The sequence below is a fragment of the Oncorhynchus kisutch genome, linkage group LG19 (genome assembly GCF_002021735.2).
Source record: "Oncorhynchus kisutch isolate 150728-3 linkage group LG19, Okis_V2, whole genome shotgun sequence".
NCBI classification, from domain to species: domain Eukaryota; kingdom Metazoa; phylum Chordata; class Actinopteri; order Salmoniformes; family Salmonidae; genus Oncorhynchus; species Oncorhynchus kisutch.
The window spans coordinates 44,288,000-44,432,178 of NC_034192.2; the positions used below are offsets into that span (position 1 = coordinate 44,288,000).

Consider the following 144,179-nt stretch of genomic DNA (forward strand, 5'->3'; position numbering starts at 1 on the left):
CCTACACCCGCCTAGCAGATGTTTTGGAGGTGTAACTACTTTGGAGTTGTCAAATCGGTGAACAGCTGCTCTTTATCATTGTCATGAAGCCACACCTATCCCACTCATATTAGAAGTTCAGAACGAGAAAGTGTAGGCCAGCTAAACTCAATTGGTGGATCGAGGTCTGGGTCCGGACAACATCACATTTTGTTATATAAAAGTTAAATTATTTTTAGACAGCTTTAAAAAAAATCTACCGTGCACAACGGCCTCTAACTCAGCAACCTCAATTTCTCACTCTCTTAGGAAGCAACGCCCACCTCTACTAGTGCCCTGTCTAATCCAATTGCGTGGTTATATGCAAATACAAGAGGCCGCGATTTACCCAATCACATCAATCCAAATATCCTCTGCGGGACTTTGGGACAAGCAGGCAGAAAGAAACAGAAATATTTGACCGCGGTTCAACTGTTAATATCATAGATAGAAGGAGCTTAGAGACCAGTATCTTTGTTAATATGGCTTGTTAAAAATATAAAAAAATTACACTGAAACCGTATATTCAAAGACGAGTGGACGGAACAGTATTTATTAATTCTCCCCGCAACTAACACAAAACCAATGTGCCTGATATGCAGCAAGTCTGTAGCTCTCTTGAAAAGTGCCAATGTTAAGTGCCATTATGACACCATCAGTGGTGAACCGTCATTCAGGGCAGCCCCACATTTTTTGCAAAAATAATATACATTTTGGGGGAGCTTGCCTGTTTTGCATGTTATTTTGCCGTTAATACGAGTCACATATCAGTTTGCAAACAATGTAAAAACATTTTTTTTATATAATTGAGATAATAAAGCCGCATACAAACATGGTCTCTTTTTTGTTTTCTTGAGTAAGGGTGCTCCAAATGTGTTTCAGCCTAGCTCTGCACTTTTTGTGGTGGTGGGGCAAGCCATCAGAAAATATGGAGCATTGCGTTGTGACCACAGCACAACAAGGTGAGTCCAAAAATGTCTTCTATGCTGCTGCATAAATTATGTAATATGCCAGTGAGATATGCATACTGTAGCTAACAAAGTAATACCAAGTGTATGTTGTGTAGTAAGCTGTTAGCAGCCAATGCGCCTCACCCTAATAATTTTGACTATTTTCACATACTGTTCTGACTTGGTGGTGCACATGCAGCCTAAAACCTGTTTGTGAGAAATGTAATCGTCAAATATTTTAAGAGCTTTCATTGTCTGCTTATATCCCTCCTTCATTTTTTAAAATTGTATTTATTTTACCTTTATTTAACCAGGCAAGTCAGTTAAGAAAACATTCTTATTTTCAATGACAGCCTAGGAAGAGTGGGTTAACTGGCTGTTCAGGGGCAGAATGACAGATTTGTACCTTGTCAGCTCGGGGGTTTGAACTTGCAACCTTCCGGTTACTAGTCCAATGCTCTAACCACTAGGCTACCCTGCCACCCTGACTTGGTGTACAGGGAGAACACTGTAAGAATGGCCCATGTTCTAAATTCTGTCACTGTACATTTCAAAAGTGTTGAACAAATAGTTATATTGACTACGTCTGTCCTAGCTCGCTCATTAATGTTTGAATCAAAATTACGCATTGCCTCTTATCTGCTTGCCATCCCCTTATGCCATAGTTTGTACGTCTCAATTGACAGTAGAAACCACATTTGTTTAAGCAAATCAGCCATATCAGATATGTTTTTTAAAAGCCAGAAAATGAAGCTGAATGAACTCTTTCGCTGCCAGACAAGGCTCCGCTGATAGCCAGGTGTACAGTGGGTTGCGAAACTATTCACCCCCTTATCATTTTTCCTATTTTGTTGCCTTACGACTTGGAATTAAAATAGATTTTTGGGGGGTTTGTATTATTTCATTTACACAACATGCCTACCACTTTGAAGATGCAAAATATTTTTTCTTGTGAAAGAAGCAAGAAATAAGACAAAAAAACAGAAAACTTGAGCGTGCATAACTATTCACTCCCCCAAAGTCAATACTTTGTAGAGCCACCTTCTGCAGCAATTACAGCTGCAAGTCTCTTGGGGTATGTCTCTATAAGCTTGGCACATCTAGCCACTGGGATTTTTGCCCATTCTTCAAGACAAAACTGCTCCAGCTCTTTCAAGTTGGATGGGTTCCGCTGGTGTACAGCAATCTTTAAGTCATACCACAGGTTATCAATTGGATTGAGGTCTGGGATTTGACTAGGTCATTCCAAGACATTTAAATGTTTACCCATGAAACCCCTTAGTGTTGCTTTAGCACTATGCTTATAGTCATTGTCCTGCTGGAAGGTGAACCTCCGTCCCAGTCTCAAATCTCTGGCAGACAAAAAGGTTTCCCTCAAGAATTTCCCTGTATTTCGCACCATCCATCATTCCTTAAATTCTGACCAGTTTCACAGTCCCTGCTGATGGAAAAACATCCCCACTGCACGATGGTGTTCTCGGGGTGATAAGAGGTGTTGAGTTTGCGCCAGACATAGAATATTCCTTGATGGCCAAAAAGCTACATTTTAGTCTCATCTGACCAGAGTACCTTCTTCCATATATTTGGGGTCTCCCACATGCCTTTTGGCAAACACTTTAAGCATTGGCTTTTTTCTGGCCACTCTTCTGTAAAGCCCAGCTCTGTGGAGTGTACGGCTTAAAGTGGTCCTATGGACAGATACTCCAATCTCCACTGTGGAGCTTTGCTGCTCCTACAGGGTTAACTTTAGTCTCTTTTTTGCCTCTCTGATTAATGCCCTCCTTGCCTGGTCCGTGAGTTGTGGTGGGCGGCCCTCTCTTGGCAGGTTTGTTGTGGTGCCATATTCTAACCACGTTTTAATAATGAATGTAATGGTGCACCGTGGGATGTTCAAAGTTTCTGGTATTTTTTACAACCCAACCCTGATCTGAACTTCTCCACAACTTTGTCCCTGACCTGTTTGGAGAGCTCCTTGGTTTTCGTGGTGCCGCTTGCTTGGTGGTGCCCCTTGCTTAGTGGTGTTGCAGACTCTGGGGCCTTTCAGAACAGGTGTATTTATACTGAGATCATGTGACAGATCATGTAACACTTAGATTTCTCACAAGTGGACTATATTTAACTAATTGTGACTTCTGAAGGTAATTGGTTGCACCAGATGTTATTTAGTGGCTTCATAGCAAAGCAGGTGAATACATATGCACGCACCACTTTTACGTTGTTTTTTTTGTTGTTGAATTCTTTGAAACAAGTTATTTTTTCATTTTCACTTCGCCAATTTGGACTATTTTGTGTATGTCCATTACATGAAATACAAATGAAAATCAATTTAAATTACAGGTTGTAATGCAACAAAATAGGAAAAATGCCACGGGGGAGGAATACTTGTTCAAGGCATTGTAAAGGTGTTGGGACTGCTGATAGCCAGGTGGTAAGGTGTTGGGACTGCTGTTGGGACAGCTTTATGTAGGCCCTAACAGTTTGTGGGCACCGTTTGTCACCGTTATAGTGCAATTCATGTATTTAGTGTTGTGATGTGGCTTTGCCTGCATGCATCTGACATTTGCCCCACCAAGATTGACATGCTAAAATTTCCACTGGACACCAGGCATAGTAAATTCGATCAGATGTATCTTCTGAACACAGAGGTGAGAACAAACAAGATTAACCAACTCAAATCCCAATATGAGAGGTCCACCAAAGTCCTTGTCAATTCCCTCACAGCCCAACAACGTGCAATGGAGTGTTCACACACACACATAGGTTGGGTTTTGGGAAAACACAAAAAATGGTGAGATGGTAAAAGGATGCATGTGTGTTGCTGACACCTTCCTGAAAGGTAAACAAAAGATGAGCTCAGAGAAAAGATCAAACAGATCCCACTGTCAGATTCACAGCAATGAGGAGAACTGAAATATTAGCTGAAGATTTAACTTCACAACTTGATGAGGTCATTCAGAATGCACCATGCATTTCATTAGCGGTGGATGAATCAACAGATAACACTGATAATGCCCAGCTTCTGGTGTTTGTCAGATTTTATAACGAAACAAATAAGGAATTCTGTGAGGAGCTGTTGGGCTTAACACATCTAGAAGCACACACACACACACACACACACAGGGAGAGGATATCCATGAGGCCATCAAAGGGATGCTGACAAGAAGGGGGATAGATCTGAAGTCAGTGGTCTCCATCAGCACAGATGGAGCTCCAGCCATGATAGGACGTGGGAGGGAACTGGTTGCACGTTTTGAAAAAGGACCACCCTGACCTGACATCATATCACTGCATCATCCATCGATCTGTCCTGTGTACCAGTCTGGGAAAAGAGTATTCTGAGGCCATGACAACAATGAGGAAACTGATCAAATTTTTGAGAGCAACATCGTCCCTACAACATAGCCTGCTACGAGGGATTCTGACAGAGGCCAATGCCAGTTTTGATGACTTACTACTGCACAACAATGCCAGATGGCTCAGCAAAATCAGGGTTTTGGAAAGCTTTTGGGCCATTCAGGAGGAAATCAAATATTTCTTATCAAAGCAAAAAAGAGTGACAAGGCAACTCAGTTTTCAGAGTTTTTGGAAAATGAGAAGATGGGAACAGTTGCATTTTTGGCAGACATTACATCACACCTTAATCAACTGAATGTTAAGCTGCAGGGACGGGACAACAACATGTGTGATATGATAACAGCAGACCGGACTTTCCAGAAGAAATTGGAGCTTTTCAAGAATGATCTCCTGGGAGAAATTGTCCACTTCCCCAATCTTCTGGTGCAAAGGCAGAGAGACAAAGATGTTCCCAACCATATAGATTTCATCCAGAAGTTGATGGATAACTTCAAGGCACGCTTTGATGACTTCGTGTTGGAAGAGAACTGCTGTTGCCCATTCAGAACCCATTCTTGGTCACAAATGTGACAAAGTTGTCAGAAGATGCTAAACAGATCTTCAGATGGGTAGATGTTGCACCACAGCAAATGGATTTGATTGAGCTGCAAGAAAATGTGTCTTTGAAGGAGCAGGCTGGTGATTGTGACCCTGTCACTTTCTGGGAAAAGATCATGTTTATCATGTTTGGCTCCACATACAGCTGTGAATCAGCCTTCTCCACAATTAACTTAATTAAAAACAAATACCATACCAGGCTCACCAATGAACATCTGCACCAGTGTCTCAGAGTTTCTCTCACACTGTTTGTGCCAAAGTTCAAAGCATTGGCAGGAGACAGAAAGTGTAACTTCTCTCATTAATGCAGAGCAAGGCCCAGAGTGACTTATACATTAATATTGCATGGCCCTTCTGTGCATTCAGATGATTATTTTTGTTCAACTCTCCTTTGTTCTCCAGAAAACAAGCACTTTATTTAAAAAAAAAATCAAATGGTTCATAGTGCACTTTTTGCATAGACAATTATGCAACCACCTTTGTTCTTCAGCAATGTTGCACATGTTTACATTCGAAAGACATTAATTAATTACAAAGTTCTTAGTCTCATTTAATGTATTTAATGTACATTTTATATAACAACATATTTCCTAAATCGTGGACGACTATGTTTGTTACTACACTGTGCCACAGCACCTATCAAGGACGATATCCATCTGGACCTTTGCCACCTAGGACATTTATGTCACTGGACTTTCTCAAATAGTAGTTGAGTACCCCTGGTATAGGCTATATAGAAATAATGATGCTCAAATGTAAAATATATAAATGAAATAATTTGGATTTCTATCAGCCTTATCAAGGTGTAGATTACATCTCACATTCTAGTGTTCAAACTTGTAAACAAGGCTGCATGGGATTTATGTCAATGTCACTCCGTGCAGCCAATGGCAATGTTCGCTTTAGGTATTTGGATGACGTGTCTCAGTTCGAATGTCCTCTCCGACATTAACACAACCCTAACTATCTCCATTCACAAAGAGAGACCAGTTCTAAAATAGCTTTCCCCGCATGCGACCGACCAAATGCAAAAACAAATTGGATTTTTAAGTATCTTAAGACTCAAATCCTCCGGTTCAGCCATTAGGCATGTGGCACAGGCCCCACCGATAGATAGAAGCATTGATTGATGACATGTTTACTCCCCGCTGGTGAGTCCCCCCCACCCCTTTCCTTCACATGTCTTTCCTACGCACTTCTCAGTATTTAGTCTTACCTTATTCCGTCGTGTAATACGCTCTGCAGGTGTGGCTTCTTTACACGCTCTGAATACATTTCATTCAACTGCTGGAAATCGTCCCACTTATTGGACAACAGATAGTTTGGTGGAGTTTTCATTCAATAGGGATTTCAGTACATTTATTTTAGGCCATCCCTTTAAATATGCTGTACCTTCTAGTTAGAATTCTGTCCACAGACTCAATAGAATATATTGAAAGAATGGGTTCAGAATATTAGGGATCAAAGAAAGCTATCTAAATACTGAGTGAACTAAACATTAGGAACACCTTCCTAATATTGAGTTGCACCCACTTTTGCCCTCAGAACACACTCAATTTGTCAGACATGGACTCTACAAGGTGTCAAAAGCGTTCCACAGTGATGCTGGTCCATGTGATACACACGGAAAACTGTTGAACATGAGTTTGCTCAGCAGCCCCCTGGGACGGCTGAGCTAACGTAGGCTAATGTGATTAGTAGGAGGTTGTAAGTAACAAGACATAGACGTATCTGATATCGGCAGAAAGCTTAAATTCTTGTTAATCTAACTGCAATGCCCAATTTAAGGTAGCTATTACAGTGAAATAATACCATGCTATTGTTTGAGGCGAGTGCACAGTTATGAACTTGAAAATGTATCAATAAACCAATTAGGCACATTTGGCCAGACTTGATACAACATTTTGAACATAAATACAACGGTTCATTGGATCAGTCTAAAACTTTGCACATACACTGCTGCCATCTAGGGGTCAAAATCGAAATTGAGCCGAGTCTGAAATAATACATTCTGACCTTTCTCTTGCATTTCAAAGATGCATGTTTTTTTCTTTATATTATCTTTTACCAGATTGAATGTGTTATATTCTCCTACATTAATTTCATATTTCCACAAACGTTAGTGTTTCCTTTCAAATGGAATCAAGAATATGCATATCCTTGCTTCACGGCCTGAGCTACAGACGGTTAGTTAAAAGACTACACAATAAAAATTCTGCATAATGGCACAGCATACATTTTACTGGTGGAAAGTTGATATGCTTCATATTACTGCCATATGACTGGTTTCGCATTTGTCTCCAGCGATTATAAGGTAAAATAGATCCAAAACGGGTGTCACTTATATTTACAATTCCCTTATCCAAATGAATTACTAATTTACCTAGCTATTATTTATAGCTCGTATCAAGTTGTAAATTACAGTGCATGGAGAAGGGTGTTCTTTTTATATGAAAAAAATGCAGTATTTGCTTTTTCCATTTGGAATCGGTATGTTCGCTAGACCTTATTCCAGGTTTCCTCACACATAATTCCCTTATAATTACACCACCTTTAAGTCAAGGTCAGAACACCACTTATCTCCTGCAAGCTGACTTCTGGTCGCCAGTTAAATGGTGTTTTCTCCGACACATTGGTGCAGCTGGTTTATGGGTTAAGCGAGCAGTGTGTCAAGAAGCAGTGCAGCTTGGCAGGGTCGTGTTTCAGAGGACGCATGGCTCTCAACCTTCGCCTCTCCCGAGGCCGTAAGGGAGTTGCAGCGATTGGACAAGACTGTAACTACCAATTGGATATCACAAAATTGGGGAGAAAAAGGGGTAAAAAAAAAAGTTAGAAAAAGGACACGTCTTATCTGTAGACATCTCTGCCGCACCTTCATTTCTTAGGAGTCCACCCGAACAAATAGCATGCTATTCTCATGTTTAAATGTCAAAATACACAGAGAGAAAAGGGAATTATATTCAATATACACTCGCTTAACTTTGGTCAGAATCGGGCCCTTAAACACACACACAGATTTAATTTCCACCTCCCCCCAACTGCTGCACCCCCCCACCTGCGTGCCCAGCCTACCAATGCCCCCTGGCAGGCAGCCATTACATTGTGATTATGATGCAATCAGGGCACTCGTGGGAGCGATCGGTGCAGTAATCACACATAGCCTATAATCCTGCTAATGAGCTGACTGACGCTAGGCCTATAATCCTGCTAATGAGCGTGGCGTGTGCTGACTGACGCTAGGCCTATAATCCTGCTAATGAGCGTGGCGTGTGCTGACTGACACTAGGCCTATAATCCTGCTAATGAGCGTGGCGTGTGCTGACTGACGCTAGGCCTATAATCCTGCTAATGAGCATGGTTTGTGCTAACATACACTAGGCCTATAATCCTGCTCATGAGCGTGGCGTGTGCTGACTGACGCTAGGCCGTCTGGCTGGCCTCTCTCTGGACAGTCCAGCATCTATGAGGTCTGATTACATTCTGCCAAATTTATTAATGCCCTGAAATACTGATGTGACTGGGAGGAATTACAGAGAATTGACAACTGATGTGGGTAGTATTTTGAAGCCAACTGGTGTAATGCATTATTATATGATTATAATGTATTGTTCTGGAAGACTTGTCATACACGATCCTGACTAAAAAACAGCTCGTTTCAGTCTTGAGAAATGTCTGCATTAAAATACATACTAATTTGCAATGCAGGTATACTGGAAAGTTAATGTTGCACTTACAACACACATCGTTATGGTTTCATTCCTAGTATGGGACTTTCATGCTGCTCCTTTTCATTGTAATTACTCTTTTAGTCCCGTGATTTAAGATATGCCTTTTCCCCTCCTAACCTCAGATATAAATTACAGACAAGATTTTCTAGTTTCAACATAAGGGGAAAGCCATTGCGATTGGGTCGTGCTTTCGATGTATAATTTCTACATGACCCCCCCAAAATCCCTGGTAAATGTAGTTTAGCTCAGCAGCTAACTGCTAATGGGGTGAAATGCTTGTTCAATGAGCAGATGTGTTATATTCATTTTGCTCGCTCGTTAGTGGGACCGAATCCAGATGAGACAATTACTGTATGAACTCAAACACACAGGCCCATTATGCCCAGTAGTGCCGACAAAAATGGCTCAGTAGGGGGAAAAAAGAAGGTGAAAGGTGGGTACATGTTATAATGAGAGGACCGTAATCGAGAGAGAAAACAGACAAGGGCAGAACTTCCAGTTTAGAATAACCATATAATTAGTTATAGCGTACAAAAGACTCTGTAGCCTACAGCAATGCCGAGTTTGGTTATACAGTGTTTTGGCAACGACAGCAATATATATCTATCTACACAGAGATGTTTTAAGGGCTTTTAGGCAAGAAGCAACATCTTAGCTACAGTGTCACATACAAATATCCCTGTGTACTGCGCAGCAGAAGAAATCCAAAACAAGCATAATTACTCTAGATACAGTATGATCTGAAAGCCAACATTCACAGCAATAAGACTCTTCGTTAGCACACACTCAAGTCATCAACATCCAAACTAGCTCACCTATGGCTATAAACCTTAATACATGACAATGACAGCAGGCATTCATATCTTCTATCCTAAGTCATAATACTTATCTGCAGTGAGTTCTCTTTTACAGTAAGCTTAGTGTTTCTGTTGTTATTTCTCTTTGTATTTTATTTAACCAATGTGGTAATGCTGCGCTATTGCCAAACAAACGCAGACTGAATAAAAGTAGTTGCTCCCTAGACTCCCATTGGGTTCTGTCTTCTTTTAGCTATTGCAGGTGGTCTCCTGGTGAACGGAGACTGAGGCTGATCCTCGGTCAGTTTCTGGGGCGCTGCTGGTGGTAGAGGGGTCACCAGAGCAGTATTTCGTCTGCAGGGAGCGGCCTACATAGCTCCAGTACTCCCTCCGGATGGTGTCCCTCTCCTGGGCCAGGAGCTCACAGAGCTTGCGGGAGGGGGATGGAGAGAGACGGAGAGGGTTAGAGTTATAGCAGGATTAAAGGGTTGAAGGGGCAAAACACGAGAGACAGACCGAGTGGACAAGAGATCCATTTACACAACACAGCAGAAAGAACTGATGTGGTAAGATAATGCTGTGTTAAGATAATGCTGTGTTAAGATAATGCTGTGGTAAGATAATGCTGTGTTAGGTGTAACCAGAGTGTTCACTTTGCTGCTCATTAATGCCAATTCTCTGGGGGGGGGGGTTTGCAATCTCTTGCAACCCATGTGTTTTGAACTTTGCGTTGATTTGCTAATACTTGCTTGTTAAATCTTTTGATAAAGTACAACTGAAATGTATTTATAAATGCCTGGAATATTTCAATTTCTTATACAATGGGTTAAAGTTATGTATAGTAACCCCAGGTGTAAAATATTAAATAATGGCTGCTTCTCAGAAAGTATTCAACTGTCAACTAATCGGCATATCTATTTATTATGGCCATCGAAATGTTAGCTATTAAAATCAGATCCAACAATAATATCAAGAGGTTAGAAATCCAGGGCTTAAAACAGGGATGCAAACTGGTGTGGGCCCAAAAAGGTGACGTTCTATTTCTCTCACTGAAACATGCTAAACAAATCCCTGCTAGGGGGGGAATGCTGGTTAACTAATTAAAACAAAGAATATGATCTACATGATCAGTCTGTGTGTAAAATGAAGTTATTAATGTGAACCTAACTCAAAGCTAAAAAAAAATGTAAGGAAAGCAATCCAATGTTATTCATTGCCTAGACTTTACTACAAATGACAAGTCTTGAGGAAGAAAAAAAAAAACAATACTAATATTGCAGTTAGCCATGACAGCCTTTATAATAGAACGCTTGTGACCACACACAATCTAAATATTGCACTTGGGGGGGGGAAAACATTTTAAAGTAGAAATAGAACAAAACAAACAGGCATTCTATTTTTGCTCTATTATAGTGGTCACTATAGTAGACATTGATCTAGTGTACAAGGCTACATGTGTGCAAAAATAACGAACTGAGTAAAACAGTTAATAATCCCCCCCTCACTCACACAAAAGTGTTACAATCAAGTTCAACACAACAAAAGCAATATCTTTGGGCTACATTGTTCACTTTCTGCCTGTGGACATCTGTTCTACAATGTGCCAGCAGAGCATGATACCCTTTGTTGGCATAATTCTTCTCTTTCAGGCAGAGTACACCGGTCATACCCCTTTTTAATTCACTGTATTGAAAGAGGGAAAGTGTGTGGCGTTTGTTTCTTTCACCTCTATTGGCCTACAGCATAAGTCAGGCCCAGCTCCAGCTACACCTGATCCCTGATTCCACTTGTTTAACAAGCAACGCCTCATTTTCACCTAATTCTTTCATTCTGAAAATTAACCACATACTGTACAGGGAAAACATTAGTACACATATATAGCTGGTTCCTTAGCTAGTTCACATTTCACACAGATTGCCAGGGTCCATTAAACAACTAACGCGTTAAAACTTGAGAAACGGCAAGAACCGTATACCAGTTAATACTATAGCGAATTGGTTAGGTTACAAACGTTAGTTCATCCGATGTTGTAACGTTCGCAAGCTAGCTGTCGGACTTCATTAGCCTACTAATTTTCACACAATAAACTCAATAATTTGATCAGCTAAATTGGCTAATGTTGCTCAACATTTATCTGGCTAGCTAATGGAGAATTAGATACAGCTACTATAGCAAGATACTTAACGCAAACAACACTTTCTCCCTCACCTCAAACTTTACAAATACCAGTTGTTTTTCGGTTACAGTTACAAAATGTCAACAATTGCCGCAATACCGCAAAAATGGAAGGGGCAAATGGAAGGGGGGGGGGGGGGGGGGGGGGGGGGGTAAGGAACTTGTCTGTCTGCCCTGCATTAGAGACCAACATTGGTTAAAGAAAAATTGTCATAAATAAAAAAAGTATATCAGTTTCATTTAAAGGACCAAAAAATTGACAGCTGTGCCATGTAGATTGCAAAATAGCTGTGAAGCGATTTACGATATACCGATTCCATGGTTTATAAACTGATACACAAAACAATGCTGGATAAAAAAAAACACAAAAAAAAAACGTAGCATTTTTTAATAAAAAAATTATAATTGCAAGCAATAGAATGTTATACAGTGCATTTGGGAATTATTCAGACCCTTTGACTTTTTCCATATTTTGTTACATTACAGACTTATTCTAAAATTGATTGAATAGATTTTTCCCCCTCATCCATCTAAACACAAAACCCCATGATGACAAAGCAAAAACAGGTTTAGAAATCTTTGCAAATGTATTAAACATTTTACGGTCTGCAAGTCCTTCTGTGGAGATGGGGGAACCTTCCAGAAGGACAACCACCTCTGCAGCACTCCACCAATCAGGCCTTTATTGTAGAGTGGGCAGACTGAAACCACTCCTCAGTAAAAGGCACGATAGCACGCTTTGAGATTGCCAAAAGGCACCTAAAGGAGTCTCAGACCATGACAAACAAGATTTTCTGGTCTGATGAAACAACAAAGATTGAACTCTTTGGCCTGAATGCCAAGTGTCAAGTCTGGAGGAAACCTAGCACCATCTCTACGGTGAAGCATGGTGGTGGCAGCATCATGCTGTGGGGATGTTTTTCAGCAGCAGGGACTGGGAGACGAGGCAGGATCGAGGCAAAGATGAATGGAGCAAAGTACAGAGATCCTTGATGAAAACCTGCTCCAGAGCGCTCAGGACGTCAGACTGGGGAGAAATTTCACCTTCCAACAGGACAACGACCCTAAGCACACAGCCAAGACAATGCAGGCATGGCTTCGGGAAAAGTCTCTGAATGTCCTTGAGTGGCCCAGCCTGAGCCCGTACTTGAACATCTCTGCAGAGACCTGAAAATAGCTGTGCAGCGACGCTCCCATCCAACCTATCAGAGCTTGAGAGGCTCTGCAGAGAAGAATGGGAGAAACTCCCCAAATACAGGTGTGCCAAGCTTGTAACGTCATACCCAAGAAGACTCAAGGCTGTAATTGCTGCCAAAGGTGCTTCAACAAAGTACTGAGTAAAGGGTCTGAATACTTATGTAACTGATTTCATTTATATTTTTATACATTTGCACAAAAAAACAAAAACCTGTTTTTGCTTTGTCATTATGTGGTATTGTGTGCAGATTGATGAGGGAAAAAAATGATTTAATCCATTTTAGATTAAGGCTGTAACGTATCAAAATGTGGAAAAGGTCAAGGGGTCTGAATACTTTCCGAATGCACTATGTACCTACAAAAAAAATATATATGGGGGATTTTAAATGATGCAGCCAATTACATTGATAGAAACTACAATCTACAGTATCTGCAACATCTGATCTACCCCCTATAAAAACAATAAAAAAAACTTGCTTGTTTGATTATGTGCAATCAAATTACCTGGTCATTATTTACATTATATCCATTACCCCAGCTAACACAGCCACGGCAGGAGTACTGGTAGTGAATTAGTTGGCTAATGGCTACTCAACATACAGGTAACTACAGGTGTTTTGTTGGTGGTGGTGACAAATGGTCTCAGGTACCGCTCCAGAATTTCCCATAAGTGTTCAATTGGGTTGAGATCTGGTGACAGATGGCCATGGCATTTCATTTTCATGCTCATCAAACCATTCAGGTGACCACTCGTGCCCTGTGGATGGGAGCACTGTCATCCTCTATTTCAAAAATAATGGCCTGCCCAGCATTTTTATGCATGCTTAAGGTCATGATGGGATGCTAAAGAAACCACACATGTGTGGAGGCACCTGCTTTCAATATACTTTGTATCCCTCATTTACTCAAGCGGTTCCATTATTTTAGCAGTTACCTGTACATTGACATCCAGGTGGCACTAGCATCGAGAAACATTAATAAAAAATTAAAAAGTAAAGTGGAAAAATACAAATCATATTCTCAAACAACTGAAAGCAATCCCATCCTGATGCATGCATTTCCGAGTAGACGGAACTAAAATAAGTATAAGAGCTCCTCCAGTGACTTTCTGAATGAGCCAATGCCTATTGAGAACAGCAGAAGAAAAAAAAAAAAAAAAAAAACTCCCAAGAAACCTAATTAACTCCGACACACACACCCGAGCATTGAGTTCCCCAATACAGAGGCAGCATACCAGCTGTCATTCAAACTGCCAGGTAGACATTGGAAGCTTGGAAAAGCACGCAAGACATCCGCCGCGATAGGTGAAAGAGTTTTCAAATCCGACACGTGGACTCGTTGAATAATTCCTACTGATTTACCCTTTTTCCTCAGCCTTGAACTGTTGGTGCGAGGGCTGTTATACACTGATTGACTCGGAGTCAATGTTTTATACTGGAAATGTACTAAGAAAGGAGACGTTCCAGCTATGGTAGAACACTATTTTCATTCTCTGCACATTGTTGCCAAGTTCTTCAGCATCTACACCAGTTTCACAATTTCTTTTCGGGCAGAGCACTAGCGCATTTCAACTCATCAAAGCTTGGTGTTTAGTTGAATCAAGTGTGCTACTGCTGGGCTAGAATAAAAATGTGCACTCCCTTCAGGTCCTCCAGGAAATGGATGACTCCTTTCATCTGAGTGCACTAAATCCTACTTCTGCCACCATCTGTCTCTAAATTAGTTTATAGTTGTTTATACAGTTGAAGTCAGAAGTTTACATAAACTGAGTTTAAATGTATTTGGCTAAGGTGTTTCACAATTCCTGACATTTATTACTAGTAAAAATTCCCTGTCTTAGGTCAGTTAGGATCACCACTTTATTTTAAGAACGTGTGCTCGCACATGCTTTTTCTGTTCTGCCCACAATTTTTCTATAGGGTTGAGGTCAGGGCTTTGTGATGGCCACTCCAATACCATGACTTTGTTGTCCTCAAGCCATTTTGCCACAACTTTGGAAGTATGCTTGGGGTCATTGTCCATTTGGAAGACCCATTTGCGACCAAGCTTTATCTTCCTGATGTCTTGACATGTTGCTTCAATATATCCACATAATTTCCCTGCCTCATGATGCCATCTATTTTGTGAAGTGCACCAGTCCCTCCTGCAGCAAAGCACTCCCACAACATGATGCTGCCACCCCCGTACTTCACGGTAGGGATGGTGTTCTTCGGCTTGCAAGCCTCCCCCTTTTCCCTCCAAATATAACAATGGTCATTATGGCCAAACAGTTCTACTTTTGTTTCATCAGACCAGAGGACATTTCTCCAAAAAGTATGATCTTTGTCCCCATGTGCAATTGCAAACCGTAGTCTGGCTTTTTTCTGGTGGTTTTGCTGATTTCTTTTGATTTTCCCATGATGTCAAGCAAAGAAGCACTGAGTGAAGGTAGGCCTTGAAATACATCCACAGGTACACCTCCAATTGACTCAAATGATGTCAATTAGCCTATCAGAATCTTCTAAAGCCATGACATAATTTTCTGGAATTTTCCAAGCTGTTTAAAGGCACAGCCAACTTAGTGTATGTAAACTTCTGACCCACTGGAATTGTGATACAGTGAATTATAAGTGTAATAATCTGTCCGTAAACAATTGTTGGAAAAATTACTTGTATCATGCACAAAGTAGATGTCCTAACCGACTTGCCAAAACTATAGTTTGTTAACAATACATTTGTGGAGTGGTTGAAAACCTAGTTTTAATGACTTCAACCTATGTGTATGTAAACTTCTGACTTCAACTGTACTTGTACCCCCGCACATTGACGACTCGGTACCCCCTGTATATATAGCCTCATAATTATTTTGTGTAATTCAACTTTTGTTTATTTAGTCAATCTTTTCTTAACTCTTATTTGTCTTAAAACTGCATTGGTGGTTAAGGGCTTGTACATAAGCATTTCACGGTTGTATTCGGCGAATACAATTGTATTTGATTTTATATGCATATCACTACTATAAAGTAATCCCAAATGTGAAATTAGATTATGCCCATTTTCCCATACATACATTTGCCATACATTTGGGCTGAACTATCCCTTTAAGTCCGATAGGTCCCAGTGCTGCTCACCTCCAGGGCCTTGCTAAGGACCTCCACCTGGTCTCCTGAGGTGTTCTCCAGGGAGTCCTCGTAGATGTCCACCAGAAAGCCCAGCAGGTAGGGCGAGCAGTGGGTCTCCTTGAGCTCCAGGATCTGCTCCAGGAGACCCGGGTGGGACGACAGGCCCCGGTCCTGCAGAATCCTGGGGGAAAAGGAGGAGGAGAGGGGTGTGAAAAGCTTCAGCCAACTCTACAGAAGCAGTATCCCAATTCAGAGCTCCTACACTAAACATTGTGACTTCTGACATCTGCTGGTGGAGGATAGAAACTGCAAGATAAGTGAATTATTATTATTAGCCATTATGTTATAGACTCACAAAATAAAGACCCAGTGCAGTAAAAAAAACTTCATTTAACAGTGTTTTATACATATTTCCATACTATGAGGTTGAAATAATACTGTGAAATTGTGAAAATTATGATAATGTTCTTTTTAGTGTGGTTTAAAAAAAGACTGCCTGAAATGTCAGCCTGTTTTGGTGGGATGAAATGTTGTCCTGCCTAGTTACATCACCAGGCAGTAAATTAATTAATAGACCAATAAGAAAGAGTTCCAAACCTCTCTGCCAATAACAGCTCGTTTTCAGTTTCCCCCTCTCCACCCAGACCAGTCCTACCAAAATTCTTGCTTGAAAAATTACTCTTTGATAAGAATATTTGTTTCTTTTTGACCATTTTAATGGAAAAACAATCACAGTAAGGTACTTAATCGATACCCAGAAATGATTTGATATTGAGATAAAAACAGCTGCATTGGACCTTAAATATGAATACTTCAGAATTATGGCAATGAGGCACTATCTACAGTACTTCAGAGTGTAGATGAACTCCTGGGTACCATTTATGTCCATGTGTGCAGTTTGAAGGAAGTTGCTAACTAGCGTTAGTGCAGTGACTGGAAGTCCATGGTAACTGCTAGCATGCTAGTAGATGCCATAGACTTCGTCATTGTGTTAACACTAGTTAGCATTGGCTTACGAAACTACCTCCATACTTGATGCAGAGACATACAAATGTCCTAAATCCCTATATGTATCCCTTTAAGTATTATTTAATTCCCTACTGAATTAATCCTGTATGACACCTACCCTTTCAAATAGTTCCACACGCTTTCATTGTGGGGAGCCTTCTTGATCTGTTTGAGACTGTACCTTAAAAAAGACAAAGGAAAACACATTTATCAGATGGTGTCTGATGTAGCACACTGGAAATCTCTGTCCAGTCCAGAAAAGAGCCCTACCCCCATAAAAAAAAAAATCCCGTACCCAAGGAGACCCAAAACAATTTGATAGGTGTAATGCTGGAAGACCCATCTAGCCTATCAGAGGACAAGGTAGAGCTACTATTATGATGCTCATATGGATCACATTCTTTCAGATATGAACTCAGCAAAAAAAGAAATGTCCCTTTTTCAGGACCCTGTCTTTCAAAGATAATTCGTAAAAATCCCCCAAAAACTTTACAGATCTTCATTGTAAAGGGTTTAAACACTGTTTCCCATGCTTGTTCAATGAACCATAAACAATGAATGAACATGCACCTGTGGAACGGTTGTTAAGACACTAACAGCTTACAGACGGTAGACAATTAAGGTCACAGAGGCCTTTCTACTGACTCTGAAAAACACCAGAAGAAAGATGCCCAGTGTCCCGGCTCATCTGCGTGAATGTGCCTTAGGCATGCTGCAAGGAAACATGAGGACTGCAGATGTGGCCAGGGCAATAAATTGCAATGTCCGTACTGTGAGACGCCTAAGACGACGCTACAGGGAGACAGGACAGACAGCGGATCGTCCTCGCAGTGGCAGACCACGTGTAACAACACCTGCACAGGATCGGTACATCCAAACATCACACCTGCGGGACAGGTACAGGATGGCGACAACTGCCCAAGTTGCACAATCCCTCCATCAGTGCTCAAACTGTCTGCAATAGGCTGAGAGAGGCTGGACTGAGGGCTTGTAGGCCTGTTGTCTGGTGAGGACCTGCCTTACATCACCGGCAACAACGTCACCTATGGGCACAAACCCACCGTCGCTGGACCAGACAGGACTGGCAAGAAGTGCTCTTCACTGACGAGTCACGGATTTGTCTCACCAGGGGTGATGGTCGGATTCGTGTTTATCGTTGAAGGAATAAGTATTACACCGAGGCCTGTACTCTGGAGCAGGATCGATTTGGAGGTGGAGGGTCCATCATGGTCTGGGGCGGTGTGTCACAGCATCACTGGACTGAGCTTGTTGTCATTGCAGGCAATCTCAACGCTGTGCGTTACAGGGAAGACATCTGGTACCTTTCCTGCAGGCTCATCCTGACATGACCCTCCAGCATGACAATGCCACCAGCCATATTCCTCGTTCTGTGCATGATTTTCTGCACGACAGGAATGCCAGTGGTCTGCCATGGCCAGCGAAGAGCCCGGATCTCAATCCCATTGAGCACGTCTGGGAACTGTTGGATCGGAGGGTGAGGGCTAGGGCCATTCCCCCCCAGAAATGTCTGGGAACTTGCAGGTGCCTTGGTGGAAGAGTGGGGTAACATCTCACAGCAAGAACTGGCAAATCTGGTTCAGTTCATGAGGAGGAGATGCATTGCAGTACTTAAAGTGGCTGGTAGCCACACCAGATACTGACTGTTACTTTTGACACCCCCTTTGTTCAGGGACACATTATTCCATTTCTGTTAGTCACATGTCTGTGGAACATGTTCAGTTTATGTCTCAGTTATTGAATCATGTTATGCTCATCCAAATATTTACGTGTTAAGTTGCTGAAAATAAATGCAGTTGACAGTGAGAGGACATTCCTTTTTTTGCTGAGTTTATGAAGTGTCTATGATGAAGTGTCTGGTGAGTAGGGGCTAGGAGGATGAAGTGTCTGGTGGGTAGGGGCTAGGAGGATTAAGTGTCTGGTGGGTAGGAGGTTTTTTCTTTTCCATTTTCAGTTTCTACTCAAGAGCAGTAAGGTGTGGGGCCGACATGAGATATGGTATGTAGGGAGAGCAGGTACATACTGTACTTCTCTGTTGAGTATGGATGGGTCTGAGTAGCCTGTTGTGTGGGAGATGACGTAGTGCCTCTGGTTCCATGCAGAGTTGTTCCTCACATCCTCCTCCAACAACTGCTCCACATACTCCAGCTCACTGTCCCACAGCTTGTACTCCTGGAGAACAATACACACCTATTTAGTACTGACACGCCATACACTTTAGTCGACACACTTACAGTATTTAGTCCAGATACACACACAGTATTTTAGACCAGACACACTCCATACACATATTTAGTAATGACAGAGACAAACACACCACTGTCATTGCTATACAGTATTCCAATGGCATGTGACCACTGATTAGTGATTAATACACACTGCAGATAAAGGATTTTCTGGTTCAGAAATCTCCCTTCATGCTGATATCCTAGAGACACTTCTGATCCATCCGCTACTAGATACTTTCGAAGACTATACAGTGATTCAATCACACATAAGGACAACAAAACTGCACAGTCATAATCAATGCAGCCCATTTCAGAGAGCCACAGGAGGTCTGTTCAGAGGCAGAATGCAAATGTCACTTCATTTGCATAGACATGCGAAAATAAATTATGCAAATAAAGGCCATTTGGTTTCATTAACACAAATCTGGAGCTGATAACATTTTCAAAATTGGGCCATTGAGTCTTAGGTAGGCTACATTCACAATGCTTTTGCAGTTTGATCGCAAATCATGCAACACTACTGTAATAAGTGGAGTGAGAGAATGAAAGGAAAGGGACAACCGAAACTGGGTTCATTGCTTTGCTCGTCTAGCAGAAGCGTCAGCTTATCATTTAAATCAGAGACACAGAGAGGAAATCTTTGGCACCACCCGTTCTACTAGCAATAGATTGTTATTTGACAATTTCTGATAGCTATACATTGTTATTTGACCCGTTCTGATAGCAATAGATTATTTTACCCTTTCTACTAGCAACAGATTGTCATTTGACCCTTTCTGATAGCAATAGAATATTTGCATTCTCCATAGGCAGCCATATACTCTCCATTTCATAAGATGATATGTGATTGTGAATGTGTAACAGAGTAGTTCTAGTCCCTGTCCCAAACTGGGCTTATCCAGAGACACACTGCACAGGAACACTTCCTACTCAATAAGCACAGTCAATACCACTGACCCATAAAAGCCAAGGTGAGGGTGAGGAGATGTCACTTGGTCCAGGACAATAGTAATTCTATGTCTCAGGGCAAGAGATGCCACTTGGTCCGGGACAACAGTAATTCTATGTCTCAGGGCAAGAGATGTCACTTGGTCCGGGACAACAGTAATTCTATGTGTCAGGGCAGGAGATGTCACTTGCACCATGGCCGCTACTAGCACACAGCTAACAATTCACCATGAGTTACAAACACATCCTGGTTGTTGAGGCTCCTACCTTGAGGACCCACTGTCTGTGCTGCCAGGCGTGGTAGTTCTTAGCATCCTGACTTAGGATCTCTGCAATGAACTCCAGTTCTTCCGAGGGGTCGTTCAGCCACTCCACTACCATACGTCTATGGTGCCTAGGATAAGGAGAAGACGGTTGTTGACACACATTCTATGGTTCTACACAAGTCTTTGTGTAACAGAAGAACAAGTTTATTGTTCAACTTGTTGAGAAGGAAAATGTATATATGCTCAAAAGCAAATGTTGGAGACAAACAGCCTGATGATGTCATCCAGTCACGTGTTCATTTTCCAAAGTACAGCACACAATATTTTACATAAAGTAGGTTCTTAAAGGATTATATAGTGTTAGTCTGCTCGTGTTTGCTTTTTGCCATGTAAAATTGAGTATTTTTAGATCGTGATACTGGGATAGTGACACAAATTTAGATTAGAAGAGCTCACCAGACTTGGTAGTTTTTGGGCTGGTCCTCAATGATGGCCGTAATGTACCTCATCTCCTCTCTCAGGTCCTTCTCCAGGGCCTGCAGTAACACTCGCCGGTAGTGCCTTCACACACACAGACACACAGAAAGATAAAAAGTACACCCTTTCTTTAGGGTCTTGCACTTGTCATTTTCAAAGAGAGGGTTATACCAAGTAAAACTATTGATATTCTACTGTTGTTGTGTTCATGAATCATAATAACATTGGCTTACCATACAGTGTAATTTGCAGCATTCAGTTCAATAGCTTCAGCCGTCAGCGTGAATGCCCTGTCGCTTTTTTCATCATTCTTCAATAACGCTCGGAAATAGTCATACACGTCTGTGACTATTGGAGACAAAAGTGACATGTTTGGTTGCATGAAATTAAAAGTTTCTGATGCAAAGTGAAATAATTTTGACATGAATCGTAACTACTCAAAGGGACTTCGGAGTCATTTGGTAGGCTAAATGCATGAGATTATATGCATTAAACAATATGGATGTATGGTTCTAAATTATATGCCAAGTTTAATATCTTACACTTGTCAGAGTAGGCAATCTTCACAACAGGATTGGGACCATCATCTTGAGGAACAGGTTCTAAATCAGCCCATTCTTTTCTGTCTCTTTTATATGAGCAGAGGCGGGAGGGAGAGAGAGAGGGTAAAGCTAGAGGGACATTAGTGAATGGGGCAACTGTTCTCTCCGCCAATGCGGCTACGACAAATTTTCAGGTATCCCTTTTAAATCAATGCAAAATATAAAACACTAATACCTAGCTATAATTGTAAGAGTACTGTCAATTACAGATCAATCGGATCTCCCTTTCACGGCGAGCAAGCTAACGTAGCTAGCCAGCAAATTCAAACCGACTCAGGGAGTTGGGAAAAATAGCCAAATTGCTCCACAGAGAACAATCTTTGATTAGCTAATTAACGTTATACTCTGATAGCAATGTGAACCAGTCTTTATGCAGCTTCGACTTATGATGAATGCATGGCTAAATTTGGCATCACTAACCACATGCAATCACTTTCTAGCTACCGTTAGCTAGCTACTTAGCCTAACTAGCTAATTCGCTTACCTGTAAAACATATAACGGAACGGGTTTTCATAGTCAATTTCGGGCTCCTCTTCGACCCCTTCCTCGCTCCTCCTCTCATCCTGCAATTCTGAGGATACATGTGAAGTTTCTTCAATGCCTGACATTCTGTCATAAGCTGGTCTTTCGGTTGCAGGCTGAACAAGTGCTGCCTTATTTGCAACGTCGGACCTCTGTGTTGTTGCACTCATTTATGTAATTTCCTCTGTTTTGTGCAACTCGGATAACCGTTTTACAAGGTACAGTGTACTGGAGCATGTATGATCCGCGTAGGAGTCGATAGCAATAGTTGATGAATATTAATAAGAAAAATAATGAGAGGAAGAAATATCAATGAGGAAAGTTTTAAAACGTTGAGTGTTTGTCCGCTCATTATCAAATAAATGGTTTTCAAAATGGTTTGTTTTGTAAGTATTGGTACTTTCAATACAACTGCTACCACGTTCAAAACTGGGAAAAATATGAGGTCTATTCATGACGTCAGTGATCTTCAGGTCCGAAAGTCGGAGATTTAGAAAAAGGCCCGAGCTGGAATTCCGAGTTGATTTGAACGCACTGAGGTCGGAGATTTACGAGTTCCCAGTCGCTTTAAACGCGGCATGGGTAATCGGAAGAAAACTCGGTCAAATCATGACGTCAGCAAAGGAGGCGGCTGAGCGGAGAAGGGCTGATAATAATGGCTGTAACGGAGCAAATTAAATAACATCAAACACCTGGAAACTATGTGTTTGATACCATTCCACATTAGGGTGCCACAAACCTCCTGTGGACGTCAGTGATCTTCAGATCGGAAAGTCAGAGCTCTAGGAAGAGGCCGGAGTTCCCGACATGGAATTCCGAGTTGGATGACCGTTCGAACCGATTTTTCTCAGTCTGGAGCTTGCTTTTTTCAGATCCCTATTGTCTCGAACGCACTGAAGTCGGAGTTCCCAGTTGTTTTGAATGTGGCATACTCACAGGTTTACCAAAGACAGGTCTTGATCCGACATTGCAGGCGACTGCGGACTGACTGATCAACAAAGAACATTGCATCATAAACGACTCATTATTTTTAGACCAGTCAGTCAGTCACAATTTACCCATGATACATTACGATTTTGATCATTTCGAACATGGCCCTTGTTATACTGAACACATATAAATGCAACGTGTAAAGTTTTCGTCCAACGTTTCATGAGCTGAAATACAAGATCCCCGAAATTTTGTGCTCTCCAAATGTGTGCTCAATTTGTTTACATCCCTGTTAGTGGGCATTTCTCCTTTGCCAAGAGAATTCATTCATCTGACTGGCGTGGCATATCAAGAAGCTGATTAAACAGCATCATCATTAAACATACGGGACAATAAAATAAAATGCCACAAATGTCTCAAGTTGAGGGAGCGTGCAATTGGCATGCTGACTGCAGGACTGTCCACCAGAGCTGTTGCCAGATAATTGAATGTTAATTTATCCACCATAAACTGCCTCCAACATTTTTTTAGAGAATATAGCATTATGTAACCACGCCAGCCCAGAACATCCTGCTTCTTCACCTGCGGGATCGTCTGAGACCAGCCACCTGATGAAACTGAGGAGTATTTATATCTGTAATAAAACCCTTTTGTGCGGAAAAACTCAATTCAGATTGGCTTGGCCTGGCTCCCAAATTGGCCGCCCTATGCCCACCCATGGCTGCGCCCCTGCACAGTCATGTGAAATCCATAGAATAGGGCCTAATGAATTTAAATTGAGTGATTTCCTTATGAACTGTAACTAAGCAACATATTTAATTGTTGCATGTTATGTTTATATTTTTGTTCAGTATACATTGGGCACTAAATGTATTTGATTCCCTGCACTAGATTAATGTGGACTGGACAACGTGGACGCATTCCTCTGCCCAGGCGAAGCTGACACATGCCATTTCTTACAATGCCTGGATAACCACAATTTGTTATAGAAATCTGTCAGTCGATGACATGGCACGCAACCGTTGGTTGATGCATGCAACATCTGAGCACGGGAATGCAACCATTGTTTTGGATCTTAAAAGACAAGTGAGATTGGACATTGTTTAGACTTTTCATCAAAATGACACCTTTTAGCAAGAATTTATCCCATCACTGAAACCCATCCATTTATCCATAACTGCCCAAAGCCCAACAAGAGGAGTGCCTCTTACTGACCATTGTCGTGGAAATATTGAATCAAATATTTCTCAGATACCAGAGCATGTGAATTCAAATAGACCTTATTACAAAAAGTAACAAAGCCGAGCAATTCCATGGAAGAACTGCCTTCTTGTCACAGACCTCAGGCTTTATAGGTTTCCACTTTCAGATAACACACATGGTCACTCCCCTCTATGTAGATGATTAACACCCCTTGGCCTCTCGCCACAATTATCTTTCAGTTTCAATTCTTGCTTGTTTACAGATTCTGTTGGTGGCATAACCATGGCAATGATACAAAAAAAAGACACACACATAATGCAGGTGTCTGTCCAATGATACTCATAGGACTACACGATGGGTCTCCCCAAGCCTATAATGGCACAGACATACAATACAACTACATGCCCTAAAGGCAGTCACAGGACCAGGCAATGACTTCCCTCAGGCCTACAACAGCACAGGCATACATACATAATGCAATTGCATGTCTCAATGCTAGTCACAGGACCAGGTAATGACTTCCCTCAGGCCTATAACAGCACAGGCATACATTTTCTGCTTACATTTTCTGCTTGCATTCTGCTTTTACATGTTGACCCAGCTCTGTTCATTCACCTGAGCTCAGCCTTTATTCTGCTTGCCCATGTCTATTAATTAACCTTATTTTGATTCTTCTTACTACTTCTGGGAGAACAGTCTAGATACTGGAAAATCACCCATAGTCATGAATTTCCTCCAACACCTTCTACTGAATGTACCCAAGGAGAGGAGTACTCCTTACTGATCATCTACTAAATGTAACCGAAGACAGGATTTTCCCAGAGGAGAGAATTCCCACGGCACAGGAACGGGGCGACATGTACAGTAGCTTAGTGGTTCAGAGTTGGGCCAGTAACTGAAAGGTTGCCATTTCAAATACCAGAGCCGGTGTTGTTCTGAAATGTTTGTTTACAAGAGGAGGGGGTTCTGTCAGGGGGGAAATTTTCGGCACAACTATGGCTGAATTATCCTTACACTTTCAAAAATACTAGTCGAATAAGACATTGGAGAGATGCCGAATTTTGGCAAAGAGATTTATTTATAGACTAATACAAATCAGAAGCGGATTTAGGTATAATCAGCTGTTCTACCCCAACAACTACTCGGCCATGACGTTGCTTAAGGCACCTCGCTGATTCTGTGGGGTTGGGTTAAATGCGGAAGACACATTTCGGTTGAATGCAGTCAGTTGTGCAACTGACCAGGAATCCTCATACTGTATGTACCATTCTGCTACATGGCTGGTTATCATAATATTCACAGAATTTCAGAGAATAAAAGTGATGTGTATACAAATAATTTCAGTAACATTCAAAAGTGCTTTTTTCAAAAAGACCTGGATACTGCTCTCAAAAATATCTTTATTATTATTTTTACATATGAAAACTACAATTAATCAACTCCGTAGCTAACAATTGTACATATAGTTAACACGTTTATTGTGGGCTAATGTGTAAGATGGACTTGTAAAAAATTGCTATTATCCAAAACCGTTCAGGTTACAGCGAAGGTAAATGGATGGAATCTAGCCTTCTTTGTTCAGGAATATCACTGTTTGCCATTGCCATTAATGGGCAGTTTCTTGTAGGCGTCAGAGCCCAGGAAGGCCTTGATTTTGGGACGGGCTGACATCTTCTCGACAAAGCTCTTCAGGGAGGGGGAGGTATCCAGGCAACTGGAGCAGAGCACCAGGTGGTTGAGCAGCACTTCAAACAGACTGTAGTCAGCAAACGAAGGCTATGTAGGATAGGGAACAGAGAAAGACTCTCTCATGATGGCATATAACTTGAATGGCGATGCATGTTCTCCTCATTCTAGTTCTGTGATAGGTAACAGACAGTACTGAGATTACAAGAGAACCAAACCATTTAGCAAAATGTATTCATTAACTTACTCCATAATTAAATAGCCCTCTTTTTGTTTGTGCATTGCAGGATTGGTTACCTTGTCACCAACGAGAAAACCAGTCTTGTTTTTGGCCATCACAGCTTCAAACTTGTCGAGGTGGTTAGGAAGGTCTTTGATGTATTGGTCTTTACCAGTATCCTATGAAAAAGAGAAAGTATTTAATAATGACACTTCATAAATGTTTACACATTAAGCTACCAGGGTTTCCGTTAGCTTGCAAATGAAAAGCCAATAAATACAACTGTTGCCAAAATGACCGGGAGAAAAATAAGAAAACGTTGCAAAATAATGCTTTTTATCAATTGATGGAAATACCAGTCGATGGAAATACATTTCAACATAATGCTTATCGGTCTATAGATACATTTGCATACCTTTGGGGGAATATAAAAAAAATGTCCTGTGTGTATTTGTTAGTCATCATTTATCTTATTCAGTGGTAACCCATCACTCAGACCAGGTAGGGCAGAGACTGTTTTCAGCCCCATCTGTTTAGCTATTTATTTGCATGTTATTTTGGCATTAATACATGTCACATATCAGTTTGCAAACAAGGTAAAAAAAAAAGAACAATAATTGAGTAATAAAACCGCATACAAAACACGGTCTCTTTTTTTGCTTCCTCGAGTAAGGTGGTTTCAAAATGCATGTGTTTCAGACTAGCTCAGTGCTTTCTGCAGTGGGGTGGCCAGCAGAAAATACGGAGCGTATGGGTTGGTAATGTTCTCTAGTTGTGCTGGGATTGGCTCAGTGTTCTGTCACTCATGGGGACAATACGTCACCGCAAAATCTACAGGGAGAGCTTGAAATTTCTTGTCAACAAACTATAGTTTTGGCAAGTCAGTTAGGACATCTACTTTGTGCATGACAAGTAATTTTTCCAACAATTGGTTCCAGACAGATTATTTCACTGTATCACAATTCCAGTAGGTCAGACATTCACATACACAAAATTGACTGTGCCTTTAAACAGCTTGGAAAATTCCATAAAAATGATGTCATGGCTTTAGAAGCTTCTGACATCATTTGAGTCAATTCTAGGTGTGCCTGTGGATGTATTTCAAGGCCAACCTTCAAACTCAGTGCCTCTTTGCTTGACATCATGGGAAAATCAAAAGAAATCAGCCTAGACCTCAGAATATAAATTGTAGACCTCCACAAGTCTGGTTCATCCTTGGGAGCAATTTCCAAACGCCTGAAGGTACCACGTTCATATGTACAAACAATAGTACGAAAGTATAAACACCATGAGACCACACAGCCTTCATACCACTCAGGAAGGAGACGCCTTCTGTCTCCTAAAGATCAATGTACTTTGGTGTGAAAAGTGCAAATCAATCCCAGAACAACAGTGAAGGACCTTGTGAAGATGCTGGAGGAAACAGATACAAAAGTATCTATATCCACATAACCTGAAAGGCCGCTCAGCAAGGAAGAAGCCACTGCTCCAAAACCACCATAAAAAAGCCAGACTACGGTTTGCAACTGCACATGGGGACAAAGATCGTACTTTTTGGAGAAATATCCTCTGGTCTGATGAAACAAAAATGGAACTGTTTGGCCATAATGACCATTGTTATATTTGGAGGGAAAAGGGGGAGGCTTGCAAGCCGAAGAACATCATCCCAACCGTGACGCACAGGGGTGGCAGCACCATGTTGTGGGGATGCTTTGTTACAGGAGGGACTGGTGCACAAAATATGGCATCATGAGGCAGGAAAATTACGTGGATATATTGAAGCAACATCTCAAGACATCAGTCAGGAAGTTAAACCTTGGTCGCAAATGGCTATTCCAAATGGACAATGATCCCAAGCATACTTCCAAAGTTGTGGCAAAATGGCTTAAGGACAACAAAGTTAAGGTATTGGAGAGGCCATCACAAAGCCCTGACCTCAATCCTATAGAAAATTTGTGGGCATTACAGAAAAAGCATGTGCGAGCAAGGAGGCCGGCAAACCTGACAGTTACACCAGCTCTGTCAGGAGGAATGAGCCAAAATTCCCCTAACTTATTGTGGCTACCCGAAACGTTTGACCCAAGTTAAACAATTTAAAGACAATGCTACCAAATACTAATTGTGTGTATGTAAACCTCTGACCCACTGGGAATGTGATGAAAGAAATAAAAGCTGAAATAAATCACTCTACTATTATTCTGACATTTCACATTCTTAAAATAAAGTAGTGACCTTAACTGACCTAAGACAGGGAATATTTCCTAGGATTAAATGTCAGGAATAGTGAAAAACAGAGTTTAAATGTATTTGGCTATGGTGTATGTAAACTTCCGACTTCAATTGTACTTAATTGTTTGAAATTTGAATGTTTCATTTCATATTATGAGGCATGTCTATCCTTGCTTCAAAATAGCCTAAAGGCTAAATCTGACCATGACACTGTGAAGGCAATTATTTTATAAAGACTTTATAGGCAGCAGATGATTTTCAAGTTTGTGGTTAGCATACAATTTATTCTACCATTTCCACTGTTCTGTGTGCCAGTTATGATATTTATGGAACAGCTTCATTTCCATAACAATGTTTTAGTTTCTCAAAATCATTGTCATGTGGTAATCATAAAAATGATAATTTGAAAAAACTCATTCTTTGTTTAAAAATTGCCTTTTTGCAGATTGCCATGTCTCATTTACGATTAATTGAAAATTATTTTTAAAAAAATAGTCTCTCCTTTTCAAACAAGCATTGCAGAGCTGGCTACAATTTCAATTTCATCCCCCTGAAAAGATGGAACAAATGTTACAACAAATATTATGGCTGAACTCAAATGTGCTGGTTGATAAAATATCTGTATTTATGGGAAAGATGTATTTTGTTCATAATTATATTGTAAATTGGAATGGTAGAGTTATGTAATTCATGGAGTTATCAGAATTGTACGGGAAGGTCTACTCAATCCAAGAGTACAACCAATTGATTACAGCGTCACCCCAAAAATGGAGGAGGCAGGTGGCAGCGGGAGGAGGTAGGGAACTGGTCTCTGTCTAATATAAAGGATCAACACAAAATAGCAAAAATAGGAAAGTATACAAGTTTAATTTGAGGACCAGGATGTTGACAACTGTGCCATACGTATTGTAAAATAGTTGGGAAGAGATTTTTGATGTACCAATTCCATGGTACAGGGTGTATGAGTAAATATATAAAAACGCAAGATTCAAGACTTTGTGCTTTTCAGCTAAAATTAATATATAGAATTCTTGCCACCAACAAAATGTTGAATATTTGGGGCATAAAATCATCGAAGCTCTGCAGATTTTGTTGTGAGGATACAGAATCAATAGACCATTTATTTTGGTATTGCCCTCAGGTAGCCCGTTTCTGATTTTAGGTTCAGGAATGGCTGAAAATGCATAGCATTGAGCTAAAAATGACCCTAGAAATAGTACTGTTAGGAGATCTGGAGAGACCGGGTCAGTCAATTACTAATATATTAATACTCTTAGTGAAAATATTTATCTTGAACTTGCAATCTCTGGATTCTATTTGATTAGATAGATTGAAATTGTACGTTAAACATCACAGCACAGTTGAAAGATGTGTCGCATAGAAACCCGAAGTGGGTGGACAGCAGAGATAGAAGGGATGGGTTGAGGAAAGCTGAGGGTTGGGATGTGGAATTGGAGACAAGTGGAATTGCTTTGAGGTAGACAGCATGATGTCAAAGATACTTTTTATTATGTTATTATTTTGACGATTAAAAAAAAACGTATGTTTGAATGACACTGAGGGGCAGGCTGATGCCGTGCAGGTATTTGTACACATGCATATACAGACTCTCATTCAAAAAAACACATACTAGAAGACACACATACATGTAATAGTGCCAGACATGCACACAAACATATACAGTTGGCATTGCTGTTATGATTTTAGTTTAGTTGTTTTAGTTGTTATTTTACTTTGCATTGTTTGCTGTTTTCTTTTGTCATTTCCTTTTTTCTCTTTAGTTCATTCTCTTAGTTGTTGGTGAATTGGGTGGGTTCTTGGGGGTGGGGAATATAATTAATTGTATTTTTTATTTTTCTTCTTGGGGAGGTGGGACTGTGGGCAGGGTCTCGAATGGTTGAGGGACAGCTATTGGGGAACTGTGGGTCTTGGAGGGTTCGGGTCCACGTTTCTTGGCCTGGTGGGAGAGCTGTCAACGTGCCCTTGAGCAGGGCATTGACCCTGTGTGTCGCTCTGAATGGGAGTCTGTTGGATGACTGGTATGATGTAGTTGTTGAGCGGCTTCACTGCAGGTGTATTGTATATTTTTTTTATTTTCCCGATCACGTTGTGAGGCGCCACACACTGAACCAAATGTTTTTTATTTTCCCGATCACGTTGTCAGGCGCCACACATTGAACCAAATGTTTTTTATTTTCCCGATCACATTGTGAGGCGCCACACATTGTTTTTTTTACTGCACTGCATTAGTAAAGGAACATTTTGTATGAATTGTATGAACTTAGTCAGAATTTCAGCCTTGGTGAATACTTACGTATTCCTGGTAAATCATTTTTCCATATTTAAGACGAAGGTCCTCAACGCCATCACACATCATGTCAATGCGGGCAGCCTCCTTTCCATCTTTCCCATAGGCATCTGTGTGTGTTCGAGTTAGGTGAAAGTAGAAATAACATTTCAGTCTAACATTTGAGAGATTATAAAGGATAAATGGAGTGAGGAAAACAATGTAAATATCAAACATAGGCTGACCAGGTGAAAGCTATACCATGGAAAGCTCAGGTGTTCTTCATGTTTTCTTATCTCTGTGTATATGACATTACAATTGAGATCAATTACCATGATTGCGGCCCAAGTGCCTCAGAATGGCGTTGGATTGGTACAGGACCAATCCTCCATCTTCAAACTTGGGCAACTGACCAAATACCTAAAACCAGAAAAATAAGTTGTGTTGTTTATTATAGATTGTAACAACTAATTGGGACATGGGGTTTACATATATATATTGTAGCTGAATAAACTCTACATTGACAGCAACTGAGTTAATGAGGTAAAATCGTTTTACTTCAATATGAATAATGGAATGTACAGGCAGAGATTGTTGAAACAAACATTATAAACAAACCAATTGTCCTTTAAAAGCCCATCCCAGCTGTTATTAACAGACCATCATCCCTGGCTCAACTGAACAGGTTGACAAATGAAAGATGGTAACAAAATAATGATGCATTCCCCACTCACACAAGAGGCTTTCAGATCTCCTTTCGTCCAGTCAGCAAAGTCCATCAGGATCTCCTTCCACTCCTGGCCCTGGTCAGCCATCATGATCCTCATAGCGCCACAGCGCCCTGTGGTACACGAGACAGAACAGGTCAACAAAAACAAAGCAGCTCTCAATCATAAGACACTCTGGCATCATTCAACGCTTTGGCACAGATCGAACGCGTTATAAATAGCACTAGTGTTGTGTAAATATATGCATTCCAGACTAGATAAAAAATAAACAGGTAAGACTATAAGCCGAAGTAAAATATAAAGGGGTGCAAAGTTTGCTTTCTTGTTGATGTACAGTAGTAACTCTATAAAAAGGCAGTTTATATCCAGAAATAAAAGTATATTTTATCTCTGGGATTATTTATACGACCTTCTTGATTAATTTTATCTTTGTATCTTACAAAGGAGTTGTTTAATCTAACTGCATTAACTATTTATCTGTATATGGAATTGTATTTGGGGTTTTTAAACTCATTTTTTCATTTCTTTACAGGAAAATGCCACGGGCGCTATCTGATGTGTGGAGACATCAGTCACTGCAGCTAATGTAGAAGGAAAAGCTGTGTACATTAGCAAATATTGTGCCAAATCATATGTGAACAATTCCAACAAAGATGCAGAATCATCTGGCCAAGTGCATAAAATTCCCTCAGCGCTCATAACAAGCAACCTCGGACAAAAGTTCCTCTACTTCTATTCAAGGTGAAAATGATGAATCAGACACCTTATCGATATCAACAGCTCATGGTCCTCCTGGAATCAGAAGTTTTTTTTGGACTCAATGGAGGAACGTAGTCAGAAATGTTGATGAATGTCTTGCTCAAGAAGTGTATGCAACTGGTTCACCTCTGATGCTCACAGGCAATGTGTATTGGAAGAGATAGCTAAATGTTCTTCACCCAGCATACACCCCTCCAACTAGACATGCTTTATCTACTAATTTGCTGGATGCAGAGTTCAACAGAGTTCAAGTGAAGGTCAAGCAAATTATAGAGAAAGCAGACTGTATTGAAATCATCTCTGATGGGTGGTCAAACGTTCGTGGGCAAGGAATAATTAACTACATAGTCTCCACCCCTCAACCAGTATTCTACAAGAGCACAGACACAAGGGACAACAGACACACCGGTCTCTACATTGCAGATGAGCTGGAGGCAGTCGAATGACCTTGGATCACAGAAGTTATTTGCACTGGTGACAGAATGCTGTGCACATGAAGGCTGATTGGTCTAAAGTGGAGGGGTCCTACCCTCACATCACACCCATTGGCTGTGCTGCTCATGCTCTGAATCTGCTCCTCAAGGACATCATGACACTGAAAACAATGGATACACTCTACAAGAGAACCAAGGAAATGGTTAGGTATGTGAAGGGTCATCAAGTTATAGCAGCAATCTACCTCACCAAGCAAAATGAGAAGAATAAGAGCACCACACTGAAGCTGCCCAGCAACACCCGTTGGGGTGGTGTTGTCATCATGTCTGATGTCTCCTAGAAATGGCCATATCACAGTCTGTCAATATGGACAGGCCCATCAAGAGGATCTTCCTGGATTATGTATTTTAGGAGAGAGTGGTAACCAGCCTGAAACCTATTCACTGTTACTCCAAGCAGAGGAAACTACATTTCTGAAATACATCAAAAAGCATGAAGACTTCTGCCTGAAGCCCATACTATACGCCGCAGAGTACAGGTAGGACCCCAAGTATGTTGGCAAGAGCATCCTGTCTGGTGCAGAGATCAACAAGGCCTATAGTGTCATCACTACTGTGTCTCGCCACCTTGGCCTGGATGAGGGCATGGGTCTTGGCAGTCTAGCGAAGTACACTACCAAGCAAGGGCTTCGGGATGGAGATGCAATATGGCAGTCGTGCCAACATATCTCATCAGCCACCTGGTGGAAGGGACTTTGTGGATCTGAGGCGCTTTCCCCTGTTGCCTCCATCATCCTCCAACTCCAACCAACATCAGCCACCTCAGAGCGCCACTGGTCCTTGTTTGGGAACACACACACCAAAGCACGCAACTGGTCCTTGTTTGGGAACACGCACACCAAAGCACGCAACAGGCTGACCAATACAACGGTTGAAAAATTGGTGGCCTTCTGGGCAAATGAGGCTTTTTGAGCCTGACAATGAGCCATCCTCAACAAGGTTGGAAAGTGACAGTGAAGATGAGGCCTCAGCCAGATGTTCAAGAGGTGGACATTGAGGAGGTCCAGGGAGAAGACAGAGGAAGACAACCAAAGCTTTATTTTCTAGACTATCATTTTATAGATGCATATTGAAAATGTTTTTTGGGTGATGCGATGTATCATTGGGGATCATTCAATATTCCCTTTTGTTGCTCAGTGAAGTCAACTCATTTAATTGAAGTTCAATTTGAAACTAAATCGTTTTTATTTTATTTATATTGGAAGAATTTAATAATTAGCAATTATGTCTACTTATGATAAGGTAAAATGTTTATGTTTCTGTCTCCATATGATATGGTAAATATATCCAATTCAAAAAACATCTACATTTAAATGGTATTAATATTAATTAGCATATATTTCTGTTAATTCCCATAAAATCCTGTTAATTCCCACCTCTGAATATTCCCCAAAATGTGCAACCTTAGTCCCATGACATGATTGTTCACCCCACATTAACCTGGGTCACATGCTCCTCCTGACTGAAAGCCAGCCCTTCTCAGTGCTAAAGCACCATGAATAATGTAAGCAGCAGACACAGAAGGAACACAGACTGTTAAGTGTATGAACGGTGACCATGGGGGCCAGCTGAGCCAACCTAGTAGTCCAAGTATTTTCTGTGATAACAATCAAAAGGGATGGGTGAGGCTGCAAAGTGAACAGCCATTGTGGGTGAAATCCAGGTCATAAAATCTGTGTGAAAGATCACACATGGTGTTAAGATGACCTGGAATGACTTCACCTCCAGTCTATGTTATTAAATCAATAGAAACACAATATTGAGTATTGAGTCAAGCTGCTGCAGCAGGCTACTGGGTAATTAATGACACTAAATAAGTTCACATTTCATGAATGTGAGCAGTAATAGGTGCAAGGCTTTGGCTCCACATACCCCGGACTCCAAAGTAGGTGATTGTGTAGGGACCCACTGGAGAGAGGAGATACAAAACATGTGTCAATTCATTACAAGAAAATACACTTTGATGAAAATATTTCAGACAAAAATTATTCTGACTTTTATACCATGGATTCAGACAAACTGATCTGTTTTGTGCCCCATTGCTATTGCAACTAAATGAAATAGCTGCCTTTGGAAGAAAATACTAATGAGAGTACTGTTAAACTTTTTAAAAGCAAAAAAAGAGACTTTAGTATTAAATACTACAAATATAGTATATTTAAACAATAAGGCCCGAGGGGGTGTGGAATTTAGGTTTATATATATTTTATTTTACCTTTATTTAACTAGGCAAGTCAGTTAAGAACAAATTCTTATTTACAATGACTGCCTACCCCGGCCAAATCTGGCCAACGCTGGGCCAATTGACCACTGCCCTATGGGACACCCAATCATGACCGGATGCGATACAGGCTGGATTCGAACCAGGAACTGTAGTGATGCCTCTTTCACTGAGATGCAGTGCCTTAGACCGCTGCGCCACTCGGGGGCCCAATATGGCCAATATACCACAGCTAAGGGCTGTTCTTAGGCAAGATGGAACTAAAGCAGAAAAAATTAAAATGTTGTCATACCTGTGATTTATAATATAAACTTGGGAGGCTCGAGCCCAGAATGCTGACTGGCTAACAGCCATGGTATATTAGATGGTATACAGGCGAAAGAACTGGACACCTATTTAGGCGAGGCGCTGGCTAGCGGAGTAGAACACTTAAAAATTTAAAGGAGAGCCGCACACTCTAGGAGCTCAGATGCAAAAATGTAATAACCTAACGTGCAACGTTTTGAAAGACAAGCTGGCTTCATCAGGGAATAATGACAAACACTGCGGGGTGACTAGTTTAAATAGTGTCAAAAGACACACACGTGTCTGTAACCATGGCCGGGTGCAGCCTGATAACATTGGTTAATTATCATATATAAAATAACAATTAAAATTGTTACAAAAAAAACTAATGGATAGCATATGATCAAAGATACAATTTGGCTACATAAGCCTACAAACATTTACAATAGCAAAATCACAATCACCACAAGAATGGCTTCAGATCAAAGTCTCAATTGACACCGAAGGGAGCAAGGGTCTTTAAAATTAAAGATCCAGGCAGCCTCTCATTTTAACAATAAATTATCCTCCTAGGGAGGGTGACATGTTTGATGCCAATATAACGTAGGGACGACAGAGTGGTTTGCTTCCAAAAATTGGGCCGCAACTGGGTAAGTCAAGTTTTTGCACCTAATGGTGCTACGATGCTCTGAGGTTCGTACTTTGAATTTGCGCTTTGTTTTACCCACATACTTTTTACCACAAGGACAAGTTATAAGATAAATAACAGAAGATCAAGGAAACTGATTTGACGTGTGTCAGATTGCATAGTAAATCTCAGATGCTCAGAACAGGAATTTTAAAAAGCATTTATTTTTCATGTTTAATATCAGATGGTATACCACGGGTATAACCAAACATGCATGTTTACTGCTCTAATTCCGTTGGTAACCAGTTTATAATAGCAATAAGGCACCTCAGGGGTTTGTGGTATATTGCCAATTTATCACGGCTAAAGGGCTGTATCCAGGCACTCTGCGTTGAGCCGCGCGTAAGAACAGCCATTAGCCCTGGTATATTGGCCATATACCACAAACCCCCGAGATGCCTTATTGCTTGAGTATAGGCCAAGTTGTAAATGCTATTTGCATGTGAAAATCCCATGCGCCCATTTGAATAAACGATTGTTTTTGTTAGCAAACAAATCTTGCAGTGTGGTCAATCTAGCGTATGTTGCATTTTTGCATATCAAGCATCCGGGTTATGTCAGGGGTGTATTCGTTCGTCAGATTCCGTTGCAAAACGTTTACTCTAGGAAGCAAACGGAAGCAACCAGAGTAAATGTCACTAAACGGGGAGGGATATACCCGAGTTTGGCCAATATCAACTAATTTTCGTTGCAAAACGTTGTTTGCAACGGAATCATACTAATGAATACACCCCTAGTTTAGCTAGCCAGGAAGCTCAAATTCACCCAGTCAGTCTGACAGCACTTCAACCAACTTAAGCATAGATATCCTCGAATATGAAACTTGAATGAATTCAGAAAATTTAAAAAATCACCATGCATAACTGGGTGGGAGGACAATCTGTTGTTCAGTTAGCTAACTAGCTACATAACCCAGGTTTAGCCAAGAAATTAGCATAACTTCCAACTAGCTAGCTATTGGTCTTATTTTTCGTATACCGTCGAGGATCAGTTTTAGTTGCAAAATTAATTTAATGGCAAGGTAGGCTAGTTAAAGTTAACCTAATTCAAAGGCAAAAGCTCGCCGACTATAGGACAAACATCTGACTGTGCGCAGTATAAATCCTAAAGTCCTAGCCATCTATTGCACATCGCTTTATTTATTATAACGGAACTATATTTTGCAATTGTGGTCTAAAGCTAGGTACTTACTTTTGTGGTGCAGTGGCTCTGACGGTGACCAGTGAAATGAACACGTTTGAAAATGGAATGGAGGGTTGTCCCTTTCTAAACTCCCAACTACACGCCCACATCTGTCACTTTCTGCAAAGTCATACTGACTTACAAGTTAGTTACGTTGTTGCCTTGAATTGAAGGATCAAATCAAATCAAATCAAATTTATTTATATAGCCCTTCGTACATCATCTGATATCTCAAAGTGCTGTAAACCCAGCCTAAACCCCCAAACAGCAAGCAATGCAGGTGTAGAAGCACGGTATATCCCAACGGATCCCAATGTGCTATAGCCTAAATCAATAATGATAACCTGATACAAAAGCAAAACTAATTTCGTGCAGTCTCAAGGGTTGCTTTCAAGTCCAAAGAAGTCCCAATGTCCTAATACTATACAAGGCTATGCTTATTTTCAAAATAGTTGAAATTGCAATGGTCAGACTAGTTTCTAGGTTTTGGTCAAATCGAATTAAAGTCTGGATTAAAGGCTTTTGTAGCCAGCCAGAGTCATCCTGCACTGCTCTTCCCTACTGTATCTTGAAGTCATATCAAGATTCTTATGTGAGCATCCAAGAAATATCTTTCCCCGAGGCCTAGTCCATGAGAACCATGTTTCAGTTCAACTGTCCTTACATTCCATGCATGCTGACATTAGGCCAACACATTGAGCTTCATAAAGTTGGCATTTCCTAGGCCCAATGTGTCTCCTTTAATGAGTTGTCTGCAGTAGACCTCTACTGTTCACATGTACCCCATACAGTATTTGCACAAATAACCTTCCAGAGACATAAACAAAAAAACACACCTTCCGTCAAGGCATTGAGTCTATATCCAAAAGATTGGACCTACAGTTGAAGTCGGAGGTTTACATACACCTTAGCCAAATACATTTAAACTCAGTTTTTTACAATTCCTGACATTTAATCTGAGAAAAAATTCCCTGTCATATGTCAGTTAGGATCACCACTTTATTTTAAGAATGTGAAATGTCAGAATAATAGTATAGAGAATTACTTACTTCAGCTTTTATTTATTTCATCACATTCCCAGTGGGTCAAAAGTTTACAGACACTCAATTAGTATTTGGTAGCATTGCCTTTAAATTGTTTAACTTGGGTCAAATGTTTTGGGTCGCCTCCCACAAGCTTCCCACAATAAGTTGGGTGAATTTTGGCCTATTCCTCCTGACAGAGCTGGTGTAACTGAGTCAGGTTGTAGGCCTCCTTGCTTGCGCACACTTTTTCAGTTCTGCTCGCAAATGTTCTATAGGATTGAGGTCAGGGCTTTGTAATGGCCACTCCAATACCTTGAGTTTGTCGTCCTTAAGCCATTTTGCCACAACTTTGTAAGTATGCTTGGGGTCATTGTCCATTTACGACCAAGCTTTAACTTCCTCACTGATGTCTTGAGATGTTGCTTCAATATATCCACATAATTTTCCTGTCTCATGATGCCATCTATTTTGTGCACCAGTGCACCAGTCCCTCCTGCAGCACGGGCGCTGCCACCCCCGTGCTTCACGGTTGGGATGGTGTTCTTCGGCTTGCAAGTGTAACCGATGTGAAATGGCTAGCTAGTTAGTGGTGGTGTGTGCTAATAGTGTTTCAATCGGTGACGTCACTCGCTTTGAGACCTTGAAGTAGTGGTTCCCCTTGCTATGCAAGAGCCGCAGCTTTTGTGGAGCGATGGGTAATGATGCTTCGAGGGTGACTGTTAATGTGTGCAGAGCGTCCTTGGTTCACGCCCAGGTCGGGGCGAGCTGATGGACGTAAAGTCTATACTGTTACATTGGTGCCGTGACCCGGATCACTGGTTGCTGCGGAAAAGGAGGAGGTCAAAAGGGGGGTGAGTGTAACTGATGTGAAATGGCTAGCATGTTAGCGGTGGTGCGCGCCAATAGCGTTTCAATCGGTGACATCACTCGCTTTGAGACCTTGAAGTAGTGGTTCCCCTTGCTCTGCAAGAGTCGTGGCTTTTGTGGAGCGATGGGTAACGATGCTTCGAGGGTGACTGTTGACGTGTGCAGAACGTCCCTGGTTCGCGCCCAGGTCGGGGCGAGGGGACGGACGTAAAGTCTATACAGTTACACAAGCATCCCCCTTTTTCCTCCAAATATAACAATGGTCATTATGGCCAAAGAGTTCTATTTTTGTTTCATCAGACCAGAAGACAATTCTCCAAAAAGTACAATGTTTGTCCCCATGTGCAGATGCAAACCGTAGTCTAGCTTTTTCATGGCGGTTTTGGAGCTGTGGCTTCTTCCTTGCTGAGCGGCCTTTCAGGTTATGTCGATATAGGACTCGTTTTTACTGTGGATATAGATACTTTTATACCTGTTTCCTCCAGCATCTTCATAAGGTCCTTTGCTGTTGTTCTGCGATTGATTTGCACTTTTCGCACCAAAGTACATTCATCTCTAGGAGACAGAACGCGTCTCCTTCCTGAGCGGTATGACGGATGTGTGGTCCCATGGTTTTTATACTTGCATACTGTTGCTTGTACATATGAACATGGTACCTTCAGGCATTTGGAAATTGCTCCCAAGGATGAACCAGACTTGTGGTCTTGGCTGATTTCTTTGGATTTTCCCATGATGTCAAGCAAAGAAGCAGTGAGTTTGAAGGTTGGCCTTGAAATACATCCACAGGTACACCTCCAATTGACTCAAATGATGTCAATTAGCCTATCAGAAGCTTCTAAAACCATGACATTTTTATGGAATTTTCCAAGCTGTTTGAAGGCACAGTAAATTTAGTGTATGTAAATATCTGACCCATTTGAATTGTGATACCGTGAATTATAAGTGAAATAATCTGTGTGTAAACAATTGTTGGAAAAATTACTTGTGTCATACACAAAGTAGATGTCCTAACCGACTTGCCAAACTATAGTTTGTTAACAAGAAATTTGTGGAATGGTTGAAAAACGAATTTTAATGACTCCAACCTAAGTGTATGTAAACTTCCGACTTCAACTGTATATTCATATTGTAGTAAAGTAAATGCTCACTATATAGGACTGCAAATACCACACCTGATCCTCCTCCCTGTACAGTCTCTCACGCTCTTTTTTCATTTGACACTTGACAACAACCATAACTGGCTCTTACAGTATGTAAGTTGAGCTGGTGTTTGTAATGCAATACTTGAGACAGCGTTTCAGTCCATTTTCTCTACAAGTGCCAATAGGTTTCAGCATCACTTTGTCATGACTGTCCTGATCAGGTCAGGTTACAGGAGACCACAACCCTACAGATTATCTCTCAACCCCAACAGAGGAGGAGAGATCTAGGGGTCTGAAGATGTGGGTTTTTTATGACCCCTCACACCCCTGGTAAATCTTAGGCCACAGACAAATTCCTTTTGTCCTGTTACTATGGAGAACCAGCCTCAGAACATTAAACATGAAATAAAGGGACTTTGGAACAATGGTTTCTGTCAGCCACAATGGTGGTCATGACGATAGATGGAATATGAAAATGTATGTCATTTTTGTTTTGTTATTAAAGGTTATTAGATGACGTTATTACGAAAACATTGTAACGTCAACAGTTTACCTAGTTTGATTTTTATACATTGTACGTTGTGTGGAAAATGTTCAAATCAAAGAGAATGCTTTGGTAAAGATGAAAGGTGAAGTTAGTTGTCTAAAATTGGATTTGATCTAAATCTAGACCTAACTTGGTACGCCCAGAGAATTGCCCTAAAGGCGGTTGCGCCCACTTCTGACCCGAGGGTATAAAACCTGTGAGTGAAGAATTTACAGATAAGACTAAGTGACCCAAGCTGCAGCCGAGGTCTAAAAAAGTAAACGAACCCAAAACGCAACACAAGTTTGAAGACAAAGAAATATTTCTCTACCCAAGCTACGGATGAGTAGCTGTGTCTAAGCGGGTAAATTCAAGTCGAACCACCTAGCCTCCACTCCTCATCGAATCGGGGTATCTACACGGTCTCATTCCTACGCTGTGAGTTCTGAGCTACAGAGCTGTCTGTCCTCATAAGAGCCCTTCCTGAGCAAGGGCGAGCGAACAGACTCCTAAGCCAAAAGGACACTGACATCGTGAGGACAACCAAAGAGTTGCACTGGAGAAGTGCGTCATTGAGCAGCCTGAACGGTCCACGCGGAGAACCCACGGAGACCTTCCCCACGTAATTACATCATTATATTCTGACCCATAAGAGCGGCAGTTTGGGGCAAGGCTAGGGTTAGAATAAGCATAGCTGACACATTCATCCAAATGTATATTTCTCTCATGTACTTTCTCTGTTTCTCTCTCTTTTAAATCCCCATTTTGGGTAACACGCGCCATAGTGTGTTGGCCCGTTATACTAAGTTCTAATCAATAGCCTAGAAGGTGTTTTTGTGTATGTATATCTTTTATCATCATTTTAGCTTTCTAGTAAATAAATACTCAACTAAGATTGGTGTGGTACGAACTCATTGGTGAGACCCGGGACCGTGCAGATTCCCGGATTATGCGACGATCAGAATGAGACTGTAGAGGTAACTGGTTAATTAGCAGCTGTTGTAAAATCGATATTCTGATATTCTTTGAGTTAATTTGGGAAATAGAAACTCAATAAAACTAATTTTCCCATGGTGCCCCAGGTTAATGAGTTAATAATTGCTTGATTCAGTTAATCACGCAATTAGTGACGACTAATGTGACGACTGTTGCTCATTCGATGAGCAACAGTCGTCACATTAACTAATACAACGTCACGACAACTTATTCTAATTGGAAAAGGAGATTATTTACAAAATATTTAAGCAAGAGACATACTCCAAGACACACAGTACTAAATAAACTGTCACATTACAATGCAGGGTGATCCATTCTGGTTGAATGTATACATGCTTTAATAATATTGAGGCATATTGGATATGATATAATATTGAGGTACAGTAAGAGGACTAGGGCAACATCCACTTTAGGCTCTCTTCCCAGGAATGATGGGTCTGTTCTTGAAGTCCTCACTTTCGAGGTAAAGCATGCAGATTGGGTCGGGCACACAACCTCCTCGTGTACTTCTGGAAGGAGGGGAAGGCATCAAAGCAGGGGAGGCTGAGGACTTGGTGGTGGATCAGCAGGAGTATGAGGGCTTAGTCGGCTAAGGACATCTTCAAGATAGAGGAAGAGACCATGAGAACATGAGAAGTCCCAGTCCAAAACAACCCTTAGTCCCTCCCTACCCACTACCACCATGTTCAGTGCCTTAAGGTACTCCTCTTTACCGGAGTCCTAGGGAACCAAATATCATTTTTCATCAATTTAGGGCTCAATTCAATCAAATCTGCTTTCTGGTTACAGTAGGTAAGTAGCTATGTTTCCTATAGTCAATACTTTAGTCCTACTCTACTACTTCTGTACTTTAATTCACTATACTATGATACAGATATTGAGCGAGACATATTACACATAATGGGTGAGTCAATAGGAATGTCATTATGTTGCAAGCAGGCTTTTATGTTATTTCTCCACCTACCAAGTTTCTGTGCGAGATGTCTCTTTACCACATTGATCTGGTACAGAGTGAGGCCACAGTCTTCAAATTTAGGGAGCTGACCAAAGAACTGAAGTCCCAGTGCAGTCAAAATTCTGTTTTCCTGTGTTCTGTATCATATTATACAACAGCTGATGAAACTAACACTTAAAGTGTGATAATTTTTTATTGGGTTATTTCCTGATTGATGCTGGTTGAAAATGCAATCTACAAAGGACTTTCTAATCAGCCTGTTTGCATGGACGGGAGTTTCAGTTTGCCTGGTGACAACACCAGGTGGTAAATTGGTTAATAGACTAATAACAAAGAGAGTTCCAAACCTCTCTGCCAATAACAGATAGTTTTAAGTTTTCCCCTCCCCACACAGACAAGTCCTAGACAGTCTCAGCAAAATGAAAAAAAAAAACGGCTGCATTGGGCACTTCACTTCTAATCCCAATTCAAAAATCTAAATTGTGATAAGTCACTTCCTCAATCACCTAGCATCTAAAAGTTCAAATTCATGATTCTGAGAACACCTTCTATGAATACATAAGTGCATTCACAACGCCTTATGTGCATGAGCTATGAGACAGTATTTGTTGTAGCTGTATTTTGTATTGATATGTTTGTCAGGATCCGTTTGGCTGATCTTGCATCCATCTTCTTCCCCCTATGGAGCTTGTTAAGGGATCTCTTTGTCTCAGTAAGGCCCACATGGGTGTTGTTGCTTAGAAGCCCGGGATGCCAGTGTCATGTTTGCTAAGTTGCTATCTAAACTGCCTTGTTAGGAAGACATTGTCAAGGATGTTTCAGTAAACATTTAGCCAATGCCCGGATCAGGGCAAGTTGAACGAGCCCTCGGGGGTGTTGCAGCATTTTTGCAAGTAGCTTTGCAGAATTTTTACAGTGAGTAGTGAACCCATAGTGCTAATAAAACTCACTGTCAAAATTACTGTTTTCCAATAAAAAAATGTTTTGTATAATAAGCTGGTCCTAGAGACCTTGTGTAAAACAGCAACATTCATTTCAATTGATTGATATTAAGAGCACACATCATCAGGATACACATTTATAAAATCCTTGAAGGTTAATCTTTTTCGAAGGTTACTCCCTTCCCAGATAAAACTGCATTAATGAAGACATTTTTGTTTGCATGTACTGTAAAAGGTGAAATGCAATAACATGACTTGACTAGGGTACATTGGTTACCTTGGTAGTAGTCAGAGACTCACACAGCTGGCTTTGAGAGTGCCCTCCATTCACATCTCCATGGTGACAACGTTCTTGTCAAACTCTGCCCCTTGGTCTTTGAACCTCACTCGGATAACCTCAGCATAACCTGTTATTGCTCAGACAAAAAATCTCTACCAAATGAAAACATAATAGGGCCTACTTCCAGCACACCAGGATGTCTAGTTCTTACAACAAGGTTACAAACAGAGTTTAGGGCAAAATAAAATGTTCTGTTTATGTTCTGTTTAGGCACATCAATAATTGTTTCTGTGTTGTTTCAAAGAAAAGGTTACTTCAATAGCCAAGTTTGACATGACACTTCCATAAGGAGTTGGCAAGAGAGCAGAAACAGACTGGCAACCAGGTTAAAGGTTGACTACAGTATTTTTGACTTCAATAACTGTTCATTTTCATAACTTAAAAGTTCATTAAATTATAGTGGAACATTGATCAGGTCAACATACCTCGAACCGGAAGATACAGTGCCTTGCGAAAGTATTCGGCCCCCTTGAACTTTGCGACCTTTTGCCACATTTCAGGCTTCAAACATAAAGATATAAAACTGTATTTTTTTGTGAAGAATCAACAACAAGTGGGACACAATCATGAAGTGGAACGACATTTATTGGATATTTCAAACTTTTTTAACAAATCAAAAACTGAAAAATTGGGCACACCAGGCAGGTCCGAGATACTGCTGTGAAGAAGTTTAAAGCCGGATTTGGATACAAAAAGATTTCCCAAGCTTTAAACATCCCAAGGAGCACTGTGCAAGCGATAATATTGAAATGGAAGGAGTATCAGACCACTGCAAATCTACCAAGACCTGGCCGTCCCTCTAAACTTTCAGCTCATACAAGGAGAAGACTGATCAGAGATGCAGCCAAGAGGCCCATGATCACTCTGGATGAACTGCAGAGATCTACAGCTGAGGTGGGAGACTCTGTCCATAGGACAACAATCAGTCGTATATTGCACAAATCTGGCCTTTATGGAAGAGTGACAAGAAGAAAGCCATTTCTTAAAGATATCCATAAAAAGTGTCGTTTAAAGTTTGCCACAAGCCACCTGGGAGACACACCAAACATGTGGAAGAAGGTGCTTTGGTCAGATGAAACCAAAATTGAACTTTTTGGCAACAATGCAAAACGTTATGTTTGGCGTAAAAGCAACACAGCCATCACCCTGAACACACCATCCCCACTGTCAAACATGGTGGTGGCAGCATCATGGTTTGGGCCTGCTTTTCTTCAGCAGGGACAGGGAAGATGGTTAAAATTGATGGGAAGATGGATGGAGCCAAATACAGGACCATTCTGGAAGAAAACCTGATGGAGTCTGCAAAAGACCTGAGACTGGGACGGAGATTTGTCTTCCAACAAGACAATGATCCAAAACATAAAGCAAAATCTACAATGGAATGGTTCAAAAATAAACATATCCAGGTGTTAGAATGGCCAAGTCAAAGTCCAGACCTGAATCCAATCGAGAATCTGTGGAAACAACTGAAAACTGCTGTTCACAAATGCTCTCCATCCAACCTCACTGAGCTAGAGCTGTTTTGCAAGGAGGAATGGGAAAAAATGTCAGTCTCTCGATGTGCAAAACTGATAGAGACATACCCCAAGCGACTTACAGCTGTAATCGCAGCAAAAGGTGGCGCTACAAAGTATTAACTTAAGGGGGCTGAATAATTTTGCACGCCCAATTTTTCAGTTTTTGATTTGTTAAAAAAGTTTGAAATATCCAATAAATGTCGTTCCACTTCATGATTGTGTCCCACTTGTTGTTGATTCTTCACAAAAAAATACAGTTTTATATCTTTATGTTTGAAGCCTGAAATGTGGCAAAAGGTTCAAGGGGGCCAAATACTTTCGCAAGGCACTGTATGTGAGCGTGAAAGACACTAAAAAGAAAACAAACCCCCCCCCAGTAATTATTAGGAAGAAATATATATTTTTTGAAGTCTCTTCACACTACATATAGTGGTCCACAGTACAAAGTCTATTTCCTTTATTGTCAGTTGCCTACAGCATATCCAGCAGCAACTGCAGAAATCTATGCAATGTGTATGTGTTTTACCCTTTATATACAAATCAACAATAATCTATAACTAAACAGGCAAGACCAGTAGATTAAGTGTTTCTGTGCATTCACTTACTCTCTGTATAGTTAGGGCGAGATTTTTTAACTTGTTGGTTTGTTATTTTGACATGCACGTTCAGATTGTGAAAATGCTGGAGAGTTGGTTATGTATTACAATAGACGGTGTCATTTTGTACAGTGCTATGTTCGCTTCACTTCATAGAGTGCTTTGCTTAGTGCCAGATATGTTTGTGCTGTCTTGCCAAACTGGTTTGACAAGGACCATAGGCATTGTCTTTACAGCACAAACAGATCTGGGACCAGGTTAGGGAGTCATAATGACTCATGCTTTGCTGTCTGGGGAGTTGCACAAGCAAAAATATGACTGGTCCTTGCGTTGGATGCACGTGATGTTGAACTGGATCCTCTGGCCTACGTTTTTGTTAGGTGTGTCCAAACTTTTGACTGGTACTGTATGTACAGGTATCTGATGATACTCTGGAATGCAAGTGCCATTTACTGACATACAGCTTTTTCAATTACTTTGGTGAAAGGTCAGTAATACTTTGGTGAAAGGTCACAGTATGTAAAGGTCGTCATATGAAGAAGGTGTGGACCAAAGCGCAGCGTAGTACGTGTTCATCTTTCTTATTTGAACTGAACACTGAATAAGAAAAACAACAAAGAGAACAAACAAAACAGTTCTGTCTGGCGCAAACACAAAAACAGAAAACAACTACCCACAAAACACAGGTGGGAAAAGGCTACCTAAGTATGGTTCTCAATCAGATACAACGATAGACAGCTGCCTCTGATTGAGAACCACACCCGGCCAAACACACAGAAATAGAAATCATAGAAAACATAGAACACAAAAACATAGAATGCCCACCCCAACTCACGCCCTGACCAAACCAAAATAGAGACATAAAAAGGATCTCTAAGGTCAGGGCGTGACACGGTAATACATTGGTTGAGCAATTATGTCAATTACGTACAATAAGCGAGTGTTAGGCCACAATTCAATCAATTGCAAAAACTGCACTGATGTTTCATTCAAAATGTCTACACTTTAATTTCAGGACAGGTGTGTTTTAGAGTTATTATCTTGCAGATTATGTATGCTGTATTGGACGTGTTAACCAAATTAAACTCCTGAAACTGTTTCACTTCTTCTTCCTCTTCTGCCCTTGCAAACATTGTCTTTGGATATTGACTTGAAACTACAACTACAGAGTTTTTAAATCTACACCACGTGTCTGCACCATATACTCCCACTATTGGTGTCCCCCAGGGCTCGGTTCTAGGCCCTCTCCTCTTCTCTCTATACACCAAATCACTTGGCTCTGTCATATCCTCACATTGTCTCCCAGGTGGCGACATGCATCTCTGCGTGCCTGGCAGATATCTCAGCTTGAATGTGGGCCCACCACCTCAAGCTCATTCTCGACAAGACGGAGCTGCTCTTCCTCCCGGGGGAAGGCCATCCTGTTCAGAGACCTCTCCATCACAGTTGACAACTCCACGGTGTCCCTCTCCCAGAGTGCAAAGAACCTTGGCGTGAACCTTGACAATGCCCTGTCATTCTCTGCAAACATCAAAGCAGTGACTCGCTCCTGCAAATTCATGCTCTACAACATCTGTAGAATACGATACTACCTCACACAGGAAGCGGCGCAGTTCCTAATCCAGTCTGGACTACTGAAACTCGCTGTTGGCTGGGCTCCCCACCAAACCCCTGCAACTTAACCAGAACGCTTCAGCCCGCCTGGTTTTCAACCTTCCCAAGTTCTCCCATGTCGCTCTGCTCCTCTGCACACTCCATTGGCCTCCAGTCGAACCTCGCATCCACTACAAGACCATGGTGCTTACCTACAGAGCATCAAGAGAAACTGTCCTGCTCAAACAATACACACCACCCCGAGCACTCCGTTCTGCCACCTCTGGTCTCTTGGTCTTTCCACCCCTATGGGAGGGCAACTCCCGGTCAGCCCAGTCCAAGTACTTCTCTGTCTTGGCACCCCAATGGTCGAACTAGATTCCCCCTGAAGCTAGGACAGCAGAGTCCCTGCAAGTCCCTGCAAACCTTCCGAAAACATCTGAAACCCTACCTCTTCACAGAGGATCTTAAATAATCCCAAAACTTCCCCCTCGCACTCCCTCCTCACCCCGACCAATTTATTTTGTTTAAAGATTTTGGTGAACAAACACTTGCACTTCACCCGTTCCTAGCTCTGACTTTACTGATAGCTACTTTATTGAGTAAAAATGTACTTACTACAGTATGATTGTGATATGTTGCTGTCCTACCTAGCCATTTTAAGATTAATGCACTAACTGTAAGTAACTCTGGATAAGAGTGTCTGCTAATGACTCAAATTTAAAAACGTAAATATACAAATATCCTGAAAATACAGCCTAAACAGTCAGAGGGAAGCATCAGTGTTGTTTGCTTTATCTGCAATTGTGACCTAATGCTGCGTTCATAACCAAGTGGGAGGTGGGAATTTACCAGTTAAATCATTACTATTATGCATTGACATGCTTTGAACTTGTTAAGAAACACAGATTGGCTGCTTTAACTAAAACTACAGCTATCATGCTTGTAAAGAAATGATAGTGTTCAAAAACAATATTAATACATAGCTTTTTATAAATAATGTTTTATAGTTTCATTTAACTGCTGAAAATGCTGTAATCGGGATCATTTCAGCATGTGGGAGAAGTGGGCGCTCAGGACGAGGACGAGTTTCCCATTAGTAATTATCAATTGGATGGCCGTTCAACTGGATTTTTCACAGTCTTATGTGGTAATTTCCTACTTCTCACTTGCTGACAAATGCAGCGTAAGTGTCAGAAATCTTCTATAGCGCACCACTGCCCTCTAGCTGAGAAAAACCAGCTGCTACTGGATCCGACTGGTTGCCAGGAACCGTATACCGTATGTTCAGTAAGTGTCTTTACTTTTCTCCTCATGGTGATGCTCTACTACCAGGTATATACACTATATAATGGCTTTGCTGCCTAATATCTTAGTATTACATTTACTCATGACAAAACATGATCTTAATACAACATGTATTATGTTGGATTTATATTACACAATGTTTATTTTCTCATAATAATTTGCATTATGTGCCCAAAGAGGAGGAGAGAGTATTTTCACTCCCTAAGGTTGTCATTTTATATAGTGCTAATGTTCACCAGACTCTCTATGGAGTACTTGTCTGGTCCCAAATCTGGGGTTTGCTACTTAATACCTTGGTCTTACATTTACTCAAAACATGATTGTTATACAACAAAATCAATCCAACTCTGCATTTTTCCAAAGGCATTTTATATAGAAAACAGGTTAAAAATATGCATCACCGTATAGTTTCTAGATCATCTCAATGTACAATTATGTAATTATAGCCATCAAAATAAAATCATATATATGGGTATATGAAAATACATAGCTTAAATGTGAAGAATATCCTATTGTAACAAAAAAATGATGATGTAAGCTTGTCCCCATGAAATAGTTGGTGCGTCTATCCAAAATTAGTGGAGAGGTCCTTGATAATATTACATATTGTGTTATGAGATATATTGTATGAGGTTTTCCATTGCTTATCTCAAACCTTTTTTATTACACAGCAGCTATCGATTTTCATATGCATACAAACATTCGCTTTCAACTATTTCTGTTCTACTCAAAAATAGATCATTAAAAAGAGAAAATTCCACCATGACTGAAATGTTAGTTATTGAGCTAGAATAAACTTTATTTACAGTGTCTAAGAACATCCTATGAAATACAATATATAAATCAAATGTATGTTTCTGTTCCCTAGTATAATTACAATATAGATATCAGACGAAAGGAATGGTATATCCTGCATAGATCATTAAGGAAATCTAAAGCTGTTTATTATACCAATAAATGCTTAAGTGTAAACCAAATCTGGTCCCGAAGAGGCAATTTTCCACTTTCTATCCACAATTTCACATCAGGGCTACACAGAGAAAATAGGTTGACCCACACAAGCACCTCTATCAATGAGTTGGCAATGTATTGGACATAGCCTTGTATGGTGCATTTGGCATAAATGCAGTATGTGTCATTTAAAAGGAATGATGAGACCCACATAAAAGTATGTGTTATATCATAGAATATAAGAATGTGTTATATAGAATTCATCACATTTGACCTGAGAGGAATGCTTAACCAAGTTCCATCTAGGATGGAATGACAACTACTGTATATCATAACTCTTTGATAACATTACATGGCTGTTACATGATCTTTGATAATGTCAGATCGCTGTTACATGATCTTTGATCATGTTAGAATTACTTTGTTCTTAACGATCTATTACAAATGCTTACATTGAGTTCAGGTACATTGTTGTACTTTTTTGAAAGGGTATGCTCTAATTACGCGCCTAAAACAGTACCTAGTAGGGATAGTATGCAATGACAATACTGTGGTTGTTGCCATAAGCATTTCTGAATCTTAATATACAGTTTATGAAAGTGTTGCAGGCTTTATGTTATGTCCAATGACTCCATCTTGGCACTCCCCCACTATTGTAACAAATATTTTGGAAGGTATAGAAATGCATTTATTAATGTCTACATTTGTTTTTGCCACGTTTATTCTTAATGCATGCTTTCAAATTATAATATGTGAGCTAAAAATAAATATACAAATAAAAAGAATTTAAAAAAAGTTTTAAATGTTACTGTCCCCACTACAACAAAAGAAGACTTAAATGCATGTAATTTTGCCCTTGAATCACTTATTTGAAATACTGTAGCATTCCATTCATTCCTCTGGAGGACCGCTTCTACTGGGGAGTACCAATATGGCTGAATGGTGGCTTCAAAAGTCTCTTATCATCAGCAATCCAGAGTTTATATACTGTGTATTTGGAAAGTTTTGAGACCTCTTGACTTTTTCCTCATTTTGTTACGTTATAGCCTTATTCTAAAATGGATGAAAGTTTTTCCCCCTCATCAATCTACACAATAATGACAAAGCAAAAACATGTTTTTAGAAACTTTAGCAAAAAAACTGAAATATAACATTTACATAAGTATTCAGACCCTTTACTCAGTACTATGTTGAAGCAACTTTGGCAGCGATTACAGCCTCATGCCTTGTTTAGTATGACACTACAAGCTTGGCACACCTATATTTGGGGAGTTTCTCCCATTATCCTCTGGAGATCCTCTCAAGCTCTGTCAGGTTGGATGGGGAGCGTCGCTGAACAGCCGTTTTCAGGTCTCTCTAGAAATGTTCGATCGGGTTCAAGTCCGGGCTCTGGCTGGAAGCCACTCCTGTCCTGAAGCCACTCCTGTGTTGTTTTGGCTGTGTGCTTAGGGTCATTGTCCTGTTGGAAGGTGAACCTTCGCCCCAGTCTGAGATCCTGAGCACTCTGGAGCAGGTTTTCATCAAGGATCTCTCTGTTCTTTGCTCCATCTTTCCTTCGATCCTGACTAGTCTCCCAGTCCCTGCCACTGAAAAACATCCCCACAGCATGATGCTGCCACCACCATGCTTCACCGTAGGGATGGTGCCAGGTTTCCTCCAGACGTGACACTTGGCAGTCAGGCCAAAGTGCTCAATCTTGGTTTCATCAGGCCAGAGAATCTTGTTTCTCATGGTCTGAGAGTCTTTAGGTGCCTTTTGCAGGCTGTCATGTGCCTTTTACTGAGGAGTGGCTTCCGTCTGGCCACTTTACCTTTAAGGCCTGATTGGTGGAGTGCTGCAGAAATGGTTGTCCTTCTGGAAGGTTATCCCATCTCCACAGAGGAACCCATCGGGTTCTTGGTCACGTCCCTCACCACGGCCCTTCTCCCCCGATTGCTCAGCTTGGCCCGGGAGCCAGCTCTAGGAAGAGCCTTAGTGGTTCCAAACTTCTTTACAGACTATTCCTTCGACCTTCAACCTTTTTGCTCTGACATGCACTGTCAACTGTGGGACCTTATATAGACAGGTGTGTGCCTTTCCAGATCATGACCAATCAATTGAATTTACCACAGGTGGACTCCAATCAAGTTGTAGAAACATACCATGAATGTTCAATGGAAACAGGATGCACCTGAGCTCAATGTCGAGTCTCATAGCAAAGGGTGTGAATACTTACAGTACCAGTCAAAAGTTTGGACACACCTACTTATTCCAGCATTTTTCTTTATGGTTACTTTTTCTACATTGTAGAATAATGGTGAAGACATCAAAACTATAAAATAACACATATGCAATCATGTAGGTACCAAAACATTGTTAATTAAACAAATATTTTATTATTCAAAGTAGCCATCCTTTGCCTTGATGACAGCTTTGCACACTCTTGGCATTCTCTCAAACAGCTTCATGATGTAGTCACCTGGAATGCATTTCAATTAACAGATGTACCTTGTAAAAAGTTAATTTGTGGACATTTTTTCTTAATGCATTTGAGCTAATCAGTTGTGTTGTGACAAGATAGCGCTATCTTCTGTATACCACCCCTATTTGGTAAAATACCAAGTCCATATTATAGCAAGAACTGCTCAAATAAGCGAAGAGAAATGGCAGTCCATCATTACTTTAAGACATGAAGGTAAGTCATTGTGGAAACTTTAAAGAACTTTGAAAGTTTCTTCAAGTGCAGTCGCAAAAACCATCAAGCGCTATGATGAAACTGGCTCTCAAGAGGACCGCCAGGAAAAGAAGACCCAGAGTTACCTCTGCTGCAGAGGACAAATGAATTAGAGTTAACTGCACCTCCGATTGCAGCCCAAATAAATGCAGACACATCTCAACAGCTGGTTTGCGCTTAGTGGGACTATCATTTGTTTTCAACACCAAACACCTCCAGGCTGTGTAAGGGCTATTTGACCAAGAAGGAGAGTGATGGAGTCTTGCATCAGATGACCTGGCCTCCACATTCACCAGACCTCAACCCATTTGAGATGGTTTGGGATGAGTTGGACTGCAGAGTGAAGGAAAAGCAGTCAACAAGTGCTCAGCATATATGGGAACTGCTTCAAGACTGTTGGAAAAGCATTCCAGGTGAAGCTGGTTGAGAGAATGCCAAGAGTGTGCAAAGCTGTCATCAAGGCAAAGGGAGGCTACTTTGAATAATCTCAAATATAAAATATTTTGGTTACAACATGATTCCATATGTGTTATTTCATAGTTTTGATGTCTTCGCTATTATTCTACAATGTAGAACATAGTCAAAATGAAGAAAAACTCTTGAATGAGCAGGTTTGTCCATACCTTTAACTGGTACTGTATGTAATATATACATGTAATATATATACCTGTATGATTTTTGAATTTTTTTTTGTCATTATGTGGTATTGTTTGTAGATTGATGACGGATTTTGTCTGAAACGATTTCAGCAATCGTCTGAAATGATTTCAGCAATTTTAGAAATAGGCTGCAATGTAAGAAAATGTGTAAAATGTCAAGGGCTCTGAATACATTCCAAATGTACTGTAGATCATTGGTTATCCCCCTGTACTGTTTACGGTATTCTGATGTACACTCTCCAGGACCACGGCTGGACACAACTTTAAAACACACAATGTAAGAACCCCAAAATAGCCATAGCACTAGAGCAACAAGAACAGTGTTTATGTAGAAAATAAAAGGTGCTTTGCAACTAGGTGGATTTCAGGAACAAACATAATAATGACATTAATCAATGACTGATTATCTTATGAGAGAATTTAGGAGAAAATATTGTCAAATAATCCTACTGCTTGGTTATAAATCTATAACAGGAGAAAGAAACAGATAAAACCAGTACTAAACAACCATTTACTTAAAAGATGTTAATAAGTAATGATATATAAATATCTATAAACAGTAACACCATTTTTGTCTTAATGTAGGGGTAAAGTGGGGTAAAGTTTCATTTGGGTACAGATCTAGGATCAGCTTCCCCTCTTGCAATCCTAATCTTAACCATTAGTGGGGAAATGCTTAACTGACACAAGATCAGTCTAAGGGCAACTTCTCCGTACACCAATATAGTGAGGCAACAATCCTTTTTGCTGTTGCCTTCACTTGTGCTGTTCTTGTCTGTTAATACTAACTTCATGCAAACCTGTTGGTTAAGGGCTTGTAAGTAAGCATTTCAAGGTTGTATTTGGCGCATGTGACAAATACACTTTGATTTGATTTGCAAAGAGAAGACTTTTACAAAACAACCTAGCCAGGGGGTGCTGTGGAGTGTGTGGAGAAATGCTTGGATGTTGGCTGCTTGGTTGTACTGTGGGGTGGCGGTGGGTTCACTCATAGAAGCGTGTTGTAGGGCCTAGCTTCAGTTTCTCACTCAGTTTCTGGATAAGAAAGGACAGCTCCTCTGTAGCCCGAGACTTGTCTTCGAGGAGTTCGTACCGTAGACTGGAGATGTCCTGCTTGATTTCTTTCAGCTCACCTGCAAAGTAACATGTAGAGAAATAATGTCATTTCTGTTCAAGTGGTTTGTATTGAAGAATTCCGTTTGTGTTCTCAAATGCAATATTCACTGCATGACAATGTTGAACTGATCTACTCTCCATCATCTTTTTAAGTGCACAATGCAGTTAGCATGGTTTATTTTGCTTCAAACGTCAATGAGAACCCTGTGGAATTCGACCAGTTTGCAGACCTCTTCCTACCCTTGAATGGTTTATTATTGGCATTGTGTAACAACACTGCAACAGATTCTCAGAGACAATTTCAGATGAGGTACTTCAGAGGCAAAGTTAAGATGCAAGATTACCTTCATTGACCTCGTCGTTTTCTTTGTCCACTTGTGCTTTCAACACGTAGCGTTTTATGAGTCTTTTCATGATTTGCTGCAACAAGAAAAGAAAATGTCAAAAATGTAGGCCTATATGCTATTATGTTAATGTGACATTTTGGCTAAACATGATATTTTAGACTGACGGTGAGGTCACCTTACCTGATAGCGAGTGGGTTGGTTCAGGATGCTGTTAAAACTGTGGGACTCTGCTATGCGCAGGTTGGACTGGGTGAAGAGATTGAGCTGCAAAACACAGACATCCACAGGCACACACACATATTTGGATATTGTATCTGGATACTCAATCAACCGTTATGAAAATAATGACCAATGATTAACGTGTGTCTTTTTTTGTTTGATCAACTTTATATCTAGTTTTGTCAATTTTATTTTTCAGATGGGGGGGGGGGGGTTACAGGTACAAAAACAAAATAAATGCATATAAAGATGACCCATTCCTCACTCAAACCCCATCCACCTGTCTGCAACCTCACTAGCTTTCTAGCCAGCCACCCAGCTAGCTAAGTCCGGCAGGCCAGATACCTAGGTGCAGGCAGCCAGATAGCTAGGTCCAATATATTTGTCCAGGCCTCAATTGTTCCTTGACTAGCACCATTCATTCTCGCTGTTGATAAATCTACTGTTATAACTTATAATAGTAACTGTCACGATCGTTAGAATGAGTGGACCAAGATGCAGCGTGGTATGTTTCCATCCTTTTATTTAGAAGAGAAACTTAAAGCACAAAAACAATAAAGCGAATAAATGAAAAGTGCCGCTACATGCAGTGCAGAAAGCAATTGCACACAAACATAGTCAAGATCCCACAAATCACAACGGGGTAAATGGCTACCTAAAAATGATCCCCAATCAGAGACAACGATAAACAGCTGTCTCTGATTGGGAAGCATACCAGGCCAACATAAATCACTAATCACCTAGATGACCCACCCTAGTCACTATCACGCCCCAACCAACATGGAGAATAAACAGCTCTCTATGGTCAGGGCGTGACAAACTGTATCCACTGATTAAATGGGAGAGAGTGAGGTGATTGCCATCTTAGAGATAACATTTTTATTGCAGCAGTACCCGTAAAACACCAGTCTCAACGTCAACAGTGAAGAGGTGACTCTGGGATGCTGGACTTCTAAGTAGATTTCCTCTGTCCAGTGTCTGTGTTCTTTTGCCACACCTTAATCTTTTTATTGGCCAGTCTGAGATTTGGCTTTTTCCTTGCAACTCTGCCTAAAAGGCCAGCATCCCGGAGTCGCCTCTTCACTGTTGACGTTGAGACTGGTGTTTTGCGGGTGCTATTGATTGAAGCTGCCAGTTGAGGACTTGTGAGGACTTTTAAAATGATAAACTTGGACAAGCTAACACAAGGTGCCATTGGAACACAGGAGTGATGGTTGCTGATAATTGGGCCTCTGTACGCCTATGTAGAAATTCCATAAAAAAATCTGCCGTTTCCAGCTACAAAAGCCATTTACAAAAGCCATTTACCACATTAACATTGTCTACACTGTATTTCGGATCAATTGTATGTTATTTTAGTGGACAAAAAAAATGCTTTCCTTTTAAAAACAAGGACATTTCTAAGTGACCCCAAACCTTTGAACGGTAGTGTATATACAGTTGAAGTCGGAAGTGTCCACAAATGTCTTGTTAACAAACTGTAGTTTTGGCAAGTCGGTTAGGACATCTACTTTGTGCATGACACAAGTACATTTTTCCAACAACTGTTTACAGACAGATTTTTTCACTTATAATTCACTGTATCACAATACCAGTGGGTCAGAAGAGTACATACACTAAGTTGACTGTGCCTTTAATTTAAACAGCTTGGAAAATTCCAGAACATTATGTTTTGGCTTTAGAAGCTTCTGAATGGCTAATTGACATCATTTGAGTCAATTGGTGGAGTAGATGTGGATGTATTTCAAGCCCTACCTTCAATTTCAGTGCCTCTTTGCTTGACATTATGGGAAAATAAAAATAAATCAGCCAAGACCTCAGAAAAAAATTGTAGACCTTCACAAGTCTGGTTCATTCTTGGGAGCAATTTCCAAACGCCTGAAGGTACCACGTTCATCTGTATAAACACCATGGGACCACACCGCCGTCATACTGCTCAGGAAGGAGACAGACGCCTTCTTTCTCCTAGAGATGAACGTACTTTGGTGCGAAAAGTGCAAATCAATCCCAGAACAACAGCAAAGGACCTTGTGAAGATACTGGAGAAAACAGGTACAAAAGTATCGATATCCACAGTAAAACAAATCCTATATCGACATAACCTGAAAGGCCGCTCAGCAAGGAAGAAGCCACTGCTCCAAAACCGCTATAAAAAGCTAGACTACGGTTTGCAACTGCATATGGGGACATAGATCGTACTTTTTGGAGAAATGTCCCAAGAAGGGCCTACAGCAGCACCTATATCTTCTGCACAGATTCTGTCAGACCTGGGCCCTGACAGTAAATCTCAGTAAAACAAAAATAATGGTGTTCCAAAAAAGGTCCAGTTGCCAGGACCACAAATACAAATTCCATATAGACACTGTTGCCCTAGAGCACATTAAAAAAACGATATGTATCTCGGCCTAAACATCAGCGCCACAGGTAACTTCAACAAAGCTGGGAACGATCTGAGATACAAGGAAAGAAGGGCCTTCTACACCATCAAAAGGAATATAAACTTTGACATACCAATTAGGATCTGGCTAAAAATACTTGAATCAGTTATAGAACCCATTGCCCTTTATGGTTGTGAGGTCTGGGGTCTGCTCACCAACCAAGAATTCACAAAAAGCGATAAACACCAAATTGAGACTCTGCATGCAGAATTCTGCCCAAAAAATAACCTCCAGAAAAGAGACGTTAAATTCTACAACCACCTAAAAGGAAGCGATTCCATATCAACCTTCCATAACAAAGCCATCACCCACAGAGAGATAAAACAGGAGAAGAGTCCCCTAGCAAGCTGCTCCTGGGGCTCTGTTCAAAAACACAAACAGAGCCCCAGGACAGCAACACAATTGGACCCAACCAAATCATGAGAAAACCAAAAGTGAATTACTTGACACATTGGAAAAACAGAGCAAACTAGAATGCGATTTGGCAGAATACCTGACCACTGTGACTGACCCAAAATTAAGGAAAGCTTTGACAATGTACAGACTCAGTGAACATAGCCTTGCTATTGAGAGAGGCCGCCGTAGGCCACTGTTGCAGTGTTGTTACACAATGCCAATAATAAACCATTCAAGGGTAGGAAGAGGTCTGCAAACTGGTCGAATTCCACAGGGTTCTCATTGACGTTTGAAGCAAAATAAACCATGCTAACTGCATTGTGCACTTAAAAAGATGATGGAGAGTAGATCAGTTCAACATTGTCATGCAGTGAAGACAGGCTATGTGCACACTGCCCACAAAATGAGGTGGAAACTGAGATGCACTTCCTAACCTCCCGCCAAATGTATGACCATATTAGAGACACATATTTCCCTCAGATTATAACCACAAAGAATTTGAAAACAAATCCAATTTTGATAAACTCCCATATCTATGAGTAAAATACCACAGTGTGACCTGTGAACATGTGTGACCTGTTGTCACAAGATAAGGGCAACCAGTGAAGAACATTGTAAATACAACCCATATTTATGTTTATTTATTTTCCCTTTTGTACTTGAATTATTTACACACCCTTACAACACAGTATACAGTATAGCCATAATACGACATTTGAAATGTCTCTATTCCTTTTCTACCTTTGTGAGTGTAATGTTTACGGTTCATTTTTTGTTTATTTCACTTGCGAGAGCGAGAGAGCGAGAGCGAGAGCGAGAGCGAGAGCGAGAGCGAGAGCGAGAGCGAGAGCGAGAGCGAGAGCGAGAGCGAGAGCGAGAGCGAGAGCGAGAGAGAGAGAGAGAGAGAGAGAGACATCTTGATACTATTATTGTGTGCCATGGGGGGCCTGCTGATTGAACAGATGATATCCTCCAAGGATTACATTAGAGACAGGCATCAAACCTGTCTTAAAGGGGATTTCAACACTCCATACATATAAATTGGATGTTATTATCTTTTAGGGCTTGAATAATATTCCATGTTCTCTTACTAGACGAGTACTCCAGACTCCAATGCATACAAGAGCCTTCTCTTTAGGTGGATAGCGTTCATATTTATTTGTAATTTAAATATGGCGAGCCACAGACATAATGCAAAAGCCATTGATCCTCTCAAGGGTCATTAAGAGGTGAGTGCAAATTATGACCACCCAGAGTCAGTACTGAGAAATCATGGAAGAATATACATTACATCATGCACAAATCATAACCCACATAAACAGAGATCTCCGCATAAAATGTTGTCTCCAGCTAGAGCGAACTTGTGTATTTTTATAATCAAAACAATGCAGAGAGAGAGAGAGAGAGAGAGAGAGAGAGAGCTGAATGAATGAATGAATGAATGGACAAATGAATCAATAGATGATTTGATGAATGAATGAATCCATCCATCCATAAATACACCTATCTATCCATACCCTGGACTTCGAACTGTCCATTCCCAGCTCTACGTCCTTCTTCAGGCTTCGTCGGCGGCAATGCAGCATGCCAACTATCCACCTGATGAGGTGGTAAAAGGACTTGGGAGTTGGAACGATGCTGAAGGGAGGAGGCAGCGTCTTGCCATTGTCAAAGTAGGACAGCCACAGTTTGGAGCGCGCAAACTTCCACTCCACGTCCGCGTCATCCTGAGAGATAAGTGGTGTTATTTCATTCTCTGAGTAAACACCCCCTGGAAGTCGAGAGATTGACTTAGTGAGACTAGCTCAGTAACTGTTACAAACACCATTATCCAAAACCTGTTTGAACTAATGATAACCTGTTCACTTCTGTCTCGCTCATAGGATGTTAGAAATTTATTGTAATGTTTTTAAAATTGTATAACTGCCTTAATTTTGCCGGACGCCAGAAAGACTAGCTGCTGGCTGGGGATCCATAATAAATACAAATACAAATACTTAATTTGCTGTTGGCCTAATCTATGAGAGACAACACTATTAGCCTAATACTGCCATCGAAAAGTCACAAGCTGTTGTTGTCTCTGATAGGACATTACAGCAGAGGCCTCATGTCACTTCTTGTATCTTGTGTTGCGGATTATCAAAGGAAATTCCCACAATACATAACATGGATCATCTCCAAATAATTGATTAAAGCAATAATACATGAGGGGGTGTGATTCATTGTGGCTTTAGCACGGCTGTACTGCGGTCATATGAGGCAAGTAGGAAATAGCAACAAATATTCCCATAGCACATAACAAGGATAATCTTGAAATGATTGATTTCAGAGCTATTCATAGCAGAGCCCCTGATGTTTCACAATTAGAGACAACAGAGCATAGTTGCTTAGGGCATACTGTGCTACATACAGCATTATATAAAAACCACAGCAACAACAAACAGATTACCCCAAAATACACTATCCCTATAATTATAACCAAATGAAATGGCGGGGTGTACAGATGCCACTGATTCATCCCCAGGGTGAAGTTTTCCCCTAGGTATAGATCTAGGATCTGCTTCCCGTCCCCCAATCCTAACCATTATTGGGGGAAATGCTAAACTGACCCAAGATCAGCGTCTAGGCTGGGGTAACTTCACCCTACACGAGTAACTCACCTCGATCTCTTGATAGGAGCTGTTGATCATGGCGATCAGCATGTTGAGCAACACCACCACCATGGTCACATTGTAGATTCCGTAGAGCACGTAGCCGATGTTCTCAATGAACTTGTGGTTGTATTTGAGCACCACGGAGGAGACCTCTGACAGCCCAAATATAGACCAGAACAGAGTCTTGAAGCTCTCCTCCACCCTGTGGTGACAAGGAAGGAAGGGGATTGTCACAGGACAGGCGGATTAGTTCTAGGGGTTTCTAGTTTGTGGCTGTGCCATAGTGAGACCACAAACTACATTTGGCTTAGGCCCAAAGTGACAGGCGATAACAAAGTGCTACTTTTTTTTTAAGTGATGCGATTAAGAAGTCACTTCCTGTGTAGCCTAACCTCTAAGGACAGACATGTAGCTATATGATGTATGGGGAATTAACCAAATATCTTAGCATGTCTTGCTTAATACTATCCTGGTATATAGTCCTCTGGTTGTCAAAGTGACTTTGAGGAAAATTAACAACAAGATTGAAGGATAGTTTCATGGGAATTGTTGCATTCAAATGATTATTTTTATTTTCAGGTGATGTCCCTGTATTTGATATTTTGTGTTATATGAATTCCACAGATGTCCTTGGTAAGGGCAGAAATGACCATTGGGACTCTTGGCAATGTTACATGAGTGTGTGTGTGTGTTCCATTTGTAAGTGTGTGATACATTTATGCCATGCCAGCTTGGCTAATAAAATACAATATGGACACCGAGACAATTGAGGAAAACAATAAACCATAACAATGGAAATTATTTCATTTTCTCACTTTGGAAAGAGTAACCTTGGAGGGAATCCAGTCCAGTGTGAAATTAGTTATTTTTTCTGAGCTGCCACAATTCCGGTTTGAGGCACTCTTAGAAAGGGAGACCAAGTTGGGCCATTTTCTACTTCATACTGCACTACACTGACTGAGTCGATAGACTGAATGAGCTAGCTCTTCTTGATTGGACTCAATAGAGGAAGAAAAGAGCTCTCTACATGAATGGAGAGCGCACTTGTCGATGTTTTAATGTTTTATGAAGGTTCATGGCAGAAGATAGGTTCTTACTTGATAAATGTGTATCAATCTTATTATCTAGTCTCATATTTTAGGAGTGTATTCATTTCAGGGCCTTTGGGGACAAAACAGTAAGGTTGAATGTATACAAAGCCTCCCTACTGACTGTGTACGAAGCAGTTCCTGTCACTGACTCCACACCTCATCAATTAACGTTCTCTTTACACAAGTTGACCGAGACTGTCCCCATAAGTGTCTCCCCATACGTCTGTTCAAGTAAGTGTCCTCATAAAGTGGTCACAGTGTCTGCTATAATCACTCACGTGGTGAATGCCGGGTTGACCTTGGCACCCAAGTAGTAAGAATAGAGGATAAACATGCCAATCATGAACGCCAGGAAGACCATGATGAACAGGACCATGAACTTGAAGATGTCTTTGACAGTGCGGCCCAGGGAGATCTGGAGCGGTCCGAAGCTCTCGTTAGCCGGCAGGATGTAAGCGATGCGTGTGAAGCTCAGCACCACGGCGATGGCGTATAGTCCTTCTGAGATCAGCTGGGGGTCTGACGGCAACCATTTGTCCCTTGCTACGTGGAGGAAGGGGTAACAGTCAGGTGTTTTCTTATCACTCATAGCAACATGCACAATGTGTTTAATGCATGGCGCAATAGGATTGTTCTACACAATGGTTGGGTTAGACTTTGCTTTACAGACTCACTAGATCGTTGCAGGCTTTGAAATAACACAGCAAATGGTAATTACATAATAATTCCCCTAAAATGTGCATTTTGTTTCTTTGGGATGCATCAACACAAGCACCAATAAACCTCCTAATTTCTCAGTAAATATCAGGTCAAACTAAATGAAACAGGACTATAAAATAAAGTGCTTGTCACACCCTGATCTGTTTCACCTGTCTTGTGCTTGTCTCCACCCCCACCAGGTGTCTCCCATTTTCTCCTCTGTGTATTTATATCTGGTTTTCTGTTTGTCTGTTGCCAGTTCGTCTTGTCCCGTCAAGTTGTGCCATGTCTTTCTCCAGTTATGACCTGTTTTGCCTGTCCTGACCCTGCCCGCCGTCTACTTCTGCCAACTGCTACCAGGATTACGAACCCCTGCCTGTCCCTGAGACTTGAACCATCTGCCTTATGTATCTGCATCTGGTTCTCATCCTGAGTCATGTTAGTACAAACTGGCCATGACTGACGCACCAGACTCAGAAAAGCTCTGCAACACTGTTTCCTCACAAGGAGCCACCATTGGAAGACACTAGGAGTTACTACATAACCTTATGGAAGGATTCCACACCTTGGTGGAAAACCATGACCATGCCATCAGTGCATTGTTGGAACAATTCAGCGGACTATCTATTAGGCAGCAAGCCACAACGAAAACCTCCCAGACTCTAAGGAACTCCGCTTCCCGGGGTGCATCTCCCCTGCCTACCCTGGCTTCCCGAGAACCCCACTTACCTCCTTCAGAGCGCTACACTGGGGATTGCGAAACCTACCGGGTGTTTCTTTCCTAGTGCTCCTTCATTTTCGAGCTGCAGCCCTCTTTGTTTCCGTCGTACTGTTCAAAGATATCGTCTCTTATAGCGCTGAGATAGCATCTGGAGGATTTCGTGGCGGAAGTAAGGAAGGTGTTGTCAGGTAGACAGGCGGCTTGGAAGCTCCTTCAACTGTGCCAAGACTCCCGTAGTGTGGCAGACTACGCGGTAGACTTTTGCACTTTAGCCGCCGAGAGTGCCTGGAACCCGGAATCCCTGTTCGACACGTTCCTTCATGGATTATCAGAGGGAATTAAGGATGAGCTCGCAGCCCGGGAGCTGCCCTTGGACCTCGACAGTCTCATAGCCTTGACCATAAGGACAATACATATCCACCTGTCCAGTAAAAAGCCCAGGCTCATCAGTAGGTATGAGTACGCCGGTGGGCCATACAGGGAGTCTCCCATTACTCATACTTCTCTACCATGCTATCCTGTTGTGGGGTGACCGGTCTAAATCTCTCCAGGTGCTCGTGGACTCTGGGGCCGACGAAAGCTTTATGGACACTACCCTGGTGTCGGAGCTGGGTATCTCCACACAACTTCTCTCCGTTCCCATGGACGCCAGAGCATTGGACGGACGCTCTATTGGCAGTGTCACTCACAGTACGATTCCTATCAACCTGTGTCAGGGAATCACAGTGAGTCCATGCCGTTTCTGCTCATTGAATCTCCTCATGCACCCATGGTATTGGGATTGTCATGGCTCCAGAGGCACAACCTCCTGATCGACTGGGCTACAGGTTCATTCCTGGGTTGGAGCCCATTATGCCACGCGCATTGCCTCAAGGCGATGCAGCCCACCCCTGGACGTCCTCCTGTGGGCTTGGGTAAAGCCTCGGAACTCTCCGCCATTCCCGCGGAGTATTAGTACCTTCGGGAGGTTATCAACAAGGCCAGAGCCACATCTCTTCCTCCGCATTGACCCTATGACTGCGCCATTGACCTCCTCTCTGGCACTACACTGCCTCGGGGTGGCTTTATTCGCTGTCTGGTCCAGAGACCAAGAACATGGAAGGGTTCATTGAGGACTCTTTGGGGGCAGGGATCATTCGTCCTTCTGCCTCCCCTGCCAGTGCAGGGTTCTTCTTTTTTTGGATATGGGAAGGAGACGAATGGAAGAAAGCCTTACCACAGCTAGTGGCCACTACGAGTATCTGGTTATGCCATTCGGACTGACCAACGGTCCCGCAGTGTTCCAGGCTCTGGTCAATGATGTGTTCCGTGATATTTTGAACCGGTTCGTGTTTGTCTATCTTGACGACATCCTTGTCCTTTCCCTTTCAGTTCAGGAGCATGTTCTCCATGTCTGACAAGTCCTCTAGTGCCTCCTGGAGAATCAGTTGTTTGTCAAGGCTGAGAAGTATGAATTTCATCACTCCACTATCTCCTTTCTGGGATATGTCATCACTGCCGGGAACATTCAGACGGATCCAGACAAGTCGAGAGCGGTGGTGGAGTGGCCCCAACCCACATCCAGAGTGCATCTGCAACATTTCTTTGGATTTGCTCATTTCTACTGCCACTTCATCCAGGGCTACAGCACCCTGGCTTCCCCCCTCTCTGCACTCCCCTCACCCTGGGTTTCGTTCACGTGGTCCGCATTTGCTGACCGGGTGTTTTTGGATTTCAAGCATCGGTTCACTACAGTCCCCATCTTAATCTATCCAGACCCATCCCATCAGTTCGTGGTGGAGGTCGACGGCCCCACTTGGACGTTGGAGTGGGGCCGTCCTGTCCCAGCGTTCTGCCCAAGACCAAAAGCTGAATCCCTGCGCTTTCCTTCGTCTTAATCCCACAGAGAGGAACTATGACGTTGATCACCGGTCAAGATGGCGCTGGAGGAATGGTAACGGAGACCCTGACTAGAAGGGGCAGAACATCCATTCCTAGTTCGGACCGACTATACGAATCTGGAATTTCTCCACGCCTCACCTCAAGGCAGTCTCATTGGGCTCTGTTGTTCACTCGTTTCAATTTCACCATCTCCTACCGCCCTGGGTCCAAGAATGTGAAGCCTGACGACCTCTCTTGCTTGCATAGCTCCGCAGATACACTGTCTGACCCAGAGACAATCCTCCCTACCTCCTGTCCGGATTCTGCCCGGTCCCGGTCCTGGAACGGGTTTCTTTCTCTGCTCTAACCTGCTATCCCGGCTCCAGACGGACCCTGGCCTTCCTCCAGCAATGTTTTTTTGGTGGCCCTCTATGGTTTCTGATGTCTCCGCATTCGTCGTCGTATGCACATTGTGTGCTCAGAATAAGACTGTGGCAAGCTCCGGCCGGCCTCCTTCAACCACTCCCTGTACCTCATCGCCCCTGGTCCCATATATCCCTGGACTTTATCACTGGTCTCCTATCCTTACGGTGTTGGATAGGTTTTCTAAAGCCACCCATTTCATCCCCCTTTCCCATGTGACCCTCAGCCAAGGAGACTGCCCAACTCATAGTACAGTACATCTTCCGAATTCATGGATTTCCGGTCGAAATAGTCTCTGATCGTGGTCTTCGGTTCTCATCCTGATTGTGGAAAGCGATCTCTTGCCCTTTGAGTGCTCCATGAGTGATCAGCCCCCGCTCTTTCCTGAGTAAGAGGTCAACATACCCTCGGCCCAGATGTTCTTCTGCCGCTGTCAGCTTGCCTGGGAGAGAGCCCCGTACCCCGGCTACCCGCTATCATCTCGGGCAGAGGATATTGCTGTCTACACGGGATCTGCCCCTCCGGATTGAGTCCTGCAAACTTTCCCCCTGTTTCATCGGCCCTTTCCCAATCTCTAAAATCCTTGGCCCCCCTGTTGTTCGTCTTCTGTTGCCCTGCACCCCCCGTATCATCCTACGTTTCATAAGTCCAAGATAAAACCTGTGTCTCATTGTCCTTTGTCTTCTGTTTCTGTGTTTTTTCCTTGTTATGGTTTTTGTTCTTGTCTCCCCGGTTACGACCTGAGGCTGCCTGCCATCTATGTCTCCAGACAATTAACAGGATTACGAATCCCCATCTGTCCTCAACCTGCCTTTTTCCTGCTCCTGTCTATTCAATAAATCTTTCAGACTTGCCTCACATGTCTGTATATATATATTTTTCACCTTTATTTAACCAGGTAGGCTAGTTGAGAACAAGTTCTCATTTACAACTGTGACCTGGCCAAGATAAAGCATAGCAGTGTAAACAGACAACACAGAGTTACACATGGAGTAAACAATTAAGTCAATAACATAGTAGAAGAAAAAAAAGAGAGTCTATGTACATTGTGTGCAAAAGGCATGAGGAGGTAGGCGAATAATTAAAATTTTGCAGATTAACACTGGAGTGATAAATGATCAGATGGTCAGGTACAGGTAGAGATACTGGTGTGCAGAAAAGTAAATAAATATAAACAGTATGGGGATGAGGTAGGTAAAATTGGGTGGGCTATTTACCGATAGACTATGTACAGCTGCAGCAATCGGTTAGCTGCTCAGATAGCAGATGTTTGAAGTTGGTGAGGGAGATAAAAGTCTCCAACTTCAGCGATTTTTGCAATTCGTTCCAGTCACAGGCAGCAGAGAACTGGAATGAAAGGCGGCCAAATGAGGTGTTGGCTTTAGGGATGATCAGTGAGATACACCTGCTGGAGCGCGTGCTACGGGTGGGTGTTGCCATCTTGACCAGTGAACTGAGATAAGGCGGAGCTTTACCTAGCATGGACTTGTAGATGACCTGGAGCCAGTGGGTCTGGCGACGAATATGCAGCGAGGGCCAGCCGACTAGAGCATACAGGTCGCAGTGGTGGGTGGTATAAGGTGCTTTAGTAACAAAACGGATGGCACTGTGATAAACTGCATCCAATTTGCTGAGTAGAGTATTGGAAGCTATTTTGTAGATGACATCGCCGAAGTCGAGGATCGGTAGGATAGTCAGTTTTACTAGGGTAAGTTTGGCGGCGTGAGTGAAGGAGGCTTTGTTGTGGAATAGAAAGCCGACTCTAGATTTGATTTTAGATTGGAGATGGAGGTGGATCAGAGAATCGCCCGCAGCAAGAGCAACATCATTGATATATACAGAGAAAAGAGTCGGCCCGAGAATTGAACCCTGTGGCACCCCCATAGAGACTGCCAGAGGACCGGACACCATGCCCTCTGATTTGACACACTGAACTCTGTCTGCAAAGTAGTTGGTGAACCAGGCAAGGCAGTCATCAGAAAAACTGAGGCTACTGAGTCTGCCGATAAGAATATGGTGATTGACAGAGTCGAAAGCCTTGGCCAGGTCGATGAAGACGGCTGCACAGTACTGTCTTTTATCGATGGCGGTTATGATATCGTTTAGTACCTTGAGCGTGGCTGAGGTGCACCTGTGACCGGCTCAGAAACCAGATTGCACAGCGGAGAAGGTACGGTGGGATTCGAGATGTCAGTGACCTGTTTGTTGACTTGGCTTTCGAAGACCTTAGATAGGCAGGGCAGGATGGATATAGGTCTGTAACAGTTTGGGTCCGGGGTGTCTCCCCCTTTGAAGAGGGGGATGACTGCGGCAGCTTTCCAATCCTTGGGGATCTCAGACGATATGAAAGAGAGGTTGAACAGGCTGGTAATAGGGGTTGCGACAATGGCAGCGGATAGTTTCAGAAATAGAGGGTCCAGATTGTCAAGCCCAGCTGATTTGTATGGGTCCAGGTTTTGCAGCTCTTTCAGAACATCTGCTATCTGGATTTGGGTAAAGGAGAACCTGGAGAGGCTTGGGCGAGTAGGTGCGGGAGGGGGGGGGGGGTGGAGCTGTTGGCCGAGGTTGGAGTAGCCAGGAGGATGGCATGGCCAGCCGTTGAGAAATGCTTGTTGAAGTTTTCGGTAATAACCGTGTTACCTAGCCTCAGTGCAGTGGGCAGCTGGGAGGAGGTGCTCTTGTTCTCCATGGACTTTACAGTGTCCCAGAACTTTTTGGAGTTAGAGCTTCAGGATGCAAATTTCTGCCTGAAGAAGCTGGCCTTTGCTTTTCTGACTGACTGCATGTATTGGTTCCTGACTTCCCTGAACAGTTGCATATCGCGGGGACTATTCGATGCTATTGCAGTCCGCCACAGGATGTTTTTGTGCTGGTCGAGGGCAGTCAGGTCTGGAGTGAACCAAGGGCTATATCTGTTCTTAGTTCTGCATTTTTTGAACGGAGCATGCTTACCTAAAATGGTGAAGAAGTTACTTTTAAAGAATGACCAGGCATCCTCAACTGACGGGATGAGGTCAATATCCTTCCAGGATACCCGGGCCAGGTCGATTAGAAAGGCCTGCTCGCAGAAGTGTTTTAGGGATCGGTTGACAGTGATGAGGGGTGGTCGTTTGACTGCGGATCCGTGGCGGATACAGGCAATGAGGCAGTGATCGCTGAGATCTTGGTTGAAGACAGCGGAGGTGTATTTGGAGGGCCAGTTGGTCAGGATGACGTCTATGAGGGTGCCCTTGTTTACAGATTTAGGGTTGTACCTGGTGGGTTCCTTGATGATTTGTGTGAGATTGAGGGCATCTAGCTTAGATTGTAGGACTGCCGGGGTGTTAAGCATATCCCAGTTTAGGTCACCTAACAGAACAAACTCTGAAGCTAGATGGGGGGCGATCAATTCACAAATGGTGTCCAGGGCACAGCTGGGAGCTGAGGTGGGTCGGTAGCAGGCGGCAACAGTGAGAGACTTATTTCTGGAGAGAGTATGGGTCTCATCTTGAGTCATGATAATGCTACTACTATTTGCATAGGCCGCTATTGCTCTAAATGTCAAATTAGAAACAGGCTTTTATGTGATTTTAAGTGCCAGCCTTTTGTTGACCTTTTGCATGTTTTAACGAAATGTTAGAGTTTGTACAGTTTACCAGGTGGATAATGTTGCACTTAAAGTAATTCTGTACTGTGTGTGTCACCATGCACCATTAGACAATTACAGCTTAGTATGAATGGTGATAGTCCTGCGTTAATTCTCAAATGATTCTTGAGATTAATGTGCCTGCAGTGTTGCCTTAAGTATAATGGTGGTATTTGTAGATGTGTGAAAGATGCCTACTTGTCTTAACTGTATCATGGGTGTATTCATTCTAAATCCTGACATGAGGAACAAAATTAATACAGAAGTTCTTCTCTCACCGTAGGTGAAGTATTTGACCTCTGGGGGTAGGGTCACTAGGGAGAGATCGGTAGCGTGGATCTTTTCGTTGACGTACTGCTGGGCTCTGGTGGCCTGGAGGAAGGCGAAGAACCGGGCAGTGAAAGCGGCGATAAAGATTGAGAGCATGCCGAAGTCCAGAACGTTCCACAGCTGCTGGCTGTACTCCCTTGGCCCCTCAGTCCACAGTTCCTTACACTCAGACCACATCATCCCTGTGGAAAGCAACAAAGATGTGGATTGTGTTCATTAGGCACCAAACAGATTAAAATGTTCTGAAACTGAGCGAAACATCCCTGCAGAGGAAACAGCAACAAGAGGACATGGGTTGTGTTTGTTAGTTACGAAACTAAAGGTAAAGAGGGACTTGTCCAATAAGAAACACACATTTTTGTTTTCTGTTGCAAAACATTTTGCTATGTCATGCCCTAATGAACATGACCATAGTGTCATTGAATCGGCTGTCAATAGTGAAACTGAAGTGTGTTGATTCAGTAACCATCTAATGTCTACCTAATGAAACCACCTCCAGGGCCCGAAAATTGGTTAGTTTGTTTATTAAATTAACTGTCTGAATCTAGCTGTACGTTTGAAGCCATTTATTGAATCACTACAGATTAAAACCTCTAACATAGCTTTTAAAAATTAATTCAGAAGATGGAACATGGTTCTAGTCTCTACATCGATTCGTTAACTCAATCTGTCAAAGAGGGAGAGAAAAAGGATGAAATGTTCCCTCCTGAGAGACCATTGATCCTGCATTTAGATGATTGGTGAATGAAGGTCAGAGGACCTCTTGAGTCATGTCAAAAGGCCGGTAGTGACTCACTATAATCGCTTCCTGGTTTCTCCCCTATCCGACCAAATGGGATGCATCTGCAATGCCGTCAAACTTGACCAGGCTCGATATGACGGTCGTGTTCATTAGGGCACGCAACGGAAACCAATTTTAAAACATTTTGTAGCAGAAAATGTTCCTCTCAGTTTCAGTTTATTTTGTTCCATTTGATTCCAGGGTTGGGTTCATTTGAAGCCAACTCCTGAGAACAGAATGGAGACTGTTGTGTAGAGGAGGGGAAAGAGAGGGTCCATTTGCAGATGTGTCACCGTAATTGGTATTTCAATCTTGCGGGAGCCGCAGCGGGACTGAAGACTGCTACTCACTAAAATCTCATCTGATTTCCCCCTCTCCAGAGAGTTACCCTATTCTCTCTCTCGCAAGTACGCACTGTCAACTGCTCGTTCAAGTTTAGGTCAGTATGGCTGCTAAACATTAAGTAAAACTGACCAGGGAAGCTATGGAAATTGAACTTAAACCTTTCACTTTTCATTTAAAAAAACGAATTACTGTCTGTAACTCTACAATATACTGTACATCAGTGTTCAAAATGTGAAAAGCACAAAATAGTCTCCTGACTATTGTGCCATACAGCTGCTGTGTTTTAAATGCTAGGTTCTTCAGAGCACATTGAAAAGAGATTACTGTTCTAAATAGAGCACAATACACAAAACAACATGTTTCATTTCATGTGAATCTAACCAGGATAGTCCACTCAGTGACACCTGAATCTAACCAGGATAGTCCACTCAGTGACACTTGAATCTAACCAGGACGGTCACTCAGTGACACTTGAATCTAACCAGGAGAGTCCACTCAGTGACACCTGAATCGAACCAGGATAGTCCACTCAGTGACACTTGAATCTAACCAGGACGGTCACTCAGTGACACTTGAATCTAACCAGGATAGTCCACTCAGTGACACTTGAATCTAACCAGGATAGTCCACTCAGTGACACTTGAATCTAACCAGGACGGTCACTCAGTGACACTTGAATCTAACCAGGACAGTCCACTCAGTGACACTTGAATCTAACCAGGACAGTCCACTCAGTGACACTTGAATCTAACCAGGACAGTCCACTCAGTGACACTTGAATCTAACCAGGATAGTCCACTCAGTGACACTTGAATCTAAGCAGGACATGAAACATGACTCTGATGTACGCCCTTGCCTCTGACGCATGTCCACACCTTTCCAAGCCCTTCTGGTGCCGTCAATCCTCCACAGTACCATAACATGTTAATTAAACAAATAAATCCTCTCTCACCTGTGACCCAGACCATGATGAGGATCTCAGTCCAGCTGAATTCAGTGGTCTTGACCCGGTAGATCTGCATGGGGTGGTCAGTGACGGTAACGTTTGGCATGGTGCGGATTCCCTCAAAGCGGTCCGATGCGTTGAACAACAGCAGGCACAGGAAGATGATGAAGGAGGCAGCATGGGCCACAAACTTCATAAAGGGGCTGCGCAAAGCATTGCCCAGCTGCAGAAAATGAGAAGGATCACATTTGCACCTCAGTTATTTAGCAGATGCTCTCATCCATAGTGACTTACAATCAGTGCATTCAACTTAGGGTAGTTAGCCAGCTAATTTGCCTACACATCCTAAAATAATGTATCTTTTTTTTTTAAAGATAAGTTTGAAATGGGCTTGGTCTAATTTTCTCAACAACAAAAAACACATATATGTACGTTTAGCTTTCTTAATGAACCAGACAATCAACAGTTATTTCTGTTTGTTTATTAAAGTTATCTGGCTAACTCCTTGAACCTGCGTTGTAATATACCTGTCAGATGAAATGAGTTGGTTGTGAAGTCTGGCGAAAACTATGCTACAGCCACCTCAACCTGCTTGAAATGAGTTGGTTGTGAAGTCTGGAGAAAACTATGCTACAGCCACCTCAACCTGCTTGAAATGAGTTTGTTGTGAAGTCTGGAGTAACTTCACAACAAACACCAATCAATTCAGTTTAGGTGGTCGAATCAATTGATTTAAACTTTCTTTGGTTTCGTTCATGATCTATACAACTGAGAAGCTACTACTAGTCCTAATCCTATCCTATGCCAAAGCATTCCTGAAAAACAAATCAAAGTGTTCTCAAGGTGCCACCTCTAAATAAACATAGCAATAGTAATGATGCCAACAACCCAAATTGGCATCGTGCCATTAACATGCCCAGCTGTTGCTCTGCTTTTCTCCATTCCTCTTATAGCCCTCAATGATTAAAACACACATTGTTAGTCTTGGCTTTATGAGAGGGTAAACAACGTCCCTAAAGATAGAAAATGTAACACTTACATTTAATTGGAGTGTTGTGAGAGACTCTTGTTATACTACTGAAACTTAAGACCTAAGACCTTAACTTAAGACCTAAGACTTAACGCCTTAAGACCTTAAGACCCTCACACCCAATACTATTTATTTACCCTCACACCCGAGACTATTTATTTACCCTCACACCCGAGACTATTTATTTACCCTCACACTCCAGACTATTTATTTACCCTCACACCCCGAGACTATTTATTTACCCTCACACTCCTAGACTATTTATTTACCCTCACACTCCTAGACTATTTATTTACCCTCACTCCTAGACTATTTATTTACCTTCACACTCCTAGACTATTTATTTACCCTCACACTCCTAGACTATTTATTTACCCTCACACTCCTAGACTATTTATTTACCCTCACACCCAAGACTATTTATTTACCCTCACACCCCGAGACTATTTATTTACCCTCACACCCGAGACTATTTATTTACCCTCACACCCGAGACTATTTATTTACCCTCACACCCCGAGACTATTTATTTACCCTCACACCCCGAGACTATTTATTTACCCTCACACCCCGAGACTATTTATTTACCCTCACACCCCGAGACTATTTATTTACCCTCACACCCGAGACTATTTATTTACCCTCACACCCCGAGACTATTTATTTACCCTCACACCCCGAGACTATTTATTTACCCTCACACCCCGAGACTATTTATTTACCCTCACACCCCGAGACTATTTATTTACCCTCACACCCCGAGACTATTTATTTATCCTCACACCCCGAGACTATTTATTTACCCTCACACCCCGAGACTATTTATTTACCTTCACATTCCTAGACTTTTTATTTACCCTCACAACACTAGACTACTTACTTAGAAACAATACTCTTCATATACTCTGGTTTGAGTTGAGATAAATGAAGGGAACACAATTGGTGAATTTTGTCCCAACACTGCCTCCGTATTTCACTTTGAACTCTACAGCCTGGTTATGCACCAGTTGATCTACCTGAGAGGTTCTGAGTGGCAGGAATGATGGCGGTGGATGGCCTTGCATGCCAGATTTCTATCTATACTCTCTTGGCAGACATTACATGTCACATTGCAAAACAATCATCAATCAATCAAAATAAAGCTAGCACATTTATTTTCTAAAGCCTTTTTATATGAGCAGTTGTCACAAAGTGCAATACAGATTCCCAGCCTAAAACCCCAAAGAGCACTGTGCAGAGGCACAGTGGCAGTGAAAAACTCCCTAGAAAGGAATGAACCTAGGAAGAAACCTAGAGTGGAACCAGGCTCCGAGGGGTGGCCAGTCCTCTCCTGGCTGTGTTCTGTGGAGATTATAGCGGGGAAACTGCCAGGTCCGTTTGCGATATTACAACAAAGACGTTACATCAAACAACAAACACCTCTGACATCATTGTACATAATTTCACGCAAGATAGAACAGCAGAGCATGTACTGTGAGTTTTTTCTCCACGATGCTGGAGGCGCATTTTCTCAAAATAAAAACAATAACAAATCTGCCAATTTTGGATTCCAACTACAAGGCCAGATCGTTCTTCAAGACGTCCAAACGTTCATAGATGACCAGCAGGGTCAAATAATAACCAGAGTGGTTAAAGAGGGTACAACAGTTCAACATCTCAGCGTGCATGTGCATACGAGCATTTGTGCAGTTTTGTAAACAAACATACTACATCAACATTGCTCTGACTACAACAACAAATGGTAAGCGAGAGTCAGCGTTATGTCAGTGGACGTGGTACTCTTACCCGACTGCAAGGGGCGAACCAGTAACCCACAGCCAGCAGGGGCAGACCCAGGGCCACAGCCACCACCACCAGGCACTTTACAGCGATAGTCTGCTCCCTCAGGCCCGACAGGTTCTCATACCAGATCGTCAGCAGCTGCTGCTGGCAGTTGGGGTGTGCCACGAACTGTGGGGGGGAAGAGCGAAAACAGGAAATGAGATGTAATGTTTAAGTTAATGCAATCGGGAAGCAGCCTGGGGAAGCAGGGATGAGCTATATACTGTCTTTATAATAGAGCTAATAAAATGGGAAAGCAGTCTAGGGAAACAAAGAGGCTGAGTGGCAGACCTGGTTCATCCTCTACACTGCCACTCCGTTTAGTCTGGACAATGAGGATGAAAACCCAGTTCTGAATCTATTCTGTAGGCACCAGGTGGACACCAGTCATTGCTTGGTCATTTGCATTTTATGTTGGCCCTATAGTGTGTGTCTATGTGTGTGTGTGTGTGTGTGTGGGGGAAGTCTAATTTAATCACATTAACAGGCTTGATCAAATCTGGGGAAATACATTACGCTCTCGTCAGCGGTGGCTGCTCTGGGAAGATTTGGGTAGGTGGTGTTCCCTGTCTGAGTAATGGAAGTTTTCAATCAAAAGCTACTGAGCCATTAATGAACTGAACAGTTCTCTTTGTGGGTTTTCTTGACACCGTCTGCCAGCCCAGTCAATCCATAGCCATTTTATAACAGCAAACGTTTTGTTATTTGCTTTGTAAAGACCTAATACTACAAGATAAGAACATTAACCAGTATCAAGGGGATGTAAAAAGTTTGAGTTCCCATGTTCATTCTAATATGGGTACAAACAGACATGCAATTCCAATGGAAGAAAGAAATAATGGACGGGAGTGGTGGCCATTTCCTGGGATTTAAATGGGATTGACCCTCAAACTGTTGCTCCCAGGTACTTCTAGAAAATCTTTGAGATACAGACAAAATTAATTCTGGGTCAGAGAGAGGTGCATTGCCACCTGTAGCAAGAAACAAGCTCCATCCTCAAGTGTGCAATGTGTTCTGAATGGAACCCACTAGGTTAATGAATAACAAACATCTGTGCCTTTGGGTTTTTAATGTCATGGTTGTGCTACATCGGCTCCCCCTTTTTGCTGCAAGGTTAGCAATGGCTGAATTGGAAAATATGGCCAATTAATTATGCTGTTGAATGAGGAATCGAGGCAAAGCCAGAACGGCTATGAATAAGGAGCAGTGAGTCTATTATTATCGATTCTTTGGAGAGGGAGAGCCGTGTGGCATTGGGATTTGTCAGTGTACAAAAATCATGGGACAAGAACGAAATGCAGAAGAGTTGAGGTGAACATTAACCTGCCAGTAACAGGATAAGGACATTTTAAAACACTTCATGTGAGAAAACCTGGGCAAAAATCAATAGGTAGAAACTCAATGTCTGTCAGGGGTAGCAAGCTACAATAGGTGTTCAAAATCTCTAATGGTGGTTTGAGTCATCCTGAAAGATGTCACTTTGCCTTACAGTTTTTCAAAAGCTTTTAAAAGTTTATCATGATGGAATGGTATTTTATACAATTTTATACGGTGGCAACTAATGATTCAACTTGCTATGCAACTTCCTTATGATTTAATTAATTTTATGCATGATCTAACCTTTCAAATCCCATTTTACAAGCTAACTGTAATGGCATGTTTTTTGTTTCAGTTGTCTGAAGTACCAACTAAAGATTCAACTTGCTGTACATCTCAACTTGCTGTACAACTTTTCAGTTAATAATTTAATTTTTTTATGATTCATTTAACCTTGTGAGTCACACTGACATGCAAATCTGTTTTTCAAGGGCGCCCTGGGCAACAGGCAGCAACATAAACACACGTACAAATAAACTATAATGACAATATAACAGGGTTGGGGAGTAACGGATTACATGTAATCAGTTACATAAGGGATTGTTTTTAAACAGTTAATGTAATCCGTTACGTTACCAGCAAAAATATTGTAATCAGATTACAGATTATTTTGAAAAACTAGATGATTACTTCGAGGACTACTTTTAAATAGAGAAAGGATGTTTAACATGTCTCTGTTTTCTCAATGACATTCAAATCAGCATTGAAAAACAGCACAGGTTTAAGGTGGTTCCACTTGAGTGAGTCTGAACACAAGTCAGAGACCAGTATGATGACATACCAAATGTGTTTGATGGATCGTGTGAAAAGAGCAGGAATAGGCTTTTGTAGGCTACAGTCCAACCTATGTCTTCCAATGTTGCAACTACTGTCAGCATTCAAAGATGATCCAATTTGAATAAACGCTAAGGTTTAGGATGACAGCAGTGTCTACGGTGATACGGATATCACTTATTATTGATATCTACCATAGCACATTGATGTGAATCACACTGCTGCTCTCTCCCTTAGCCATTTGCGCCTTACGGATTGTGGTTGTTGATGATGGCTGTTCACAAATCTTAATGTGTATTTGAACACAATAATGGTTGAATTCAAGAAGTTTAAGCTGCCTATCAAACATTGTTTCTGAAACCAGTGGACAGCCAGTGAAAAACGCACTCCTGCAACATCTAACTGACATGCTCAAACTCGCACACTTCTGATAGACTTAAAGGGGCTATCTGTAGTTGCTACATCCATTTTTGGACATAATTTAACCGTATTATTATATGTAGTAGAAAGCGATAGGTTAGAAGAAGCCTACATAACCAACCCTTAAAGTAAAATGGAACATCCATATATGGCCAGTTATGTAAACTTTAACATTGATTTAACCTGCAATAGATGTCTTCAATTTGTAACATACAATTGTGTCTTCTTCTAATGCCTCTTAAGGTGAAAGTAATCTAAAAGTAACTGCATTTAATCAGATTACATTACAGAGTTTGGGTAATCCAAAAGTTACGTTATGGATTACAATTTTGGACAGATAACTAGTACCTGTAATGGATTACATTTAGAAAGTAACCTACAAGCCTGACAACAAAAACCATAAAACCGCAAGTCACAGTGATGACACCAAACACTCAGCATCATTAACATAGCAAGTGCACACAGAGCCGGATGAAATATTGACTATTTGGAAAAGTTGCAATTAACAAAACTTGGCACTGGTCTTTCCACTTTAACCAATTATATGCATTAACCCTAGAAATCTATTTGTTTGAAGCCACCGCGCAATCATCTTGGTACTCCTACTCCAGTGTAAAAAAGAATAATTTTGGACGATATAGAAATTCATTTATTAATGTCTACATTTGTTTTCCTTATATTCCTTAAAATATATATTTTTAGAGAGTAATAATGTTACTGTAATACATACCATCTTGTCCTTGAAAGATTATATTGAAAGACTGTAGAATTCCATTAATTCCTATGGAGGACTGCTCCTTCTGAGGAGTACCAATATGGCTGACCGGTGGCTTCAAAGCCTTTCACTGGCCAATACATAGCATAAGCAATCCAGGGTTTATACACATCGTTTGATTTGAAATGCGCCCACCAGAGGGCAATGCCGTCCCTATTTCAATATAATTTTTGTTTAGGTTCCCCCCCCCCGAAGAATGATGCAGGATACATATACATATTCACAAATTGGGGGAGGGAAATATTGTTGTAATGACTTCCACCTCGAGTGATCGAGAAACATCAACAAATAGGCAATTGACAGCTGTCAGTGTAGCTAGGTAGCATGCTAACCTTAGCTAGCCATCTTATTAATCTTATCTAACTAGCTAACGTTATCTGTTGTTGCGGTCTTTTTTCAAACTACTCTGTATTCAAAGGATTAGCCAGCTGGCTAAACTGGTTCTACTGGAGTTTTCATTAGCATAATAGGGAAAACTTCACCACAGATGGAAACCAGTATCTTTGACTTCACCATCTATTGTTATCTCCAAAGTTTTGGCATCTTCCATAAGAGACTGTTTTTCTACATTATAATGGACATGGTGAAACTGGCAGGCTTCAGCTGTGGTACAGCAAAGCCAAGTCAGCCGTGCTCATGGTTCTCACAGGGGAAGTGAAATGATAGGCTACAATTACTTTGCTCATGATGCATTTCGCAAATTACATGTAACACCCTGAGTGCATCAGACACAAAACACCAATACAAATGTTACAACAGAACAGCAGAAATAGATAAACAAGTTCCTTGAATGTTATTTTGCAGGTGCCTGTTCTTTAAGCAATAAGGCACGAGGGGGGAGGGGGGGGGGTGGTATATGGCCAATATACCACAGCTAAGAAGTGTTCTTACGCACAATGCAACACGGAGTGCCGGGACACAGCCCTTAGCCTTGGTATATTGGGTGTATATTGGCCATATACCACAAACCCTGAGGTGCCTTACCTGATCTTTTATAAACAGGTTATCAACGTAATTAGAGCAGTGAAAATAAATGTGTTTTCAAACCCGTGGTACATGGTTGGATATACCACGGCTGTCAGCCAATCAGCATTCAGGGCTCAAACTAACCAGTTTATAATATAGGATATATGCTGGCTGCACCAATCAAAGCAATGAAGCATTCATGTTGGGGCGATGGGGGAGCATGGATGCAAAGTGCAATCATACCATTTATGAAATGTATATATTTATATATATTTTAATACAGACTAGCTAAAAAAAAGTAGGTTGAAATGTATAAATGATCCATGTTAAATTTCTGTAAAAAAAAGTAGAGGTGAAAAAAACATACGTTTGCACCCCCTATTTTAATTTGCTCCACGGCTCAGGCGGCCAAGTGTTGGCTACGGCAAAAAGCTGTTTGGTTCAGTTGAGACTTGCAAAGAGGAAGGACTTTGCAGCTGTTTCTGATTCATAAACAGTGCCATGCTGGTGGGTGGTAACATTCAAATAAAACCCAGCCCTGGAAAGAAACGTAGACTGAAAAGTATTAGCCATCATATCATATGGGAAACATACGGCATTGCCACAGAAAAAAGTCCCCACTTCAAGCCCAAATATATCATACTCAGTGGTGGAAAAAGTACCCAATTGTCATACTTCAGTCAAAGTAAAAGATAACTTAATTGAAAATGACTGAAGTAAAAGTCACCAGTAAAATTCTACTTGAGTAAATGTATTTTTTTTCTATATGGTTTTAAATGTACTTAAGTATCAAAAGTAAATGTAATTGCTAAAATATACTTAAGTATCAAAAGTAAAAGTATAAATAATTTCACATTCCTGTCACGCCTACTTCCATTCCCACTCCCTCTCTCCAGCGCTCGACATCGCCGGTCTACTGCACCCTATTCAGTAGACGACTGCGCGAGGAGGTCCTAATGCAATCGACGTGCCGGGAAAACAACCTTTCCTTAGGCATGCTCATCGCGATAGCCATCCATCTGGACAACCTTCTTCTGGAGCGCCGGCACCTCACTCTCCTCGCCCTCCTCCTTTGTTCGTTCTGAGGCAGATCCTGAACCCTTGGAGGTAGGGGCCACACACCTCTCTGTGGCAGAGCAGCGTCACCGGAGACAGCTGGGGCTGTGTCCAGATGGCGGCCAGAAGGGGCACCAGCTTCAGCTGTGTCTGGTGCCTTCCAACACAGGGTCCACTGGAGCGGAGAGGCGGCCCCGTGATCACCCATCTCCCAAGGTAGGCATGAGTATTCCATCATCATAGTTTTCTGCCAAACCCTTCCTAGGTTCCATGTCAGTTGAGAGTCTTGTAAGTGCCCTCCAACCTATCATTCCGTCCCCCTGTATCATTGGCCCCGTGTTTTGGGATGTATATGTGGACATCCGCCAGGCTCTGGAGAGGGAACCCTTGCCTGCTACCTGCCCTCTTGAGCACATCTACGTTCCCACAGGGGTAAGAGACTGACTGTTGACCTGGGCACACACATCCCTCACCGCTGGACACCCAGGTAACACCTGCACCGTTAAATCCATCTCTGCAAAGTACTGATGGTCCACCTTTGCGCAGGACGTCACCCGCTTTGTCAACTCCTGCTTCATAGATTCTTTGACTGATCTCCCTCCGTCTGATGGTTTCACCACTATTATGGTTGCTGTGGACAGATTCTCTAAATCCTACCATTTTATCCCTCTCTCTGGTCTCCCTACCCACCCTACAGGTTGCTGAGGCACACTTCCAGCAGGTCTTCAGGCACTATGGCCTTCCAGAGGACATAGTCTACAACCGTGGCCCCTAATTCACGTCACGGTTATGAAGAGCTTTCTTGGAGAAGATGGGGGCCGTGGCCAGCCACACATCCGGATACCGGCTTCAGTCCAACGGGCAGGTGGAGAGGACCAACCAGAGGAAGGGGAGGTTCCTTAGGAGTCACTGCCAGGACCGGCAGGGGGAGTAGGCCTGGTTCCTTCCCTAGGCGGAGTACGCCCAGAACTCACTTTGTCACTCCTCCACTTGGCAGACTCCCTTCTAGTGCGTCCTGGGATATCAGCCGGCCCTGGCTCCGTGGAGTCCTTTTGGGTGTCAGGGGAAATGAATGGAGTAAAAATAACATTATTTTCTATAGGAATGTAGTGGAGTAAATGTAAGAGTTGTCAAAAATACAGTATAAATAGTAAAGTATAGTACAGATACCCCCACCTCCCTGGCCATGACCCTTCTCCCCCGATTGTCCGGGCGGCCAGTTCTAGGAAGAGTCTTGGTGTTTCCAAACTTCTTCCATTTAAGAATGATGAAGGTGGCCACTGTTCTTGGGGACCTTCAATGCTGCAGAAATGTTTTGGTAACCTTCCCCAGATCTGTGCCTCGTCACAATCCTGTCTCGGCGCTCTATGGACAATTCCTTCAACATCATGGCTTAGTTTTTGCTCTGACATGCACTGTCAATTGTGGGACCTTATATAGACAGGTTTGTGCTTTTCCAAATCTTGTCCAATCAATTGAATTTACTACAGGTGGACTCCAATTAAGTTGTAGAAACATAAAGTATGATCAACAGAAACAGGATGCACCTGAGCTCAATTTCGAGTCTCATAGCAATATTGTCTGAATACTTATGTCAATTTCTGTTTTAATTTTCAATAAATCTGCAAAAATCTCTAAAAACGTGTTTTGCTTTGTCATTATGGGGTATTGTGTGTAGACTGCTCAGGATTTTAAAAAATGTAATCCATTTTAGAATAAGGCTGTAAAAAAATGTGTTCTTAATACTTCCCGAAGGCACTGTAAATACTATACACCACTGATCCTACTTTGACTAAAACAATGATTTATTGACTTCAATTGTTGTGCACCCTCATGTGTAAGCTCTGTGCATCGTCTTTAAGTTGCAAAAGTGAATTTCCACTTATGGGCTTTTAACATATGGAGCAAATGGTCATTTGGCAAATAAATAGACTGACTTGTCAAAAAACAGCTTCACCTTAACATCAGTAAGGAGGTGATTGTGGACTATAGGAGAAAGAGAGGAGAGCAAGCCCCCATCCACATCGACAGGGTTGTTGTGGAGCGGGTCGAGAGCTTCAAGTTCATTTGCGTCTACATCTCTAAGGACTTAAAATGGTCCACACACACCCACACAGTCAGGAAGAAAGCAGCGTCCCTTCCCTCTCAAAAGGCTGAAAAATTTGTCATGTCCCCTCGGACCGTCAAAATGTTCTACAGCAGCACCTTCGAGAGCATCTCGACTGGCTGCATCACTGCTTGCTATGGAAATTGCACTGCCCTCAACCGCAAAGCACTACAGAGGGTGGTGCGGACGGCCCAGAACATCACTAGGGCCGAGCTCCCTGCCATCCAGGACCTCTATATCAGGCATCAGAGGAAGGCCCCAAAAATTGCCAAAGACTTCAACCACCCAAGCAATAGACTGTTCACTTTGCTACTGTCCAGCAAACGGTATGGCATTGGCTCTCGGACCAACAGGCTCAGAGATAGCTTCTACCTCCAAGCCATAAGACAGCTAAATAGTTAAATGAATGGTTACCCGGACTATCTGCATTGACACTATGTTACACTGACTATGCACACTCACAAGACTGAATATACACTCACTCACACACACTACACTGACACAAAAGATTGTTGTAGAACTGTTGTATTCGGTGTGACAAATATGTGACAAATACAAATACAATTTCATTTGATTAAGCCCAAAATCACAGTGGCGGTACCAAGGCATCTGTCACAGAGATTTGTATTACATCATCTGTAGTCTGCAACAACATTTTGCTGGATAAAATAGATCTTTATGTGTTCAGTCAATCAGGGCATTCTATCTGTGTTCATGGCACAGCTAGGTCACATCTTGGCGATGTCAATCATGGCATTCTATCTGTGGTCATGGCACAGCTAAGTCACATTCTGGGGAGCTGGATCCAGATGACTCAATGTTCCTGAGGGGAAACGTGGCACACACAATCAGGATTCCCCTCCATGTGTCCATGTGTTAGAGTGTGAAGAGCGCCAGCTCCAGTTTGCATCTCTGCTGCAGATTAGGAAAATGTAATTTGGGGCCTTGCGAAATAGCAAAGTGCTCCCTCAGGCTGGATCCATTGACAATAGAGAGAGAGGATGTTGCTTGCAAATGTATTTCTCAAGTGGGAGCCTGAGGCTGAGAAACACTGTAAACGCACTACACTGCTTATGGGATTTGCCACTACCTCAAATGCCTCCTTATCATTCTGGTGTGGTGTTAAGAATTCCACCTGGTTGCTTAAAGAGATTCTCTGGTACTTCTGCATGCTTTTTAGCCAGTAGTTCTTAAAGTAGCATACTATGTCACATACACTATATACACAAAAGTATGTAGACACCCCTTCAAATTAGTGGATTCGGCTATTTCAGCCACACCCGTTGCTGTCATGTGTATAAAATCGAGCACACAGCCATCCAATCTCCAGACAAAAATTGGCAATAGAATGGTTTTACTGAAGAGTTCAATAACTTTCAATGTGGCACCGTCATAGGTTGCCACCATTCTAACAAGTCAATTCATCAAATGTATGCACTGCTAGAGCTGCCCTGGTCAACTGTAAGTGCTGTTATTGTGAAGTGGAAACGTCTAGGAGCAACAGTCGTGAAGTTGTAGGCCACACAAACTCACAGAATGGGACCCGTCGAGTGCTGATGTGTGTGCCCCGTAACAATCCTCTGTCCTCAGTTGAAACACTCCCTACCAAGTTCCAAACTGCCTCTGGAAGCAACGTCAACACAGAAAGTGTGCGTCGGGAGCTTCATGAAATGGGTTTCCATTGCCGAGCAGCTGCACACAAGTCTAGGACCAACATGTGCAATGCCAAGGATCGGCTGGAGAGGTGTAAAGCTCACCACCATTGGACTCTAGAGCAGTGGAAATGTATTCTCTAGAGTGATGAATCATGCTTCACCAACTAGCAGTCCAATGGACGAATCTGGGTTTGGCAGATCCCGGGAGAACCCTACCTGCCCCAATGCATAGTGCCTATAAAGTTAATGTTAAAGTTAAGTTAACCCATAAAGTTAATGGTCTGGGGCTGTTATTCATGGTTCGGGATAGGCCCCTTAGTTCCAGTAAAGAGAAATATTAACGCTCCAGCATAGAATTACATTTTAGACGATTCTGTGCTTCCAACTTTGTGGCAACAGTTGGGAAAGGCCCTTTCCTGTTTCAGCATGACAATGACCCTTGCACAAAGCGAGGTCCATACAGAAATGGTTTGTTGAGATCGGTGTGGAAGAACTTGACTGGCCTGCAGAGAGCCCTGACCTCGACCCCATCGAACACCTTTGGGATGAATTGGGATGAATTGGAACGCCGACTGTGAGCCAGGCCTAATCACCCAACATCAGTGCTCGACCTCGCTAATTCTGGTGGCTGAATAGATGCAAGTCCCCACAGCAATGTTCCAACATCTAGTGGAAAGCCTTCCCAGAAGAGTGGAGGCTGTTCTAGCAGCAAAGGGGGGACCACCTCCATAGTAATGCCCATGATTTTGGAATGAGATGTTCGACGAGCAGGTGTCTACATACATTTGGTCATGTAGAGTATGTGCAGATATGTGCACCACGTGATTGCGCTCACTCGCTCGGCTGTGTGTGCATCTTGCTAGCTGTCACTCAAATGGCAAGGGGCTGAAGCTCATTGGCTAGAACTCAAATTGCTACAGGGCTGGCCCACATGGGGGAAAATGTAGGGAAAATGGCTTAGCACAGCTTCCAGAAAAAGACTCACTTTTAAACTAGGGATTTTGTAGCTAATTTAGGGAAGACATTAATTCTGTGTGAGGTGTAAAAATACTTAGTAGTTGCCAAAGTTCTGGAGCAAGTCTTTAATAAATGGTGCTTTCTTGGCCAGGGCCCTTATGTACCAAGCCTTTCAGAATAGGAGTGCTGATTCACGGTCAGTTTTGAATAAGATTACATGGTGTAACAATGACGCTGTGAAGCAGGTGCAACGTTTAATAAAACAACAAACATGAAACGAGACAGCGTAACAGTGGCGATATAGCATGAACACAGGAATGACACCGACTGAGGAATGAACGTAAGGGAGGGACAGATAAAGGGGAGGTAATGATGAAGGTAATGGAGTCCAGGTGTGAATCATAATGATCTGCAGGTGCGCGTAATGATGGATGCCAGGTGTGCGTACTGATGAATCCCAGGACCGGTGGTTAGTACTGTGGCAACGTCAATGCCGGAGGGGAGGAGCAGGAGTAGACGTGACACATGGACAGGGGGGCCTGATCCTAGATCAGCACTCTTACTCTGAGACACTTAAACCATATGGCCCTAGGCTTACTTGAAAAGGAAATGTCAATCTCAATGGGACTTCCCTGGTTTAATAAAGGATACAAAACAATAATATAAAAAATCCCTCAATCATATTAATATGTTATTATCCTTTTCTTCTTCATAAAACAACAGTACAGAGCCAAATCAGATTGAGGCCTCCTCTGAGTTTCATACCATGACATCTGAACCATCACCTGGTGGCAAGGAGACAACATCCTTTACCATGGTGGAGGAGGAGACAACGTCCTTTACCATGGTGGAGGAGGAGACAACGTCCTTTACCAAGGTGGAGACAACATCCTTTACCATGGTGGAAGAGGAGACAACATCCTTTACCATGGTGGAGGAGGAGACAACGTCCTTTACCATGGTGGAAGAGGAGACAACATCCTTTACCATGGTGGAGGAGGAGACAACGTCCTCTACCATGGTGGAGGAGGAGACAACGTCCTTTACCAAGGTGGAGGAGGAGACAACGTCCTTTACCAAGGTGGAGACAACGTCCTTTACCATGGTGGAAGAGGAGACAACATCCTTTACCATGGTGGAGGAGGAGACAACGTCCTTTACCATGGTGGAAGAGGAGACAACATCCTTTACCATGGTGGAGGAGGAGACAACGTCCTCTACCATGGTGGAGGAGGAGACAACGTCCTTTACCATGGAAGAGGAGACAACACCCTTTACCATTGTGGCCACGGCTGCTAATTAATCAATCACGTTAATGTCGGTTACAATTCCATCATGCATTTATACCTCAATGAACCCAAGAAGAAGGCCTTAGTGAGGTATTAGTTATTGTCAAAATCTAATCTTTTAAAATTGCAGTGTATGATGGCCCCTTTATGCAGGGAGTGCAGCACTTTTATCCATGCCATTTAACTGTTAGCTTGATTAACATCACATCACCGGATGACCTTGAACGCAGGAAATCCCACAGAGTAGGCAAAGCTCACCCAGTCCTATGATTAATAATACTGTACTAAGAAGTTTGCTGGCTGGCTGGCAGCATACATGTGCCTGGCTGCCTCCAATTCAGGGTAATTTTGCTGCACAAAAAATCTGACTGACTGACTGACTGGCTGGCTGGCACATAACATACATGTGACTGGCTGGCTGGCTGACTGGCATATACCATACATGTGACTGGCTTGCTGGCATATACCATACATGTGACTGGCTTGCTGGCATATACCATACATGTGACTGGCTTGCTGGCATATACCATACATGGGACTGGCTTGCTGGCATATACCATACATGTGACTGGCTGGTTGGCATATACCATACATGTGACTGGCTGGTTGGCTAACTGGCACATACCATACATGTGACTGGCTTGCTGGCATATAACATACATGTTACTGGCTGGCTGACTGACTGGCACATAACACACATGTGACTGGCTGGTTGGCTGACTGGCATATACCATACATGTGATTGGCTGGCTGGCTGACTGGCACATAACATACATGTGACTGACTGCCTGGCTGACTGGCACATAACATATATGTGACTGGCTGGCTCGTTGACTGACACATAACATACATGTGGCTGGCTGGCTCGTTGACTGGCACATAACATACATGTGGCTGGCTGGCTCGTTGACTGGCACATAACATACATGTGACTGGCTGGCTCGTTGACTGGCACATAACATACATGTGGCTGGCTGGCTCGTTGACTGGCACATAACATACATGTGACTAGCTGGCTGGCTGGCTGGCTGGCACATAACATACATGTGACTGGCTGGCTGGCACATAACATACATGTGACTGGCTGGCTGGCACATAACATACATGTGACTGGCTGGCTGGCACATAACATACATGTGACTGGCTGGCTGGCTGGCACATAACATACATGTGACTGGCTGGCTGGCACATAACATACATGTGACTGGCTGGCTGGCACATAACATACATGTGACTGGCTGGCTGGCACATAACATACATGTGACTGGCTGGCTGGCACATAACATACATGTGACTGGCTGGCTGGCACATAATATACATGTGACTGGCTGGCTGGCACATAACATACATGTGACTGGCTGGCTGGCACATAACATACATGTGACTGGCTGGCTAGCACATAACATACATGTGACTGGCTGGCTGGCACATAACATACATGTGACTGGCTGGCTGGCACATAACATACATGTGACTGGCTGGCTGGCTGGCTGGCACATAACATACATGTGACTGGCTGGCTGGCTGGCACATAACGTACATGTGACTGGCTGGCTGGCTGGCACATAACATACATGTGACTGGCTGGCTGGCTGGCACATAACATACATGTGACTGGCTGGCTGGCTGGCTGGCACATAACATACATGTGAATGGCTGGCTGGCTGGCACATAACATACATGTGACTGGCTGGCTGGCTGGCACATAACATACATGTGACTGGCTGGCTGGTGCTTTACTTGTATTTTTTGTTGGTTCTTTATTACTTCATTTTTATTTGATATTTTGGATAATTGGTGCGGTCATACACTGGATTTACTTGTAACTATAATCATATACATTCAATACGTTGATTTTGACTTGGTTGACATATTGCTGTGTTACTTCTAGACACTCTGAAAAGGAAGGTTATGTTTAGTCATTAGTTGAACTTTGAGATACAGCACAGTGGTTTCCACTACAACATAAAGTCGTTCTGGCAAAAAAAAACTAAAGCAAGCAGCATTGAATCAATGAAAATGTCTGACTGTTGCAAAAAGTGTAGTACCAAAATGTTGATGCTAAATGGATGGATACTGTAGATAGTGTCACAAAAGAAGCCGTGTTGAGTTGAAAGGGGTGATCGCAAGTGAATTTTGTAGGCAGGGCCAGTGAAGAGGGGTAGAAGATGTATTGATGCAGGTCTGGTACACAGGCAAGTAGCAATGGAGGCACTTTGATGTAAAGTGGCGTGTCCTGTGAATCATTTTGAATGAACTACAGTATATTCTAAATTCAAAAAATAACTTACAAGATCGAGAGATAAGAGAGCGTTGCAGTGCTGTTTTGCAGCTAGAAAATAAGGTGTGATGTGAGTCCAACCAAATGGATAGTTTTTGTTTGCTTCACTTCTACAGGACACACTGGATATGTTCAGCATTCAACCAATAAGAGATCACCGGTCAGAGAGAGTTTACATGGGAAGAGTTAATGCCTGTTGAAGTATTAAGAAGTCAACTACAGGTCTAGGCCTGAGGATAGATAAAGGAAACTGTTAGATACTTACCTTTTTCACCTCGTACTTGATGGCCAGTTTGACCCTGCTCAGGAGAGAGCGAAGGCCCTGCCCCGACTCCTTCTCAGCAGTGACATCTCCATTCAAAATGGCTTCCACTTCCTCTGTGTCCCGACAGAGGTCCAGCACTCCCACTACAAAGTCCTTACACTGCATAGACAGCTTGCGATAGTCATTCTGGACAGAGAGAAAAACAGGTTAGAGTCAAGTCAGCTACTGGAGACAGGGAAAGGCAAACTCGTTGGCGTAAATCTCAATTACAAAGGTAACGTGACGCGAACAGAATATAAACTTAGTGATATTTTTCCAGCAAACATTATGTTATAGAAAGATATACAGTAATAGTGAGAAAAAAAAAACTTATTCTTCTCTTTTAGCATTTCTGAATAAGTAATGGGTCCAATAGTGGTGACACAATGGGGATATCTGTGTGTAATGATCTCGACATTAGCTGAACTCAAGAAAGGGTTGTATATCCACATGACATAGAATTGTATTATTAAGTAGGAAAATCTGAAATACATTTACATCTTAATACTGTGCAGGATAATAAAATGAATAATAAGGATTACGATAGCTCGGAAATGAATCTCCAAAAATAAAACGTTCATAGAAATGTGGTGTTAATGCTACAATGTGAAATGTATTTTAACCCCTATTTTCACAGGATTACTGTCACTATAGGAGGAGGTAAGGTAATGGAATTGTTATCTGAATGCATCCGCAATTTTATTCTCGTGGAAGCAGTTAAATTGGTAATTTCAGCATTCCTTAAATAGGCCTACATAATACTAGTCTAGTCCTTTGCGAAAAGACATCTCAGTGTTTTGATAAAAATGAACGTGCTTGCCAGGTGACAAGATTGACTGTACTCAGCACAGTATTATAAAAGTATTTAATATAATTTTCTCCCTATTTATAGAAAGTATACAGTCGATATTGATGATACTGGCCTCAGTATTACTTAGTAACATATTTAAGCTGTTAATTGAACTTCTGGTCAACCATCCCTAGCTTAGATCACTCTACTTGTTGGAAAGCAATCCAACATTAATGTAATAAATACTTTGTCTACAAGGGAGGAAGAGGCCATGCATGTTTCATTGGTATAATTCAAATATCAAGAAGAAGCAGTTTTGCAAATTAGGGGACACAAATGATATGTTTACACAGATGATATGTTTACACAAATGATATGTTTACACAGATGATATGTTTACACAAATGATACATAAACAGTTATACATATTGGCAATGCATTTGAAATGCATGCAGTCTCATGATGAAACAGTAGTCTGAAATGCTCTTGGTACAGCTGACTTTGTCCTTATAGCACACTGCCAAGCTATAGCCTGTCCCTTTTACCTATGGTCATACTTCCATAGTGAATCATTCCAGAGTCACCACTTTTACTCACATTGTTGTTTAAACCTTGCTCTAAGAACACAATTAAAGGCGCATTAAGCTAAAGGCTTATCTTTTGCTTTTAAATGTGTTGTTTGTCCTTTATACTGAGAGTATTTAGTCTGGATTTCATTTCCAAGGAACAACTAGTCTTTGCTCAGCATGCGTCTGTCACTTTGTTCATGTCTAGTATTTAGTCTGGATTTCATTTCCAAGGAACAACTAGACTTTGCTCAGCATGCGTCTGTCACTTTGTTCATGTCTAGGGCTTTATTCTTTCTAATTGTGATGGATTGTCATAAACCATCTGTTCAAAGATACTGTCAAATACTGTGTTTGACAAGCCCAAACCAAACCCTACATTTTCAGTCACTCATAACTGAACATTGTGATCCAACTCTCAAGTGAAGTATTGCAACGTGTGAGCAATTTACTGCCTTTCATTCACTAGAACATGTTCCGATATACTTCTATCATCTCACTGCATCTCTCAGAGGAAGGCAAAAGGACAACTCAGAGAACAGATTGAAGAAAACAGGTATAAGGACAAAACATAATAAGCCCTGTATGAGGGACCATATTGAGAGCTATGTGATGTGTTCTCTACGGAAATAGCTTTTCAGTTTCTTCTGTGTTAAGTGTTGTATCAGACAAACCTGAAAATCCCAACAGGAGAAAGTTTTGATTTATGAGACAGGGTCAAACAAGCGTCCTCTTCTAAAATGTTCATTTACAAACACATTCAGTGTAGCTTGTTGCATCATACCAAGCTTGATATGGTTGTTAATGTGTCATATGTTTAACAGCATGAAGCACTCTAGTAAATGTGGTTAACTTAATAACAAGCTTTTGCGGCAATATAGTTCAGTGAACTCATTTTTACAATCAATTCAAATGAGACAAATAATTCAAAAATGTATTCTTAAAGGAGAGGGCAGGTTTGTTTTTTGAAACACCACTGGTTTCTCTCTTTCCCATTAACAGCTCTGGAAACCACATCTGTCACAATGTTTATCTGCAGGCAGTGGCTAAAATGCAACTGTAGTCCCAAGTGGTGCAGCGGTCTAAGGCACTGCATCTCAGTGCAAGAGCTGTCACTACAGTCCCTGGTTTGAATCCAGGCTGTATCACAGCCAGCTGTGATTGGGAGTCCCAAAGGGCGGTGCACAATTGGCCCAGCGTCGTCCAGGTTTGATTGGGGTAGGTCACCTATGTAAATAAGAATTTGTTCTTAACTGACTTGCCTGGTTAAATAAAAAATAAAAAGAATGCACAATCTGACAGGCAGCCAGATATGCTAAAAGACAGATTACCCTTGAAGTAACAGCAAGTAATTAGCCAGTGTGCAGCTAGGCACATTTTTAATCAATCTCAATGAATTTATGTAGTTAAACATATTTACCAGGGAGAAGCAATTGTGCTGCGTGGTCTCTTTTTTATGGCTCTTTTTATCCTGGTGGCGACATCAGCATAACACACATTCAGGTTGAAGATTCATTACATTACACAACATCGGTTTTAAATAAAAACATGAGGCTGAAATTAATGGAGTTGTTAATTAAGCAGAATCAACACATCGCTATTGTACACGACTTTACCTGATAACAATCCTCAATTTAGTTAGTACTATTCCATGTCAGAATTCCAAAGCATTCAAAACGATCAAACATTACACCTTCAAGCTAAATAAAGGAAAACAAACATGGTTACGCCTTGAAACTAAATGCAGAAAAAACAACAGTCAGCAAGCAGTTAGCTTCTGAGTAGGAGAAGGTCAGCAAAATTCTGTGAAATTTCCCCAAATTCCTAGGATTTCTGTAAAACCTAAGAATCCAGAAATAGATGTCTGAAAAACCTACGCATTTGGGAATGTTTCAGAAAGTTTGCAACCCTGAGTGCAGTCGTGTCCTACCTTGAACTCCTTCTCGATGTTGGCCAACTTGGTCAGTTCGTTGCTGAGCTCCAATGCGGTGAGCACTGGGTCCTCGCTAGACAGTGACAGGTAAGCCGGGCTGGCCAGGCCCCGGTAGGCATTGATGCGTGAGCGTGAGTGGCTGAAAGCGTCTTTGCCCTGTTTCTCGGCACATTCTACACACTTGCAGAAGTAATCGTGCGGCCGCTCGATGCGCGCACCCTTCAGCAGCAGCATGTGCACCACCTCGTACTTCTGGCAGTGTGCAGACAGAATGATGGGGGTGATGTCGGGTGAGAAGCGCGTGCCATCCTCATCGTATGAGTAGAAGTCGTCGTCCTGCAGCTCGCACGGACTCCGTGTCAGTCGTTCGCTAGCCTGGAAGGATGGATGGGCCAAGATGGTTTCCACTATCCTGACGTAGCCTTTCGAGATAGCCAAGAGCAGGGCGTCACCGATGCGCGCCAGGTTATCCTTCCGCAGGAGCAGTTCCGTCACCTCCAGGTGCTCGTTGCCCACCGCCAGCTGCAATGCGTTCTGGCCCATGTAGTCCACGCAGTTGACATTGAGCGTGGTAGAGTCCTCCAGCATCTTGCGGACCACAGGGATGTTGCCGTACTCTGCCGAGTCCAGAAAGCGCTCTTCCTCGGCGGTCATGCTTGTGGTGCGGTCGTTGAACATGAAGGCCGGCCCGCGCATCTGTGGTCGACGACCCTTCTCCCGCGCCGCTATCATCCGCCGGTGGGCGGGGAGCTCAAGTTCCGCTGCCGCTTTCCTTGCAGAGATGGAGAAAACGACATTATGGTTACTTCCTCTGTGAAGAGCTCTGACTTTTGCAAACATACTTACCACCAAGTTGTATTGAATACCAGCTATAAAGAACATTACCCATCCAGGATAATAAAGATGACCTACTCTACCAGTCAAAACCAGTCAACTTTAAATGGACTCAACTTCAGTTGTAGACCTGTTTTACAAAGTCTACAAAACCACCCTTCACCATTCAAAGAGACCAGTGCAATAAGAGCAGAGATTGCAAGGCATGCTTGCATTTTGAATTATGTTGCGTTTTGGCATAAGGGCGTATCTAGAGCATCATGTTTGGTGTCTGCACAGTTTGTTGTTCCTTGATCCATAGCCATGTCATCCCACCGCCCCATGCCTTCCCTACGTTCACAACAGAGTGGAGAGCGGCAGCAGTGTATTCATTAGAGCCCAGCACCAAGCCACCCCAGCAGTCTCAGTGAAAAGTGCAGTGACAGAGTGCCCCACAGACTGTGGAAGAAATCCTTCTGGCGTTAATAGCATTTTAATGAAACACAACAGATGCCTGGGTGATACAACTACAGGTTGCACTAACATATCAGGGGTTTCTGTGCCAGGTTTCAAACCAAGCAAGTGCTCCTGTCAGAGATGAGAGCCATAGTCATTAAGCACATGTTGGAATACTTGTTTCTGATAGTGGATTAATAATACCCAGGGTGTTTGGGAAGTATTTGACAACAATTGGTAATTGAGTAATAGTAGTTGGTCCATAAAATTGGAATGAACTTCACATTTATTATTTAACATTTATCAAATTAAATTAGTAGACAATTAATAGACAATTCCACTAATTCAATTCGGTTCCATTCCCTCTCCCTTTATAGCCGACCAATTCAATTAAACTCAAGTCCAGTTTTGATTTAAAACATCAAACCCAATTTCAAGTCAATTACAGCTGCTATTGCTACTTCTCTATAGATAAGAGCACTGTCATTCCACTGTCCTTGGTTGACGGATGGGTAGTGCTAGTCAGTTTGGCACACAAGGTAGGCTCCCTATCTCCCCCTCTCCATACCTCTTCTGAAGGAATAGTACTGAAACTAATTTCCACCATTTCCCCTCTAAACACAGAAAGGAAATGTCAAACATTGTATAAACTATTTCATCTTCATCAGAATCCTCCTCAAGCAGGGCATTTTATTTGAGCGTGGTCTCCACGAGACCTGTTACACTTTTATTTTATTTTCCTTGAAGAAGTGTGTCACCTGAAGGTAAAGTATGTCACCTTAAAGTTAGTGTGTCACCTTAATTAAGGTAAAGTATGTCACCTTATGTCACGTCCTGACCATTGAGAGCCCTTGTTTCTCTATGGTGTAGTAGGTCAGGGCGTGACTATTCTAGTTTATAATTTCTATGTTGTGTTCTAGTTTATATTTTCAATGTTGGTGTTGTGTATGATTCCCAATTAGAGGCAGCTGGTAATCTTTGTCTCTAATTGGGGATCATATTTAAGTAGCTATTTTTCCCACCTGTGTTTGTGGGATATTGTTTTGTGTTTGTGCATGTGCACCACGTAGTCATGTTTAGTTGTTTGTTTATTGGTATATTTTTGTTTTGCTGATGTTCCTCTTGGAAATAAATATGTGGAACTCAACATCCGCTGTGCCTTGGTCCCGTTCTTACGACAACCGTGACAGAATATCCCTCCAAACAAGGACCAAGCAGCGTGCAACGATGGGAAAAATAAGTTGGATCTGGAAAGAAATCATGGAAGAACAGTACACCCTTCCTTGGCAGGAGTTGCAGAGGACGCAAGAAGGAGGGCGACGACGCCGGGGACCGCGGCCACAGAAACCCCAAGATTTTTTTGGGGGGGAGGCACATGGAGCTGGCGGCTGAGCAGAGGGAAGTGCCAGAGACCATCTGGGAGGTGATAGAGATGTGGTCGGTCGACCCAAGGAGAGTTCCATAGCCCGCCTGGGAGTCGATGGAACAGTGTGAGGAGGGATACCGGAGAATGGAGTTGGCTAGGAATATGCGGCAACGCAGTCGTTTGGAGGAGCGTGTCATCCGTCCGGTGGAACCTGTGCCGGCTCCATGCATCTGGCATCCAGTGCGCCTCCCCAGTCCGGTACGTCCTGTGTCTCCTCCTCGCACTCTCCCTGAAGTGCGTGTCCACATATTTATTTCCAAGAGAAACTTCAGCAAAACATAATTATACCAATAAACGAACAACTAAACGTGACTACGTGGTGCACATGTTGACCGTTGCAGGAGGTTCCAGACTGTGGACCGTTGCAGGAGGTTCCGGACTGTGGACCGTCGCAGGAGGTTCCAGATTGTGGACCGTCGCCGGAAACGCTGGACTGGGGACCGTCGCCGGGAAGCTCTGGAATTGGGACCGTTGCCGGAAGCTCTGGACTGGGGACCATCGGCGTCCCTTAACACCCATTGTTTTGCTGTGGGTAAGTAAATACGGTCAAACTGTGGGTTTGCTGACACGCAGGATCTATATCTTGTCCGGCTTGATAATTATCCATGAAAGGAAGTTCATGTGTAATTTGGGTGACTATCCGTTATAATCAAAGCGGCATCAAATGAAGTTAGATAAAAAACAAATGAAGTGCCAGCATACTGTACAATACATGGGCAAACTAAGTGTAAATCAATAGAGAAACAAGTGATGGGAATTCAGTTAACCTTGCATTGGTGACCTTTGTCAATAGCCTGAAAAAGCAATCAATGCAATGCCTCGCTTCCCATATCAAACAACACAATCATTTGTTCATATTTGTTTGATGAGTAATGCCAGGCAAGGAAAAGTCATCAAAGGAGAAACATTTTTAGTTGAGTAAATTAAAGAGAAAAATGGACTCAGCTTATGAAATAGGCTACCAATGAGAATGTACTGTGAACAAAAATGTATTCCTTGGTTAACTATTCTATTCCCCAAATAAAATAAAAAGGGTTAATTAAATAACATCCCATAGGGACGTCACTCGGAGCAACATTTCTCCTCCCATAATGGTCCTTGAGATTTGCCCTTGAGCAGGAAATTCATTTTACAGGCATGAACAGCTGAAGACCCTTAGGACTTGCTACCCCAATGACTTGCTGGCAGGCTTGAGGGGACACTGCATCCTCCATATATAGCCAAGTGCTTCAGACACCCAAGGGATAACCTAGAATTAACATGACTATTTCCCCTTTGCCTCGATAGAACAACGGCTGCCAGAAATTGATTGGGTTAATAGGCTAACTTGTCATCTTAATTAGAGTAAGAATATGGTTAGATTTCCAGTCTGACATTAGATTTCTTCCACATTGGAGAATATTGGAGGATCATGCATTCAAATAATGCCCTGTGATAGACAAGCAGGGTATCCAGGGGTTGTACTTGGGCGGCAGGTAGCCTAGCGGTTAGAGTGTTGGGTCAGTAACCAGAAGGTTGCTAGTTTGAATCCCAGAAGAATCTGTCACTTCTGCCCGTGAGCAAGGCACTTAACTCTAATTGCTCCGTGTCACCGTCAATAATGTCTGATCACCTGGCTGTGACCACACTCTCCACGGGTGTCTCCTGGGATGTGGGATATGCAAAAAACACATTTCCAATTCACACCTCACACTTGTACAGATTACCCACATGTACATGCAGTGAAACAGGACAAATATAGGCACCCCTATTTGTCTTGTACATCAAGCTGCCTCATGCTACAGAAAAGGGGGATAGCCAGAATGGTCCACAGGGTAGAAGCCTAGGACAAGGCTGACTTACGCATTCAAATATTATAATAAAGTTATTTACTCCAAAGGGACATCTCTTAAATTTGAATACATTTCCAGAAAATACAACATTAAGGAGAATTGTGTTAAAATTTTACACATAATTACCCTTATGGCTAACTCTTATAAGCATGACCCTTATGGCTAATGCTTATACACATTATCCTTATGGCTAATTCTTATAAACATTACCCTTATGGCTAACCCTTATAGATATTACCCTTATGGCTAACTCTTATAGATATTACCCTTATGGCTAACTCTTATAGATATTACCCTTATGGCTAACTCTTATAGACATTAGCCTCATGGCTAATTCTTATAGACATTCCCCTTATGACTAATTCTTATAGACATTCCCCTTATGGCTAACTCTTATAGACATTACCCTTATGGATAACTCTTATAGACATTCCCCTTATGGCTAACTCTTATAGATATTCCCCTTATGGCTCATTCTTATAGACATTACCAAATCAATGTACTGTATTCATGTAGCACACCAGACTTTTGGTTAACAAAATAGAGGAGGAGAAGAATCTAGTAATAGACAGGACATAATAGTGTGGAATGCATTCCCAGTGCATCCATTTGAGGCAAAGGCTAAGTGGCAGCAAAAATTGACTTGAGGGTGTAAGTCCAAAAGTCCTATGAGAATAGGGTCCATATTGGGTCCTAATGGTGGTTATTGGTCCATTAGCAATAATGATGGTGCAATAGTAGACATATGTTCACAACCCTTGACCCGAAATTTGGTAGGCATGCAAGGGGTAAGGCAGACAGTAGCTCAACCAAGAGGTATATGCCAGTTTGGTCTGATGGTAGTGCTATAATGCAAGCAAACACATTCTCCTGTATCCTACTCCAAGCTGTAGTGTGGGTTTGGGGAAGTACTGACCAGCTCTATTCATCACAAGCTAGCGAGAAGCCAGTCAGATGCTATCTAAATTAAATCCATTTTCTCAACACAAAGACTCCTGGCCTGCCTGGTTAGCTGCACAAAATATAGCTTCCAAAATGAATTTCAAGCCCAAACTGGAAAAAATAATGCTTAAAAAGACCAATTCAGCCATTTTTTTCAATATCAAATCCTTTCTGGGTAATAATTAAGTACCTTACTGTAATAGTTCCATTAAAACTGAATTTGGACTGCAATGGGCCTTAAATAAAATGTCTAATTATCAATAGCCCCTGAGCACCAGTCAATACTCTTCACTCCTCATTTAGCTAGTTACTGAGAACTGCTCAATGTTTAATGTCCTCAGAAAGGAAAGAAGCTAGACACCGAACCTCTTATCCGATTCACTACTTCAAAACATGCCACCGTCTCCATAGAAAGTATCGATTGGACAACGTTACAATCAAATGTGCTGGAACCCACGCACCGTATCTTCTCAGATACACATGCTAGATTAGAGAGGCCATACAAAACAACCATGAACTGACAGGAACCCCTTTTATCCTGGTTGAATCAATAGACTATCCCAATGTGGAATTGGAACCTCGCTCTAATGATGGATGATACTTCTAAACTCTGTCCAACCAAAGGCTCTTCCTCCCAAACTCTCCGCCCACTCATCCCAGGACAACACTTTCCCATTCAGCAGGTTAATAACAGGCTATATAAAACAACCACATCTGTGGGCTGTGACTGTGAGTAACCTAAGCTGTTAGGAACAGCACAGTGGGGATAATATAAATACTTCTTCTCCTTCTCATAACCATTCTATACTATAGATGGGCCTGTACACACAAAGAGTCCCATAGTAGGTGAGCTGATCTACTGTAGGATCAGTGTTGCCATTTAGATCTTAATGAATAAGATGATATGGATGGACAGGGAGGACTTCATCCTAGATACAGCACTGATACTCTGAGATGCGTTGTGAATACAGGCCTTGATCTTTATAAGCCACGCATACTCCTCCTCAGCAATATTTATCCTTCCTGCCCTTCCCCGAGCTGACAAGGTAAACATCTGTCGTTCTTCCCCTGAGCAAGGCAGTTAACCCACTGTTCCCCGGGCGCCGAAGATGTGGATGTCGATTAAGGCAGCCCCCCGCACCTCTCTGATTCAGAGGGGTTGGGTTAAATGCGGAAGACACATTTCAATTGAAGGCATTCTCCGCCTTTCCCTTTCTAACTCGCACTGTCTCCTTTCCCCCCTTCACTGTCCTATCTGATTAATAAAACCACAAAAATACAAAATTCCCACTTATATTAATAGAAACACCATTATGTACCATAGCTGAGCTTCACAAGCTACTCATCCACCACCATACATCATCCTTTTCATCCACCACCACACATCATCCTTCTCTTCCACCACCATGCATCCTCCTCCTCCACCACCATACATCATCCTCCTCCTCATCCACCACCATACATCATCCTCATCCACCATCATACATCATCCTCCTCCTCCACCTTAGCCCTAACTGTGGTTGCAGACATTTTTCATGACTTTCCCCCACACTCGGTTACAGGCTGCACTCCAGGTGAACAGTTGTTTACCATCAAATCAGAAGCAAACTTGCCAGAGCGGTCAGTCACACAGTCAAAAGGTAAAAGTCAGGATTCTACCCATTCCGCTACTGATACTGCCAAGACAACAGGATGGCGGGCCATTTCAACTGATCAAGGACAGCAAGAGAACGCACCATCCAACAACATGAAAATGTCTTGGCTCCTGCTGGTACAGCAGCCCAAACAGAACAAGTGATCTAGTACATTTGAACCCGAGCCGTACACTGACAGGAAAGAGGAAGAGCATCATACGCCATATTACTTTTGTCAAGTTAGGGATTTGGCCACAGCCGGTGCAGACAATGACTGGGCAGAGCCGGACACACTGCCTTAGAAAGTGCCTGGACACGAAAAAAGCCATTGAGTCACAGCTTCAGCCCCTGCTAATTATACAATACAAAAGCGTCAATTACTATGAAGTACTGTTGTCCAAGCCAGAATGGTCCATAGAGCAGGAGCTTGTCTCCTGATTCTGTAGCGTGAGGCAGCTTAATGTACACGACATGTACACCCCCTGAACAGGACAATGGTCTACTGCAGGGCTTTATTATTGTACTGATTACTATTGTATGCCTGCCATACACTATTTCCATGCCACTCCAGAGGATGTTGGTACAGGTAAAACAGGTACAAGTGTCATAATAACAATTAACAGTGCAGAGGATATTGTGGTAATCTGCAATTGGACTTTGAGTGACATTCGGTCACATGATCAGGACTCAAGGAACTAATTTGGCTCACGTCTGTTTATTACATTTATTAGCAAATCACTGATGCTGTAGCTTGTCTGACATGCCTTCAAAATAAAGAGTATGACAGGTCAGAATTTGGACAATTTTGAAAGGAAAGGGCAATGAAACAAACTACCAAAACAATTTGGTTTGACAATACAGTTGCTTTGCACCATAATTAGAACCCAAATCCAATGTGTAAAAACATTTGCAGTAGGACATGGTCTTCAGGTCTTGTTTTTGTCTTTCTTAAAGAACATATGATAAAGGTAGCTCTTGGAAGGGAAATAGGACGAATCAGAGGACGAATTTCACTGCCTGGAGGAATTCATGACCTTTACTTCCTGGGTGGTCGAGGTGGAACAAGACTTTCTTATGCTCTGTCAGTGGGAATCTTTTGCTGAAAATACAGTGCCTCTCCAACTATTCTACACATGCAAGGCACTACTGAGTTGCCATAATGGGTGGACCACTAAAACAATCCCATGGACTGAAGAAATATATATCTATTCTACTCATTCGAATTCTATGGAGTCTCCATAGCCTGAGTGCCAGTCTGTTTGTGCTATCATTCACATTCATTATCGTACAAACATGTTTCCTTTGACAATGAGCAATGGAGTTGGAAAGAGCACAAACAGATCTGGGACCAGTCTAGGGTCTCTACACCTAGGGAGAACATCACATGTTGGCAAGGCATAACATTGGCAAGGCATAAAATGGCATTGGTATTTTAAATGCAAGATATCCACTTTTCTCATATTCACAAACTCAACATGCACCTAAGGAATATCTAAGTAAATATTAAAATGGCATCACACAAGACCTGAGCTATTACTTTACCCAACACAGCAGGGAAGTGGGACTGCCTACTGTTTGAAGGGTTCATTTGAAAGTATTTCGACTGACTTTTCAAATGTTAAATATACATCTCAGCTTCGTCTGACAATGTTGTTCCATAGTTAGGATGATGTTAAACACTGCACCACTTACCATAAGCCCTGTGCTATATTTTATGTATTGGCCAAAGCAAGTATCACCAGGATAAGATAGTATAAAGCAGAGCAATCACCCATATCAGCCCACTTTATGTCACCATGTGTGACAGATGATAGCGTGTTAATTAATGGGTACGATATGGAGAACCTCTGAAGACTGGAGTGGATTTATACACACAGCAGTGTGTATTAGATTGACATACTCCTGTCTAGATGATCATCTCTGATGTATGGCCATAACAAAATAGAGTTGAGAGCTAGTGCCTGCAAATGAGCGATGCCTGCAAATGAGCGAAACATTGATATCAGCAATGCCTAAGAAATCATGCTGTCTCAGAGTCGTTGTACTTTCTCAAATGTGATCTGTGTGTGTGGAATGGATTAAGTAATTGGATTTTCTTAAGTAAATGGGATTTGAAAACAGGAAAGGCACATAATTCAACCTGAATCATGTGAGTTATGTAGTAGCCTGCATATGAACATGAGATTAATTAGAACGTCTGCTGTTTCAGCATTTTTACATGCTGAGTGAGTCTCAACATGATACAAAAAGTAGGAGACATGTAGGCTACCTGTAGGTTTAGGCATTATCCAACCAAAAAGAGTGAACAGTAGCATCATGGTCTCTTGTCTGCACTCTCTCTCTCTATGACCATGGACTGAATTATCCACAAGGTGGCGCAAGTATTGTCACAAACACTGCCAATGTCCAAAGATGCAGCTACATTTTATATGAATAAAATTCCAATTTTGGTATGGCCCAAAACAACATCATTGCACTAGGCTTCCAGTTGAAGGCTTCGTATTGGATTACTTTATATGACATATCAGTGCAACAGATATGAATAAACGTTATTTTCAAAAAATACATGAGAAAATAAGATTTTTATTCGGACCAAAGGCAGAAAGAAAACATTCCCTTTAAGTAGCAGGTGTCTTAAAATAATGATTCATTCAATATCAACAGTTTTAAGGAAAGTTTTTAACCCACACAAATATTCAGTAGCATATCTAAATTCACCTGCCCACTTTATTTAGCCTCCAATGAGTTCTACAGCCTAAGTGACTCCGATAATAGGTTTGTCTACTCACATATTATAAGCATAATATCCAGACGAATCCCGGATTGTTTGGACGGATTTTAGGTAATGTACATCCATACAGCCGTTTTCCTCTTTCCAACACTGTTCATCCTCCTCTTCGGAGAACGATACTCTCTCGTGATACTTTCTGCCCTTCGTTGACATATGGCCAGTAGTCACTCTTTCTGCACACTCTTTCTGCTGTCTCCTTTTTTTGCGGCAAAGCTTCGAAGTCAGCACGTCCGTTTGGGTTTAGGAATGGAGCCGGACGCACGCTTGCGTTCTCCGCAGGTAGCCTACCGTTGGCTATTTCCCCGGGCCGGTGTACAACAGTGGGCTAGTTTGCATAAGTGAATTGAAAGGGATGTTGTAGTGGCCCGCCCATTCCCATCAAATGAAAGCTCATCAAGAACTGTCTTCATAATTACCACTGCCACCACCACTACTAGACTACATAAGAGAGGAAGTGCTTGCCTTGAGGAAATCATCCAAACCTTGGAACTGAAAGATGTTTGCTTGCTTTCCATTATTGCTTTATTTGGATTATAAATCACAGAGACAGCTGAAGGAATACTAGTGCAGCACTCTTACAGCAATCTTATCTGCTTGAATAACATCTAGAGTGGTTTGAATTGCTTATGAAAGTATGAATGCATTTAAACCTACTAGGCTATTGCTAGCTACATACTGTATAATGGCCAATATGTGCTACAACACATCAAAATGTCCATGCAGTTGTGAATACAGACTTCCCAAAAATGAGATGACACCATATATCCCCCAAGGTACCTTTACACGAATTAACCATTTGGCATACTGTACATGAAATATGCACAAAGTAAACACTAGATGTAAGACCCAATTACTGGCCACTTTTGTATCTCTCTCTCAACCAACCCCAACCCGTACTCACATTGATCTCAAGTGTGTGTGTACGTGTGTGTCTATGTGTGCTTGTATACATTGACTGTACAAAACATTAGAAACACACAGAAACTGTTGGGGACAGCCCCAATAAATGTCAGATTGGCCATTTCAGCACCATGGACAGCGAATGCCACATTGGACCATTTAAGAACCCTGGACAGCTCCGCTCACCACATTGGTCAATTCAGAACCCTGGACAGCTTTGTTCACCACATTTCGTCATTTCAGAACATTCTGCCCACCACAGCAGCATGCTCACCAAGAACAGCACTGCAGCATTGCTCACTCAGCACACCTGTACACCTGAGCAGAATTTGTCTGCCCATTCAGACCATATGGTACAAATCGACCATAGCTATTTATTTTACTCCAATTGTACCCCAAGGGGCAACAAGTGTCTGTCTTGGGAAACATCAACTTTTCCAGTTTTGCAGCATAGTGCAGATGGTATCTCTGCTAAAAGATGTCGGGGATTCAAATCAATGTACTGTGTTTGAATTAATATGCAACCGCATGCCCCATTGAAATACCAATGCCAGGTAATCAGTTGGAGAGCTCCAACTCCCAGATCAACCTCTATGTTGTTTCTTCTGATGAGGACAAAGAACTCAACGGGGCACCGGAGGAATCCAGGGAGTTGCATGGCAGGAATAGGAAGATCGACATCCTGTCCTCCATAGCAGAGAGGATTTTTAATTGTTTTATTTATATCACCTTTATTTAACCAGGTAGGCCAGTTGAGAACACCTTTATTTAACCAGGTAGGCCAGTTGAGAACACCTTTATTTAACCAGGTAGGCCAGTTGAGAACACCTTTATTTAACCAGGTAGGCCAGTTGAGAACACCTTTATTTAACCAGGTAGGCCAGTTGAGAACACCTTTATTTAACCAGGTAGGCTAGTTGAGAACACCTTTATTTAACCAGGTAGGCTAGTTGAGAACACCTTTATTTAACCAGGTAGGCTAGTTGAGAACACCTTTATTTAACCAGGTAGGCCAGTTGAGAACACCTTTATTTAACCAGGTAGGCCAGTTGAGAACAAGTTCTCATTTACAACTGCGACCTGGCCAAGATAAAGCAAAGCAGTGCAACAAAAACAACAACACAGAGTTACACAATGATTTAGGGTATTCCTGGCCACACATTTGGCACAATTCCAAGTTGGCATTCTCATTCAAATCTTTCAACCCATGCTGCCAACTGGATTGAAGTTTGTGGACAATATGAATGGATGTATCAGATGGTGCTTTGGTACCGGAAGACTGGAGACTAGCTATAGGTTCAGACAGATGATGATGTTGTACGGCATCACTTAGCTCACTGCAGTTTGTGGAAAGCATTTACTGTCTAACCTCAGCTTTAATTTCCTGTGGGGCGGCTGGTAAAAATGCACCAGCAATAATTATCTATCAATCATATGAGCTATAGAAGCCTAAATCAAAATATCACTTCTCACATGTACATGTATGCTCCTTAGGTCTCCAGTGTGTGTGATAACTCAAGGTTTGTCCAGACCATGTGAACACTAAAAAACTGATGTTGCCATCCATCCAATTACCAGGCTGTCCTTTGGGTTTTAGTTACCATTAACATGATTAGCACACATCCCTCTGTGCTCACTCTAGCAATAGGGGCTGTTAGCCAATAAACAGAGAGACCGCCTGCAGCATAACCAGACCTCTATTGAGTGATGACCCGAGGCAATTGAATGGTACAGCTACTCTATCAATACCCATCGCTGTGTGTGGCCCACATGGCACAAGAAGCTCTGTGCATCTGTGCTTGAAGTGCGGAAGATGTCTCGGTCAGAAAGAACAATCTGTATTTGGGGCTCCACAACGTGGTGGGAGTGCTTGGTCTTCAACCATTGAAGACTCGTGCTCGATATGACAGAGTTGGTGGAGTTTTGATGGCCTCAAAATAAGTTCTCATGGAGAACAGGTGAACTGTAGAGAGGGGTGCAAAGCAGGAGCCACATTTGTAGCAGAAAGTTCAAAGGTGGTGAGTGATATCAAAATGAGCTTGAATGAGACTGACAAATCCTAAATCAACTGCCAACTCCCTCCGTTCAGATGAGTCAACGCTGTGCCTATTTCACCATTGGCTGGAATTGCTTGATGAGATTTTATACTACCAGTGTGACGCACCGGGTTTCTAACCCTGGTCTCCTTTATACCACAAGGCTATGTTAGCCTGCTGAGCTAAAGCCTAAACATTCGTTTGGTTAGCTAATGCAAGTCTTCAGGTCTCAAGCAAGGTCAATCATCAAACAAGCCTGGTTCACTAAAGAAGAAGAAAAACAAGAAGAGGAATACTGTCCATTATCTTGCAGAGAAGGCTCATTTGTATTTTTGCTCACAACCACCTCTGTTACACAGACAGGCGATGCGATCGGTCGATACAACTTGATAATTTCCAGGTCATTATTCACTCTATGGCATGGCCCAGGCAGATTCATGAAAGCCATCTGCTTGCACCTGGCAGCTTCAAACAGGTTAGGACAGCTCTTAATAAGGTCTTCCTAATGGTTTATTGAAAGGACTAAAGGTCTTAAGAAGTTTTAGGCATAACTTTATTCTTACCCATAAAAGTAGGAATACATTTTCTCAGCGCTCAGCACTTTGAGAAGTGTTACACATACGGGACTGGAGAGAGTGAGGCGTGACCTGACTCTGTAGCTCGAATTAGATTTCTCCAGTTGTCTTGTAGCTAGCTGAGTTTTAAAAATTTGCCCATTGGTGAAAACCTATTGGCTGCATGTGGTGTTGACCTACAGATAACTTCTGAAAAGCTGTTATGATATACACTACCGTTCAAAAGATTGGGGTCACTTAGAAATGTACTTGTTTTTGAAAGAAAAGCATGTTTTTTGTCCATTACAATAATATCAAATTGATCAGAAATACAGTGTAGACATTGTTAATGTTGTAAATGACTATTGTAGCTGGAAACGGCAGATTTTTAATGGAATATCTACATGGGCGTACAGAGGCCCATTATCAGCAACCATCACTCCTGTGTTCCAATGGCACGTTGTGCTAGCTAATCCAAGTTTGTCATTTTAAAAGGCTACTTGATCATTAGAAAACCCTTTTGCAATGTTGTTAGCACAGCAGAAAACTGTTGTTCTGATTAAAGAAGCAATAAAACGGGCCTTCTTTAGACTAGTTGAGTATCCGTGAGGCGTTTGTTTCTCAAACTAGATACTCAAATGTACTTGTCGTCTTGCTCAGTTGTGCACTGGGGCCTCCCACTCCCCTTTCTATTCTGGTTAGGGCCAGTTTGCACTGTTCTGTGAAGGGAGTAGTACACAGCGTTGTACGAGATCTTCAGTTTCTTGGCAATTTCTCTCATGGAATAGCCTTCATTTCTCAGAACAAGAATAGACTGATGAGTTTCAGAAGAAAGTACTTTGTTTCTGGCCATTTTGAGCCTGTAATCGAACCCACAAATGCTGATGCTCCAGATACCCAACTAGTCTAAAGAGGGACAGTTGTATAGCTTCTTTAATCAGAACAGTTTTCTGCTGTGCTAACATAATTGCTGTGCTAACATAATTTTGTGGTCGGAGTCCCGACCGCAAAACCTGAAACAAAAAGGGAGGGTTAGGGGGGGTGTCTAGTGTCGGTGGCAGCTCTGGTGTGGGACGAAGTACTCGCTCATCCTGCGGATCCAGCCATGGACCCAGGCTGAACACTGTGCCTTCACTGGACCTAGGCACATTGGAAATCTCCCGCCATGGAGCGGGACGCTATGCCTGGACTTGGCACCAATGCCGAAGAAGACTCTGGCCTTGGAGCTGGACTGGACGCCGTGCTTAGACTGGGCATCGGCGCAGGGGAAGGCTCTGGCCATGGAGCTGGAGGTTCCGGACCGTTGACCATCGCAGGAGGTTCCGGACCGTGGACCGTCGCAGGAGGTTCCGGACTGGGGAATGTCGCAGGAAGCCTGATGCGTGGGGCCGGCACTGGTGGTACCGGGCTGGTGACACACACCTCTGGGCGAGCGCGAGGAGCAGGCACAGAACGTACTGGACTGGGAGGCACACTGGAGCCCTAGTGCGTGGAGCCGGGACAGGTGGCGCCAGACTGGTGACATGCACTTCAGGGTGAGTGCTGGGAGCAGACACAGGACGTACCTGACTGGGGACACGCAGTACGAGTACGAGGAGCAGGCACAGGACATACTGGGCTGTTAAGGTGCCCTGGAGACCTGGTGTGTATAGTCGGTATCAATAATTCCGGAACGTTAACACACTTCTCAGGACGAGTACGGGGAGCTGACTGTGGCACCAAACTGACAACACATTCCTTAGGGCAAATACCGTGCATCCTCCACCAACTCAACAACTCTCCCATTTCTCTCTCCTCCAAACTCTCCCAGACTGGCTCTGGTTCACTCCTCGGCCCCGCCGATTGCTGTATGTGTCCCCCAAAAATGTTTTTCTTGGGATTTCTGTGACCTTCCTCCCCGACATTGTCGCTGTCCCTCCTTCGCTGCTTCCGCCTGCTTCCATGGCAGGCTCTTGTCTCCTGCCATTATTTCCTCCCAAGTCCAGAATATTCTCTCCCTGATCTCCTCCAAAGACCAGGATGCCATCTCCTCCCGAGCACGCTGCTTGGTCCCGTTGTGAGGGGATATACTGTCACGTTGTTCGTAATAATGATGATTGGACCAAGGCGCAGCGTATGTTGAGTTCCACATATTTTAATGAAAGTGAAACTAAGCAACGACAAAAACAAATAAACAATAAACTAACAACAAACCGTGACTACAGATATGCTATGTGCACTAACTCAAAACACATACATACAAACAATATCCCATAACCCACAGGTGGACAAAATGTAACTTAAGTATGATCCCCAATTAGAGACAACGATTACCAGCTGCCTCTAATTGGGAAGCATACACAAACACCAACATAGAAAATAAACCTAGAACCCCACATAGAAATAATAAACTAGACTAAAACCCCTAGTCACGTCTTGACCTACTCTACCATAGAAAATATAGGCTTTCTATGGTCAGGCCGTGACACTGACAAGGTAAAAATCTGGCATTCTGCCCTGAACAAGTAAGTTAACCCACTGTTCCTAGGCTGCCATTGAAAACAAGAATTTATTCTTAACTGACTTGCCTAGTGAAATAAAAAATAAAAAATTGTTATCACATGTTGGGGAAAAAGGCAATCAATTGACCTTGTTCAGGGCTGTCTAAATATCTGACATGATCGTTAAGGAATCAATAGGCACAGAAATGCATGGGAATCATATTTTAGCAATATAAGCGTTTAGCATTATAGCATTCAATTTATATCAGTACATTTAATAGCATTTATTTGTATCCTTATGATCGAGACAGGCTTTGACAGTGTTAGAAGACAGCCTCTCTATGGCCTAGCAGCTGTGAGCTCAAGAGATAAATATAGTTCATGCTGACAGTATTGTACACTTGGGTGTCTGAGTGTCTATACCGTTTTATTAACCAGATCTGTCACTCTTCAAGTGGTCGGTCATTCTCCCTTGGGAAAGAGGTCTTCTGACCTCGGTGGGACTACCTACTGTAGTTAAAGGGGCAGTTGCTACATCCATTTTTTTAAACTTACAAATTAATTATATGGACCTATTGTTTCCCAAAGAATGCACTTAGTTCAACTGTCATAAACCATCATAAACCAAAATATAAGCTTGTTAAAGTCAAATGTTTGTAAGTTTAAACAAGCACTATAGCCTCAAAACATGGTTAAAACAAATGTTGATATCATGAATGCTCAGTCCTTGCATCCATATCTCTTTCTATGAACTTGAAAGTGGTTACATTTCTCCAGCCCCATCCCTCAGCTTTTTACCGAAACTGGGGTGGGATTGGCTTTGATCTTGTTTCAACCACTGATTGCAGCTTTAAGTAAACATGACTCTTCCAAGGACAAAAAGAGAATTAGACATTAGAAAGACAAAGATTTTAACACCCTAGAGTAGATTGACAGACAGAGATATTTTTGTTGTTGTTACATGGGCTGCGTCTCATTCCACTGCATCCGCTTATGTCGGCCTTCCGCATCTGAGGTGGAAAGAGGCAGAGCTACAGGGCTGTTTGTCAGACCAGGAGAAATCCCTAAAATCGGTCTTCTAATGAAAACGTCTGTAGCATCCGAATGGTTTAGCCTACAACCCCATAAGCCCACGGGACTCGTCTGAAGTCGGTACCGTCGATGTGCCAACTTCTGTCTGTAGCATCCGAACCGTCTGGGCTACAAACTAATATGACCCCACTGTGGAAAGGGGAGACTCTCACGAAGTCTAGTCAATGTGTTGAGTGTGGTATAACGGGTGTGGGTGGTAAATGGGTGGTATTATAAACTGGTCAAATCTTACAGCATTGACTTTCACCTAAGGTCTTACCCCCCCCCCCCCCCGCCCCCGCCCGTCCTTTGAAATTGAAAACCTGTCACTGTACAGTGAGTTATGACAACCATTTATGTTTTCTGTGAACGGAGGGAGTGAAAAATGGGTGTAGCTATTAACTGGTACATGTTTATGGTATTGACTTTTCAAGGTCCACCCCCCATATGGCCTAATCTCTAGGTCCAATAACATTTGTTATTTGTTATTTGCATTTGTTACTGTCAGAAAGTGTCAGTGTAACTGCTTGTGGGCATTTTACATTGTCCACACACACACAGACGAACGCACACTCACACTACTTCCCCATAGGGGTCTGGTCAAAAGTAGTGCATTATAAAGGGGAAAGGGGTGACATTTGGTACGCAGGCAGAGCCTCAGACCGCAGCTGTAGATTGTACCACGTGGGCTGTGTTATTCATGTAAATAGGTTTATTAATGGCTTGGCCTCTGTCTGTTGCAGTCCTGTCTTCTAAGGCTCTGGGAGCAATACTCTATGCTTAGTGCTTATATTATACTATGATAGCAAGGTGGTCAGCGAAGCAACACATTGGCTCTGACGTGACTAAGCTTAACACCATGGTCAATTCCTTTTTTGAATTTGGAGGGGATCAACTAACGAACCGCTATACAAATAGTGCAGACAGGCAACTAAACATAGACCAGATCCCACAACTAACAATGGGGAAATGGCTACCTAAGTATGATCCCCCAATCAGAGACAATGATAAACAGCGGTCTCTGATTGGGAACCATATCAGGCCAACATAGACATACAAAAACCCTAGATGACAAAAACTCTAGACATACAACAACTAGAGTACCCACCCTAGTCACACCCTGACCTAACCAAAATATATAGAAAAACTGAGAATCTAAGGTCAGGGCGTGACAGTTGGTTATCTACCGGTATGACTAGCATTTAGCCTAGTCAATTTTAAAGTATTTGTGTTACTGAGCTACACTCTATGGTTAATATAGATAGTTTGTGGTGAGTTTCGAAATAACGTTCTGTTATAAACAAAAATCACAGAACTTCCGTGAAATCTTATTCCAAATTAAACCAACACCCTCCAATTGAACCATTCTCCTATTTGTAATGCAATTTTGTCCTGCTACAGTGGTACATAGGAAAATAGAAGTTTATTCCAAATTAAACCATCACCCCCACTTCTCTGTCATGGTTCAAACCAGTGACAGTTGGTTCAGGTTGTTTCAACCACATTCATCTCTATACTACGCCTGTGGATCCAGCCAGCCTCACAGTCTCCCACGCCGCTGAGGTCGGGACAGACGCAGCTGTAGGCTATTTCCATCAAGTATTTCAGCCCCCTTTCAGGTTTCCTGACTTTTCAATTGACAAAAATGGCCAATTTGTCAGCAAGACACATCAATTAATTCAGGCGACAAGAGTGTAAACCTAATGACAATCGCCAAATGTTTTGTAACAGATGTCTCTTTTCCTTCATCAAATGTCAGGTGCACAGTGCACTGTTTGGATGCTGGAATTATTGGAGTGGATGAAAGTGTGCAGGTAGACTACTTTTGACTGGTTGTGTTCATGCCACATTAAAAGGTAATACATGTTTACAATTAAAATACATGACTTTACTATTAGGCCCAATAAAACAAAGTAGGACCATAAAAAATAGGACGTCCTGTGAAAAAAATAGAGATCCCCTGAATGTCATGGTAAAATTCACGCACTGGGGGTAGTGATGAGAGCATAGGGCTGGATAGTTAATCATCATGCATAGTCCATATGCACAGAACAGAACAGAGATATCCAGCTAACCAGTTCTGGAGACACACACACAAGACCTCATACACACACACACACACAGCTCCAGCGAACTCTTTCTGGACACGCAAATAGGTTCTCCAGACTTCCATTTGCCTGGGTAATGGTAATATTACTTTCAGATAATGATATCCCTGGGTCTAGTTCCATACTATATGTTCTCTGATTGGTTAGAGTGTGTGTTGTCAAGTTTGATAAGTCGGATCCCTCTATCTGGCGGAATCAGAGCTGATAGTTAGAGAGGGAGATGGGCAGTCTCAGATGTTTGAAGCCCTGTATATTTGAATGTGCGTCTGTGTGTGTGCGGCTACCTCATTACAGATGCAAAGACACCCAGTCACATATTTAATAAGCCTGAAAGCTAAGGGGTGGTTCTCAATTCAATTATGCAAACTGTCCAACGCAAGACCTTTGATATCATAATGTAGTAATACCATTAACATGTTAAGTTCTTGAGAGGGAATTCTACCACTGCATGCAGGTAACTGCCAAAATAAAGGAAACACCAACATAAATTGTCTTAATAGGGCGTTGGGCCACCACGAGCCAGAACAGCTTCAATGCACTGTGGCATAGATTCTACAAGTGTCTGGAACTCTATTGGGGGGATGTGACACCATTCTTCCATGAAAAATTCCATCATTTGGTGTTTTGTTGATGGTGGTGGCAAACGGCGTATCAGGTGCCGCTCCAGAATATCCCATTAGTGTTCAAATGGGTTGAAATCTGGTGGCAGACAGCCATGGCATTTGGTTTACATATTTTTCATGCTCATCAAACCATTAAATGACCACTGTGGATGGGGGTTTAGTCATCCTATGTGGGAAAAGCCATGATAGCTCAAATAATGGCCTGCCCAGCATTTTTATGCATGATCCTAAGCATGATGGGATGTTTATTGCTTAATTAACTCAGGAACCACACTTGAGTGGATGCATCTGCTTTCAATATACTTTGTATCCCTCATTTACTCGAGTGTTTCCTTTATTTGGGCAGTTACCTGTACATGCACTTATCTAGTCCATCATGTATGTACTAACTCAAAAAAGTTTTGGGACACTGTAAAGTCCATGGAGAATAAGAACACCTCCTCCCAGCTGCCCACTGCACTGAAGATAGGGAACACTGTCACCACTGATAAATCCACCATAATTGAGAATTTCAATAAGCATTTTTCTACGGCTGGCCATGCTTTCCACCTGGCTACTCCTACCCCGGTCAACAGCACTGCACCCCCAACAGCAACTCGCCCAAGCCTTCCCCATTTCTCCTTCTCCCAAATCCGTTCAGCTGATGTTCTGAAAGAGCTGCAAAATCTGGACCCCTACAAATCAGCCGGGCTAGACAATCTGGACCCTTTCTTTCTAAAATTATCTGCCGAAATTGTTGCCACCCCTATTACTAGCCTGTTCAACCTCTCTTTCGTGTCGTCTGAGATTCCCAAAGATTGGAAAGCAGCTGCGGTCATCCCCCTCTTCAAAGGGGGGGACACTCTTGACCCAAACTGCTACAGACCTATATCTATCCTACCATGCCTTTCTAAGGTCTTCGAAAGCCAAGTCAACAAACAGATTACCGACCATTTCGAATCTCACCATACCTTCTCTGCTATGCAATCTGGTTTCAGAGCAGGTCATGGGTGCACCTCAGCCACGCTCAAGGTCCTAAACGATATCTTAACCGCCATCGATAAGAAACATTACTGTGCAGCCGTATTAATTGATCTGGCCAAGGCTTTCGACTCTGTCAATCACCACATCCTCATCGGCAGACTCGACAGCCTCGGTTTCTCAAATGATTGCCTCGCCTGGTTCACCAACTACTTCTCTGATAGAGTTCAGTGTGTCAAATCGGAGGGTCTGCTCTCCGGACCTCTGGCAGTCTCTATGGGGGTGCCACAGGGTTCAATTCTTGGACCGACTCTCTTCTCTGTATGCATCAATGAGGTTGCTCTTGCTGAGTCTCTGATCCACCTCTACGCAGACGACACCATTCTGTATACTTCTGGCCCTTCTTTGGACACTGTGTTAACAACCCTCCAGGAAAGCTTCAATGCCATACAACTCTCCTTCCGTGGCCTCCAATTGCTCTTAAATACAAGTAAAACTAAATGCATGCTCTTCAACCGATCGCTACCTGCACCTACCCGCCTGTCCAACATCACTACTCTGGACGGCTCTGACTTAGAATACGTGGACAACTACAAATACTTAGGTGTCTGGTTAGACTGTAAACTCTCCTTCCAGACCCATATCAAACATCTCCAATCCAAAGTTAAATCTAGAATTGGCTTCCTATTTCGCAACAAAGCATCCTTCACTCATGCTGCCAAACATACCCTTGTAAAACTGACCATCCTACCAATCCTCGACTTTGACGATGTCATTTACAAAATAGCCTCCAATACCCTACTCAACAAATTCGATGCAGTCTATCACAGTGCAATCCGTTTTGTCACCAAAGCCCCATATACTACCCACCATTGCGACCTGTACGCTCTCGTTGGCTGGCCCTCGCTTCATACTCGTCGCCAAACCCACTGGCTCCATGTCATCTACAAGACCCTGCTAGGTAAAGTCCCCCCTTATCTCAGCTCGCTGGTCACCATAGCATCTCCCACCTGTAGCACACGCTCCAGCAGGTATATCTCTCTAGTCACCCCCAAAACCAATTCTTTCTTTGGCCGCCTCTCCTTCCAGTTCTCTGCTGCCAATGACTGGAACAAACTACAAAAATCTCTGAAACTGGAAACACTTATCTCCCTCACTAGCTTTAAGCACCAACTGTCAGAGCAGCTCACAGATTACTGCACCTGTACATAGCCCACCTATAATTTAGCCCAAACAACTACCTCTTTCCCAACTGTATTTAATTAATTAATTTATTTTGCTCCTTTGCACCCCATTATTTTTATTTCTACCTTGCACATTCTTCCATTGCAAAACTACCATTCCAGTGTTTTACTTGCTATATTGTATTTACTTTGCCACCATGGCCTTTTTTGCCTTTACCTCCCTTCTCACCTCATTTGCTCACATTGTATATAGACTTGTTTATACTGTATTATTGACTGTATGTTTGTTTTACTCCATGTGTAACTCTGTGTCGTTGTATCTGTCGAACTGCTTTGCTTTATCTTGGCCAGGTCGCAATTGTAAATGAGAACTTGTTCTCAACTTGCCTACCTGGTTAAATAAAGGTGAAATAAAATAAATAAATAAATAAAATGTATGATGCATGTACTGACAAAATGTTGCTTATGCTGCCTAAAGGCTGCAAACTCCATGATTGGTTTATATGAAGAAATCTAAATCTGACAGAATAACCCTCATTCAGCCACTGTATATCAGACATCGACCCTTGAAGGTACAATCTGTGTCACGCCCTGACCTTGGAGATCCTTTTTATGTGTCTATTTGGTTTGGTCAGGTTGTGATTTGGGGTGGGTATTCTATGTTCTATTATTTGTATTTCAATGTTTGGCCGGGTAGGGTTCTCAATCAGGGACAGCTGTCTATCGATGTCTCTGAGAACCATACTTAGGTAGCCCTTTTCCCTACCTGTCTTTGTGGGAAGTTGTCTTTGTTTGTTGGCACTATAGCCTTTAGCTTCACAGTTGTTTTGGATTGCTTTTGTCGGTGTCATATGAAATAAAGGAATATGTACGCTCACCACGGTGCACCTTGGTCCAGTTCTTTCAACGGCCGTGACAATCTGATATTAACAGCTATTTTTTTGTCATTTAAAAATAATGTATTGATTCTTGAGGAAAATCACTTCTACAATGCTTCATTAGCTTAATGCTACTGTCTTATCTACAGTACATAACCCAAGCTATAGAATAAGGATGTTTCACACCAGTATTAGTAAACAACGTCTTTGTAATCAAACTATGTATAGATAGCTTCAACATACAGGTACAAAACATGAAGAACACCTCCCTAATATTGAGTTTAACCCCCCCATTTTGCCCTCAGAACAGCCTCAATTCTTTAGGGCATGGACTCTACAAGGTGTCGAAAGCTTTGCACAGGGATGCTGGCCCATGTTGAATCCAATGTTTCCCACAGTTTTCAAGTTGGCTGGATGTCTTGACACACACTTGATACACAAACTGAGTGTGAAAACTCTGTAGTGGTGCAGTTCTTGAGACAAACCGGTGCACCTACTACCATATCCTGTTCAAAAGCACTTAAATATTTATGTCTTGCCCATTCACCCTCCGTGGCACACACACACACAATCCATGTCTCAATTGTCTCAAGGCTTAAAAATGATTCTTTAGCGACTCTCCTAACCTTCATCTACACTGATTGAAGTGGATTTAACATCAATAAGGGATAATAGCTTTCACCTGGTCAGTATGTCATGGAAAGAGCAGCTGTTCCTAATATTTTGTACACTCAGTGTATAATCAAACCATGTGTTACTAAACTATACAGTTTCTCCATCTATGATTGAAGAGTGGTAACAATTCTCCTGCACCATCCTTTAGCTTCATAGCAAACTGTGTGATGGGGCTGCCATTTAGCTGAAAAACATATTAAGGATTGTGGCATTAAGGTCCCCGGTCTGAAATGAACCAATCAAGCTGCAAGGTTAAATTATCTGGCCCCCTCTAGTGGGCTCATTCAGTAATGGTGGAATCTTAAACCCAGTAGTGTGTACAGTTAAATTACAGGTAAAACTAAGGGCATGCTCTTCAACCGATCGCTGCCTGCACCTGCCCGCCCGTCCAGCATCACTACTCTGGATGGTTCTGTCACGACTTCCGCCGAAGTTGGCTCTCCTGGGTCGTCGTCACCGGCCTACTAGCCGCCACCGATACCTTTTTCGTTTGTCTGTTTGTTTTGTCTTATTATTTTCACCTGTGTCCTGTTGTATGTGCTTAATGAGCTTCCTTATTTGAAGTACGTGTACGCGCCCTTGTTTTGTGCGGGATTGTCTTTGTGTTACGTGTGTGCGTTTAGGTAGAGGTGTATCATTTTCTGGACTTGGCACCCTGTGTTTTGGGTAGTCACATTTACGGTCCGTGCCCTGTGTTGTTGGACTTGTCTATTAAAGAGCACTTTTTCCCAGTGGAACTCTCTGTGCCTGATTACTTCCTCACCCACCTAGTCCCGCGTGACAGGTTCTGACTTAGAATATGTGGACAATAACAAATACCTAGGTGTCTGGTTAGACTCTAAACTCTCCTTCCAGACTCACATCAAACATTTCCAATCCAAAGTTAAATCTAGAATTTGCTTCCTATTTCGCAACAAAGCATCCTTCACTCATGCTACCAAACATACCCTCGTAAAACTGACCATCCCACCGATCCTCGACTTTAGCGATGTCATTTACAAAATAGCCTCCAATACCCTACTCAACAAATTCGATGCAGTCTATCACAGTGCCATCCGTTTTGTCACCAAAGCCCCATATACTACCCACCACTGCGACCTGTATGCTCTCGTTGGCTGGCCCTCGCTTCATACTCGTCGCCAAACCCACTGGCTCCAGGTCATCTACAAGACCCTGCTAGGTAAAGTCCCCCCTTATCTCAGCTCGCTGGTCACCATAGCAGCACCCACCTATAGCACACGCTCCAGCAGGAATATCTCTCTGGTCACCCCAAAACCAATTCTTCCTTTGGCCGCCTCTCCTTCCAATTCTCTGCTGCCAATGACTGGAACGAACTACAACATTCTCTGAAACTGGAAACACCTATCTCCCTCACTAGCTTTAAGCACCAGCTGTCAGAGCAGCTCACAGATTACTGCACCTGTACATAGCCCATCTATAATTTAGCCCAAACAACTACCTCTCCCCCTACTGTATTTATTTATTTTTCTCCTTTGCACCCCATTATTTATATTTCTACTTTGCACATTCTTCCACTGCAAATCTACCATTCCAGTGTTTTACTTGCTATATTGTATTTACTTCGCCACCATGGCCTTTTTTTGTTGCCTTTACCTCCCTTATCTCACCTCATTTACTCAGATCGTATATAGAATTATTTTTCTACTGTATTATTGACTGTATGTTTGTTTTACTCCATGTGTAACTCTGTGTTGTTGTATGTGTCGATCTGCTTTGCTTTATCTTGGCCAGGTCGCAATTGTAAACTAGCCTACCTGGTTAAATAAAGGGGAAATAAAACATTTATAGTAGTGTACAGTGTTTGACAGTGTGTGTCTGTCAGTGAAAGTTCTGGTTCTCCTTTGATGGCCGTATGTTTGACAGAGTACCCCCCCAAGTAGCCTTGGTAGAAAAAAGGAGCCCACACACAGCCTTGGTAGAAACAAGTAGCCCATACATAGCCTTGGTAGAAACAAGGAGCCCATACATAGCCTTGGTAGAAACAAGGAGCCCACACATAGCCTTGGTAGAAACAAGGAGCCCATACATAGCCTTGGTAGAAACAAGAGGTTTAGAGGTGCCATTCATGACAACAACGCAAAATAGCTTTGTCAAAGAGTCAAAGCTACAATGACTTGTGCACCTCTCGTATGAGGTATCATATTGTTTTCCTCTCAACAGGGAGATCTCATTACAGCCCTTTGTTGGTAGACAACACCACCACGATAATGATACATGAATTCAAGTACAGGGAGAGTTAGTAGAAACTGTCAAGGATGTAGTGGGGCTTTAACAAACAAACTTTTTTCAGTATTCCCACCCCAGTGAGTATAAGGCTTATTAGGGGTTACTGTACACAGTTATGTAAGAACAGTTTGGGAATCACTGCTAGGCCCCTATAGCTGAGTCAAAAGTGCTGAATTGTGATTGTCGACATGTGGAGAGCTTATGTGCCTGACTGGCTGCCTCGTGCCTTGATGGTCTTATCGCACATCAGCCCTGGCAGCCCCGGCTGGTTGGGTGTACAATCAGTCTTGGCTCTTTGTCAGCCTTGACAGACGCTACTCTGATGCAGATAGATGCAGGACAGGAGAGGAAACCAGCAGAGCACCACTTACTACAGAGCAAGGTGGAGGAGACAGACATCTTTCTCAAGGACTGGGGTGGAAGATAAGGCTGATTACTATTATATTGCTTTGTCTATATGAGGTGTTCAGCCAATTACAATTTATGATTGTATTTAATGATCTATACAACCTGCAGTTCTCTACACTTCCAGAGTAAAATAGATAATATAAATATATAAATATTCACAAAATGAATACAAACAAAAATATCTTTATTGCTTAAAGATGGAATCTGCATTCGGGGGAAACGGCACCACTGGCCACCTCACCATCATTGTTATAGTTTTTACTGCTGAGCAAATATACATTTGGGTGTATACATTTATACAAATATACATTTGGGTGTACACATTTATACAAATATACATTTGGGTGTACACATTTATACAAATATACATTTGGGTGTACACATTTATACAAATATACATTTGGGTGTACACATTTATACAAATATACATTTGGGTGTACACATTTATACAAATATACATTTGGGTGTACACATTTATACAAATATACATTTGGGTGTACACATTTATACAAATATACATTTGGGTGTACACATTTATACAAATATACATTTGGGTGTACACATTTATACAAATATACATTTGGGTGTATACATTTATACAAATATACATTTGCTAAGTTAGTACAAGTCAATTAGTAAGTCACTCAATAACCTGAATGGACACCATGTACAATAATAATGGTTCACAAGATTTCTAAATAAATACTTCTGTCGCTGTGTGGCCCTTCAATAAACATTCCTATTCTGAGTCTGAGCCTGCCAGGCTAGAACCAGCACTGTAAGTGGGTTTATGTTTCAAGGCTGTCAAACTGACCTTTAAATCAACATTGTGCTGTGTTCTTTAGGGATAGCAACAGCAGAGCACTGAATCACCTGCCCCTAGAAACAAGTCTATTGTGCTGTGCTAATAAGAACATGTGAAGCTAGAGGTTCCTTTTTTGTGGCTTTAACATAAATGCTGCGAGGACATACACTATTAATGGTCTTACACTAATAATTCAATATTTCATGATATTTCAGGCAGCGCTAGTATTGTCCCACATGAAACAGAACTTTGTCTGGACAATAACTGGAAAATCAAAAGCTATCTAGCTAGCTAAAATCTAATTGGTTGAAGAATCGTTCTGACTTCAAAAGCATTTGAACACAGGGTGTCGTGAAAAGACCTTTTGAGGGGCATGTGCTCACGCTGAAAAAGGATATTTCAGGCAGCGCTAGTATTGTCCCACATGAAACATTTGTCTGGACCATAATGGGAAATTCCTCCTAGAATTATATAAACCAAACAAAGAAACAAAAGGAGAACAGCTAGTTAATCTACATCTGCCCCACATCTCCAACGGGTTGTTCCTCACTGTCTATGACTCATGCATTTTCAAATCTGGAACAGCATCCCAAATGGTACCCTATTCCCTATATAGTGTATTACTTTTGTCCAGAGCCCTATGGGTTCTGTACAGTGTACAACATTGTGTATAGCATTGCATACATAGGCTGCTGCTAATCTCAAGATAGTAATGCACAGTGTCAGAGTTCAGGCAGTGGCCTGAATGCAAAATGGATTGTTTGGTTAGGACATACATTTATATTCCCACAAAGCTTTGGAACGTTTCGCGACACACAAAGCTGTTGCCTTGTCCTATTGTCCTGTGGTGCCTTGAAATGCTCCTCGGAAGTAGGAAATACAAGGTTCCGACAAAATAACCAGTTGAACAACCCCACCAGGTCAGATTTGGAGATGATACCACAGTTTCTGAATTGTGATGTTTCATCACTGACCGTTCACCTTTTCAAGTAAAAGATGATTAAGCAAAATCAATGTTGACATCGTGAAATGTATCAATGCGGATAACTTTATTATTAGCAAGCAACGTTTTAGCTATCTAGCTAGCTAAAATCTAATTGGTTGAATAATCGTTCTGACTTCAAAAGCACTTTGAACACAGGTCCGTCCACAGGCTTTTTGAGAGGTAGGTGCTCAAACTGAAAAAGGGACAGCCCCCCACCCCCCAACTCTCAAAAGAAAAGGCCACTTTAGAAACTGGAAGGGCAAAGGGGCATGTGTTCTGCACAGGTAGAGCCTTATCTGTGCACGTGCCTGCTTGAACACAATCATGTTGGACGACTTCACAACTGAAACATTTCCCAGTTCCGATGAGCAAGTGAAGGCAGCATAGTTTGAGATAATTCTCTGTAATCTGAATTGAGTCAGGTACAGGATTCCTCTGTCACTCACAAGATAACTGTACATGCCAAAATGATGGTTAGTTTAGATAGCAATATTGCTATATGCCAGAGGTAAAGTATATAACACCATAAATATTATTTGATGGTCTTCATACACACACTACCGTTCTGAATTTGTATTCATCCTGCCAAAGAAAAGGTTATTTTAATGAAGGCCAGTTCAATTGCTGTGGAAATCCTCTCGACACCATTCTGCTAGGGAATGGCTAAATGGATCGTTACTCCTGGCTGATCGGCCTAACACTGCTTTAGCCACATGTATGAAATGTACCTGTCCAGAGTCCGAGCCGGTAATATGATAGGTTGATAGGTAAGGTCAATATGATAGTTTGATTGTAATGTTGGCTTCCAACTCACACTCTCAAACACATAGATCCCCTGAACGCAGCTCACTCTCCAGATCACCTGAATTCTGATCAACTGTTCGCACACCTGTACGTCATTTAGACACACTATTTAGTTCAGTTCTTTGCACCCCATCATTGTGAGGTATTGTTTGTTTCGATACATGGTCTAGTTGGAGTGCTGGTTATGTCCACATTAGTCCTCCTGTGTATCATGGTGTTTGGCCATCCTCACCAACGACGTCTTTTTGCCTATTCCATGCCTGTACTTTTGCTTATCAGATTTCATGTCATCAACCACTTGCCTGATCTCCTAGACTACGTTATTAGCCTTTTCCCAGCCTGTACTGTTGCATTTTTGGAGTCCCTGTGTATGACCTTCTGCCTGTCCCTGAACCGAGCTACCTGCCTCCTCCTGTGGTCCTTTACTAATAAACACCTGCTGTGCCCTGCACTTGAAACCAGCACACTGTTTCCCATTGTACTCATTATATTGATAGGTAAAGTCAAGGTGGAGGCTCATTTGGTGGAGCTCTAGAATCATCATGCACATTAGAAGGATCACATCGATGAATACTAGTTTCCATTGCTTTAATGTGTCATCCTCTAAGGAGCTATGCACTTTTAAATAGTTAACTGTACAAATTGTTAACACAAAAATCTATCAAAAAAACATTGTACTTATACAGTACAGTGTATCACCCAAACTACTGTAACCTAATTGGCAGTCATGTTCAGATTTGAAATGAGAATGTTAAAGAGTGTTGCGCATTGCTTCGATACAACATGTTGGTTCGTTTGTTTGTAGTGGCTCAAAACATTTAGCAATCTGAAAGAGTCCATCATGATGAAGTAGATATATCCATTAGCATAAATTATCATGCTGTCAGTGTGGGCTAAAGGGAAGATGTTGTACTGGCGTGCCCTCGATAAAAGCTCTCAACCTGTCTTGCCTTAGTGAAATCCACCAATATGCAGAGTCAGCTCAACAGCATGAAGTCTCCTTCATGGAACCTCTAAGATTGAATTAGGAAGCATAATTAACATTAGCAACACCTTTTACTTTTTAAGTCCCCAGTCAGGAAAGCTGTTTTTCTAATGAGCTTGAGTGAGTAGCTCTTGCCATACTCTGGGAGAAAGATAGCACAGGTAAATGCGTTATCGACTACCTCTTGAGGAGGCCATTTTGGAGAGCGAGTTGTTTGTTTACTGTATGCTGAATTGTGCTCATATCAACTGGAGAGAAAACTCTGTGGTATGTTCGCTGCTGTTTGGTGAGCAAGGCAGGGTGAAGACCTGGGTTCAAATACTATTTGAAATCTTTCAACTGCATTGAGAGTTTGCTCCGGCCTGCCTGGAGTGCCAGATAGGCGGGTTTGAGGTTGTGGGACTATTGTATTGGTCCATTAAGACAAGCAAGCTCAATCAATCACAGATAATGTACTTCAAATGTGCATTTTTTAAAATAGTATTTGAACCCAGGTCTGGCAGTGTGTGACCTGAAACTGTGTGTGGCGAATATCTCTAAAAATTCCTGAAACAGCACACTATACACCAGAGGTATCAAACTCATTCCATGGAGGGCCTAGTGTCTGCAAGTTTTTGGTTCTTCGTAGACAACCAGGTGTGGGGAGTTGTAAAGTGTTGGTCCCATGTTTCATGAGGTGTAATAACAGATCCGGTAAACAAATTTGTGCACACAATTGGAGAGAAATAAGCTTTTTGTGTGCATGGAAAATTTGGGGGGATATTTTATTTCAGTATGGTTTGGGTTGGCAAAATATTGTGAAAAGGGTTCAACAAAGATGCCGCCATGCATATTCTCAGGTCTCTGGAGAATGACCAATATCTATGATCGAAATCGGGAGCAGATATCATTGCATGCAGAGGTCACCAGACTGTGTGCGGCTCAGCTTATACTCCCTTCTTTAGCGTAAAGCACCTTCTGTAAAGCAAAATGTGTACAGTACAATGGATGAGTGACCTCTGAACTGAACTGGTGGATTACTGTGGAGAACTGTGAAGGGTTTATCAGTGAAGTTGGGAGTTTGTAAAGCATGCGCCGGGGCTCTGTCTCAAAACACAAAACCCTGGATCACACTCCGGGTCTCACTCCAGTGAATGAGGTGAATGCAGCATCCGCGGGAGAATACTGATGTTCGTTTCTCAGCTTTAAAGCAGCTTTGTGCTAGCTTCTTCTTCCTGGTCTCATCAAAAGGCTGGCTACAAAGTTCATTATTAATGCTATCCTTACCTAGCAACACAGGAGTCTGCGAGGGAAAAGAGCCACTGTGAGGAAACACTGGCAGTAAATGATGGTGATAATGATGAAGGTATCCCAAAGGGACGATATCTTGTTTTTCTTTTAATTGAACAGACACAGTGGAGAGTGACAAGAAAGGAGGTGTACATCTGCGTTGGTGGTTGGATGGTGGGGACAGACCTGGCAGACAGGTGTGCTAGAGGCACCAGGCCAGCCCAGACCAGCCCAGACCATCCCAGACCAGCCCAGGCCACCAAAGGGACCATAGTCATAGTTGTCAATCAAATGTATTATGTGTGTTGTTTTCAGTTCTTTTAAACAGGCAGCTGGTGTCTGTTTATATCATAGTAAGTTAACTAAATCAAGAAAAACTGTTTTCACTCGTTATCTCAGAGCCTAGGATTTTGAATGAACTAAGGAATTTTTGTTCAGTGATCGACAAAATCTACTCCTAGCTTATGCAGAAGATATCTTGTTTGGGTCTGTGGGTTTCAAAAGGTTGGATATGGTTGGATCTGGTTCTCTAGAGCTTGGTTCTGGTTTTCTAGAGGTTGGGTCTGGTTCTCTAAAGGTTGGGTCTGGTTCTCTAGAGGTTGGGTCTGGTTCTTTAGAGGTTGAGTCTGGTTCTCTAAAGGTTGGGTTTGGTTCTCTAATGTTGGGTTTGGTTCTCTAAGGGTTGGGTCTGGTTCTCTAAAGGTTGGGTCTGGTTCTCTAGAGGTTGGGGTGTTCACAACATCTCTTCATTTCGTAAACACCAGCATACGACTGGGAAAATCCACTTGAACGCCCCTCCAACTGGTAATTACTAGTGGGAAATTCCTCTACCATCCTGTCAACAAAAAAGACAGCAAGCATGGTGGCATCTTCAGCAGTTGTTGTTTATGGTAAGAAGTAAATCCAAATTCTTGATCCAAAATGTAATCTGTTCATCTTTCTTTTGAATTAGAAAGTGAAAGCAGATCTGGATATACTTTTAATGGGCATAAAATAACAAGACAATCATAAGCCTTCTAATAACCTCCATGTTGGATGGTATTTCCCAGTTGAATGTACCCAATTCGTTTTTACGACTTCACAACTGGTAATTTTCACCTTCCCACTTGGTTATAAACACAGCATATATCTCTGTCCATTGAACCCTAAATAAGTGTATTATGAACTTAGTTAACGAGTAACATGTAGTGAGTGACATGCTACAAATGATTTGCTGCCGTTGGCAATCATTACTTTTCTGTGTGTCCACCCTTCACAGATACAATCTGACAAGCCTTTATAGATGCAATCCATTACTATAATCCCTATCTCTGAAACTCAAGGGAACTGGCATTCCAAAAAATGTGAATGTTGAGGTTTTGAGAGAAACGTGAAGAGAGCAAGAGTGTAGCGGTCTGACACTGTTGCAAAAGTACTTTGACAAAGGAGCTTGCTCTGAAATGTGTCAGCAATAAATTATGATTAAGCTACCGTCCTGAACCTTCTTTTACTTAAGGTGAAATAGATGTTGAGAGTTTCTACACAGTTAGTCATAGTCAAGTGGCCAGGAAGCAGGAAGGAGTAAAAGGGAGGGGAGATGTTGACCAGGAAACAGAGTGGGGTAGGAGGGAGGGGAGATGTTGATCATAATATCATTCAGCTTCTGTCATTGCCACCGGAAAACACCCAGAGGCCACAGGAGACGCAAGCTGCGATGGCACACAGAGACGTTCTGTCTGTAACTCACAATTCACTTACCAGCCACCATCCTGCCTTGAATTACCTTGGTAACTTTAGACTGCTGCCTATTCATAGGTTGCACTTCCGTCACTTGGTCGTCATGCCATTGTTATGAACGTTCTCAAGCCGCCCTCTACCGGCGGCGCCATAGTGGCACCCTACTGTTTCACCTAAATTATACTATTGTGCCTGGAAATACGATGACATTGCTAAAGTAGTCAAATATATAGTAGGAAACAACTTTGCTAGTATTCCCCAAAGCCCTTCTACGAGACACCTAATCATGTCGTCAAATGTATTTTAGACAGATGGCAATGTTGCCATTAGCTAGCAAAGTTTGTCAAAGATAGCTAGCAATGCTAACATTCGCTAGCTAGCTAAAAATGATAGTGCTTGGGTTGGTCTTAAAACAGACTTGGGAGCAAGCCCCTACCATCTATGTAAAGTGTCTTGATTTAAAATGTGATCTTCAGAGGATGCTCTTATAAACCTGTAGCTACCTCTAAGCTATGTGAATCTATACTTGGTGATACTATCACAATACCTCCTTGTTCACCTGTCCATTTGTATCTGTTTTTACTGACCCATTGTTTTGCCAGGGAATCAAAGCAGTCTGGCTTCAATAAAAGCCCCCTCATTCTCTTCTGATCTTCAGAAGCTGCCGGCTTCATACTTCAAAGCCAAAACAGACGCAGAAGTGCTGGCCATAATCATATTAGCATAGCATGTGATACAAGACAGACATTGTGGATGAAATGTATGTTTTGTCTCGGAGGTGGGGGGGTTCTTATTCAGAGAAGGGCAAAAACGACTACAAATCTTCCAAATCATGAAGATGATAGGTCAAAACATGAGCCAAGAGAAAGAAATCATAAGAATATACAAAAAGGCGAGCATATCACCCTGTCGCTTGGTTTTGGCTAATAACTAAGACATGTTGTTCTTCAAAGAGTCTAATGCTGCAGGATAGAAAGATCTGGTGCTGCTGTATGTTTACATGTAATATCTTCAAATGACTTTAAATTATGCCCATCGCTCCTGAGGAAGCATAAACAGAGATCAGTAAGCCAGAGTAGTGGGGCAAAGGTACAGGACAACAGGCAGGCTCAGGGTCAGGTCAGGCAGAGATCAGTAAGCCAGAGTAGTGGGGAAAAGGCTCAGGGTGGGGAGAAAGGAAATCAGGAACAATGACGCGCCAGGACCTGAGGGAAAACCGCTGGTAGGCTTGACGAAACAAAACTAACTGGCAACAGACAAACAGAGAACACATGTATAAATACACATGGGATAATGGGGAAGATGGGTGACACCTGGAGGGAGGTGGAAACAAGCGCAAAGACAGGTGAAACAGATCAGGGCATGACAAGCACAACATGGTGCATGTAAAATGTTATTTATCATTTGCTACCACATTTCTTATTACTTGTGTTCATTCACATATTTTTTTGAAATTGAAATTGCAAACAATAAAATGACAATAATTAATGAGTTGATTAGCTGATCTTGTGTGTCAGTTAAGTTTAATATTAAACAAAGGGAACTTCCCTGTTCTTTATTTTAAGCTTCCCAATAACCCATTAGATTTAGAAACAACCAAATCATACTGAAAATGAATTACAAATAATTATGATGTCTATTAATTGAGAAGGGGGACTGAGGAATTTCTCCAAGTCAAAATGTTCCCTTAAGGTATGTTAATATAGCAGTAAAGTACATTTAATCCAACTGCGTTTTATTTTTTCTCTTTCCCCACTGAGACATCCGATTTGACCTACAACCACTAATCCCTCGATAGACCTCACAACCTCTGAAATCCAGGGACCCAGGGACCCAGTTCTGAGTTGCTCCCTGGAAAACAAGCATTAGTCTCCCAACCTGCTTGCTGGGAGTTAGTCCTAAAATGATCGATTAGTCCTTTGTTCCTCCCTACCGTGTGAATATTGTATGGACTCTCCTTTGTCATATCTCTCCCTTTTGAAAGAGACTCCCTTTCCCCTCCCCTCTCTCATCTGTATATGAATGACGAGTGAAGCGATGGGTCTGGCCTGCTGTGTGTGTGTTCATCTCCAGTGCTTCATGAGGGTGAGTGGAGGGGAGGTGGGATATAAAAGGCTAAGAGAATTTAAAGCTTTGTGCTAGGTAGTCAGTGTCTGTGTGAGTGCATGAGTGTGTTTGTTTTAGAGTTAATGAATACAATACATCGACAGTGCACTCACTGATTATTATGTCCTGTTAGGAAACCGATTAGCAACCCCATCTAAAATCCCACTCTGGCTCAATCTATGGAAGCGAGGATAAGCTTAAGCCTGTAACTTCTCAGAGTGTGAATTTAATGTGAAAAGTCAGGTAAGGGAATGGGGTGTTGTATGTATATGGCCAAGCAGACAGCTAGAATACCCACCAGGGCCCAGGACTAGCTACATGTAGCCTGAGACACTGTAGTCGCCCATACAAGCAGTTCAGCAGGTCACTCCAAATAAGACAAAAAGCCAAACTAAAAGGATTCGAAGAAACATCAGGAACACAATGCCAGGTAGGAAACATCAGGAACACTATGCTGGGTAGGAAACACCAGGAACACTATGCTGAGTAGGGTACACCAGGAACACTGTGCTGAGTAGGGTACACCAGGAACATTATGCTGGGTAGAGGAAAACCAGGAACACAATGCCAGGTAGGAAACATCAGGAACACTATGCTGGGTAGGAAACATCAGGAACACTATGCTAGGTAGGAAACACCAGGAACACTATGCTGAGTAGGGTATACCAGGAACACTGTGCTGAGTAGAGTACACCAGGAACATTATGCTGGGTAGAGGAAACCAGGAACACAATGCCAGGTAGGAAATATCAGGAACACTATGCTAGGTAGGAAACACCAGGAACACTATGTTGAGTAGGGTACACCAGGAACACTGTGCTGAGGAGGGTACACCAGGAACACTGTGCTGAGTAGAGTACACCAGGAACACTATGCTGGGTAAGAAACACCAGGAACACTATGCTGGGTAGGGAACATCAGGAACACTATGCTGGGTAGGGAACACCAGGAACACTATGCTGGGTAGGAAACACAAGGAACACTAGGTACAGTGCCTTCAGAAAGTATTCACACCCCTTAACTTATTCCACATTTTGTTGTGTTACAGCCTGAATTAAAAATGTATGAAATATATTTATTTCCGCATCCATCTACACCTAATTCCCCAGAATGACAAAGTGAAAATGTTTTGACATTTTTGGAAATGTATTGAAAATGAATTACAGAAATATTTCACACCTGGCCATTTAGGCTCTTTGTGGATGGGATGTGTGTAGTGTCTTACAACTAAAATATCTCTATACCTAGGCTATATTGAATGAGGTCTAATCTATGATTGATGACAAAGCCCATCACCTGTCACACGACACTTGCTCCAATGGTTTCCCTTCTCTATTTTATCAGAATGGCTTGATAGATGGCTGTGAGCATTTAATCACTATAATCTTACCTTAATTAGATCCATCTTTAGCAGCCAGTGAAGGAGTTTGCTGACTGTAGACAGTGAGGTCTCTGATCTTCTACATTTACATGTATATTTTAGTAATTTAGCAGACGCTCTTATCCAGAGTGACTTACTGGAGCAATTATGATAATGAGTCATCCAGAATTAAGACACCTGAATGCTAATGAAGAGAAGTGCTTCTCCTAGCACCAAAAAATGACCTTCCATGTCCAGGATATCTCTAGGATGTAGGTTCAATTCTCTCATGTTTTTTATTTTACTCCTGATGACATTTATTAAAGATTGAAATATTTTCTGTTTCCCCCTGTTTCAATTCATGATTGTTTACTGAATGTGTTCAAGGGTCTTGTAATCCAACTCCACATTACATGTCTTTCCTTACTTTTCCTCCATGGCACCTGCAGTGTGTTTAGTGTCAGTATGTTAGTACTCATCTGATGGGGTGTTCCGTATCTTCTATTTGAGAAGTCTCAGCTCCTGGATCTCTGGTTTAAAAACATTTGTGTGAGCCTTCAGCCAGCTTCCCCAAAGTATTATTCAATGTTTTTACCTGGGCTCATAAAATGCATTTTCAATTTGGTTCCCCACTCTGATGCTAAGATGACAGATGCTTCAATATCCTGAGAGGGTTGCAAACAAGGCTGAATGTAGCTCGAGGTCACACAACAGCATCACATTCACAACAGATATAGATAACCATCATTATAGGACAGTGTGTGTGTGTGTGTGTGTGTGTGTGTGTGTGTGTGTGTGTGTGTGTGTGTGTGTGTGTGTGTGTGTGTGTGTGTGTGTGTGTGTGTGTGTGTGTGTGTGTGTGTGTGTGTGTGTGTGTGTGTGTCTGTGTTTCTCTCTCTGCGTCACATCATTTATGCTGCGGCCTGACACAATGATACCTGAATAGCAAGCAGCATCCTTTATGTCTGAGTTGTGGAGGGAAACATGTCATTAAGATCAAGGCGTCTTGTCAAGCCTCTTAGCGTGTCTCAGATATTTTCCATAAAGCACCAGCCAGGTGTGTGTTATACAGTGTGTCTGACATTGTTTCTGACATTCTGTACTTCTGTACTTTGGAGTTCTGTACTTTGGATGATGAGCCTCCTCTTTCCTTGAGTTATCGTAGTCGCCCGAGTGTAGAAAGGGCTCGAGAAATTGAGAAAGAGTTGTTGAACGTTTATGGCTATGATATCTAGTTTTTGAAAGTATTATTCACACATCTAGGGTGGAAGTGGATGACTTACTGTAATTAGTCGGGTGTCCAGGGTGCCCACAATGGCTCCTTATGGGAGTAGAGGGTGTCCACCATGGCTCCTCTTGGGAGTACAGGGTGTCCACCATGACTCCTCTGGGAGTAGAGGGTGTCCACCATGACTCCTCTTGGGAGGACAGTGTGTCCACAATGGCTCCTCATGGGAGTAGAGGGTGTCTACCATGACTCCACTGGGAGTAGAGGGTGTCCACCATGGCACCTCTGGGAGTAGAGGGTGTCCATGGCTCTCCACCTCACCCTCTTCCATGAGAGGACTTTTGCCTCTAGCCAGGAAATCCCCAAAGTTTTGTATTGTTGTATTTTTATTTCACCTTTATTTAACCAGGTAGGCCAGTTGAGAACAAGTTCTCATTTACAACTGCGACCTGGCCAAGATAAAGCAAAGCAGTGAGACATAAATACAACACAGGGTTACACATGGAATAAACAAAAGTTCAGTCAATAACACAATAGAAAAAGTCTATATACAGTGTGTGCAAATGAGGTAAGATTAGGGAGGCAAGGCAATAAATAGGCCGTAGTGGCGAAGTAATTGGATGGATGGATGGGCTATTTACAGGTCGACTATGTACAGGTGCAATGATCTGTATATGCTGCTCTGACAGCTGATGGTTAAAGTTAGTGAGGGAGGTCTCCAACTTCAGTGATTTTTGAAATTCCTTCCAGTCAATTGCAGCAGAGAACTGGAAGGAAAGACGGCCAAAAGAGGAATTGACTTTGGGGGTGACCAGTGAAATATACCTGCTGGAGCTCGTGCTAGGAGTGCGTGCTGATATGGTGACCAGTGAGCTGAGATAAAGTGGGGCTTTACCTAGCAAAGACTTATAGATGACCTGGAGCCAGTGGGTTTACAGTCTAACCAGACACCTAGGTATTTGTAGTTGTCCACACATTCTAAGTCAGAACCATCCAGAGTAGTCATGCTAGACGGGCGGGCAGGTGCAGGCAGCAATCGGTTGAAGAGCATGCATTTAGTTTTACTTGCATTTAAGAGCAGTCAGGCGAGGCAGTCATTTGAGAAACCAATGCTGTTGAGTCTGCCGATAAGCATGTGGTGATTGACAGAGTCGAAAGCCTTGGCCAGGTCGATGAATACGGCTGCACAGTATTGTCTTTTATCGATGGCGGTTATGATATCCTTTAGGGCCTTGAGCGTGGCTGAAGTGCACCCATGACCAGCTCGGAAACCAGATTGCATAGCGGAGAAGGTACGGTGTGATTCAAAATGGTCGGTGATCTGTTCGTTAACTTGGCTGTCGAAGACCTTAGTAAGGCAGGGTAGGATGGATATAGGTCGGTAACAGTTGGGGTCTAGAGTGTATCCCCCTTTGAAGAGGGGGATGACCGCGGCAGCTTTCCATTCTTTGGGGATCTCAGACGATACAAAAGAGAGGTTGAACAGGCTAGTGATAATGGTTGCAACAATGGCGGCAGATAATTTTAGAAAGAGAGATTCCAGATTGTCTAGCCCAACTGATTTGTCGGGGTCCAGATTTTGCAGCTCTTTCAGAACATCAGCTATCTGGATTTGGGTGAAGGAGAAATGGGGGAGGATTGGGAAAGTTGCTGTGGGGGGTGCAGAGCTGTTGACCAGGGTAGGGGTAGCCAGGTGGAAAGCACGGCCAGCCGTAGAAAAATACTTATTGAAATTCTCAATTATTGTGGATTTATCGGTGGTGACCGTGTTTCCTATCCTCAGTGCAGTGGACAGCTGGGAGGAGGTGCTCTTATTCTCCATGGACTTTACAATGTCCCAGAGCTTTTTGGAGTTTGTGCTACAGGAAACAAATTTCTGTTTGAAAAATCTAGCCTTTGCTTTCCTAACTGCCTGTGTATATTGGTTCCTAACTTCCCTGAAAAATGAACCAAGGGCTATATCTGTTCCTGGTTCTACATTTTTTGAATGGGGCATGCTTATTTAAGATTGTGAGGAAAGCACTTTTAAAGAATAACCACGCATCCTCTACTGACGGAATGAGATCAATGTCCTTCCAGGATACCCGGGCCAGTTTGATTAGAAAGGCCTGCTCACTGAAGTATTTTAAGGGGCATTTGACAGTGATGAGGGGTGGTCGTTTGACCGCAGACCCATTACGGACGCAGGCAATGAGGTAGTGATTGCTGAGATCCTGGTTGAAGACAGCAGAGGTGTATTTAGAGGGCAGGTTGGTCAGGATGATATCTTTGAGGGTGCCTGTGTTTTGAGGATTTGAGGTGGTACCTGCTGGGTTCATTGATAATTTGTATTCGATTGAGGGCATCTAGCTTAGATTGTAGGACGGCCAGGGTGTTAAGCATGTCCCAGTTTAGGTCACCTAACAGTACGAGTCCTGGAGATAGATGGGGGGGAAATAAATTCACATATGGTATCCAGGGCACAGCTGGGGACTGAAGGTGGTCTTTTACAAGCGGCAACAGTGAGAGACTTGTTTCTGGAAAAGTGGATTTTTAAAAGTAGAAGCTTGAATTGTTTGGGCACAGACCTGGATAGTATGACAGAACTCTGCAGGCTATCTCGGCAGTAGATTGCAACTCCGCCCCCTTTGGCAGTTCTATCTTTTCAGAAAATGTTATAGATAGGGATGGAAATTTCAGGATTTTTGGTGGCGTTCCTAAGCCAGGATTCAGACACAGCTAGGACATCCGGGCTGGCAGAGTGTGCTGAAGCAGTGAATAAAACAAACTTAGGGAGGAGGCTTCTAATGTTAACATGCATGAAACCAAGGCTTTTACGGTTACAGAAGTCAACAAATGAGAACGCCTGGGGAATGGGAGTGGAGCTAGGTGCTACAGGGCCTGGATTAACCTCTACATCACCAGAGGAACAGGGGAGGAGTAGGATAAGGGCACAGCTAAAGGCTATAAGAACTGATCGTCTTGTGCATTCGGAACAGAGAGTAAAAGGAGCAGGTTTCTGGGCGCGGAAGAATAGATTCAAGTCATAATGTACAAACAAGGGTATGGTAAGATGTGAATACAGTGGAGGTAAACCTAGGTATTGAGTGACGATGAGAGAGGTTTTGTCTCTAGAGACACCATTGAAACCAGGTGAGGTCACCGCATGTGTGGGAGGTGGAACAGCATATTGAGCAGGGCTGGAGGCTCTACAGTGAAATAAGACAATAATCGCTAACCAAAAAAGCAATGGACAAGGCATATTAACAATAGGGAGAGGCATGCGTTGCCGAGTGATCATAGGGTCCAGTGAGTAGCCAGGCGAGCTGGAGACACGCCGATTCAGACAGCTAGCGGGCCGGGGCTAACAGGCTAGCAGAAGGGCATTAGCGTACGTCGCGGCGAAAGAGTCTGTTGAAGCCCCCTCGGACGGTTTCTTCGTCAGACCAGCCATGATGGATCGGTAGGGCTCTGTGTAGGCAGTAAAAGGGGTCCAGGCCAATTGACAAAATAGGTATTGTATCCCAAGAAGTGGCTGATGGAACTCTTCAGCTAGCTGGGAGATGGGCCTAGCACGAGGCTAGCTCCAGGCTAACTGGTGCTTGCTTCGGGACAGAGACGTTAGCCAGGAGTAGCCACTCGGATAGCAGCTAGCTAGCTGCGATGATCCAGGTGAAAAGGTTCAGAGCTTGCGGGAGGAATATGGAGTTGTGGTAGAGAAAAAGCAGTCCGATATGCTCTGGGTTGAATCGCGCTGTGCATACTGGCAGGAGTTGTCCGGGCTGAGGTTAGCTGATGACCGCTAGCAGTGGCTAACTGACTACTAGCTAGTAGCTAGTTAGCTGGCTAGCTTCTGTTGGGGGTTCCGGTTCTAAAATATAGAAAATAGCAGATCCATACCACGTTGGGTGAGGCGGGTTGCAGGAGAGTATGTTGAAATTGAAGTTAAAAATAATAAAAATAGATACAAAATATATACGAAGAAAAAATATATATATACATGGGACACCACAAGACAAAGACAAAGACGTCTGACTGCTACGCCATCTTGGAAGTATAAGGACAGTGAAAGAAAGTGGAGTCTGGTTGTTTTTTGGCCTTCCCTGCTTTATTTTCCCTTGTGGGTTTTAGTCCAGTGCTTGTCTTGTTTGATGTCTTTCCTGTGTGTGTCCCATCCATTACGCTGCTGATGGCCTCCCATTGTATTTTCTTCCACAGGCCATGATTTAGTTTTGTCTCCAAGTCCTCAGAATGTAATATGTGGAGTTGTTGATGAAGACTTGTAGTTTATTGATTAGGGGTTGTGTGGATTTCCATGTTTTGCAGATACTGTATAAAGAACTGATTTTACATTTGTGTTGAAGTTGTGAAAGTGGCTAAATATTATCAGGAAATCTTTTATAACATATTTATGTAAGAAGTGAGCAGGATTTCCCTTAAAAAACACAATTTAGAATGAAACAAGATAACCATCATGTAGAAATATGACCTCGTAGAGAATGTCACTGTATGTTAGGACTTTACAAATGTAATTTGTTTTCCGTGTCATACCTCATAAGAATGTTTGGTTCATAGGTCTTATCAAATTCTCAAATTGGTAGTGATAGTTCTAGACAATGATTAATCTCTCTGTGTGTGTGTGTCTCTCAGTGTGGCACAGGCCAGGGGCTCTGAACACACGTCCCTTCTCTCTTTCCCTCACAGCCTTGTCAGCGATGTCATGGCTGCCAATCCAAATGCCTCTCTCCTGCATCAGAGCGGTGGGATATCACTCATCAGCGTCAACGTGTGTTGGCAGACAGACTGCTTGCAAGAGACCTGGGTCACAGCAGGAAAAAGGGAGGAGGAGTAGAGAGAGGCGATGGATTGGTGGAGCAGAAGAGAGCTAAAATGAAGGGATGGAGTGGTGAAGAGGTGGAGGAGAGGGATGGAGGAGTGGAGGGAGGGATGGAAGAGTGGAGAGGTGGAGTAGAGGGATGTAGAGGTGGAGGGGTGAAGGAAAGGGAGGAGGGGTAGAGGGATGGAGGAGTGGAGAGGTGGAATAGAGAGGTGGAGGAAAGGGATGGAGGGGTGGAGGGGTGGAGTGGTAGAGGGATGAGGAGTAGGGAGGTGGAGTAGAGAGGTGGAGGAAAGGGATGGAGGGGTGGAGTGGTAGAGGGATGGAGGAGTGGAGAGGTGGAGTAGAGTGATGGAGGGGTGGAGAGGTGGAGTGGTAGAGTGATGGAGGAGTGGAGAGGTGGAAGAAAGTGTTGGAGGAGTGGAGAGAGAGGACAGGGTGGGAAGGGTAGAGGGATCGAGGAGTGGAGAGGTGGAGTAGAGAGGTGGAGGAAAGTGTTGGAGGAGTGGAGAGATAGAGGACAGGGATGAGGGGTAGAGGGATCGAGGAGTGGAGTGGTGGAGTAGAGAGGTGGAGGAAAGGGATGGAGGGGTGGAGAGTTGGAGGAAAGGGATGAGGGGTAGAGGGATGGAGGAGAGGAGTGATGGAGGGGTAGAGAGGCTAATGGACACCTGACAGGGCAGGATTATTGGAAAGCGGAGGTGGGTGACGACCTTCCACTAGGTGGGAGATCTATAGCCACGTGACCTCTTCATCTCCAGTCTTTAATTAAGCATGATTTAATCTACAGTACATGTATGTGGTCCATCTTAGCTATATGCATGAATATACCAACTTAAAATAATTATGTAAAGCTTATTCAAAATACATACATTAGGCTCCACAATTAGAGTGAGCTACTCATAAAAGTAAACAATGTTCATTGTATTTCCTAGAATGTCAACCCTTCTAGAGGAATGGTTATGGTTATCGGTTAGTAAAAGCCATGTCCTATACTACTCATTCACTGAGTATAAATATTCTACAACATGTAAAGTGTTGGTCCCATGTTTCATGAGCTGAAGTAAAAATCCCAGAAATGTTCCATATGCATAAAAAGCTTATTTCTCCCCTTTAGTGAGCATTTCTCCTTTGCCAAGGTAATCCATCCCCTGGTTGGTCGGGCCAATTTAGGTAGTATGTACATGAATGTATAGTTAAAGTGACTATGCATATAAGATAAACAAAGAGTAGCAGCAGCGTAAAAGAGGGGTTGGGGGAGGCACACAATGCAAATAGTCCAGGTAACCATTTGGTTACCTGTTCAGGATGGCTTGGGGGTAAAAACTGTTGAGAAGCCTTTTTGTCCTAGACTTGGCACTCCGGTACCGCTTGCCATGTGGTAGTAGAGAGAACAGAACATGACTGGGGTGGCAGGGGTCTTTGACAATTTTTAGGGCCTTCCTCTGACACCGCCTGGTGTAGAGGTCCTGGATGGCAGGCAGCTTAGCCCCAGTGATGTACTGGGCCGTACGCACTACCCTCTGTAGTGCCTTGCGGTCGGAGACCGAGCAATTGCCGTACAAGGCAGTGATGCAATCAGTCAGGATGTTGCAACTGTAGAACCTTTTGAGGATCTGAGGACCCATGCCAAATCTTTTTAGTTTACTGAGGGGGAATAGGCTTTGTCGTGCCATCTTCACGACTGTCTTGGTGTGTTTGGATCTAATTTGTTGTTGATGTGGACACCAAGGAATTTGAAGCTCTCAACCTGCTCCACTACAGCCCAGTCGATGAGAATGGGGACGTGCTCGGCGCTCCTTTTCCTGTAGTCCACAATGATCTCCTTAGTCTTGGTTACGTTGAGGGATAGGTTGTTATTCTGGCACCACCCGGCCAGGTCTCAAACCTCCTCCCTATAGGCTGTCTCGCCGTTGTCGGTGATCAGGCCGACCACTGTTGTGTTGTGAGCAAACTTAATGATGGTGTTGGAGTCGTGCCTGGCCATGCAGTTGTGGGTGAACAGGGAGTACAGGAGGGGACTGAGCACGCACCCCTGTGGAGGTCCAGTGTTGAGGATCAGCAAGGCAGATGGGTTGCTATCTACCCTCACCACCTGGGGCCGGCCTGTCAGGAAGTCCAGGATCCAGTTGCAGAGGGAAGTGTTTAGTCCCAGGATCCTTAGCTTGGTGATGAGCTTTGAGGGTACTATGGTGTTGAACGCTGAGCTGTAGTCAATGAACAGCATTCTCACATAGGTATTCCTTTTGTCCAGGTGGGAAAGGGCAGTGTGGAGTGCAATAGAGATTGCATCATCTCAAATAATATCAAATCAAATTTTATTTGTCACATACACATGGTTAGCAGATGTTAATGCGAGTGTAGCGAAATGCTTGTGCTTCTAGTTCCGACAATGCAGTAATAACCAATGCTACCCTTGCTCGGATTTCATCAACCTTGTTGTCAAGAGACTGGACATTGGTGAGAAGTATACTGGGGAGTGGTACACGATGTGCCCGTCTCCAGAGTCTGACCAGAAGACCGCTACGTTTCCTTCTTTTACGAAGTCGTTTTTTTGGGTCGTCGGCTGGGATCCATTCCGTTGTCCTGGGTGAAAGGCAGAACACAGGATCCGCTTCGCGAAAGTCATATTCTTGGTCGTACTGATGGTGAGTTGACGCTGCTCTCAGTAGTTCTTCCCGACTGTATGTAATGAAACCTAAGATGACCTGGGGTACTAATGTAAGAAATAACACGTAAAAAAACTAAAAACTGCATAGTTTCCTAGGAACGCGAAGCGAGGCGGCCATCTCTGTCGGCGTCAGAAGTAGTGGATCTGTTTGGGCGGTATGCAAATTGGAGTGGGTCTAGGGTTTCTGGGATAATGGTGTTGATGTGAGTCATTACCAGCCTTTCAAAGCACTTCATGGCTACGGACGTGAGTGCTACGGGTCTGTAGTCACTTAGGCAGGTTGCCTTTGTGTCCTTGGGCAGGGACTAGGGACTATGGTGGTCTGCTTGAAGCATGTTGGTATTACAGACTCAATCAGGGACATGTTGAAAATGTCAATGAAGACACCTGCCAGTTGGTCAGCACATGCCCGGAGCACATGTCCTGATAATCCATCTGGCCCCGCAGCCTTGTGTATGTTGACCTGTTTAAAGGTCTTACTCACGTCGGTTTCGGAGACCGTGATCACACAGTCGTCCGGAACAACTGATGCTCTCATGCATGCCTCAGTCGAAGCGAGCATAGAAGTGATATAGCTCATCTGGTAGGCTCGTGTCACTGGGCAGCTCGCGGCTGTGCTTTCCTTTGTAGTCTGTAATAGTTTGCATGCCCTGCCACATCCGACGAACGTCGGAGCCGGTGTAGTATGATTCAATCTTAGCCCTGTATTGATGCTTTGCCTGTTTGATGGTTTGTCGCAGCGGGATTTCATAGTGGGATTTCTTGTAAGCTTCTGGGTTAGAGCCCCGCACCTTGAAAGCTGCAGCTCTACCCTTTAGCTCAGTGCGAATGTTGCCTGTAATCCATGGCTTCTGGTTGGGGTATGTACGTACAGCCACTGTGGAGACGACGTCCTCAATGCACTTATTGATAAAGCCAGTGATTGATGTGGTGTATTCCTCAATGTCATCGGAAGAATCCCGGAACATGTTCCAGTCTGTGATAGCAAAGCAGTCCTGTAGTTTAGCATCTGCTTCATCTGACCATTTTTTCATAGACCGAGTTACTGGTGCTTCCTGCTTTAATTGTTGCTTGTAAGCAGGAATCAGGAGGATAGAGTTGTGGTCGGATTTACCAAATGGAGGGCGAGGGAGACCTTTGTACGCGTCTCTGTGTGTGGAGTACAGGTGATCTAGCATTTTTTTTCCCTCGGGTTGCACATTTAACATGTTGATAGAGATTTGGTAGAACTGATTTAAGTTTCCCTGCATTAAAGTCTCCAGCCACTAGGAGCGCAGCCTCTGGGTGAGTGGTTTCCTGTTTTCTTATTTCCTTATACAGCTGACTGAGTGCAGTCTTAGTGCCAGCATCTGTCTGTGGTGGTAAATAAACAGCCACGAAAAGTATAACTGAGAACTCTCTAGGCAAGTAGTGTGGCCTGAGGTTCATCACAATATACCCTACTTCAGGCGAGCAAAATCTAGAGACTTCCTTAGATTTCATGCACCAGCTGTTGTTTACAAATATGCACAGACCGCCCCCCCCCTCGTCTTACCGGAGTGTGCTGTTGTATCCTGCCGGTGCAGCGTGTATCCCGTTGATGTCCCGTTGGTAGGATATTCGTGATCGTACCTCGTCTAGTTTATTGTCCAATGATTGCACCTTGGCGAGTAATATTGATGGTAATGGCAGCTTTCCTAGTTGTCTTCTGCGGGTCCGGATGAGGCATCCGGCTCTTTGTCCTCTGAGTCACTTCCTTTTGCAAACAATTGGGATGTCTGCCCTGTGGGGTGTTTGGAGAATATCGTGTGAGTCCTGCTTGTTGTTGTTGTTGAAGAAATCTTCATCTAATCCGAGGTGAGTGATTGCTGTCCTTAATATCCAGAAGCTCTTTTCTTCCATAAGATACGGTTGCAGAAACATTATGTACAAAATAATTTACAAATATCGCGAAAAACCCCCACATAATAGCACAATTGGTTAGGAGACCGTAAAACGGCGGCCATCTCCTCCAGCGCCATTTGGTATGGGCAGGCTTAAGCTACGGACAACAAACACAACTGCATTTAATCGATGGGAATTCGACTGTCGGGCTAGTCATCCACCGCTGTCACTTTGTGTTTCAGCACCATGTTGCAAGGATCTGTACACACTTCCTGGAAGCTGAAAATATCCCTGTTCTTCCATGGCCTGCATACTCACCACACATGTCAACCATTGAGCATGTTTGGGATGCTCTGGATCCACATGTACAACAGCATGTTCCAGTTCCAGCCAATATCTAGCAATTTCGCACACCCCATTTACAGACCACAATCAACCAGCCCGATGCAAAGGAAATGTATCACGCTGCATGAGGCAAATGGTGGTCACACTAGATACTGACTGGTTTTCTAATCCACTCCATTACCTTTTTTTGTTAAGGTATCTGTGACCAACAGATGCATATCTGTATTCCCAGTCAAGTGAAATCCATAGATTAGGGCCTAATGAAAGTATTTAAATTGACTGATTTCCTTATGAGAACCGTAACTAAGTAAAATCTTTGAAATTGTTGCATGTTGCATTTATATTTTTGTTCAGTATATATATATATATATATATATATATATATATATATATATATATATATATATATATATATATATATATATATACACTGTCGCTGCAGTTTGTGTTCATCTGTTTCACACCATCTGTTCCTTCCTGCCTTTATTGCAGGTCATTGAGGGATACCATTGAATTTGAACTCGATTTTTATTCACTGTGACCTAACTGCGATCTCGGCACACTGACTCAGTCATAATAAACATTCTAAAACATGGTTGTCAAACATGGCTGTTTGTTGAACGCGGTTATTAGTGTGGACAGGACTAGGCTATACAACTTTGCTGCACTGATCCAACACTTACACAGGCTGCATCGCAAATGGCACCCTATTCCCTATGGCCCATGGTCAACCAAGGTATCATCATGCTGTATGGTTGTGAGCAAGGACACACTGGGTGATTTAAAATGCTTATAGCTGCGATCCAGAAACAGCGAACCATTCATCAGCTACATCAGCATTTCTCATGCTGTTTTTACATTGGGTAATTACACTATCGATCGCCTGATAACATCAAGCAGTACATTATTTCCATAAAACCTCATCAACTATAGATGGTCTTTAAATTAAATTCATTATGAGGTGATGGGAGAGACTATTTAGTGCTGGTAGTCTTTATGATTTTTAACTCATTGTGCTCTTTTCTTAATGAAAGTTATTTTTCAAAGCTTGTGTCTGAGCTTGTGAGGCACCTTCTTGTGTGTGGAAGCACAGGCTTGCATTCATCAGGTGAGCAGTATCAGGGATGCTTTCATTAGCCACCAAACGGACGAAAACTGACTGAAAAAAATGGAGGGACTACCTGGACTTCCCAATAAGAAACGGTCGTTTTCCGTTGCAAAATATTTTGCTACAGTGCTCCCTAATGAACATGACCCAGATGTGCCTCTGCATAACATAAAGAGAGTGCAGAGGGAGTAGACACAAGCCTGTCATCTAAAATTGACAGGACAATCACACACGTTGACAAGACAATTGGAAAAATATGACTGAAGAACTAAAGCAATCGACAGGGTATGAGGCTATTAACTGCATAAGCCACAGAGATGATGCTTGTCTGTTGCTCTCACCTCTTTGCCATAAGGATACAAAAGGAGTGTCTAGAGACATCTAGTGGTCAACGTGAAGCGTGTTTCCAGAATTCATTGCACTAATGCCACAGGTGTATTAGGATGAGGAAAGGCCCTTTGCATTGTCAATACATACAATCAAATATTACTTATGTTCTCCTACTACTACTTTGTGATCTTGAGCTGATGACTATCAACAGAGATGTTAAAAAACACTGTCTGAAGATAGTGAGTTCTGCAGACAAGAGACAAACAGGGGAGAGCAGTACGATCGGGTTCAAGTTCACTTTTGCATGAATAGACTGTTCTCTCTGCTTCCACACGGCAAGCGGTAACGGTGCATCAAGTCTGACACGAACAGGCTCCTGAACAGCTTCTATTCCCAAGCCATAAGACTGCGAAATTGCTAACCGAATGGCTACACAGACAGTATTGCATTTAATTTTTGCGCTGTCTATATGCACACTCACAGGACTCTACACAAACACGCACACTGACACTCCATCACACACAAACATTTATACTGACTCTACATACAAGTATACACTCACACTATCATCATTTATGCTGCTGCTACTGTGTTGTATATCCTAGTCACCTTACCGCTATACATATGTACCTCCGTCACTTCAGTATCCCTGCCCATTTTAAATATGATACTGACCATGTATATAGCTTCTGACTTACCTGTGTTTAAAAAAAAGAAAACGTTTTTTGCTGTTCTAACTTGTATTTTTGTTAGTACTACATTGATATAACGGCATTATTGGGTCTGGAGCTGGAAATAAAGGCATTTCACTGTACTTGTGCACGTGACATTAAAACTTGAAACTTGAATTAATGATAGATTATTCATTCATGTATTCATCTTTCCATGGATCAATGATCCAAAGAGCCATGTGCCCATTAATCAACACAATTTTTTGTCCACTGTCAGTAAACAGACATGTACAGAAAAAGCATAGCCACGTTTGTTGCAAGATATGTTTCAGAGTGATCTGTTGTTTTCTTTCATTAGTAGACTCTAGGGAGAGCTGTAGCATTAGACTCCAGGGAGGGCTGTAGCATTAGACTCCAGGGAGGGCTGTAGCATTAGACTCCAGGGAGGGCTGTAGCATTAGACTCCAGGGAGGACTGTAGCATTAGACTCCAGGGAGGGCTGTAGCATTAGACTCCAGGGAGGACTGTAGCATTAGACTCCAGGGAGGACTGTAGCATTAGACTCCAGGGAGGACTGTAGCATTAGACTCCAGGGAGGACTGAGGCAGTAGACTCCAGGGAGGGCTGTAGCATTAGACTCCAGGGAGGACTGTAGCATTAGACTCCAGGGAGGGCTGTAGCATTAGACTCCAGGGAGGACTGTAGCATTAGACTCCAGGGAGGGCTGTAGAATTAGACTCCAGGGAGGGCTGTAGCATTAGACTCCAGGGAGGGCTGTAGCATTAGACTCCAGGGAGGGCTGTAGCTTTAGACTCCAGGGAGGGCTGTAGCATTAGACTCCAGGGAGGACTGTAGCATTAGACTCCAGGGAGGACTGTAGAATTCGACTCCAGGGAGGGCTGTAGCATTAGACTCCAGGGAGGGCTGTAGCATTAGACTCCAGGGAGGGCTGTAGCATTAGACTCCAGGGAGGACTGTAGCATTAGACTCCAGGGAGGACTGTAGCATTAGACTCCAGGGAGGACTGTAGAATTTGACTCCAGGGAGGGCTGTAGCATTAGACTCCAGGGAGGGCTGTAGCATTAGACTCCAGGGAGGGCTGTAGCAGTAGACTCCATGGAGGGCTGTAGCATTAGACTCCAGGGAGGACTGTAGCATTAGACTCCAGGGAGGACTGTAGCATTAGACTCCAGGGAGGACTGTAGAATTTGACTCCAGGGAGGGCTGTAGCATTAGACTCCAGGGAGGGCTGTAGCATTAGACTCCAGGGAGGGCTGTAGCAGTAGACTCCATGGAGGGCTGTAGCATTAGACTCCAGGGAGGGCTGTAGTAGTAGACTCCATGGAGGGCTGTAGCATTAGACTCCATGGAGGGCTGCAGCTGTAGACTCCATTTGAGGGCTGTAGCAGTAGACTGCATGGAGGGCTGTAGCAGTAGACTCCTGGGAGGGCTGTAGCAGTAGTCAAAAGTTCGGACACACCTACTCATTCAAGGGTTTTTCTTTATTTTAACTATTTTCTACATTGTAGAATAATAGTGAAGACATTAAAGCTATAAAATAACACATATATAATCATGCAGTAACCAAAGAATTCTTAAACAAATATATATATATATTTTATATTATATATTCCTCAATGTAGCCAACCTTTGCCCCTGATGAAAGTTTTGCACAATCTTGCATTCTCTGAACCAGCTTCACCTGGAATGCTTTTCCAACCGTCTTAAAGGAGTTCCGACCAACGGAACATATGCGGTGGTATTTAATGAATATGATGTCAGTTCGGTTGTCATCTGAGACATTCTCATCAATGATAAGATGACATAAACTCTACAGTGGAAAGTCTACACATCAGAGTTATCGGATTCACATGGAATTGTTGTTCAATTTAAATGTTTGAATATGAAATTATTTGTGATGGGATGAAATGTAATTTTAGCTTCTAAAATGTGAGATTTGGGTTTTCATAAGATAGGGCTCTGCTCAATCAATGGCCCGGCCCTTTGAAGGGACATGGGCTATAAAACTTTTCGAACACCCCTCCTCTCCCTTCCTATATAAGCCCTTAACGACAATATAACCTCCTGTTGCGAGGATGTGAGGATGACGGTCCTATGTCAGAATGGTTCAGATAATAACTACAGAACGAAGCCAACATCAGCGTGAGCTTTGGTTGCGAATGGTATGAACTTTGAACTCTTATTCAGTACAGAAGTGATACCTCCTAGCCGTTGAGTTAGCAATAGCAGATGCAAATGCAGGTTAGGAAGGAAGAGACAGAGTATCCCGTCTACCACACAACGATGTTACTACAACGTACCCAAATGACAACCAGAGACATTCTTCAAAGGACTCGGTTGGGCAACACGGCCTTCCATCTACCACCAACCTACCGAAGCGCAGCTCAGAGCAAATATTTTTTTGCATTTTCCTTTTCCAAATGGGCGGTAATCTAGAATGCATAAGATACTGTATTTACGATAGCACAGCTTCGGCCTTTGTTCCTCAGTCTTCCCGCTCCTTCACTCAAACCCAGACCCTTTTCTTTTGCGTAACAAGCTGTCATATCTGGTCCGCCCGCTAGGGACGTTTTCCTTTATGACGTAATTTGTAATCAAGTTATGATTTAATTATATGTATGTGTAATTCTGTGGGATTAGTTAGGTATTTAGTAAATAAATGATTAAACCCAATTTTGCATTGCTGATTCAACTTGTTAGCCAGGGTTCGTGCAGATAACTAAGAATTTACAACTTTCAGATGAGACTGAATTAAGATGACGATTAATATTGACTGCTATTGATGTAAAATATTACTAGGTCTTTAAGAGTTTATTTGGAAGATAACAGCTCTATAAATATTATTTTGTGGTGCCCGACTCTCTAGTTAATTACATTTACCTGATTAGCTCAATCAGGTAATATTAATTAAGGAGAAATTATTTTATAGAATAGCATGTCATATCACTTAATCCGGCATGGCCAAAGACACGACAGCTGCTTTTCCTTCACTCTTTGGTCCAACTCAGCACTCCATCACTCTCCTTCTTGGTCAAATAGCCATTACACAGCTTGAAGGTGTGTTGGGTCATTGTCCCTTTTGAAAACCAAATGATAGTCCCACTAAGCACAAACCAGATGGGATGGTGTATCACTGCAGAGTGCTGTGGTAGCCATGCTTGTTAAGCGTGCCTTGAATTCTAAATAAATCACAGACAATATCACCAGCAAAGCACCCCCACACATGGGGTGGAATGACACATGCGGAGATCATGTATTCACCTACTCTGTGTCTCACAAAGACACGTTTGCAACCAAAAATCTCAGATTTGGAATCATCAAACCAAATGACAGATTTCCACCAGTCTAATGTCCATTGCTCGTGTTTCTTGGCCCAAGGAAGGCTCTTCTTCTTATTGGTGTCCTTTAGTAGTGGTTAATTTGCAGCAATCGACCATGAAGGCCTGATTCACACAGTCTCCTCTGAACAGTTGATATTGAGATGTGTCTGTTACTTGAACTCTGTGAAGCATTTATGTGGGCTGCAATTTCTGAGGCTGGTAACTCTAATGAACTTATCCTCTGCAGCAGAGGTAACTCTGGGTATTCCTTTCCTGTGGCAGTCCTCATAAGAGCTAGTTTCATCATAGCGCTTGATGGTTTTTGCAACTGCACTTGAAGAAACTTTCAAAGTTTTAAAATTTTCCAGATTGACTGACCTTCATGTCTTAAAGTAATAAAGTAATGACGGACCTGGTCTTTTGCCAATTAGGGCTATCTTCTGTATACCCCTATATACCCCCCTACCTTGTCACAACACAGCTGATCGATTCAAATGCATTAAGAAGGAAATAAATTAACTTTTAACAAGGCACAACTGTTAACTGAAATTCATTCCAGGTGACTACCTTATGACGCTAGGTAGAGGATGCCTGGTTGCTCTTCAAAAGTGCTTTCCTCTCCATCTTAAATAAGCATG

At 42.5% G+C, this 144,179-nt stretch overlaps 3 protein-coding genes and 1 long non-coding RNA gene across 9 annotated transcripts; all 4 read right to left on the reverse strand.

Annotated features, from left to right (window-relative positions):
* Positions 1–9,140: 9,140 nt before the first annotated feature.
* On the reverse strand, positions 9,141–23,136 carry LOC109864868 (protein farnesyltransferase/geranylgeranyltransferase type-1 subunit alpha). 5 transcript variants are annotated; one of them, XM_020452890.2, is made up of 10 exons: positions 22,727–23,136; positions 21,949–22,036; positions 21,405–21,490; positions 21,096–21,210; positions 20,842–20,946; positions 20,387–20,513; positions 18,967–19,115; positions 17,044–17,106; positions 15,927–16,098; positions 9,141–9,873 (listed from the first exon to the last, which is right to left on the reverse strand). In XM_020452890.2, exons 2-10 carry the CDS (start codon positions 21,957–21,959, stop codon positions 9,694–9,696), a joined length of 1,008 nt encoding a protein of 335 aa, XP_020308479.1. In that variant the 5' UTR covers positions 21,960–22,036; positions 22,727–23,136; the 3' UTR covers positions 9,141–9,693. The 5 variants fall into 5 exon arrangements, with proteins under 5 accessions (XP_020308479.1, XP_020308477.1, XP_031652856.1 ...); XM_020452888.2 differs by having other exon boundaries at positions 21,405–21,533; positions 22,924–23,024; XM_031796996.1 differs by having other exon boundaries at positions 22,924–22,977.
* A 2,366-nt stretch (positions 23,137–25,502) lies between these two features.
* On the reverse strand, positions 25,503–37,073 carry LOC109864869 (glutathione S-transferase P). Of its 2 annotated transcripts, XM_020452892.2 has the most exons (7): positions 36,909–37,073; positions 34,396–34,431; positions 31,277–31,383; positions 30,875–30,962; positions 30,570–30,673; positions 26,104–26,205; positions 25,503–25,896 (listed from the first exon to the last, which is right to left on the reverse strand). In XM_020452892.2, coding segments are annotated over exons 1-7 (627 nt in total). In that variant the 5' UTR covers positions 36,910–37,073; the 3' UTR covers positions 25,503–25,707. The 2 variants fall into 2 exon arrangements, with proteins under 2 accessions (XP_020308481.1, XP_031652857.1); XM_031796997.1 differs by lacking the exon at positions 34,396–34,431 and having other exon boundaries at positions 25,504–25,896; positions 36,909–37,010.
* Positions 37,074–53,027: 15,954 nt separating this feature from the next.
* LOC109865065 (short transient receptor potential channel 3) lies at positions 53,028–91,984 on the reverse strand. Its single transcript, XM_020453184.2, has 12 exons — positions 91,118–91,984; positions 90,608–90,658; positions 87,793–87,978; positions 73,835–73,999; positions 71,026–71,242; positions 68,896–69,129; positions 61,568–61,832; positions 60,205–60,400; positions 59,062–59,271; positions 54,672–54,755; positions 54,489–54,564; positions 53,028–54,161 (listed from the first exon to the last, which is right to left on the reverse strand). The coding sequence occupies exons 1-12, from the start codon at positions 91,958–91,960 to the stop codon at positions 54,013–54,015; spliced, it is 2,676 nt and encodes an 891-aa protein (XP_020308773.2). The 5' UTR covers positions 91,961–91,984; the 3' UTR covers positions 53,028–54,012.
* LOC116354940 (uncharacterized) lies at positions 78,731–80,655 on the reverse strand. The gene is made up of 2 exons (XR_004204113.1): positions 80,415–80,655; positions 78,731–80,287 (listed from the first exon to the last, which is right to left on the reverse strand). It is a non-coding gene; the product is annotated as an uncharacterized LOC116354940 (long non-coding RNA).
* Positions 91,985–144,179: the final 52,195 nt, after the last annotated feature.

Bases quoted from the DNA above. Each gene is read 5' to 3' on its own strand.
- LOC109864868 (XM_020452888.2), bottom strand. From the start codon at position 23,001: ATGATGCAATGTTCTTTGTTGATCAGTCAGTCCGCAGTCGCCTGCAAT. The intron at 20,947-21,095 runs GTAAGCCAATGT...GTGTGTGTGAAG, and splicing joins GCTGCAAATTACACTGTATG to GCACTACCGGCGAGTGTTAC. The intron at 17,107-18,966 runs GTATGTACCTGC...GTCTTTTTTAAG, and splicing joins ATACTCAACAGAGAAGTACA to GTACAGTCTCAAACAGATCA.
- LOC109865065 (XM_020453184.2), bottom strand. From the start codon at position 91,960: ATGTTTGCAAAAGTCAGAGCTCTTCACAGAGGAAGTAACCATAATGTC. The intron at 74,000-87,792 runs GTAAGTATCTAA...TCCCCCCCACAG, and splicing joins TCAAGTACGAGGTGAAAAAG to TTCGTGGCACACCCCAACTG. The intron at 59,272-60,204 runs GTGAGTTACTCG...CTTATCTCTCAG, and splicing joins GCTCCTATCAAGAGATCGAG to GATGACGCGGACGTGGAGTG.
- LOC109864869 (XM_020452892.2), bottom strand. The intron at 31,384-34,395 runs GTATGTGGAGCC...CGTGTACCACAG, and splicing joins CACCTACTTTGGAGTCCGGG to GGCGCTGTGGCGCTATGAGG. The intron at 25,897-26,103 runs GTAACCAATCCT...TATCCTACATAG, and splicing joins GTTTTCTCGTTGGTGACAAG to CCTTCGTTTGCTGACTACAG.